This window comes from Rhinopithecus roxellana, chromosome 3, assembly GCF_007565055.1.
Source record: "Rhinopithecus roxellana isolate Shanxi Qingling chromosome 3, ASM756505v1, whole genome shotgun sequence".
NCBI lineage: Eukaryota > Metazoa > Chordata > Mammalia > Primates > Cercopithecidae > Rhinopithecus > Rhinopithecus roxellana.
Genome location: NC_044551.1, coordinates 137,603,672 through 137,747,850, shown reverse-complemented (window position 1 = coordinate 137,747,850; position 144,179 = coordinate 137,603,672). Strand labels below are relative to the sequence as shown.

Sequence of the window (144,179 nt, the reverse complement as noted above, 5' to 3'; positions counted from 1 at the left end):
TTGTTCTTTTTTACAGCTGTATAGTATTCCATGGTGTATATGTACCACATTTTCTTTACTCTACCATTAATGGGTTGATTCTATGCCTTTGTCATTGTAAATAGTGCTGTGATAAACATATACATGAATGTGTCCTTATGGGAGAACAATTTATATTCCTTTGGGTATATACCCAATAATGGGATTGCTGGATTAAATGGTAGTTCTGTTTTAAGGTCTTTGAGAAATCACCAAACTGCTTCCCACATAGCTGAACTAATTTACATTCCCACCAGCAGTGTATAAGCATTCTCTTTTCTTTGCAACCTCACCAACATCTGTTATTTTTTGACATTTCAATAATATCGATTCTAACTGGTGTGAGATGAAATCTCATTGTGGTTTTTATTTGCATTTCGCTAATGATTAGTTAACATGTTGATATTAAATAGCTACTTCACTCAAATAAATTCAGTATATTTTTATTTATTAGTCCATTTTTTAAGCATTATTCTTAAGAAGAAGAAATGGTTCATCACTACAACTTCACACTTGGGAAAACTGAAGCAAATTACTTGCACAAGTCCACATAATTATTTAGATGTAGATTCAGGACCACATCCTTAACTTTTAAACTATTATCAATTTTTTTTAAATTACTTGCATTGAAAATATGTCAGCCATGTTCATAGGCTCATAGCATGAAAAAGCAGAAAATATTTTCTACTTCTTTAGGCATAGAAAAAAAGGCTTAGAAAGCAAGAATAGCACTGAACGATCAGTACAAATAGAGTTACTTTATCTGATCAACATCAACTTGAATACTTTTCCCACTATAACCTCACTCAATTTCTCTTCTGTCTCGGACGTTTTACTTTTTGATGACTATTATCCTTCTAGAAAATTTCAGACCCTTTTTATTTGCAATTCATTCACAAACATAAATGAGCTCCTACTTCCATTCTTCTTAGCCTATTTTGTCACAGATCTCTTCAAGAAATTAATAAAAGTGGTGAACCTCTTACTCCTCAAAATGTTCACACATAGAAATATTTGCATAAAATTTCAGGAGTTTGGTAAGCACCCTCCCTTCTCAATAGTGTTCTTAGAATGAACCCTTGTAATTCGGTGTGCCAGCCACTGATTATCTCAATTTCATTTTCTGACAACCCTGTATGGAAAATAGTGTATGGAAAGTCCTCATAGTACATTAGAGGTAACTGGGCCATATCGAGTAGCATACATAGGATTTGAATCAATGTATCTTGCCTCTTGTAGTATTTTTAACATATAAAATAGCCTTCAAAACTCATCTACCTAAACTCGGAGGCTTCCCTTCAGCTTCATCCTTCCAATTAGCTTCCTCTATGTATCAAATGTTTTAATCATATTTCCACCCATCTGATAAAAATCAAGTCCAAGAAAGCTACAAGTTCCTCAGGATGCTCATAGAGTTATTATTTTATTCATTATTCTCTTGATATGTAGTCTCTGGAAAGGTAACTTTTGAAAAACCAGTGTAGCTTCTAGAGTCACTGGAAGCTGCTTTTTAAAGTTTCCCAGTGAGGAATGGTCCCTTTGTCCATCTTCTATTTATAACGATCAGGCTGATTATTAATAGAGTTGTCACTGGACTTGGCTTTCCAAGTTCTCAATCTTCTCCTTCTGGCTTGTGTACCTCCTTGGTGACAATGTATCCTCATCTCTAGACCATTCCTGTGCCTTTCATCCTCTCTCAATATTAAATAAAGGAAAAACTATATGGCAGTCACACGGAGTTTTGGAATAACTAGTTAACTGAAAAATCAGGCAGGTGAAAACAGTACCTCAGTCAAGAATTTACCTTTTGTAATATTTAGATCTCTAAATATAAAATAAAAATTTCACTCTCTTGTACTTCTATGCATCAACAGGCAGATGGACAAGATTATTGTTGTTGTTGGTTTGACTGATTGATCATTATAATGAGCAAGAGGGAGAGTGAGTTGAATTTATCTAATTCCCATTAGATGAATTAAGCATGGACATATTCATGTTTTGCAGAGCCTGAAGCATAAACAATTTTGGGGATCCTCTTAAAGAAAAATAGGCCAGGCGTGTTGGCTCACGCCTGTAATCCCAGCACTTTTGGAGGCCGAGGCGGGTGGATCACGAGGTCAGAAGATCGAGACCATGCTGGCCAATATGGTGAAATTTCATCTCTACTAAAAATACAAAAATTATCCAGGCTTGGCAGCACGCACCTGTAGTCCCAGGTACTCAGGAGGCTGAGGCAGGACAATTGCTTGAACTCTGAAGGCGGAGCTTGCAGTGAGCCGAGATCACACCACTGCACTCCAGCCTGGGCGACTGAGTGACTCTGTGCCCCTCCAGAAAAAATAAAAATAAAAGAAAAATATATAATTATGTAAACATGATTAGGTTAAAAAGTGGATATTTACTTAGAATAAAATATCACATCAAATCTCAATTATTATAACACTGAAAGTAACACAAATGTCAAAATATTCAGAAAAATAACATTTTTATTAGGTGACCCACCTCTGACTCAGCATCGAATGACATGATGCTGGATGAATCAGCACACTGGGAGTTAGGAATATCCTAGAAGTCTGTCCTATACTTAGATGGTGGGCAAAACTTAACTGTACATGAGAGTGGCAAAACACCACACAAATATACTTCACCAAGCCCAAATGACATACATCAACAATTCAACTTCCCTTGGCCAAATGCCCAGCCATTCCAACCAACATCACCCAACCTCAGGGGCTTTGCAAGTTGGGGAGATGTCTGAGTGGAATCACCACCCATCTTAACTACAATTTTTTCAGGTAATGTTAACATTGTAGGACTCCCAGGAAAACAGCTGGTGCAACTTTTATAATTTTGCCTAGTAGCAAATGATTGTCTTCTTTTGAGATTGACACATGATCTTAGCCTTAGCACTGAATGTGGAAAGACACCCCACTGTAAGGCTGCCTCTCTTCTCTCTGCAAGAGAGAACTCATACCTTCATCCATTTTCTCTAATATGACCCCACCTCTAAGCTTCTCTAGCTTTGTCTCTGGATAAGTATATCCTCTGTACACTTAGTGATTTCTGCTACATGTGTTTTATTAGCGGCTACAAAGATAAAGTTTTAGGAAAGAGACTCAGACTATTTTCTTTTCCTTCATCTTATGGATAAAGAATCCCTCTCACAGCAGGAGTATAAATTATAAAAGAGTTATAATTCAGATTCCCAGGTGTCTAAAATAGCATTTTAAATAATGTTTTATACTGCTCCCCTGTATCTGTGATACAGAATATCTCTTTTCTTTTCAGTATTATTCCAACTGAAGTTTGAAGTTTTCACCTTGAATAATCTGTATTTTCTTAACATTGAGCCAACTTTCAAGACAGCTTTTGTCCTCCATAAAGTTTTCTCTAAATATCAAATTTGTATTAGTCTTTAATGAAGCACTTACCATACTGTGTGGCAACTATGTTTCTGAACTAGATTATGAACCATTTAGGGGCAAAGAATGTCTTGTTCACATTTACATGTACAGCACATACATTACAGTGGCAAATAGCAACCACTAAATGTTTGCTGGACAAACTAATGCACGTTTGAATAAAGAATACACATCACTAAAACATCCACACACTTACTTTATAGAGGTATGACAATCAATGAAAACATTTGAAACTTTTCCTGGCTTTTTTCATTTAACTGTTATGCAAGGCAAGAGCAGTTGTGGAAGTTAATGGAGGTTTTAATTATTTTCAGATAACCTCAAAAGGTTAGGCAGTGGAACTTTTAACTCTTGCAATCTCAGAAGAAAAATGCCTAGCTCACTGCACCCTTAAACACAAAAGCCCACAATCAACCTTTTTGGGTTCTGTTAAAAACAGATTTACATCAATTACTTACTTTCTGAATCTATTGCCCTGAGGTGCCATCTTCTCTAGTCTTCATTTTCTTCTTTATTGAAAAGAATTGATAAAGGAGTCTTTTTCAAGGATTCTGAAATTTGGAGAAGGCGGCATTTCCTCCTACCAGTGTGGGAAATCTTTGCTTTGATTTTACTTGGTTCTTCTGCTTTTATTTCCTTTGCCTGAGGGTGCCAGAGGTATAGGATACCCATCTAGACTCTTAAATACAGGTAGAGAAAGGTATAAGAAAACGCCATGGAACAGTAATATTTTGGCTCTGCTTAGGAAGAGGAGCAAATCCCTGAATTGTCAGGAATTGATTTTCTAAAGGATATGGATCTCAGACTTTTTGTTTCAGGGACCAATATCAACTTTTTATACTAGTAGACCAGACCTAGTATTAGCATCATCTCAAAGCAAAAGATATTTTAACAGCACAAACTCTACAAACAATCTCAGAATAAGGAATAATTATTTATATTGTATCAATTTAGCTTCATGAAAAATATATTACATCGCCCTATTCTTATTTTGCTACAGAACAGTAAAAAACACCATTACATTTAGAAACCTGACTGGGAGCTCAAGTCTTACTCTTTACATTCCTGAAATCCAATATTTATATAATTTTCATAAACATTTGGATAAACTTTATAAATTTTTAAAATAAACTTTTGATTTTATTATTCTAAATAATTTTTTGTTTTAATTTTTCTATTAATTTAGAATAATAAAATAAAAACTTTATTTTAAAATAATTTTGTATTTATAGTTTTTCCCCCTTATCCATAGGGAATATATTCTCCTTTTTTCTGAGTTGAAAAAGTTCTTTTTCTTTCTTTCTTCTTTTTTTTTTTTTTTAATTTTACTTTAAGTTCTGGGATACATGTGCAGAATGTGCAGGTTTGTTACATAGGTATACACGTACAATGATGGTTTGCTGCATCCATCAACCCATCATCTACATTAGATATTTCTTCTAATGTTATTCCTCCTCTAGCTCCCCACCCTCCGACAGGCCCTGTGATGTAAAAGTGTTCCTATTTCTCCACATCGCCTCCGGTATCTGTGGCTTCCTGACTTTTTAATGATCGCCATTCTAACTGGCTTGAGATAGTATCTCATTATGGTTTTGATTTGCATTTTTCTAGTAACCAGTGATGATGAGCTTTTTTTCATGCTTGTTGGCTGCATAAATGTCTTCTTTTGAGAAGTGTCTGTTCATATCCTTTGCCCATTTTTTGATGAGGTTTTTTTTTTCTTGTAAATCTATTTAAGTTCTTTGTAGATTCTGGATATTAGCCCTTTGTCAAATGGATAGACTGCAAAAATTTTCTCCTATTCTGTAGGTTGCCTGTTCACTCTGATGATGGTTTCTTTTGCTGTGCAGAAGCTCTTTATCAGATCCCATTTGTCAGTTTTGGCTTTTGTTGCTATTGTTTTTGGTGTTTTAGTCATGAAGTCTTTGCCCATGCCTATGTCTTGAATGGTATTGCCTAGGTTTTCTTCTAAGGTTTTTATGGTTTTAGGTCTTATGTTTAAGTCCTTAATCCATCATGAGTTAATTTTTGTATAAAGTTTAAGGACAGGATCCAGTTTCAATTTTCTGCATATGGCTAGCGTTTTCCAAACACCATTTATTAAATAGGGAATCCTTTCCCCATTCCTTGTTTTTGTCAGGTTTGTCAAAGATCAGATGGTTTTAGATGTGTGGCATTATTTCTGAGGCCTCTGTTCTGTTCCATTGTTCTGTATATCTGTTTTGGTACCAGCACCATGCTGCTTTGGTTACTGTAGCCTTGAAGTATAGTTTGAAGTCAGGTAGCATGATGCCTCCAGCTTTGTTCTTTCTGCTTAGGATTATCTTGGCTATGTGGGCTCTTTTTTTGTTCCATATGAAATCTAAAGTAGTTTTTTCCAGTTTTGTGAAGAAAGTCAGTGGTAGCTTGATGGGGACAGCATCAAATCTATAAATTACTTTGGGCAATATGGCCATTTTCACAATATTAATTCTTCCTATCTGTGAGCATGGAATGTTTTTCCATTTGTTTGTCTCATATCTTATTTCCTTGAGCATGGTTTGTAGTTCTCCTTGAAGAGGTCCTTCACATCCCTTGTAAGTTGTATTCCTAGGTATTTTATTCTCTTTGTAGCAATTGTGAATGGGAGTTCAGTCATTTATCTATTTTTGGTGTATTATTGGTGTATTATTGGTGTATAGGACTCCGTTTGTCTATTATTCGTGTATAGGACGGCTTATGATTTTTGCACATTGATCTTGTATCCTGAGACTTTGCTGAAGTTGCTTATCAGCTTAAGGAGATTTGGGGCTGAGACGATGGGGTTTTCTAAATATACAATCATGTCATCTGCAAACAGAGACAATTTGACTTCCTCTTTTCCTAATGAATACACTTTATTTCTTTATCTTGCCTTTTGCCCTAGCCAGAACTTCCAACACCATGTTGAATAGGAGTGGTGAGAGAGGGCATCCTTGTCTTGTGCTGGTTTTCAAAGGGAATGCTTCCAGCTTTTGCCCATTCAATATGATGTTGACTGTGGGTTTGTCATAAATAGCTCTTATTATTTTGAGATATGTTCCATCAATGCCTTGTTTATTCTGAGTTTTTAGCATGAAGGACTGTTGAATTTTGTCAAAGGCCTTTTCTACCTCTATTGAGATAATCAAGTGGTTTTTGTCATTGGTTCTGTTTATGTGATGGATTATGTTTATTGATTTGCATATGTTGACCAGCCTTGCCTCCCAGGGAAGAAGCCAGCTTGATCATGGTGGATAAGCTTTTTGATGTGCTGCTGGATTCAGTTTGCCAGTATTTTATTGAGGGTTTTCACATCAATGTTCATCAGGGATATTGGCTTGAAATTTTCTTTTTCTGTTATATCTCTGCCAGGTTTTGGTATCAGGATGATGCTGCCTTCATAAAATGAGTTAGGAAGGAGTCCCTCTTTTTCTATTGTTTGGAATAGTTTCAGAAGGAATAGTACCAGCTCCTCTTTATACCTCTGGTATTATTCGGCTCCGAATCTATCTGGTCCTAGACTTTTGTTTCAATTAGTAGGCTATTAATTGCTGCCTCAATTTCAAAACTTGATGTTGGTCCATTCAGGGATTCAACTTCTGCCTGGTTTAGTCTTGGGAGGGTGTCTGTGTCCAGGAATTTATCTATTCTTCTAGATTTTCTAGTTTATTTGCATAGAGGTGTTTATAGTATCTCTGGTTGTAGTTTGTATTTCTGTGGGATCTGTGGTGATATCCCTTTTATCATTTTTTATTGCATTTATTTTATTCTTCTCTTGTTTCTTCTTTGTTAGTCTTGTTAGTGGTCTATTTTGTTGATCTTTTCAAAAAACCAGCTCCTGGATTCATTTTTTTTTTTTTTTGAAGGGTTTTTCCTTTCTCTATGTCCTTCTGTTCTGCTCTCATCTTAGTTATTTCTTCTCTTTTGCTAGCTTTTGATTTTTTTGCTCTTATTTCTCTAGTTCTTTTAATTGTGATGTTAGAGTGTCAATTTTAGATCTTTCCTGCTTCCTCTTGTGGGCATTTAGTGGTACAAATTTCCCTCTACACACTACTTTAGCTGTGTCCCAGAGATTCTGGTACGCTGTGTCTTTGTTCTCATTGGTTTCAAAGAACATCTTTATTTCTACCTTCATTTCTTTATTTACCCGGTGGTCATTCAGGAGCAGGTTATTCAGTTTCCATGTAGTTGTGTGGTTTTGAGTGAGTTTCTTAATCCTGAGTTCTAATTTGATTGCACTGTGGTCTGAGAGACTGTTTAATTTCCATTCTTTTGCATTTGCTGAGGAGTGTTTTACTTCCAATTATGTGGTCAATTTTAGAATAACTGCTATGTGGTGCTGAGAAGAATGTATATTCTGTTGATTTAGGGTGGAGAGTTCTGTATTCTGTAGATGTCTATTATGTCCACTTGGTCCAGATCTGAGTTCATGTCTGGATATCCTTGTTAATTTTCTGTCTCATTGATCTATCTAATAATAACAATTGTGTGTCTTGGGGTTGTTCTTCTCTGGGAGTATTTTTGTGGTGTTCTCTGTATTTCCTGAATTTGAATGTTGGCCTGCCTTGCTAGATTGGGGTAGTTCTCCTGGATAATATCCTGAAGAATGTTTTCCAACTTGGTTCCATTTTCTCCATCACTTTCAGGTACACCAATCAAACAGATTTGGTCTTTTCACACAATCCCATACTTCTTGGAGGCTTTGTTCATTTCTTTTCACTCTTATTTTCTCTAATCTTGTTTTCTCACTTTATTTCATTTAGTTGATCTTCAATCTTTGATATCCTTTCTTCCAGTTGATCGATTTGGCTATTGATACTTGTAATGCTTCACGAAGTTGTCGTGCTGTTTTTCAGCTCCTTCAGGTCACTTATGTTCTTCTCTAAACTGGTTATTCTAGTTAGCAATTTGTCCGACCGTTTTTCAAGGTTCTTAGCTTCCTTGCATTGTTAGAACATGCTCCTTTAGCTTGGAGGAGTTTATTATCTCCCACTTTCTGAAGCCTACTTCTGTCAATTCGTCAAACTCATTCTCCATCCAGTTTTGTTCCCTTGCTGGCGAGGTATTGTGGTCCTTTGGAGGAGAAGAGGCATTCTGGTTTTCGGAATTTTCAGTATTTTTGCGCTGATTTCTCCCCATCTTCGTGGATTTATCTATCTTTTGTCTTTGAAGTCGGTGACCTTCAGTGGGGTCTCTGAGTGGAGATCTCTTTTGTTGATGTTGATACTATTCCTTTCTGCTAGTTTTCCTTCTAGCAGGCCCGTGTGCTGCAGGTCTGCTGGAGTTTGCTGGAGGTCCACTCCAGACCTTGTTTGCCTGGGTGTCACTGGTGGAGGCTGCAGACCAGCAAAGACTGCTGCCTCTTCCTTCCTCTGGAAGCTTTGTCCCAGAAGGTCACCTGCCAGATGCCAGCCAGAGCTCTCCTGTGTGAGGTGTCTGTCAACCCCTGCTGGGAGGTGTCTCTCAGTCAGGAGGCACGGGGGTCAGGGACCCACCTAAGGAGTCAGTCTGTCCCTTATTAGAGCTCGAATGCTGTGCTGGTAGATCCGCTGCTAGTAGGGACGTTTAAGTCTGCTGAAGCTGCTCCTACAACCACCACTTCCCCATGGTGCTCTGTTCCAGGGAGGTGGGGGTTATATCTATAAGGTGGAGCTGCTGCCTTTTTTTCAGAGATGCCCTGCCCAGAGAGGAGACAGTCTGGCCGCAGTGGCCTTGCTGAGCTGGGGAGGGCTCCGCCCAGTTCTAACTTCCTGGAGGCTTTGTTTACATTGTGAGGGTGAAACCGCCTACTTAAGCCTCAGCAATGGCAGATGCCCCTCCCCCCACCAAGCTCCAGTGTCCCAGATCGAGCTCAGACTGCTGCTGTGCTGGCAGAAAGAACTTCAAGCCAAGGGATCTTAGCTTGCTGGGCTCCCTGGGGATGGGACCTGCCGAGCCAGACTACTTGGCTCCCTGGCTTCAGCACCCTTTGCAGGGGAGTGAATGGTTCTGTCTCGCTGACGTTCCAGGCACCACTGCAGTATGAAAAAAAAAAAAACTCCTGCGGCTAATTTGGTGTCTGCCCAAAAGACCGCCCAGGCCACCCAGGGTCCTGGTGGTGTAGACACTGGAAAGAATCTCCTGGTCTAGGGGTTGCAGAGACCCGTGGGGTAAGCGCAGTATCTGGGCTGGAGTGCACGGTGCAGTCCGTAATGGTTTCCCTTGGCTGGGAGAGGGAGTTCCCTGACCCCTTGTGCTTCCCAGCCCTGGTTTGGCTCACCCTCCTTGGGTTGCACCCACTGTTAAACCAGTCCCAGTGAGATGAACTGGGTACCTCAGTTGGAAATGCAGAAATCACCCGCCTTCTTTGTTGATCTCTCTGGGAGCTGCGACCAGAGCTGTTCTTATTCAACCATCTTGCCAGCAACCCTCTGGGAGTATGTTCTAAAACCCCAGTGGATGCCTGAAACCACAGCTAGTACCAAACCCTGTACAAACCCTATACATACTGTTTTTTCCTATATATATAATAAGGTTTAATTTATAAATTAATTTATAAGTTTGGCACAGTAAGAGATTAACAATACAATGAAATCATTATAACACCATACTAATAAAAGTTACGTGAATGTGATCTCTCTCTCTCTCTCACAATAGCTTATTGTACTATACTCACCCTTCTTGTGATCTGTCAATCTGATTACCAAGGCGACTACTAAGTGACCATTGAGTGGGTAGCATATACAACATGGGTACACTGGACAAAGGGATGATTCATGTCTTGGAGTGGGACAGCAAGAGATTTCATCCTGCTGCTCAGAATAGTGTGCAATTTAAAACTTGTAAATTGTGTATTTCTGGAATTTTTCATTTAGTATTTTCAATGGTTGATCATAGGTTGATCATTGAAATCACAGAAAGCAAAACTGCAGATAGGGAGAACTATCATACAGAAAAACAGCAAAGATAGTACAGAGAGCTCCACATCCCCTAAACCCAGGTACCCATATTAGCAACATCTTACATTAGTATGGTACATTTATTATAACTAATAAACCACTTTTGATACATTACCTCGTGTCCATACCTCATTCACATTTCCTTAGTTTTTATCTAATGTCCCTTTTCTTTTCCAGGACCATGTATAGTACACCACATTACATTTAGTTGTCATGTCTCCTTAGTCACTTCTTGGCTTTAAGTTTCTCTGAATTTCCTCGTTTTGGGTATTCTTGAAATTTCTGAGTAGTACTGGTCAGGTATTTTGTAAAACGTTCCTCTTTTGGGATTTTTCTGGTATTTCTTTCATGATTCGACTGGTATTATGGGTTTGTGGGAGAAACACCACAGAGGCAAAATGCCATTCTCATCCCATCATATCTAGGGTACAAACTATTAACATAACTTATCATTGTTGATGTTAACCTTGATCACTTGGCTAAGATGATGTTTTTCAGGTTTCTTCATTATAAGGTTATTCTTTTTCTCCTTTTCGTACCGTACTTTTCCTAGGAAAGTCGCTTTGCATGTCCCACATTTCTGCATGAGGAGTTCAGCCGGGCGCGGTGGCTCATGTCTGTAATCCCAGCACTTTGGGAGGCCGAGGTTGGTGGATCACGAGGTCAGCAGTTCAAGACCAGCCTGACCAACATGGCGAAACTTCATCTCTACTAAAAATACAAAAAAATTAGCTGGGCGTGGTGGCAGGTGCCTGTAATCCCAGTGACTTAGGAGGCTGAGGCAGGAGAATTGCTTGAAACCGGAAGGCGGAGGTTACAGTGAGCTGAGATTGAACCACTGCACTCTAGCCTGGGCAATAAGAGCAAAACTCTGTCTCAAAAATAAATAAATAAGGAGTTATGCTCGCCCTCCTTGAGGGTGGAATATATATGCAAATTATTTGGAACTGATCTGCGTTGGAGATTTATCTATTCTGCCCCACTTATTGACTTATTCAACCATTCATTTCCATCAGTATGGACTCATGGATGTTCACGTTATGCTTTGGGTTATAATTTAATACTTTACTGTGCTGCTCAAATTGTTCCAGTTTGAACATTGGGAGCACTTTTAAGTTGGCTCCTGTGTCCCTTTGACATGGTCTTAATATTTTTTTTTTGCCCTATGTTTTTGTTGGGTTTGACTTTGGTTCTGGCTTTTCTGTTGGTGGTAGTGTTGGTGGTTTTGTTTTGAGTACTTCTTGTACATTCTGGCACAAGATGCTCCATGCTCATCTTGTATATTTACTGCCCCAATTCTAGAATTGACCATTTCTTCAAAGAGCCCTGATTCATTTGCTGACTAATGGTATTAGAAACCAAGATATGGTGGAGGTTACAGTGAGCCGAGATCGCACAACTGCACTCTAGCCAGGCAGAGCCAGACCCCATGCCCCCACCCCCACAAAAATGAAAGAAACCAAGATATGTGTGCACTGTGTAGACTTTTCAGTTTGGCTTCTTTCACTTAGCCATATGCAATTAAGATTCATCTAAGTCTTTGCATGACTTCATAATTTACTCTTTTTCATTGCTGAGTAGAACTCCATTACATAGTTTATTTATTCATTCACCTATTGAAGAACATCTTGGTTACTCCTAGTTTTTGGTGATTATGAATAAAACTGATATAAACACTTGTATGCAGGGATTTGTATTGACCTAAGTTTTCAAAGCAGTTGAACAAATACCTTAGGAGTGTGGTTCCTGAATGGTATGGAAAAACTGTTTTATTTCCAACTTTTAAGTTCAGGTGTACATGTGCAGGATGTGCAGGCTTGTTACATAGGTAAACATGTGCCACGGTAGTTTGCTACATAGATTATCCCATCACCCAGGTACTAAGCCCAGCGTCCATTAGCTATTCTTCCTAATGCTCTCCCTCCTCCCATGTCCCACCCTCTAACAGGCCCCTGTGTGTGTTGTTTCCCCCAATGTGTCCATGTGTTCTCATCATTTAGCTCCTACTTGTAAGTGAGAATATGTGGTATTTGGTTTTGGTCTTCTGTTCCTGCATTAGTTTGCTAAGGATAATGGCCACCAGCCTCATACATGTCCCTGCAAAGGATATGATCTCATTCCTTTTTATGGCTTTCATAATATTCCATGGTGTATATGTACCACATTTTCTTTATCTAGCCTACCATTGATAGGTATTGAGGTTGATACCACGTCTTTGCTATTGTGGATAGTGCTGCAATGAATATATGCATGCATGTATCTTTATAATATTAATAGAATGATTTAGGCCCGGCATGGTGGCTCATGCTTGCAATCTCAGCACTTTGGGAGGCCAACACGGGTGTATTGATTGAGCTCAGGAGTTCAAGACCAGCCTGTGCAACATGACAAAATCCCATCTTTACAAAAATACAAAAATTAGCCAGATGTGGAGACACATGCCTATAGTCTCAGCTACTTGGGAGACTGAGGTGGGAGGATTGCTTCAGCCTGGGAGACCGAGGTTGCAGCAAGCCGAGATCATGCCACTGCACTCAAGCCTCGGTGACAGAGCCAGACCCTGTCTCATAATAATAATAATAATAATAATAATAATAAGAAGAAGAAGAAGAAGAAGAAGAAGAATTTCTATTCCTTTGGGTATATACCCAGTAATGGGATTGCTGAGTTGAATGGTATTTTTGCCTCTAGGTCTTTGAGGAGTCACCACATTGTCTTCCACAACGGTTGAACTAATGTACACTGCCATCAACTGTGTAAAAGCCTTCCTTTTTCTCCACAACCTCACCAGCATCTGTTGTTTCTTGAGTTTTTAATAATAGCCATTCTGACTGGTTTGAGATGGTATCTCATTGTGGTTTTGATTTGCATTTCCTAACAATCAGTGATGTTGAGCTTTTTTTCATATGTGAAAAACTTTTCTATATAAGACACTGCTAAGTTGTCTTCCAAAGTGATTGTACCATTTTACATTTCCACCGGGAACACACGAGAGTTCTTGTTTCACATCCTTGCCAGCAATTGGTATTGCTGGGTTTTTGGATGTTAGCCATTCCAAATGGTAATGTAGTGATGGTTCCTTGCTATATTATATATACACATGTATGTATTTTATTTATAAATATATGATTCAGTGAATAAATGAATCATTACATGTAATAACATCATAGTAAATTAGCAGAAGCAGCCTTAGACTACTACTCTTTCCCGACTCCTGACTCCTCTCGAAAAGCTTATATGTTAAGGCAGTAGGAATATGACCCAGAGTAAAAGACAGTTTTTACACTGTCTAGATACACATAAGAACTGAAAATTCTTAATTTGTCCAAGAGCAACATAATAAGTCTGAATATTTAACATTTATACATATATTATTTATATTCACATACTATTTAAAACTATTAAAAGCCTGATCCAAAAAATGAATGCCAAATGCCAAATGCCAAATAATAACAAATCCATCCTATAATTAGACATTGGTATAAATAGGAACCTAATAATAGTTTCTTAGAATCTATTTGTCTTCTTTATTATTAAAAATATCATACACATTCCCCAGTTGCCAAGTAATCAATCAAGGATTAGGTGCTATGCTTTGAAGGATTACATGATGTTCCTTTTGGTTCATGACATGCAGGAGCTAAGAAGAACCAGGTTGTGTGGTATTCAGAGAAATAATGTGATCAACCACCCAAATGAAAGTTAAAATAATTATTGACCTTTGATCTTACAGTTGCTGTATTATTTAGTTGGCATGACTTAAAGTCAAAGTTATCAAATATGTAAGAGTCATCACCACATTCAAGAGCAAGCAAGATAATTTTCAAAGTTTAAAATGATTGATTTAACAATGTTGAAAACAATTCTTAAAAATGGTGATTGAAACAAGTTTGTACATTTACAAGTCCATTCTTCAATATCTATTTAGTAATCCCAATCAGTATGATTAAGATTTTAAATACTAAAATACTAATACTAAAATACTATTACTAAAATTATAAAAACCTTTATTGTAGCCATTTTAGACTTTCATATTCAGCAAATAGATATCAGATTAGCTTTGTTTTTTCTTTCAGGAGTGGGCAGGAGTAAAATTAAGATTTAAAAAAATATATTTTTATGTATGATTTCATAATGTTTGCTGGGTGGGGGGAGCCACACTATTTTAACAGCCTATCATATACTTATCAGTAGCATCACTAATTTTAGCTTTTTCTCAGAAGTATGATAGTCATATAGGAAACTGCACATATTATAACTCCATAGCCTGAATTTTCACAAATAGAACACAACTCTGTAACTAGCACCTAGATTAAGATGCAAAGTAGTTCTAGCACCTCAGAAGCCCCCTTCGAGCTACTTTGAAATAATTACAACATCCAGATTTCCAACAGCATGTTTGTTTTGTCTATTTCAGTACTTTGCATAAATGGAATTGCAAAGTATCTTTTGTTGCATGTTTTCTTAGTATCAATGTTTGTGAGATTCATCTACATTGTTGTGCTCTGTTATAGACTATTTCTTCCCATTGCTATACACTACATCTACTATTTCATTGTGACTCTATCATAACTTATCCATTTTGATGGATACTGTGTATTTCATTGTGACTCTACCACAATTTATCCATTTTGATGTCACTCATTGTGAATGTACCACAATTTATCTGTTCATTTTAATGTTGAAGGACATTTGAATATTTCTCCATTTGGGACTACACTGCTATTATCTATGGTATAGTACATGTCATTTAATAACATGTATGGAATTTGGGGGGTAAATACTTACTAGTGAAATTGTCACAAGGGAACATGCTAAGCCTTAGAAGAAAATGACTACGTTTTTGCAATTTAACATGTATAGCAATTAGGATACATAGCAATACATAGGAATTGCTTAAATGTATAGCAGTTTAAATCCTCATTTACATTGTGAAAGTTCTTCACATTCTTGCCAATGCTTGATACTTTCCATCTTTTGTTTATTTTACCAATAAGAAAGAGGTTGAAGATATTTTCCACCTTTTCAAACTTAGCCCTTTTGTTAGATGTATAGTAGTAACACATTGTACTTTAATTTTCCTGATGATTAATGAAGTCACGCATGTTTTCATGTTATTGACCACTCGGATATCCTCATGTGTGACATGCCATTTTCTCTTTTTTGGTGTCTTTTAAAAATATATAATTATAATTGATTGTAAGTATACTTTGTAGATTCTGGGTATGAGGTTTTTTGGAATGTATTTTTTAAATCTCATTATAAGGCCTTGTTTTACCCTCTTGATGGTATTTTTCTCTTGTGAACAGGGGTTTTTAATTTTAATATAGTCCATTTAACCAATTTTCTTTATTAGCAGGTTTTTTTTTGGTCCAGTTTCCCCAATTTTGCCTAATTAAAATCACGTGTAGGTTAAACCTGCAATCTGTCTGTAATTTTTTGTATGGTCTGCGAAAAGGGTCAACATACACTTTTATTCGATATAGATATGCAACTGATTCATCATCATTAAATGAAAAGATCACTTCTTGTACTTACTTGCAGTATGACTTGTAACAAAGGATAAATGCTTGAGGTGATGGGTACTCCATTTACTCTGATGTGATTATGCATTGCATGCCTGTATCAAAATATCTCATGTATGCACCCACTACGTAGCCATGAAAAATAAAAGTTTAGAAACAATTAAAGTAGGTGTTTGTGTATGTATGGGTCAGTTCCTGGAATTTCTTGTCTGTTTTATTGGTCACATTTTTCTAAAACCACTTAGCAATAGCACTTCGACTTTATCAGAAGAACTTTAGAATGTATCATTTTCTCTGGGTTCTTCTTTTTCAAAATTGCATCAACGAATCTTGGCTTTTTGTATTCCATATGAATTTTTAAATCAACTTATCAGTTTCCACAAAAATACCTGCTGAGCTTTTTACTGAGACTGTACTGAAACTGTAGATTTGAGGGATTGACATCTGTGCAATAATACTTTATATATCTCTCCATTTATTTAGAAATTCTTCACTTACAAAAATGTTTTGAAATTTTTTAGTGAGGAGGTCTTGGCATATCTTTTATTAGATTTAGTCTTATACGTTTGGGGGTTTTCGATGTTACGGTCAATGGCAACATTTTAAAATACTGTTTTCAGTCAGTTGCTGGCATGTGAAAATACAACTAACTTTTTAATACCGACCTGTGTACAGCAACGTTGCCAAATACAGTTTAGTTTTTATATTTTGATGAGGAATTTTAAATACATATTTTAGGTACACATACACAATCATATTGAATAGTGAATAATGACAGTTTTGACCCTTCTAATCTTAATGTTTGTTTGTTTTGATCTTGCATTACTTTATTGCCTAGGACCTCCAGTACAAGATTAAATGGAAATGGTCATAGTAGGAATCCTCGTCTCTTTTCTGAGTACAGGAGAATAGTCTTCAATAACATGCTTCATGATTAATGTTTGCCATTGGTTTTTAGTAGATAATCTTCCTCCAATTAAGGATGCTTCTCTCTCATCCTAATTTTCTGAAAGGCTTTATTGTGAATGGCTATTACATTTTGTCAAATGCTTTTCCTGAATCATAATATTTAGTTTAGCTCTGTGCATTTTTTCCTCTCAATCTGATAAATTATGTTAACTGGCTTTTAGATGTAAAGTGAACCTGGATTAAATCTCACTTGCTTTGATGCATACAGCACTAAATTGGATTAGCTAATGTTTTTACTAAGGGTATTTACATCTATAATTATGAGAGAGATTCATTTTTAATTTGTTCCTTTCTTGTAATATCTCTTATCAGGTTCTGGAGTCAATATTACCTTGGCTTATAAAAAGAGGAAGGAACCATTCACTCTGGAAGACTTTGTGCAAAATTGGTATTATATCTTCCTCAACTATTGGGCAAAATTCGCAGATAAAGCCATCTGGGTTATGAATTTCCTTTGTACAGAAATTTTTAAATAACGGATTTCCTTTATTTAATAGCTAGTAAACTATTAAGATTTTTCTATTTCTTCTTTTGCTGCTTTGGTAATTGACTTTTTCAATAAACGTTTCACTTCATTTGTCAAATTTATTGATGTAAGGCTGTTCATAATAGAGATTATCTCTTATCCAAAATGCTTGCAATCAGAAGTCTTTCAGATTTTGGGCGTTTTCTGGTTTTGGAATATTTTTGCATTATACTTACCAGTTGAGCATTCCAAATCCAAAAGTCTGAAACCCAAAATGTTCCAATTAGTATTTCCTTTGAGCATTATGTGGGCACTCAAAAGTTTTGGATTCTAGAGCATTTCAGATCTCAGATTATCAAACTTAGGATGCTCAACCTATATATTCTTCATTTTTCAAAAATTTATTATAAATATTTCAAGTAATAAATATTCTTGGAAGGTTGAATTTTACAATGAACACACATGTATGCTTCGCTTGGATGCTATTTTGAATATTGAATATTTTGTTTTAAAATGTATATATCTATCAACTCATCACTCATAGTTCTGGCAATTTATCTTATTTCGGTGGGAATTTTTAAGTAAATTACAGATACACTTCCCCCTAAATATTCTTTGCATATTATTAGAGTTCAATATGTTTAGTTTTTTTCCTCATAGCTTTTTCCTTTTTGGGTAAAATTCACATTAGATGAAATGTACAAATTTTAAGTGGACATCCACTGAATTTTGAAAGAGGCATATACCCATTTAACCCAAATCCTCCCAAGATACAAAACATTCTCATTTCAGAAATTTTTCTTATACCTCTTCCCAGTCAATCCCCACCTCCACTATTCCCAAAAGTCAACCATTCTTCTGCTATTTTCCACGTACATTAGTTTATTCTAGAAACTTACATAAATGGAATTTACAGTATGTACTCTGTTGTATAAGACTTATTTCGGCATATTAAAGATTCATCCAGGTTTTGCATAAATCATCAGTTTGTACTTTTTCACTGTTATTATTCCATTGTTTATTTATACCAGTGTGTGTATATATTCTACCACTGATGGACACCTGGGCTTTTTTTTAGTCTGAGACTACTTTGAATAAAGCTGCTATGAACATTCTTGACCTTTTTGTAGATGTGTTTTTCTCCTGAGTAACCACATAAACGTAAAATTGCTGGGTCACAGGACAGGTGTAAATTAGTTTTATAAGAAACTATTACAACTTTTTTTGTAAAGTAGCCGTGTCATTTTCATAGTAGTTGTACCACAAAGTATCAGATTTCCAGTTGCATCATATTCTTATCTACATTTGGTAGAGTGGTATTTCATTTTGATTTTAATTAGAATATCTCTGATGACTAATAACGTTGAGTTACACATCTTTTAAAATTGTATGTGAATGGAAGCCTGTCTCTGAAAGGAATATTACTGGGGGAATAAAAATTCTCTAGTAAGATATTAAAATCAGAAGCTGGGGAATTCCTCTTCCAATTAAGGTGAAATTAATAGGGACCAGATCCACTCCCCTATTTTACAAAACTAAATAACTAAAGAAATTCTACATGAAACCTTGATTGTTCCAGCTTACTGATTTGATTGTCCAGTCACAGCACAGGGGAAAAACTAAACAGAGCCCAATGGTCTTCCTGAGTTGAGAATCTGGTAAGGCTAAGGGAACTACCACAATTGACAGAAAAGAGTACCAGAAAGGAAAGCTGCGGGGTGAGAAAGCTCTACAGAGGTTGAGAGTTCCCTCACATCTTCAGCCAAGTTCTGCCCAATGCATGCATTGGAGGAAATTTCTAAGTGTTGGGGAAAGAATCACCAAAAAGGACAGGTAGAACAATCCTCTGAATTCATACAAGGATAGGAATAGTGTAATTCCTGTCCCCATTAGCCAAAGTAGGAAAACCTTTTAATACATGGGGCATTGGTAGAGTACTCAAAAGGGTATTAACTCAGTATGGGTAAAAATTAGCATGAAATTAAAGTCTGATCTCACCTTATATACAAGCCTCAAACGAATCAAAACTGCCTCCTTGGTTTCCTATTGACTTAGTTGGATCCCAGAACAAAGCTCAAGAACACAATTATGTACTAGTTAATGATGGAGAGAGGTTTTGAGAAATGTGTCCTTAGGCAATTTAATCATTGTGCAAACATCACAGGGTGGACTTACACAAACCAAGATAGTGCAGCCTACTACACATCTATGTTCCTATTGTTCCTGTGCTACAAACCTGTGCAGTTTGTTACTGTCCTGAATACTGCAGGCAATTGTAACACAATTTTAAATATTTGTGTATCTCACCATAGCTAAACAGAAGAGGTATAATAAAAATACAGTATAAAAGATTAAAAATAGTATAACTGTCTAGGGTACTTACCATGAATGGAACTTGTAGTACTGGAAGTTTCTTTGGATGAATCAGTGAGTGGTGAGGCAAAGTGAAGGCCTAGGACATTACTGTACACTACTGTGGACTTACAAACACGGTATACATAGGCCACACTAAATTTACAAAGATACTGTCTTTCTTCAATAATTAAAGTTAGCTTACTGTAACTTTTTACTTTATAAAGTTTTTATTTTTTAATTTTGGGTTCTTGTAATAGCTTAGCCTAAAACACAAATACACAGAGCTGTACAAAAATATTTACTTTCTTTATATGCATATTCTATATGCTTTTTACTATTTTCAAAGCTTTTTATTTTTATTTTTTATTTTTTAAACTTTTTGTTAAAAAGCAAGACACACCTGCATTAGCCTAGGCCTGCACAGTGTCAGAATCCTCAATATCCCTGTCTTACCCTCTACATCTTATACCACTGGAAGGTCTTCAGGGGCAGTAACAAGCATGGCACTGTCATCTCCCAAGATAACAATGCCTTCTTCTGGAATACCTTCTGAAGGACCTGCTTTTTTCTTCTAATAAGTAGGACTATACTCTAAAATAATAATAAAAAGTATAACAAATATATGAACCAGTAACATAGTAGCTTATTATTGTTATTAAGTACAATGTACTGTGCATAATTGTGTGCTAAGCTTTTATATGACTGCCAGGGCAGCAGGTTTACACCAGCATCACCACAAACATGAGCAATGCAATGCACTACGATGTTATTATGGCTACGACATCACTAGGTGACAGAAATTTTTCAACTCCATTATAATCTTATGGGACCACCGCTACGTACCCAGTTCATTGTTGACCAAAAAGTCATTATGTAGTACATGCCTCTATTTAAGGAAAAAAATATCCCGTACTCAACAAGCAAAATTCATAAGGTCTGGAATCCAGTCAATGATTTTCAGGGATGCAAACAAGCAGGAAAACATGACCCACAATGAAAAGAAAAATCAGTCAACAGACACAAGATAAAATTAGTAGACAAGAACATTGAATTTGCTATCATAACGATATTTTATATGTTCAAGAAAGTAGAGGAAAGCATAAACACACCTTTAAAGACTCAATTTGAACTTAGTTCTAAATTTTTTTTTTTTTTTTTTTTTTTGGAGACGGAGTCTCGCTCTGTCACCCAGGCTGGAGCGCAGTGGCTGGATCTCCGGTCACTGCAAGCTCCACTTCCCGGGTTTACGCCATTCTCCTGCCTCAGCCTCCCGAGTAGCTGGGATTACAGGTGCCCGCCACCTCGCCCGACTAGGTTTTTTTTTTTGTATTTTTTAGTAGAGACGGGGTTTCACCGTGTTAGCCAGGATGGTCTTGATCTCCTGACCTCGTGATCCGCCCGTCTCGGCCTCCCTAAGTGCTGGGATTACAGGCTTGAGCCAACGCGCCCGGCCAGTTCTAAACGTTTTTAAAAATGTCTGAGATTGAAAAATTCACTGAATTAAATATCAGACAGGATGCTGCCAAAAATAAAAAGACAAATTGAAAACATAGCATAGCAATAAAAACTATCCAAAATGAAACACAGAAAGAAAAAAGAAACCTGGAAAAAATGAACAGAGCAACAATGAGTTGTGGGACAAATTCAGTCAAACAGACCAAAAAATGTTTGTATTGCTTTACAAGTTAGCAACAAATACAGCTGAATAATCATAAACATGGCACTTCTAATTCTCACATTGGAGGGACAAGACCAGGAAAATGCTCTTCCACTTAAAACGCATTTATTAAAACTGAAATCCACAACTTCTGTCAAGACCTTCAATATTCTCAAGCAAAATCGACACCTATAGAGTCAAAGAAAACTATTAATAGTATCAAGTTTACTCCGTACGTCTGAGTATGTAACTGAAAGGTCTTACATGTTTTTATACAGGTAGTGCTTTTACTAAACATTTTATGTAGCCATCCTGACACTTTTAAGAATATAACACCCTTTAAGCACATTCTTTTGAAGAAAGAGATGTCAAGAAAATTGTAAAATCCAACAAAGCACTGCAGTCAAATTTCTCCTCTTTTCTCAGGAGGAAAAACTAGTCAGCCTTTAACATGGCCTGAAATAAAATGCCAATGATCAAAGAACCTGAATGAACCCAAGTAATAAGAAACATAAAACGATACCAAGGATCATCGTAATCGAATTGCTAGAGGTTGAACACTTTTTCATGTGCTTAACTGTCAACTGTGAAGTGCCTATTCACATTTCTCATCCATCTCCTATTTTTAAAAATTCTTTATATATCCTGATTCCAGTCCTTTGTCTCGTTTTGCAAGTATTTTATTTCAAGTTGTAGCATGTCTATTTCCTTAAGTTTTTTGATGAGCCTAAGTTTTTAATTTCTATGAAATCTTTCATTATTAAAAACAATTTTATGGGGGCCGAGCACGGTGGCCCACATCTGTAACCCCAGCAATTTGGGAGGCCGAGGCAGGTGGATTAGCTGAGATCAGGAATTCGAGACCAGCCTGGCCAAAATGGCAAAATGTGTCTACTAAAAAAAAAAATTAGCCACACGCCTGTACTCAGGAGGCTAAGGCAGGAGAATTGCTTGAACCCGGGAGGCAGAGGTTGCAGTGAGCTGAGATCGTGCCACTGCACTCCAGCCTGGGCAACAAAGTGAGAATCCATCTCAAAAAAACAACCACAAAAAAACCAATTTTATGGTTAATACTTTGTGTCCTAAGAAATCTATACCCACCACTAATTGCCAAACTATGTTGTAGCTTTTACATTTGGCTCTTGAATTGATTCTTGAGTATAGTATGAGGTAGGGATTGATGTTCATTTATTTTTAAATGTGGACATCCAATTAATCTAGCACCAATTGCTGCAATGACTCTCCTTTCCCCATTGTATTGCTTCGACACCTTTGTCAAAAATTAAATGAGTGTGTGAGTCTATTTCTGAGCTCTCTCTTTCATTGATCCATTTGTTTGTCTTTATGGCAGAATCACAATGTCACTTTACAGTAAATTTCAAATTCTCTAAATTTTTCCATTGCAAAATACTTTGGACAATCTAGGTACTTTACATTTCCATAGAAATTTACGATCAGATAGAACATTTTTATTTAAAAGAGTTTGGTGCAACTATTATTTGGATTGTGTTGAATTTATATAACATTTGTGTTAATTTATATAACATTTATGTAACATTTTGAGTCTTCCAATACATTCATGTGAAACATATCATTTACTTATGTCTATTTTAATTTCTTTTACTGTTTTGTAGATTTCAGTGTACAGGTCTTATATATGCTGGTAAAAAGCTACTTCTAACTTGCTTTTTGACACTATTGTAACAAGAATTACTAATTTTTCAAGTATTCATTGCTTGTATTCTTACTGTCTTTTTAAATGTCTGTAGTCATCTCATATTTTGATTACCGTTTTTTAATTAGCATTGATATGGGTTACTGTTTTTAACTATTTCTCCTTGAGCCAATTTTGGTAAAAATATAATCAACTTCATTAACCTTTTGGAACAATCATTTTTAGCTTTATTAATTTTCTCTATTATACATTTGTGTAGTATTTCATTGGTTTTTGCTGAATTATTCCTTTAATTCTACTTTCCTTAGGTTTGATGACCTCTTATAGCTTCTTGAATGGGAAACTTAATTTTGTTCTACAATGGGTTAAATTGCATTAAAATTTGATGTCACGTTCTTTACCTTTCCGTTCAAAATACTTCAGTTTCTTTTTATTTGCTCTTTAACCAATGACTTATATAGAAATAGAATGCTTAAAGTTAAGACAGTTGAAATTTTGTTGTCTTTTTGATCATTTCTAGCTGAATTCCATGGTGGTCAGAAAACATTACAAATGATGTCATTATTTTTGCTTTTTTTTTTTTTTGGAGACACAGTTTCACTCTTGTTGCCCAGGCTAGAGTAGAGTGGCATGATCTCAGCTCACTGCAACCTCTGCCTCCCGGGTTCAAGCGATTCTGCTGTCTCAGCCTCCTGAGTATCTGGGATTCCAGGTGTGCACCACCATGTCCAGCTAATTTTTGTGTATGTGTGTGTATATAATATACATATATATTTTAGTAAGGACAGGGTTTCACCATGTTGGCCAGGTTGGTTTCAAACTCCTGACCTCAGATGATCCACCCGTCTCCCAAAGTGCTGGGATTACAAGAATGAGCCACTGTGCCTGGCCATCTTTTAGATCATTTCTAGCTTAATTCCACGGTGGTCAGAAAAACATTACAAATAATTTCAGTATTTTTATATTTCTTAATCTATTTTTTATTTGAATGGCCCAGACTATGTTTGTGATGATTAATATTGAGTGTCAACTTGATTGGACTGAAGGATACAAAAAGTATAAAGGATAAAATAAAGCAGGCAGAAGAAAGTGGAGACTTGCTGAGTCTGCTGGTAGTCATCTTTCTCCCGTGTTGGATGTTTCCTGCCCTCCCTTGAACATCAGACTCCAAGTTCTTCAGTTTTTGGACTCTTGGACTTACACCAGTTGATTTACCAGGGGCTCTTGGGCATTCAGCCACAGACTGCAGGCTGGGCTTCCCAACTTTTGAGGTTTTGGGACTCAGACTGGCTTCCTTGCTCCTCAGTTTGCAGAGAGCCTATTGTGATATTTCACCTTGTGATTGTGTGAGTCAATTCTCCTTAGTAAATTCCCCTACATATATACATACATCCTATTAGTTGTATCCCTCTAGAAAATCCTAATACAGTGGTCATATTGATAAAGTTCCATGTAATCTTTTTTTTTTTTTTTTGAGACTGAGTCTGGCTCTGTCTCCCAGGCTGGAGTGCAGTGGCCGGATCTCAACTCACTGCAAGCTCCGCCTCCCGGGTTCACGCCATTCTCCTGCCTCAGCCTCCGGAGTAGCTGGGACTACAGGCGCCCGCCACCTCGCCCGGCTAGTTTTTTGTATCTTTTAGTAGAGACGGGGTTTCACCGTATTAGCCAGGATGGTCTCGATCTCCTGAACTTGTGATCCGCCCGTCTCGGCCTCCCAAAGTGCTGGGATTACAGGCTTGAGCCACCGTGCCCGGCCAGTTCCATGTAATCTTGAATGTGATTGTTACTGTTTCGTGATTATAGGTCCAACATTGTTCAGAATTTCTATGGTCTTGTGTGTGCATGTGAGTTTTCAGCCACTGAAATGTATTAAAGGTGAATGACCTCCGTTATGATGAAATGTATCTCTTTAGTAACGCTTCTTGTCTTAATGCATACTTTGTTCTAATAGAGTAAATTAAATTAGGTTTCCTTTAGTATTTCACTTTATTGCTTTCAATTTTGTGTCTTTTTAACTTTACATTTGACTCTTAAAAGTGCCATATAGTCATACAGTTTTGTTTTTAAGTAATCTGAAAATACTTTTATTTGGGGTATTTAGTCCATTTACATTTAATCTAATTTCTGATATAGTTGTGTTCATTTCCACTACTTTTGATTTCAGTCCTATCTGGTTTGTTTTCATCTTTTAAATATTATTCCATTTCCTTCTTCTATTTACTTGTTATGGATTCTTTTATGGATTATCTTAGAGATTACAATGTACATTAATCTTTTATCACAATACAAATTACATTCACACTTTCATGATACTGCTAAAAACATATTATTTTAACTTCATTTATCCTTTCCTTTTCCATTGTTATTGTGAACTTTAGATATGCTGAATTTTAAAATAACACGAGGCATTCAATAAATGTTTTTTGTCCATTTGCAAATATTTATAATGCCTTCCTTGTCCATTTCCATGTCTTCATCTATGATTACTGCCCTTCATCCTGACCACAAATCTCCTTAGTTTTTCTTTTTAAAGTCTTTCTATTAAAAGCCATGGAATCTTACATTAGTAGCTATTTTCTTTTAATGTATTAAAGATGTAATTCCAAACGGAGAATGACATCAGCAAGATGGCAGAAGAGAAAGTCCTAGACCCTCCTACCCCTAACAGGGACATCAGCTCAACAATACACATACAGATATCCCATATTAGACTCTTCATCTTAATTTATTGTCTGCATTCTCCCCACTAGATGCTATGCTCTTGGAGGAAAGAGATTTTGCTGTTTTGTTCACTGCTGTAGCTAGGGTACGTGGAACAGCCTATGGCACATTACAGGCACTCAACAGATATTTATTGAAAAATAATTAAATGGGTATAAACCAAATTATTCCAGAGAAAACACTCTTTGTGAAATCATTTTCAAATAACAATAAATGAATGCCCTCCAACATGATCTGTAACCATTCCTAAAATCAAACATAGCTGTTATGTTTTTCTCATAACACAGATAAATCAGTTATCACATTTAGAAATATATAGCTGGCCGGGCACGGTGGCTCATGCCTGTAATCCCAGCATTTTGGGAGGCTGAGGCGGGCAGATCATGAGGTCGGGAGATTGAGACCATCCTGGCTAACACTGTGAAACCCCATCTCTACTAACAACAACAAAAAAAAAATACAAGAAAATTAGTTGGGCCGGTGCGGTGGCTCACGCTTGTAATCCCAGCACTTTGGGAGGCTAAGGCGGGTGGACCACGAGGTCAGGAGATCGAGACCATGCTGGCTAACATGGTGAAACCCCGTCTCTACTAAAAATACAAAAAAAAAAAAAAAAAAAAAAAAAAAAAAAAAGCAGGGCGTGGTGAGTAGTCCCAGCTACTCGGGAGGCTGAGGCAGGAGAATGGCCTGAACCTGGGAGGCAGAGCTAGCAATGACCAGGGATCGCGCCACTGCACTCCAGCCTGGGTGAGTGCTCCAGTCTGGGTGACAGAGAGAGACTCCATCACACACACACACACACACACACACACACACACACACACACACACACACACACAAATATATAGCCACACATTTAATGTAAATTCTTCATTTTAAAGATGAAAAAAAAAAAAAAACTATAGACAGAAATGGGATGTTTTCTGATTCTTAGATTAGCATTCTATCTGCAAAATTATGCTACTACTTTATTTAAGAAAATAAATTGTCTTTTCCTAAACGGGAGAAAGAACAGTACCCGCATGCAGGGAGTGATGGGAGGAAAACAAAAGAAAACAAAACAAAAAACAATAGGATGGAAAAATACACACTCTGATCCATTAAAAATAGGCCTGTCCAACATGAAGAGTTCATAGCTAAAAAAGGATTCCAGTGGAAACAGAAGACAAACATAAAAAGGCTCGAACTGTTTTTGTTCCCCAACTTAAGAAGAAAACAAAAATATGTGAAAATGTTTACCACTTTAAAAAAGAAAAGTTTGACATTAGCTTTTTGACCATCCTTGGTGTCCATGTCAGAGTCTTCACAGCACATAACGAGCCAGTTCTAAAGCCGAGGTGCGAACATAAGATGGATAGGAGTTAAAAGATGAGATGGTACAACTATTCGAGACACTGGGTTCAAGCTCTAGTATCACTAGTGTGTTTAAATCTGATTCCTTAAGCCACCTAAATCTTTGCAAAGACACAGGATGATCTGCATTTAAAAATCACTTAGTTTTATTTTGCTGAATAATGCCATACACCTTGATAGACCATTTTCGATTATGTGATGGTTCAGAAACTATGTATGAATTCAGAGAATGTTGAGACTTTAGGTTTCATAATACTGAGAATTTAATCTTTCATTTGAAAGAATAAAATCTATCCAGTGAAGTTCCAATTATATATTTCATAATGAATTCTATTTATTGCTTCCTGGACCTGTCAATTCCATTAATGGATGAGTATCTCTTCTGAATCACAACTGAGGAAGAAATGCCACTATTTTACCAATGATATTTATATCAGAAACAATAAGACAATGAGCCCATTCTGCTTGCATGCATTGGTCATTTTATCCACATCAATTGGGATTCTGGGAGAAATACCAATACAATAAAAATGCACATGGATATTAAGATAAAATTATATGCTTTTCATTACAGACAAATCAATGGGGGTAGCAGGAAGAATACAGCTCTGATTTTATAGTGCAATTGCTAGCAAGTGAGGGAGTAGGAAAGACAGGAATCAATAAATTGTCACAATCCTACTAATCATACAAAAGCAAGATTATAAGGGCAAACACATATAATAAAAATAACTATATAAGCTTTGAAGCATATTATACTGACTAAAGTATAAAATACAAAATAAAAGAACTATATTGGTCTAATTTGGGGATATTAAAATATTATTGGGTTTACATAAAGTACAAACCCTTTTGCATTTAGAGAACATAACTCTTGGTTCAAAGACAAAATGCATAAATAAACCAGTTATTTCAAATTTGCTTTGAAAGGCTAAAAACACTAAACCAAACTTGTTAAAATAATACTTGGTTTGCTCAAGCCAGAGTATACTTAGAGTTTAAGTTTAAAAAGAATGAATTAACAGAACTTTAGGAATACACATTATTCCATCCAATAATGAATTCTATGTCTTTTACCCCGTATTACTCCACTGTATAATCTTTGAAACTCAAAAGGATAACTTCAATTTTACTTTTTAAAATGCAGCTCTTTGGTAAGAATGATTATAAATACCAGGTGAGATTCTTTTCTAAACCAACATGTGAGAACTTTCAGAAACAAATGTTAAATTTTGGTGTCATCTTACTACAAAACAAACACATTTTGATGATGCTGATATATCTCAAAATACATTTGAAATGCTTTCTTTGAAAATACACATGAAACGTCATTAGGATATCTTCACAATTCATTTCAAAGAGTTTTATCCAGTTTAAGTACTTATTACTCAATTTTTTAAATGTTTTATTTTAGTTTCAGGGCGTACATGTGCAGGTTTGCTATATGGGTGTATTGCACAATGCTGAGGTTTGGACTTCTAGTGAACCCATAATCAAATAGTGAACATAGTATCCAACAGGTAGTGTTTCAACCCTTGTCTCCTTCCCACTTCCCCTCTTTTGGAATCCCTAGTGTCTATTATTTCCATTTTTATGTCCATGAGTACTCATTGTTCAGCTCCCGCTTATAAAAGAACATCTGCTATTTCATTTTCTGTTTCTGAGTTAGTTCACTTAGGACAATGGCCTCCAGCTTCATTCATGTTGCTGCAAAGAACATGGTTTCATTCTTTTTTTACGGCTGCATGGTATTCTATGGTGCATACATACCACATATTCTTTATCCAATCAACCATTGATGGCCACTTAGGTTGACCCCATGACTTTGCTACTGTGAATACTGCTTCAATAACAGACAAGTGCAGGTCTCTTTTTGATAAAATGATTCCCTGTCATTTGGATTGATATTTAATACTGAAACTGCTCAGTCAAGTGGTAGTTCTATTTTTAGTTCTTTGAGAAATCTCCATACTGTTTTCCATAGAAGTGGAAGTAATTTACATCCCCAGCAGTGTATAAGCATTCCTTTTCTTTTAAAACATGGCTATTTCCAAAATATTTAAATCTACACCCAAAGACAGGAATTTGCTATATTAAAATTTTCAAATGAATGTGAACTTTAAGCCCTGAAAGTTATTCCAAAAGAAGGGTTTTGAACTTGCTTTCAACCGTGGTAACAGCACTGAAACATAAAGACAGCCTCCTAAGAGTTATATGGAAAAGTATTTATTCATTTATTTAAAAAGAGAAAAAAACTACCTTTGTTTATCTCTTATACATTTTACAATCTTGACCCATCATTTTAAACTTTAGATGTAAAAAGAATCAAAAATAGTTTTTTTTTTTTTTTTTTCATTTCCCTTGAATGTTTCATTCAAATTATCTCAACTTTGGCCAGTAAAACAAAAATATTTCTTATTCTAGAAACTACAAATTTAAAATGAGTCCTATTTAACCAAGGCATACATGATACCTGTAGACCTGATTTGGGAGGGAAAGATTCTGATTTTCAGAAATGACAGAAAAAGAATTTTAATTTGGGAGAAATTATTAAGCATCCATAAAACTTTAAATACACTCACATATAGGCAATACAAATAAATTGCTTACTCTGCTGAACTTTCAAAATGTATTTTAATCTCATTCCAAGAAGAAATAAAATTTCTAGATACAAATACATCTCATTCAAGTCACTTTTTAACATACATTCTGCAACTTAAATTATAAGGATTCAATATTTTCATCTTTTATAATCTCAATATATTATATATTTAATATATAATATATATACAATACATACAGGTAGTCAGCAGGTTTACAAAGTAATTTCTTTAAAGTCTGATCAGTATTGATAAATATTTTTAGCCTATTAAAAGGAACTATTTAGGATCATAGAATAAAATAAAATATGGCAGGTCCAAACCTAATGGCAAGATTACAAATGTTCATATGGCCAGTCATTTTAAAAGAACTCTCAAGTTGGGTAGAATATGTTTTAAAACAATACCCTTGCTATTCTCAAGCAGCAGTAGTTATATATTTTAACCATATTCATCTCCAATAAATTTAAAATAACTGCAGCTTTCTTTACTGTAATATACAGTAGCTATCTCTTCCTTTCTGTTGGATTTTATTGTTTCAACAGTAACTAATATATTACCAACAGAAGAGACTTTAGCCCCTTTCCCTCCCCTAAAGCATGGCTCAGTTTGAAGATTGTTCTATAGGCAGCCACTATGACTATCAATAGTACCATAATAGCATTAAAAGCAATCAGTAACTAGAGTCATGTGAGATGTTTCAAAGACTGCTGGAGGTTTGTGTAAACCAGGGTAATCAGAAATATTACCCTTGTAGATAGCCCTCTCCTACCAGTAAATACAAAGAGTTAAAATTCCAATGCCACAGTGTAACAGTTAACAATCTATTTTGTAATTTTAAATATTACAACATTAATTCACCCTGAGAATACAGAGGAAACATTTAATACAAGACATTCTGATATGTTTCTTTTTTTTTTTTTCCCATTGTATTTGCTTTCTTCTGGTTTTCATCAGCCCTTTAAGGGCACAAATATTTGAATTTAAAGTGTGATTTGGATATGCTTTTTTGTTAACTGAGATTCATGCCACAGTCAGATACTGGTGATAGATAAGCCCAAAAAGGCTTGTAGAAAAGAGGCAAGCAGCAATCCACCAGGTCAGAAAAGACAGAAGTCCTCGAAAAAGAAGAGGAGTAAAAATATTTTTTAAGCTGCTCAGTGCTACTGTTATTTGCGTAACAGTTACCTTCATCTTCCCTTCAGCTGATGGTAATTCAGAGTAAACAGAATTGGAGAGTAGACTATTATCCACTGGTAAGGTAGAGATAGATTCTGGATAAATACCCCAGGAATGATTACCTAGAAAATCGAAGACACAAATACAATTTGAAGAGTAACTAATTACAAAGCTTTTTACTAAAAAAAAATCTTTACTATATTTGAAATTAACAGTAAGTTTAGAGGCATAGTATGTCATTTTATGTTGAAAACAAAGTAAAATAATAATCCTTCTAGATCCCTAAAAAATTAACATGACTAGAGACTATCTGGCCTCATCAGTAAAGGTACACATAAAAGCAAAAAGTCTGATATACTTTTAATTAATTGCACTAAAAATGGGTAAAATAACAAAAATAATTTCCTCATTGTATAAGAAATGAATCAGCTAACTCTACTGGAGTAACAAAGACAGATTCAATAACTTCTGAGAAATATTTTCTACTAGAATATCAAAATAAGTTCCTTTCTCAGAAATTATCTATGATTTCAATGTGAAAACCTATTAATAGCTTCCAGAAATTTTTTTCATCATATACTTTCCTATAGTGGACAGGATATGGGTCACTTAATTTACAACTGAACTACTTATCCCTTTCCATTCCATAGATTCTTACAGGGCAACTACACCTATCATCAGGTCTATGACACCCACTAAGTCCATGAAGCCAAATAATACTTTTAGTTCCTTTGGGTTTCTTAAACCCTAACAGTGGCTGATTGCCTGATCCAAAAAAGGGGAAATGATTAATGCAGTAATAGATACTTCTTGAATAACACCACATGGGGACTTGATAGCTTAGTGAAGAGACTTGTAGAATTTTGTACTGAGAAATCTTCACCCTTTCAATGTAAGTTATCTAAACTAGAACTTACCATAGCATTCTGTAATTTATGTAAATTTATAATTGCCTTGTAATAATATAAACGTTAGGCAATAACAAAACCTTAAATCATCTTCTTATAACACAAAAGTAACTAAGATCAACAGTGCTTACTAAAGTTACTGGGTAAATCTGAGACTTAACCTTTAGTAAACAATTCTTGAAGACAAAGCATAAAGTTATAAAACCATGGGTCTGAGTTTTCAAAATGAAAATGATAAATCACCTTCCACAGCTAAAACTTTCCCATGGTTCTTTCTACAGCTTTTAAAAAGAGAAACAAATTTAAGAGTTGCATTTCTTTGTTGGTGACAAAAAGCCTTATTAATTATAGGTAGAAAGTAAAAGATGCTTCCTAGTTGCCAGGGCATGCCTACCTAGTGTTTTCAAAAGCAGAGTTGTGTGAAGCAGCATTACCAGAGGCGCCACATACTGCAGTGCAATGACACAAAGATAATAAAAGACTCGAGCCACCTGCAACCAACAACATTCTTAAGTGTCTAATACAACTGACATGTTAGGAGTGAATTAAACTTTCAGATAATTGTCATACCAAAATGTTTAAGAGATAATCCTTTCACAAGAAGGAAGCTAAATGTCAATGCTAAATGTCCCCAAAATGACTCTAGAAAGGCTCAACTTGAAGACAAGTTTTTAGAATGTGAGAGCATTAAAATAGATTCCTTAAAAATAATTCTTAAATGATGTATATATATTGGAGAAAATAACGACTAAGATTCAAATGGTATACATTTACTCATATTTCAAAGATAAAACAAAATGTAAGGGATACCTAAAATATCCAACTAAATAACAATAGTAGGCAGAGTCACGTATGAGCATAAATCCCTCATAAATAAAAAATTAAGTCCTCATTCTACATGAACATATTTGAAGTCAAACTATGGAAAATATAAAAACATAAAAATATATAAAAGGTAAAACAGAAAAAAGTTGTCTAAATCTTAATAAATGCCTCTAACTATGGAGGTGAATAAAAAACTGGAGCTGGTTGGGCGTGGTGGCTCAGCCTGTAATCCCAATACTTTGGGAGGTGATGCAGGAGGATTGCTTGAGCTCAGGAGTTCAAGACAAGCCTGGGCTATAAAGAGAGATGCTGTCTCTACAAAAAAATAAAATAACAATCATCATAATAAAAGGAGGTAGCTAAAACCACCTCTCTTAAAAAAGATACAATCAAGTTATTGGTCCATTATAGTGGCAGATGGATTCCTTGTCCTTTTCTTCTGTGGAAGCCTCAAATAAATTAAACACTTACATTTCATGTTCAAGTACATTTAAAATGAATAAGTTTAGCCACTGAAAGTAGTATTTCCTCCTCTTTAAGTCTTAAAGTCTGGACAATATGTTATAACGTCTTTCAAATCTATTAGAAGGGTCCCATTTAGCAATATTAGGCATAAAACAGCTTTGTACCACCCACTGTATGACACCAAGCACTTAAGGCAGGAAGAAGAATTAAGACCCCTTCCTTCACGTGGCACCAAAATCAGATAAAGGTCTCTTTGATATCTGTTAGCTTAAGATTGTTTTGTTTATTTACAATAAGAATAAGACGGGTTGAAATACTATCTACTAAAGGAAACCAGTATTTTTCTTTTTTCTTAAAGAGCGGTTTTTGCTATTTTTCATTTTGACTAGGGTATAAAACTTACCATTTTCTGTAGCTCAACCGTACTTATTCGCCCTGCTTCTTTCTTCATCTGATCCACACATTTTTGGGCTAAATTTAAATAAGCTTGCAGGTGACTACGCATCATGGCCAACCGCAAAGCACACAGCAGGATTATTAACCAGAGTCGCAGAGTATCAAATGTGGCTTCTGTCATTCTACAGATCAAAAAGTTGATATGGTGCTCTCAAAGGCAACAATATGCTAGCATGCTCGTTGTATGTTAATGCTCACCATATAAAATATAAGAAGTCTATACTTAGCAACAGTTAGACATACAAAAGAATCTGACTCTGCCATAGACTTATCTGTATAATACTTTCACTTGAATAACAGAACTAGATAAACGCATTATGAAAGTATAAGAAGTTAACAGGTATCTAGAAGAAAAAAGTAGAGGAATACATGAGATCTTTTTCTCTATATACCCTCCTCCATGGATAAAAACTGGCTGTAACATGAAAAGAGAAGTTGGAGAAAGCAAGAAAACTGCAGGGATTGCCTGTGGGACTAATCAAGTCAATCACCCAACATCACTGGGTACAGCTTTGCCTGATCATATACCTATTTGGATGGGATCTTTCACTCTGCTGAGCCTTCACTTGGGACCACTGGAAAATCAAAACTTCTGATATATTATGAAGATATCAGATGCCTGAAATTCCTCTACAACAATTCATTTAACTAGCTATGCATTGAAGCTGGCTCGGTTCTGAGCAATTCCTCAAACTTAAGGTTAGGATTCTAGGTGAAAATATATAACGTAAAGACATCGTTTCAGAAACCAGATCACTGATGAGGGCTGCTTAAAGAATTTTAGAAAGAAGAGATAACTTCTGATGTCCTTTTGGTGTTTAATGTTTTTAAAAGACCATGGGTTTCTGCTCTGATGAAGAACTACATTGCAAGTAATTTGAATGTAGTGACTAGACCACCCTTGGCATCTAGTCTTATATCTAGTACCTATCAGGCACTTAATATGACGGTTGTAATGCATAGACTGATTTGCCAGGTAAAACCTGGAACTGAGAAGGGTCTCCCTGAAATTCGTAAGAACATGAGGGTAGAATGGATGCATATAAAGAAGAACAAATGAGAAAAGATTAAAAAAAAAAAAAAAACCTCATAACTAAAACCACAATATAGGAAAATTTGAAGTGTAATATTTTGCTCGAACTGTTTAAGAAATGGAGTTAAGAAATGGGGATGGGACAAAGGCTTTACTTTATATACTCTCTCTTTTTATTAAGTCATGAGGGGACATGGACATAAAATTCCAATGGAAATGCACTGTTGGCTAAGAAAGATAAAGGCATAACATTTTATCAACATGTTTCCACTACAATGAACAATGAGATTAGGGAGCCATCATGTGAGGGTAACAGTACATAAGACACAAGCCTACTCACAGCCTTGACCCTTTCCTGGGGACTTATAAACAATACTGTGCTCCCTCCAGTTGTGCAACAAGGACAACTAACTGGGAGCAGCCTGAAGACAGCTATTTCACAGCCTTTGAGGATAACAGGTAATGTGAATGAAAGGAATAGAAGAAGGTAGTGAATTAGAATATTATTTGCTTAGTTTATGGGTTCAGGATTTAGGATAATAGTCATTAAATAGTACTTTCTAATTAGATTATTCAGTATCATCATAAATATCTGAAAAGTTGATCTAACAGAGTATCTCAAGAAGGAGCATGAGGAGGGGCTTAAAGTACACAGGTAAAGCACAGGCAGAAGAAATCACCCTAAATTCCTGATGCCATTCTGAACTTTCCTGCATATGTTGTGTTCTTTTTATGAGGTTATAAGCACACATGGACTCTGTTTACCAATATTTTATTTTTTTCAATGCTTTATCAGAACACATGATGGACTCAAATACATTTCTGGGTTGAAACCACATTATACCATAGTTTTTGCTTCTGATTACAAAGACCTTTCCACAAATCAATTTGTCTGTGACAGAAGAAGAACCTGTCACTTCATTTTTCCTTCATCCTACCCTCTTTGATGGGAAGCCATTTTTTCACAATCTACCATATGCACTTTAGATTTTTAACAAAAATTAAAAACTGCCTCTAATAACCATGAATTTAAATTAAAGAATAATAAAAGAGAGCAGAGGTAAAACCATAGAAAGAGAACCTCAGGTCTTTATGTACAAACCACATTTTTCCTATAATTTAATATACACACAAGGGAAACGTTCCTTATTCCCATTTCCATTAAATAAAGTATTCACTACTAATGAATCCACATGTAATTTAATCAGACTGGAAGTGGGAAGTGAATGTTGGTATAACTACCAAGTGTTTTATGTACACGCGATTTGGCTGAATAACCTTAGTCCAATTATTTAACCTCTGAGCCTGTTATTTCATTTATAAAATAGGATGAGAACAACAACATATACACAATTACCATAAAAAGATACAATATGTAAAGTATCAATATCTCACATAATAACTGGTATAAGTGTATCATAAATGCTAGTTTCTTTATTTTCTCAATTTAACTAAGGCAAATATAAAATCAGAGAACATAATTACAGGAGTATGAAATCCAGTTTCCATGACCAAATTTCAAGGAAGGATTGGGAATGCTTTCAGTATCAAATATATGAATTAGCAGTTTCTCTGAGATTTTTCTAGAACCCTAGGATCCTTACAATTACCCTTCAATACTTAAGGAATCTGTCAAGTTAAAATTACCATTAAGGTAATTAGTGTGTATCGGCATGGGGGAAGCATTACTGTTTCAGTGGCTATTTCCCGGGTTCAATAGGATTAAATCTAAAAAGAAAAATTATCATGGTCATCACTGATTTTATACATACTCCAAGAAAAACTGGTACCAGGATCTAAAAGAAGTACACAATATAAAAGGTACACTACAGAGTCAATGACTAGTCAAGTATTTCTATTTTAATTCTGATGAGGCAAAGCAGTGAAAAGAACATTTATTAAGCACTTAATTCCAGCTGGTTGCGTTACATGTGTTCTTTCACTTATTTCAATGATAACCTTGTGAGGTAGATACTATTATCTTCATCTTCCAGATGGGGAAACAGGCTCAGTGAAGTTAAGTAATCTGCCTCAAGCAAAGATTTTAGTGAGGAGGAGAGCTGGAGTTTGAAGAAGTTCTGTCTGAAACTTTCTATTACTCTAACAGTTCTACAAGGCTAACATATCAAGTCTAGTTATTAACGCCTATTAATAAACTGTTTGTTTCCTCACCATCTTCTGCTAAAATACAGTTGCCTAACTATAGAACTATAAACTAGTATTAGATAATAATGTTAAGGTATTAGTATTAGATAATTTTGTTAGGTACGATGATATTATTGTTATATAGGAAAATATCCTTATTTTTTTTAGAGGTGCAAGCTAAAGAAAGTATGAAGGGATAAAACTGGTACGTCTCTAATTTAATTCAAAAATGCTTCATCAAAAAACAAAATAAAAAATGGATGAAGCAAATATGGAAAATGTTAACAACTGTCAAATATAGGGGTTGAGTATATGAGTTTCCATTTATACTACTTTTTTTCTCCATAATTTTCACAATTAAAACAAAAGAACTCCAGAAGGTATCTAAACAATAGGCACAATGACAACAGAAAAATGATGATGACTGGACGTAAAGAAGAGAAAAAAACAGTGTATAAGATAATATTAGTGCAAAGTAATAATCATTAACATTAATAAAGATCACAAAAATGTTAAATGATGCTCTGTAGCTTCAATTTTCTAACACATCTTTTAGTATTCCTATTAATGTCTGAAAAATACAGTGTCCTGATTTTATCACTGAAAAACAAATACAGTAAATAACATTTAGTAAAGCAGTTTTGGTGATAAAAATCAGCCTTCAAATGCCCATACTTACAAAGGGATACTTTCTTTACCCAGTGGTGGGTTCATAATGTAGTCTTTGGTGATTGGTTTTACCCAGAGCAGAACCATAAATAAAGGTGCCAGGAAGTTGATATGAAGTAATGTTCTGAAAATATGTAAGAAATAAATATAAAAATTCAGAAACAACATGTGCTAATAAACTACAGAAGCTTGGGTCTTACTAAAATGGAGGTAGGAACTTATTTGCAATATTCTACTACTTACGGTACTACTATCACCATCATTTTATATTTATCATTATGATTTAACACTGATTTGAGCCTGTGAGAAAGTATGTCATTATCTTAATTTTTCAAATGAGAACATTTAGATGCAGAAAAGTTCAATGACTTGCTCTTGGCAATAACAGGCCAGAGGTAAATATAGGACTAAAATTCAGATTTGCTCACTTCTATTCTAGTATTCTTTAGTAATCCCATACTTTATTCCTGATTTAATAAGCAGGTATTTAATGATTCTAACTTTAGATAGTCAATGAATCTAATGGATTTTCAGTACAGAAGAGTTGTCTGATACTTTCTAGTGCAACTGAAACAAAGTGTCTCCTCATTATCTACAAGTAAATGATAGTGATTAGCCAGGTCCATATGACTAGAAGGCATATGGCAGATGGAACCTACTCCAACAACCTGAAACTGAGGAACTTTTCAATGTGTAATGATCATGTATAATTTTTAATTTCCATTGTTAAAATCATAAGTGATTCCACATTTTAATTTCTTTTTGAATGAATATGAACACACTTGAAATAATTTCCCTATCCTATATATATATACACACACACACACACACATATATATCAAAAAAATTTGCATTACTCCTGACAAGGCAATATACCTAATACAGCAAAGGTTTCAGGTCTGCACTATAACTTCATTGTTAATTGTCCAAGTTTGTACCCTACAGAGACAGATGGCTGATGAACATTTTTCTTATTTTAGAAAAAAGGCAAATTCTTCACGCATTTTATTACCATAAACTGCTTTCATTATCAACCACACTTAAGAGCTAAACTGGAGGATTCAAAATACACACAAACACCACATTTTAAAGTATTACTACACAGGCAAATGACAGGGATCTGTGTGAGTGAACAGGGCTGGGTCAGGAAGCCATGAACACCTGACAGGGAAAGGCAGAACTCTCGCTCTAACCTGATATAAAAACAGGTCGTAGTGCCTGGCCATGGGGGTGAAGAGAATGCTGCTCTTTGTGCCAGTCATGTTATTCTCACAACAGAACTAGCTTGCCCACACCCTTATATCAAGGCAGAGTGCTACAACACAATGAGGGGCTGCAATAACTGAAAATAAAACCCCAAATCCCCAAAGGGAAAAAAATCTTAAAACGAAGCCACGTTTTACTAAAAATGGCACTAAAATGTGCGCTCCACCCCCAACCACCACTAAACGCTTTAAATGTTTTTATAAAGTGATTCTTTCATCCCACAGCCTGGGTAAACCATCGGATGTGGGGAAGAAAGAAGCAGTATTAGGTATGCAGTGTTGCTAGGGAACACTCTAGTATCAAGGAGCAGCCCACAGCGGTTTCAGTAGCTTGTGAAGGGCTCCCCTCCACCCACCCTTTTCAGCTTATTTAAATCATAACACTGGGGTTAGTGGACTGAAGTGTGTGTGTAGGGAGGAGGGGGAGAACCAGGTTTTGTCTTAAAGGAAGCCATTAGGGAGACGGGTGGTGGGAGAAAGGCAGGATGTAGCCAAAAGCACGCTGAGTAAAATAAGGAAAAAAAAAAAAAAAGGAAGGATGAAGGAGTGTGTAGTGGAAGGTGACAATAGGTAAACACACGTATAAAGCATATGTAGAAAAATGGAAGTGAGGTTAAAAAAAAAGACAGTCAAAATTAAATTAAAGGGAAATGACATAGGTAACAGAGACAAGAATGTGCAAAGACTAAAGACTCAGCCTCATTAAAAATAGGTTTTAAAGAATAGAAATGTTAGGAAATAAGATCACTCAGAGAAACTTAATGATTATAAATACACATATCAAAATGAAATATTCTCAAGTTGGGCTTCTACTGCAAAACAAAACGATGAGACAGGAACTTTGATCTGAATATGAGTTGAAGTAGATATAAGCCTATCTTTCTGCCAAGATGTCTACATCAACAACAACAAAAAAAATCTGTGACAACCACAAAGAATATAGTAAATGGGCTTTGAACTACATATAAAGATGAAATATGACTTGTCCAAACTAACGTAGAATTTCAGAACTAAAATAGAATTTGGTAGTTAGAAGTAATGTACAACATATAACATTGTAGAGTATTAACAATCCCAAAATAATGTATTATTTTAATAAGAGTCTAATAAGCAGGTCAATAACTTAAGGAAAACAAACATCTCTTACATACAACTTTAAGTTTTAAAATGTTTTTAAATAAAATTTTACATTAAAAAGTTAATTTAAATAGATTCATATAAAAATTTAAAACAATATTTTAAAGTAAAATGATCTTATTTTTTAAGGGAAATTTCTATGGAGCCTCAGTTTAGTTGTAGAGATTGCAATATAAGCCCTTGAATTAGAAAGAACATAAATTTTGAGATTTTCATTTTAACAGGTAAGACAAATTTAGTAATTGATGCTGTATCTTTTTAAATACAAGACTTAAAATTTAGAAGTAAATAAAAGAAACTTGCTTATAGTTGAAAGAGGAAGTAATGTGACATCAAAGTTATTTATTAATTTTCAATACAATAATTATGATTACATTACAATATTATACCTTCATTAAGATGGAAAACATATATTTATCTGCATGTGCTTATGTACATTTTCCGCTTACTGTGTAATTTTTTCTGTTGCCAAATTCAGGGCATCCAGATGCATTTGAGCCAGCCGTAATCCAGGAAATGTCAAAAAAGCCCCAATGAGTGAACAGAAAATAGCCAGGAAAAATTTGAAAGTAAGTTTTGAAACAGGACTCCTAAAAATAAAATTTTTAAAGAAGCTGATAAATTTTTATAATTAGCTTTCGAAGAATTTCCTTTCTTCTAATCAATTATGTTACAAACAACAATAACAGTAAAACAAAGCAAATTTCTACAAAAAGACTGCCATTATTCAAGTACCTATAATGGATTCTGGTGAACTGTAAACTAAATGAGGCATCTCTTTAGTCACAGTCACAACAACCTAACTTACACATTCAACAAGGAACTGACATATAACTTGGATAGAAATTTAATCTTTTGAGGGAGATGAATTTAAGAAATGCAAATTTATATAAGAATTCTATGAAAGATACTAACTTTATATAGTCATAAAAATTATAAGTAAGGATGTTTCTAGAAGTGACAGTCCAACTTAAAACTCTTTACTAATTTAAAACAGCTATAGTAAATACTGCTTTATTAAAAATATAAAATGTTAAATTTAAATAATGCTTAATTTTTCAAAGACTTACTGAGATTCTAAACCTTGCTTTTCAAGAAACTGCATCGCACTGTCTGAAAAATTTGTAAACCCTGTAGGAAAAAAAAAAAAAAAAACCAGATTACTCTTATCACAGATGTGAAATATAGACTCTTTCTGTGGAAATAAAATGCTAGAAAACAGAGCATCTTAAATGTTCAAGTGACTAGCTCAGCTCTTTCATGTGTTAATTAGTATGCCATAACGCAATAAAATTTGGTTATTAGCAGGAACAGGCTTTGAAAACATCCCTTTGATATTTGTACATTCCATGAGTGTGCATAAAATTTGCATTAATTTTTTAACTGTGTGAGTAAACTTTAGCATTACAGAAACTTATTTAACTGTAAGGAAAAAAATGAGACAGTATTTTTGGAAAACACATTAATTAAAAACTTAGCTAAAACAAAAGCAAAAAGAAGATCTTAATTAAGAATAATAAAGGTTAATTATTTAGAACATTACAGAGTATACACTTTAAATTTAATTTTAAATATTTATCAGATATAAAACTTAAATACTGAGGTCAAAAATATTAGCATTAGATAAAGCAAAATTAATTTTTAAAGTTGTATGAAACTATTACCTGTTTCAAGTCCAAATTCCAGATAATTTTCTGTTACAATCAATACTGCCATTGCTTTGACAAAGAAAAAAAATCCAAAGGTGACACAAACAGATCTTTCACCACCATCTTCTACTTTAAAATAGTGTGTAGTTAATGAAAATAGAACTTTGCTGCAGAAGGAAAAGTTCAGGAAAAACCACAATAACTTTATGGGAACTATACACAATGATCTTTATAGGACTTGATTCCAATAAAATCTGGCTACAACATTTATTTCTAAGTGGAGTTTATAACATTTTTAAATTAAGGAAAAGAGCACCCACATACTAAGTTATAGCTAGGGAATGTACTTCTAGTTTATCTCACTCCAATTTTACTAGAAGATTATTTCAAGATTTTTATGCAATATGTTCTCAGTGACATGAAAAGCCAGAGTAGAGGTTATTCTAGAGAACTGTCTTTATTAGGCATGTCTGTTAAACCAGTTTACATTTATAATTAAACACATAACACAGGAATCATCCATAATAATTCAACAAGTTAAAACTTGAGAATTTTACTAGTAGCTATTGTTGATCTGTAGTATGAAAACTAAATATCTGGGATCACCACTTCACATTAGTATTAAGCGAAAATCTTTAGAGAAAACAAGTTCCAACTGAGTATTCAAACACAGCCAAAGTTTCAACATGCTCATCTATTAAAATAGGCTGAAGAGATTATCTTATCTGAACCACCCCGACACACACAAACATTGATTTAATCAAGGTTAAATCAGTGCATGGCCGAAAGCTAGAACTCAGATCTCCATCATACACCAAATTGTTCTCCTTGAAAGCGCAAAACAAACAAAATAAGGTGCTTGGCAAACAAACCTAGAAAAGCAACCTTTACGTAAACTTTATGTCAAGCATGGAAAATAACAGCTATCATTTAGTACTTGCCATGTGCCTGGCAATACCAATTAACTTTTAATTCTCACATTAACCACATTATTATTGCTACTTTACAGACATTTTAAAAAACTTAAACAAAACAAAACAAACTGTGGGCCGGGCGCAGTGGCTCATGCCTGTAATCCCAACATTTTGGGAGGTCTAGGTGAGCAGATCGCCTGAAGTCAGGAGTTTGAGACCAGCCTGGCAAACATGGCGAAACCCCGTCTCTACCTAAAATGCAAAAATTAGCCAGACATGGTGGCACATGCCTGCAGTCCCAGCTACTCGGGAGGCTGAGGCAGGAGAATTGCTTGAATCCAGGAGATGGAGGTTGCAGTGAGTCGAGATAGCACCACTGCACTCCAGCCTGGGCAACAAGAGTAAAACTCTGTCCCAGAAAACAAACAAACAAACAACAACAACAACAAAACAACTGTGGCAGAGAGGTAAAAGTAAAAACCTCAAAATCACAGCTAGATTAGAGAAAGTTGAGATTTAAAACTAGACAGTCTGGATCTAGAATCTGGGCACTTAACAATTGATTATATTACCTCTAAAAAACTGTACATAGCACCTAAGTCAATGTGGTACTTTTAGCAGTAACACATAAAATCTTTTCAAAATAGAACGCCCTGACAGAAGTAAAGAATTAAAACATTCTCATAATCCGAAGAATCCTTTCATATATATATATATATACAGTCTGAAGGTAATTTTATACAATATATTTAATAATTTTGTGCATGAAGAAAATTTTGACTGCATTTTAACTGCAGTCTCTCACTTGAGGCCAGGTGTAAAGTTTTCTACTTCTGGTATCATGCCAGTACTGGAAAAGTTTCAGATTTTGGAGCATTTTGGATTTTGGACTGTAATGTTCAACCTGTATCAAACAATACAGGTCCATCCATCTCTTTCTTGGCATTATAAGGAAGAGCTTACATATTAGAAGAGGACAAAGAAAGATGAATATAGTCAAGCTGCAAAACCACAACTGAACTGCTTTTAAGATACAGCGATGATCTCTAATAGCCTAAATGCCTTAAACCCAGGTTTGAAAAACACTGTTTTATTTTTACTGAAAATGTTTACTAGAATCTATAAGGAGACAATTTCCAACTTCTTTTCTTAGACTGAAAAACAAAATAGTATCTTTGGCCAAAAGTGGTACCAAATCATCAGAATAAAATTTCCCAAAAATTACACCTACCACTGCACTTTGTTATCCTAGAATACTGAAATTACAAAATATGTCAACACTAAAGGAAAACAAAATTATATGCAGTCTGATCCAGACATGAAGCATGGTCTTGCACTTATCACTAATGCTTTACAGTCCCAACCACAAATGCCTAAAATGGTATAATCACTGCATCCTCACTTCATATTGCATACTGGATAAATCTTAAAAACCAAATTATTTATTGAGTTCCATATTAGAACACCATCTCCCAATAACCCTTATGTAATACTATGATCTAGCCACACCCACAAGTTCAAGTTTTCATTCCATAGTCCCCAAATCTTCACCTTAATCAGAAGAGTGTACTTACCATCTCCTGAGTGTCATCACTACACTGTCTTCGATCATAATCTATCATCTGAACTGCCCGCTTCCCTCCTCCTACCTAATCCAAGACTCAACAAAAGCTCCACATCTTTCATGATACTTACCATTACCTTCTCAGCTGAGGCCATTCTTTTCCTCTTTTGAACTTATTGTATCACTTATTAATGTAATTCACTTGCCATGTAATCAATATACTATTTTAAACTATAGTGTGACCAAGTTGTAAAGAAAGCATTCTCTAGACCTAGAGTGTTTGGCTTAATCCTCGTTCTACTCTTACTAAACTACGTGATCTTCCACATGAAAATTAATTTCTCCGTGTCTCAGTTTCTTAATTTGTAAAATGTCGCCACCATAATCCACAACCTCACAGGGTTATTTTGAAAATCAAAGATTAAGTCTTCCTAGTTCTCAGCAACAAAATGTTTTCTAGATAACTGAATTAAATATTTAACATGTAATACCAAAACTATGGGAATGTATACAAAAACATATGGATCAATACAATACAAACAGATAATGATACCATTCCTGATTATGTTTAAATCTTTAAAATTTGATAATTTAATTTAAGAGGTACAAGATTAAGACGTATACAGGCAGTGATGTGGTGTGCACTGACTTCTATGTAAGTGGCAACTGGGCTCACAACTCTCCACTGATTGCCTTTCTATGCAGCCAGACCACTCTGACTCCAGCAGAAGACGAAGATTTTTGCCTCTGAAGAAACTGAACCTGAGGCATAGGAGAGTACAGATTTAGTCAACTGCATCAAAAACAGGATGATCAGGTGAAAGTCTACACTCAAAGGTAGTACTCATCTTGGAAACATGTGTAGCAAGTTTGTACACTCCAGGCAGGAGATTAAGAGATTCTCCTCTAGAGAAACTGAAAGGCCTCAAGGAAAAGACCAATAAACAGTGACACTTTGGGCTACCTAAAATAAAGCTGGCTTTAGTATTACCAAGTTATTCTTTAGTGAAACTAACCAAGCCCTAATTATATACAGAGCTTCCAATCAGCTTTTAGCGGCCATCTCTTAAAAATGAAAGGAATCCTCAGACATTAAAAAAGGAATTGGAAAACATTTTCTATAAAAGACCAGATAGTAAATACTTTAGGCTTTGTGGTCCATATGTAGTCTCTGTAGCATATTCTTCTGCCTACTTTGTTCCCCTAATACTTTAACAAGGTTAAAAAGCCATTCTTAGCTCAAGAGCTGTACAAAAACAGGCTGCAACCCAGATACTGCAAGTCATAGTTAGGCAATATCTGTATTAGAGCATCACATCTTATTTAAAAAAAGAAAGAACTAAAATCGGCAACAGAAAAAAAGTAACTTCAAGAAAAAAAGAGATGATAAAGGCAGCAGAATGAAGTTTAGATATATAACTATATATACAGAAACAGATACACACATTTTTATTTAGAGATATTTATAAACATAGGATATGTATATTTCATAAAGCTAGACAAAGATAAATGCATCTTTGAAATAAGAGCAGGATGCTATGAAAAAGGAATGGTTAGGCATCAACAAGAAACAGGACAGGAAAAATAAGAAAAAAAAAATCAAAAGTTCCATCAAGCAGAACAAAAAGACAAAATGAAAAGTAAGACAAGGCCAGGCATGGTGGCTCACACCTGTAATCCCAGCACTTTGGGAGGCTGAGGTGTGCGGATCACCTGGGGTTAGGAGTTCAAGACCAGCCTGGCCAACAGGGCAAAATCCCGTCTCTACTGAACATACAAAAATCAGCCGGGCAAGGTTGTGGGCGCCTGTAATCCCAGCTAACTCAGGAGGCTGAGGAAGGAGAATTGCTTGAATCCAGGACGTGGACGTTGCAGTGAGCCGAGATCGCACCACTGCATGCCAGCCTGGTAACAGAGCAAGATTCTGTCAAAAAAAAAAAAAAAAAAAAAAGAAAAGAAAAAAAAGAAAAAAGTTGATGAGAGGTTAATCCAGAATATACAACATCTGACTAACAAAAGTGAGACAGAGAAAGAAAATGGGAGTGGAGGGAGAGAAGAAATTCTCAAAGACATAATCAAAGAAATTTTCTAAACTTGATGTTTCCAAATTAAAGAGCCTACCAAAAGCCCACCACAAAGAAGTAAAAAAGATCCTCATGAGGTACATCATCATGAACCTTCAGAAACAAGACCAACCAAGAGACAACTGTAAAAGTTTCCTCAGAAGAACAATAAAGCAAAATTAGGTATATGCAAAAGATTAAATATCACCATAAATAACTCTTTTCTTTTTTTTTTTTTTTTTTGAGACAGAGTCTCGCTCTGTCACCCAGGCTGGAGTGCAGTGGCCGGATCTCAGCTCACTGCAAGCTCCGCCTCCCGGGTTTACACCATTCTCCTGCCTCAGCCTCCCGAGTAGCTGGGACTACAGGCGCCCGCCACCTCGCCCGGCTAGTTTTTCGTATTTTTTAAATAGAGACGGGGTTTCACCATGTTAGCCAGGATGGTCTTGATCTCCTGACCTCGTGATCCGCCCGTCTCGGCCTCCCTAAGTGCTGGGATTACAGGCTTGAGCCACCGCGCCCGGCCCACCATAAGTAATTCTTAATAGCATTTTGCAAGGTTGAGGACAATGGAGCAATGCCTTCAAAATTATGAAGAAAAATACGGATAATCTAGAATTCTATAACCAACCAAATGCCAACAACAGCATGAGTATAAAATTAACTTTCAAAACTGCAAAGTCTAAAAATAGCTACCTACCCCACACGCATGCTTTAACAGAAAGCGCCACCAAAACATTTCAACAAATCAAGAAATAAAGACACTAAATTGTAATAGGAAAGAAAAGTCAAGGACAGGTAGTACAATTTCCTCAGGAGGTTTACCTTCAAGCTGAAGATAAGCTTCCAAATGATAAACAGTTTCAATTTTTAGGTCTAAAATGGCAAATTTCTCTCAGATTTAGAATAACAACTTACATAACATATACTTATAAAAGTACTATTATGGGCTGGGTCCGGTGGCTCACACCTGTAATCCTAGCACCTTGGGAGGTCGAGGTGAGCAAATTGCCTGAGCTCAGAAATTCATGACCAGCCTGGGCAATGTGGTGAAACACCGTCTCTACCAAAAATACAAAAAATTAGCCAGGTGTGGTGGCCTATAGTCCCAGCTATTCAGGAGGCTGAGACACGAGACTCACTCGAACCCAGGAGGCTGAGGCTGCAATATGCCAAGATCAGGACTTCAGGCCGGGCGCGGTGGCTCAAACCTGTAATCCCAGCACTTTGGGAGGCCGAGACGGGCAGATCACGAGGTCAGGAGATCGAGACCATCCTGGCTAACACGGTGAAACCCCGTCTCTACTAAAAAATCCAAAAAAAAAAAAACCCAGCCAGGCGAGGTGGCGGGTGCCTGTAGTCCCAGCTACTCCGGAGGCTGAGGCAAGAGAATGGCGTATTAAAAAATACAAAAAAAAAAAAAAACTAGCCGGGCGAGGTGGCGGGCGCCTGTAGTCCCAGCTACTCTGGAGGCTGAGGCAGGAGAATGGCGTAAACCCGAGAGGAGGAGCTTGCAGTGAGCTGACATCCGGCCACTGCACTCACTCTAGCCTGGGTGACAGAGCCAGACTCCGTCTCAAAAAAAAAAAAAAAAAAAAAAAAAAGTACCATTATGTTTCAACTTAGTTTATAAACTGCTTTAAAGGCCCAATTCTCAAATTAAGAAAACACTGTCTATACGCTAACATCCCGAGATTGTTCAAAGATATTTTATCAATGCTCTTTTGAGAAGAAAAGAAATAGACCCATATTCCAAGAAGAAATATTTTGTTGCTACTACACAAATATGATAAATAGTATCCCAAAGAATAAATAGAGATTTCTCAAAAAACTTTCACAAATTTATAATTACCTCTTTAAAACGGAACATATTTCCATTCAACCAAGTGATTTTTATGCAAACTGAGTTCTTCTGTTCTGTGAAAAAAGATTCTATTGTTTTTCTGACCGTTGCTACTAAATAAAATCCCTAATTTTTTTCTATTCAAATAATTAAATCTTCCACCTTTGTTTTTCCATAAGAAAAGGCAACTAAAATACTCAAAATACATTATACTTCACATTCTACATTGCAAAGAAACCTACAAACTATACCAAGAACTTATTACACATATACACTGAAAACTAAGTACATTAATCCTAATGACCTATTAAGTAAAAAAGTCTTAAAAATAATATGATCGTATCTTCCAATGTTAAAAAAATTTTTTTAACAAAAATAATTTTAAACTAAAATATTTTTCATCCTTTCTTAGATATGCAGGTTCCATTACTTTAATTATAGAGAAAAAGAACCTAAAATTCTCTTAGATATATGCAAAAAAGCATTGTGCATGTTTAAAATGCCATTCCACAAAAAAAGCTTAGAGCCAGCCTCAACCTAACCAGACTGTGAAGAGAAATAATAGCCAAAAATTTCTGAAAGCATAATATACAACCTTTATTTAAAATACAAAAGAAAACTATCTTTTAGTTTCAGAAAAAAAAAAAAAATCACTTTGCAGCTAAAAGAGCAAAGTCAGACTCAATTATAAATTAATAAATAGAAATAATGTCCTATTACCCCAAACTCCTATTTAATTCTAGGTTTTTGTCTTGAAATCTGAGTAATATGACAGCATTAATGTCACAAAAAAATCTCCAAGTTCATACAACAAACAGGCTTTGATATAACATGCCATATACAAGTTTTCAACATAATACAAGTACCTTGGCTCAGATTCAATAACTCTTGAGTTTCATTCTTTTTCTCACTAGAACTGAAATCTTATACAGTTTACTTCAGGATTAAATGTTTTGTTTTTCCTTATTAATCTAAAGCAGAACACTTTTGTAAATAAAAGAATACAGTAACTTAGAGCCTTTGAAGGAATTTAGAAATGGTGACTAAGTTGTACTAGTTTGTTGTAGTTGTCTATTTCCCACAGCAAATAAATGCAACATTTGCAGACCTTTAATATACAAATCTACATACAGAACTGAATATTAAACCAGAAAACTTTAGAATTTATTTTAACTTAAACTAGTCACAGTTTTTAGCTTTGCATAAAATTTGTATGCCTGGCAACGAAAGAAAATTAAAATTTTAACATAGCCATGAAAACATACATAATAGGGTTTTGTACCTTAAACCTCCACATTGTAAAATACAAGCACTGTGGAAATGTGACTAATGATCCAGGCCTTTAACCAAATATAATAGGACTACTGAGAAGCTTTATCACTCTTTGTAGAATAGCTTTCTTCTCACTCAAATTCACATAATTGACTCAGTATTACTCTCTGTGCTACAGCTTATTTCTAAGAAAAGTTCTTGGGGAAAAAAAATCTATACATTGTAGAATATTTTCATTCTTTAAAGTTTTACTTCCCCGAAGGACCTCTAGCTTTGCAAGCCATATTTTTACCTTTTTACTTTTCATTTTTTCATAAGTGAAAATGATATGCTTCATATCCATAAAATCAGTACACATTTCTACAGTGACTCTAAGACTTCATGGGCCATCATACAGGAAAGACATTTACTAGAAATACTCCATCCTCATTGCAAGGGTTTCTTTACCTTTTTCCTTCCCCGTAACATATAACTTGGCATAAATGGAAGGGGAACACACAGACTTGGTCAGAGAAAATGGTTAGAATTACAAATGAGAAAGAAAGTAGAGTAGAGCTGAGAATTAGTTTGGCTTTAGGAGTGAGATTCAAAGCAGCTCTGATGGCTGAGATGCCTGAACACCTCAGGTGAAGCAGAAAGCAGAGCTGATGACAAGAGAAGACTCAGTTCTAGGTTTCAGGGTTCAAGGTTTTAGTGTCAAATTTTAAAAAGTCATTCCTGTGCTTTTAGAACTTTTAAGATTCTGTAGAAAGCATAATTTGCTGTCCTATTTATGTCACATGTAAGTGATGGGGGAAAGAAAAAAAATAATCATGGAAATTAAATAATTTTCTTCCTTAAAGTGAACTGATTTTTAAAGTTGTATGTGTCTAATTTGGGGACCATTTTAATTCTGGGGACCATTTAATTTGGGGACCATTTTAACAAAGAACATTTCATCAGTAACAACTGCAGAGAATTTCTGAATTAACTGAGGTATGTATGACTATGGAATTAAGCAAAGCTATTGTCCTATGTAATCAATGGAGACATGTGTTTGACTAATAAGTAGGCACATACAATAAGAAAACAAAGAGAAGCCAGACAGGGGTTACTTCAGCTATATTCCAGCCTATCTAAAGATAAAAAGATAGGCTGTAAACTTATTTCTCTCTGGCGTTAATCTGGATATCTGGAATTTAATTCTGGTCTCCTATATGCCTTTAAAGGTGGTAGATAACTTCATCACATGCTACAGGTTTGAACAACAACAAAAAAATCACATACCCAAGCATACACACAATTTTACTGCCTTCTTCCCCACCCTCTTTGTGGAGTATCAAAGCTGGCAGAAAGTAGCCTGGCCTGTAAGCTCTTCAGCACTTTCTGTCCTCTCTGGGATAGGGAGACAGCCAGCTACAGGATTCCTGCAGAGATGTTACTGTTTCATGCCTTTCACAAATGCATTACTTAAAACGAACCAAAGTCAGTTCAGTGCTAAAGGCTGTGTGGGACCTTTGCTCCCGCATTATTAGGCGTTAGAGAGTAAAATGAAACATAAAATTTACTCACATAAACAATATGAATAGCTATTAAAAAGCATATTTTTCTAATTTATCTGGTAGGTATATATCAAGGGCTCAATCACATTAAAATAAAACTGCAAATCAAGTATATGCGTTCCCACATATGTGTTAGCCATGAAGAAAGTGAAGAAAAGAATATTCAATAATAAGCAATACTGGCAGGGAACAGAGACTCATACCTGTAATCCCAGTGTTTTGGAAGGCCGAGGCAGGAGGATGGCTTGAGGCCAGGAGTTTAAGACTAGCCTGGATAACATAGTGAGATCCCATCTCTATAAAAATCAAAAATTAGCTGGGTGCAACTGTAGTCCTAGCTACTTTGGAGGCTGAGGCAGGAGGATTACTTGAGTCCAGGAGCTCAAGGATACGGTGAGTTAGGACTTTGCAACTGCACCACAGCTTGAGCGATAGAGTGAGACCTTGTCTCTGGGGAAAAAAACAACAAAGGGCAGTATTTTGGAAAACATGAGAACTCACTGAAGTACAAAAAAAGTAACATGACATATAATCAGCTCGTGCTAATTATCATGGGAAAATATTTTTGATGTGTTTTATATGACTTGATGTCTAGGGATAGGTCTTTATTCTGATTGTTATTTTCACGTATTTAATTAAACAGGAATATTTTATGAGCTTGAATTCAAAAACTGCTCTTAGAGTTACTGCAACACTGGATATCTAAGGATGTTTCTCAACTGACACACGATTAGTATTTCTACCCAGTATATTACATACTTTGTGGATATTGACTCTTAAGACTTTTTTCTGGCTCTTCTAGTCTAAATTATACCTAAATCAATCCAAAAGAGGCAACAGAAGGGTAGTACACTGGTGATGAACTGTCAAATTATGTCACATATTTTAAATGGTATCCACTTAACAAGTTTAAAAGATAGTGCTACAGTCTCCGGTTAAATATTAAGACATAAGACATGCATTTCCTCTGCTCATTATCACAATCTAACTCAGCAAGGCACATAAAAAAGTCAAAAACCTCAAGAATAGAGAATAGAAAAAGAGACAAAAATTAGTAAGTAAGTAAATAAATAAGAAATCAACAAAATTTTGGAAGATGTTAAGTGGAGAGAGAAAAGCAATTAGGTTTCAGCTTTCTCTGCTATACTTGATCTGCAAGGGGAGGAACTCAGTAAGAAGAAAGCCAATTCGTTCATCAGAAACCTGGGAAAAGTACTGGAGACACGAGGTACCTTCAAACACAGGGTTGATGAATGGTTAAAACAGGAAGATTAAAAGTCTGTACTGCAGTTATTAAGACTTCCCAGACCTAGCCAATTGTGATGGCACGTGCCTGTACTCTCAGTTACTCGGAGGGCTGGGATGGGAGAAACATTTGAGCTCAGGAGTTAGAGGCTGCAGTGAACTATGATCACACCACTGCACTACAGCCTGGGCAACAGAGCAAGACCATGTCTCTAAAAAAAAAAAAAAAAAAAACAGTCTTTAAGACAGATTAAGCAAATCAGTTACTTTTTATCTCTTCCTAAATCCCACCAAAATGATGGTAAAGGAATCTGGTTTTAAGGAACATGAATAAAGTAAGAGAAAAAGCAAAAAAATTGTGGAAGCTAGAAAGCAGGCTCAACAGAAAGAAGCTCAATCGGACAGCCAAGAAGAAATTTGCCTTTTTACTGCCAAACTCCCCAAAAGGATAAGGAAATTGGTTAGATGACAAATACTTCTCTACACTAGGGTGAAAGTGCTGGTTACTGAATGTGTGTGTGGTGGTGGCGGCAGCGGCAGGGGGAGGGGGGGCAGTAATAATAGGAGGTATTAAAAATAAGTACTAATGAAATCAGTACTTTTTAAAAGTAACCAGTTCAATCTGCCCACATCTGAAGCAAGTATGGAGATTTATGCTTCTGAGAGGGTAAAAAGATAATCTCTGGCCTATCCAGATGATTCAGCAACTTACCTCACCATGTGCTCAGAGCTTCCATTCAGTTTTTTAGTGTCTCACACTTAATTACGGACAGGCAAACATCAGTCACTAGAGCTCTCTAAGAGCCTTCAATGTGAAAGACAGTAACCAAACAAAAGCAACTCAGAGTAAAAAGATACTAGGCAGACAAAAGAAAAAACCTTAACAAAATCTATCATTAATATCTTAAACAGACACGGGAAGATAATGTAACCATAAAACGAGCAGAATTCCATCAAAGGGGTAGTGGAACAGAAGAAAAAGAGGTTGTGAAAATTAAAAATTATAGCAGAAATTCAAAATACTAAACTCAATAAAAAGTTAAGAAAGTTAAGAACAAGAGGTTGTGAAAATTAAAAATTATAGCAGAAATTCAAAATAATAAACTCAATAAAAAGTTAAGAAAGTTAAGAACATGTCCCAGAAAAACAAATAATATAAAAATATAAACATAAACATATACATGCAAGAAAGAGGATGACATTCTTGGAAAACCAGTCTAGGAGATTAAATATCTGAATAATAAGCATTCCAGAAAGAGAGAAAATAGAGAAGAGAAAAACCACCAATAAAATAATTCAGATGAGAGTGGGTGTGTCCAGGGTGGTATGGCTGTAGACACGAATAAAATAATTCAAAACAATTTTCTAGAACTCAAGAACATGAGTTCACAGACTGGTAAAGTCCCAACATGGGATGAAAACAGACCCTAAATATGGCATATCATCATAAAATTTTAGCACACCAGGTGGCTAGCTAAAAAAAGATGGTAATGATAACACAGAGAAAAAAATAGAACTTATAAAAAAATCAGATTCCTGGGCGCAATAGATCACACCTGTAATCTCAGCACTCTGGAAGGCCAAGGCAGGAGAAGCCTTGAGGCCAGGAGTCGACACCAGCTTGGGCAAGCTGGGGAGACCCTGTCTCTACAAAAAATAAAGAGAGATGTGATTGCACCACTGTACTCCAGCCTAGGTAACACAGTGAGACCCTGTCTCAAAAGAAAAAGAAAATAAATCAGAAATTGGATTGGCAGCTCAGTTCTTAAGAGTAAGAATGGAACTTTAAAGACAAAAACATAATGCCTTCAAAATTATCAAGGGAATAATTTTCAGCATGGAATTACATTATCAGCCAAAGGAAAAATTAATTTTTAGGGAAAATTTAAAATATTTTCAAAAGAGCAAGGTCACAAAAAATGTAGTACCCATGCAACCTTTTTGAAGATGACACTGAAGAATATGCTCCACCAAAATCAGAAAGTAAATCAAGTAGGAGGTAGACATAGAATATCTTTAAAAAGAGCTCCAATTTGAGGGAGATGCAAAGAGAATCTCCAAGAAGATGATAATGAGTGATACCAGGGGAATAGGTGCACATCAGGTGGGAAGGTCAACCAATCTAGACTGGGGCTTATCTGAGGGCTCCAGGAGGAACTCTACTCAAGATGAAATTGACATATTACTTGATATTTCTGAATACATTAAGGCAACTAACTATTCATCTGTGAGTGGTGTTTACATGATCATGGCATAAACATGACATTACTATATGTGGAAGATGAATAGAAAATGATCAGTGGTTAACTGGCAGCCCAAAGATATATGCTTAATCCTTATTTCCAAAGTGAAATGGCAATAGTTAAGCTTAAAACTAAAATCAAGGAATAGCCTTGGAAGTACATGCAAATATAAAAGTAAGCATCAAACAGAGAAGAGCTAGAAGAAGTTGCCGCTGGAGAGATGGAAATAAAAAAAAGAGCAGGGAACATATTTAATTTTAATAAGAATAAGAAAACAAAAATAGTAGTAAAAGACATGAGTTTTCAGATTTAAAGGGTAAATCTAGAACTTAACACTATCAATGATAAAACATCAGAAACCAGAAGAATAAAAAGAAAAAGCTTCCAAAGGGTGTATGTACTAGGGGAAGGATAGGTATATATGAAAAACAAAAGGACATCCAATTTCTCAAGAGACTTCAAGATTCTCCAGGCAAACCTATTTCTTTCTTAAAATTTTCTACTGAGCCAATCTATCTATCAAGTATGAGGGAAAAAATAAAGATAATTCCAGGCAAGCAAGATTTAAAAATAAAAATTTAGCACCCTTTCTAAGGACACCACAGGAGAATGTGCTCTGCAAAAAAAAAAAAAAAAAAAAAAAAAGAATAAACCAAGGAAGAGGAAATCATGAGATCCAGAAACGGGTAGAGGGAATTTTTGGAAGACAGTGAAGAAAGTCACAGGATATTAGTTATACTGAAGTTTAGAAAACTGAGGGCTCCAGGAGGATATTTCTATGGGGAAAAAAACAGAAATGAAGTATCTGAACTACTGAGGTTCTACCAATTCTGTGGAAGAGTTTATAGTTTCCACAATTACAAAAATAAAAAATTATTTACAGAAGGTAATAATACACTATAATGCCTGGCTGTAAATAATATTTTCATAGGCATAACACGGTAAAACTGAGTATAAATTTAATAAAATGTTATCTCTAACTATTTTGGGAGAATGAAGGAAGGGAAGAAAAGGGAAGAGGGAGAAAGGTGCAGTAATATATAAATAGTACCATTATCACATAATATTTAAACACAAGGAAGGAATTCCCAAAATAAATGCCTAAAAGGGGTGAACGTGGTTGTCTCTGTGACATTAGACTTGGATAAAAAGGAAAAGCAGGGCAGTGGCATTTTTCTTACATTTAGCTTTTTAAATTATTTAACTCTATTACTTTGAAAATATTTTCAATTACATAAAAAAGATTTCAATAAAGAAAAGTTATCTAATGACATAAAATCTTTCTCAAATCAGAGATGAGGTCTAATGGTGTTATCTGCAAAATAAATTAATATTAATGATGTTTTGAAGGATACATTGCAAAAGACAAAACAAGCAGGCACCAGACTAAGCTGATATTCATTTCCTGTGTAGGCTTCATAAAATTGTAGTAGACTTCAGTTACTAGATATACAACTGTAGCAGCCACTGTGAAATCCACCAGCCACTGGTATTCTGGAAAGTAATGCAATGCTGGAAAAAAAAAAAAAGTTTCACTTAAATTTTCATAAATAACTTATGAGGACCTATTTATAATTAAAATATGCTAGACTTTATTTGTTCATTTGCAATGTAAGATTTACAAATATATGAATCTAAAAATGCAGGAAATAGACTGAGGATGTTAGCATCCCAAACTAAATTTTAATACCTCACAAATTAAAATAAACCTTAAAAGATTACCAAAGTTAAATTTAAGTTGTTGGTAAAGTATGATTGCAAATTTATTGGTATTAACTGATTAGCTATTTTTTACAGAAATTATAAGTGTTTTCTTTTAAATATCTAGCTATGATACCTTCACTTCAGAAAACAACTTAGTCTGGAACACAACAATTTAGTTATACTGTTCACTTCTGTGAAGTAAGAGTTAAACTTTATGTTACAATTATTGGCTGTACTAATTGTAAACTAGTAATTCTATGAAATACTACAGATTAAAATAATAAACAAGGCTGGACCCCAGCACTTTGGGAGGCCAAGGCAGGCGGATCACCTGAGGTCAGGAGTTCGAGACTAGGCTGGCCAACACGGCAAAACCCCGTTTTTACTAAAAATATAAAAATTAGCTGGGCGTTGTGGCAGGCGCCTGTAGTCCCAGCTACTTGGGAGGCCGAGGTAGAAGAGCTTGAACCTGGGAGGCGGAGGTTGCAGTGAGCTGAGTTCACGCCACGGCACTCCAACCTGAGTGACAGAACAAGACTTTGTCTCAAGAAAAATAATGAACTAAATATACCTCTTATACCCTATTTTGTTATGCAAGAAAAGTTTATAAAATGTCTGTTGATTTTCCATAAAACCATACCCCTTCAACAAACTATTCCATTCTTAAGAGTTTACATTGAAATTAACATTCTTTGAAAGTAAATATAATTCCATCACCCTTTGCATCTCAGTTGGCATAGGTATTCTGGTTTACTTCTACCAGAGTGTAGTCCAAAACATCAACATCATTTTTTAGAAGGCCTCCTAAAAATGTGGAAGTAAATCACGTACATAACCATCAATTCAGATGTTCTTATGGCACATAATAAAATGATCTGCATTGCTTTGGACGGTTTTTAGTGATAAAATATAATACAATTACACTTGAAGATACAACATTCTTATAGAAAAAGTATTTTGAAAATATCACATACAGTAAGAGCTATTAAAAGTAGCATCAAAACTAACCAAATTTTATACCATTTCTGTAAGATGATCATAACATTTTAATAATCCAAAATCCTTTTATGATTTTTAAATTTGCATCAAGTTATTGTAACACTCTTTATCTGCTTCAATGTACTTTAACTTTTAGGTTAACTGCTTTAGGTTTTCTGAGAGTGCAGCGGTGTGATCATAGCTCACTGCAGCCTCAGTTTCTGGGGCTCAAACAATCTTCCCACCTCAACTTTCCTAGTAGCTGAGATTACAGATGCACACCATCAAACTTGGCTAATTTTTTAATTTTTTGTACAGACATGATTTCACTATATTGCCCAGGCTGTTCTCAAACTCCTGGGCTCAAGCCATCCTCCCACCTCGGCCTCCAAAAGAGGTGGGATTATAGGCATGAGCCACTGCCCCCAACCCTGCTTTAGGTCTTCTATTGTGATTGACCTACAGTTTCTGAACATAAGCCTGAAACATACTGATGTGGTTACAGAATGCTTACCCTCAATTACTTCCTCCCACTAAGAAAAAAAAAAAATCACCCATACTGAGCTTTCTATCTGGAAGGTCAGGGAAGTGGATGGAAAGGACAGACCAAAATCCATTTAAGGTTTTCAGTTTTATTATCAATAATTTAAATAAGCATTCTAATTCTCCAAACCTACCCATACTCATAGGGACTTCATGGAACTCACTCATAGCAAACAGTGAAGTGACATTCAAAAGTTCTAATGTTCTTTAAGAGGTTCTTATAATACATAGTTAATACAAATTAAGATAGACTTTTATGATAATTATTGGGACATCAATAATATATACATTCCATGAAAGTACAAATTATATATATTCTTGGCTATTTAACTCAAGTGTTACATTCTTTGTGTAATCAATAATACAATTATATATATGCCTTTTAATAAAATATTGAAGTCAAAAGAAGACAGAAAACTCTGTACTTTCACCTAAACACACATATACAACATGCATTCACAAATGACTACGAAAACTTACAAACATATATGAACATCTCCCTGTTATGTTGGTTAACTGGAAATGCTCTTGATATTACATGACCAGTTGATAAATGAGTATCATTTGTGACTAGTTATCAAAATCCTAAAAGTGAAACCAAATACTCCATAAACTACATGCTAAAGCTACAATACCCTAAATTCAGTATTTTTTTTTTTTTTTAAGTTCATTAAAATAGCCTAGTTCTCATTGAGTGGCTGTACCACATTCAGTGTGTAACCCTGTCCAAGTTATTTAACTCTTCTTCCTAATGAGTTAAAAAAACAAAAACAAAAACTGGTAACAGTTACCTACTTCAGAATTGTGAGGATGGGGTAATACAAGTAAAATATTATAACAATGTCTGATACTCAACAATTTTAAGATCTTATTAAAGCTAGCTGACAAATTATTCAATAAACATTCTTTGTAAAAATGTCAAAACTACTAAAAATCAGGAAGAACGTTTATATATTATTGTATTTATACGTGTCTATGAACATTTTATACAAGTAAGCACATATAGGAGTAGTGAAACATATGTGACAACTACTAATCAAAAAGTCAAAGTGCCTTTAAATGTTTTAAATGTTGAATGTAAAATAGTTAAAAAGAAAAAAGAGGAAGACATAACCAGTCTTAAAAGTCTAAATGGGTCAGGCGTGGTGGCTCACGCCTGTAATCCTAGCACTTTGGGAGGCTAAGGTGGGCAGATCACAAGGTCAGGGGATCGAGACCATCCTGGCTAACATGGTGAAACCCCATCTCCACTAAAAAATACAAAAAAATTAACTGGGTGTGGTGGCGGGCACCTGTAATCCCAGCTACTCGGGAGGCTGAGGCAGGACAATGGCATAAACCTGGGAGGTGGAGCTTGCAGTGAGCCGAGATCGCGCCACTGCACTACAGCCATCCGTCTCAAAAAAAAAAAAAAAAAAGTCTAAATGATATTAGACAAGTGATTTATATTGCTCTTCACTGATATTTTTTAGTTCTAGGGCATGCTTTACATATACATACAACCTTTACAGATGTAATAATAAACTTTCACGTATTTCGAAGCCACCTTGTATCATAAAATAATCCTATTTGAGATGTTAGACCTCTTAAAATTTTTTGATGGTGGTATGATTTAACCCAAGAAGAGTCAAATTACATAATGACACCTTATTTGACATTATCAAAATTATTTTTAAAAAACACGCATTTCATTTATCACATAAACCAGTGGTTCTCAAACCTAGTCAAAAATCAAAATCACTTGGAGCACTTTTAAAAATGCAAATTCCCAAAACCTACTCTACATTTACTGAATCTTCAAGGATGGGAGTAGAGAATCCATTTCAAAGAACTCATCAAGTGATTTTGATATATCCCAAAGTTTAAAAACCAGTGTTTTAAATTATATCACCTTAGATGCCTTTTCCTTCTAGGATTCAAATAATTTCATATTAATATCATTTTAAACTAGAATCATTGTAGTCATTATATAATTACAATAATTGAGACACCACAGTTCTATAATTTATAGGAGGAAAACTAAATGACCTATTTGGAAATAACAAATGGATGAAAGTAAATCCTGAATAAGTAAATTTTTCTGATTTCTAATCCAGTTCATTATTCTAAAACCATTTTCCTTTCTAATATATGTGAGAATAAAATTGAATTACTCTAAATATGGGTAAATCAATAGAAATATAGTTGACCCTTGAACAATACAGTTTGAACTGCGCACATCTACTTATATGCAGATTCTCTTCCACCTCTGCCACCTCTGACCAGCAAGACCAATCCCTCCTCTTCCTTCTCCTCCTCAGCCTACTGAAAGTGAATATCATAGTGATGAAGACTTTTATGATGATCCACTTCCATTTAATAGGAAATATATTTTTTCTCCCTTATGATTTTCTTAATAACATTTTCTTTTCTCTAACTTACTTTATTGTTATGATACAGTGTATAATACATATAACACAAAAAATATGTGTTGATTTTTTATGTTATTGGTAAGTCTTCTGGTCAGGAGTAGGCTGTTAGTAATTAGGTTCATGAGTAGTAAAAAGTTGTACTCGATTTTTCAACTGCATAAAAGTAGGCACCCCAACCCCTGGGCTGCTCATGGCCAGACATTTCAAATGCAGTTTTGCAAGCCACATTAGAAAAGGGCAGGCTGAAACAAAGAGTAAAAGGAAGTCTAGAATTCTAGATAATAAAAATTGACTGTGATCTCAATCTAATAAACAAACTGCATAATAAACTTGTGTAAGTTAGCCTCTTCCGAAAATTGGAAAAATAATACAACTTAGGTGAACAAAAAAAGAAATTCAATTCAAATGAAGTCATTTGAGCATCTAAGTTCTTAGAAAGATTCCTTATTCTGTATAATGGACTTAATGATTAAAATGAAAGTACTTTCACTACCATAATATAAAACTGAGATTTATAGAACATTTTACCAAGATTTCCCTTACCTAAAGTATCCACTTCTGTAACTGATTTTGTTTCTAGATGAAGGTCAATATCCTTTGGAATGGTTAATGGCTTACTTTCAATGTGACCATTATATTTCCTATAAAAATCAGACAAGTGACACAAAAAACAAGTTACCTACACTGTTATCCAAGTGTTTGTTTCAAACTAATTACAAATGAAGTTTTAAATTTCACAGTGTAAAGGCAGAATTCTTAATATTTCATCAATAACGAGGTAAAGTACTCAAAGGTAGTTTTAAAAAGGGTACTGTAAAATTTGAATGTAAATTATCATGTGAATATACAGATTACCAGGGAAATAATTACCTAAATTAGTTACTGCAATAAAACTTTTTTTTCTAGCTTAGCATTTCACACCCATTTTTCCTACTCTCTTTTTTCTTTAGGCACAAGAGTAAATGCAAATGAAGACAAAGTGCACTTCTCCTTGAAGTGACATGTATAAACACACACATACATACATATAAACAGACCCGGAACCATATGCAAATCAGAGTTGAAGAATTATTTTAAGATTTATGTGTATGAGAAATTCAGAAACAAGACAGACTAATTTGCAATAGTTTTTACTAAAAATCACAGATGAAGGAAAACAAATTCTTCCGGTGTATCTGTATGATTTCTAAATTTAATTTTTAAAGACAAACATATAGAAAGTAATAAACTAAGGTTTCAATTTATTATTTTATGTATTTCTTTAGACACACAGATGCCCAGGCTGGACTCAAAATTCCTGGGCTCAAACAATTTTCCTGCTTCAGCCTCTGGGTAGCTGGGACTACAGGTACACACCCCCATGGCCAGCTTCAACTAAGTTTTAATACTATTAATCTCAATACTGAAAAACAACTTTGCATTTATCCTTGAATAAAAAACTGGGAAGCCTCAGGAAAAAATAATTTCATGTCAATAAACCAAAAAATAATTCTTGTTACTAGGAACAAGACAGCAACGTTAATGTATCTTTTTGTAACTATAAGGCATGTTCAACCTATTAAAAATTACTTAGAACATAATTATTCATTACAAGGCACTATAATAAGGATTCAGGCCAGGTGCAGTGGCTCACACCTGTAATTCCAACACTTTGAGAGAGGCCAGGAAGATTGAGGCGGGAGGACTGCTTAATCTCAGGGAGACCAGCCTGGGTAACACTGGGAGACCTTGTGTCTACAAATTTTGTTTTTAAAAAAACTAGCTGGGTATGGTGTTGCATGCATCTGGTCCCAGCTACTTGGGAGGCTGAGGTGGGAAGATCATTTGAGCCTAGGAGGTTGAAGCCACAATGAGCCAGAATTGTGCCACTGCACTTTGGCCTGAGTGACAGAGTGAGACTCTTTCTACATAATTAAATTTTACAAATGCTGAACATGGTAGCTATAAATAGGTGGAAGTGGAATAGTTAAAAAGAAACAGAAACTAAAAACTAACCTGGATTCAAATCCTGGTTGTCAGTACGTAACCTTACTAGTTATGTGAACTTGGGCAACTCATTTAACATCTCTGATCAATAGCTTCTCATTAATAAAGAGTAAATTAAATTATTAGCTAACACTCTTGGTTGTTTTGTGGATTAAGTAGAACTGTGTATAAAAGTGCTCTGGAAACTATAATGTTAGGCAGGACTATTTTATTAAAGAACTTAACTACTGGACTAAAAAGAAGGAAGGTTTACTATTAATATTCCAATGAGCTTCCAGGTATATTTGTAATGATAAGTGAAAAAGGATGGTAGTAAGATTAAAAAAGACAGTCTTTTCAAATTTCCAATTTCATGCCAAATAATCATTAATGTTTAATTATTTTTTAGCTTCTATAAATGTATTAGGCTAGGTTAGCATTTTTATGATATACATGAGAAACATGGTTATAATTTGTTGTCAATCAATCACGGTTTCAGAGTCACAGGGGACCTAAGATGTCCTCTTGGATCCCCAGTTGAGAAAACTACGGTCCATTCAGAGAGGTAATTAATATGAACTTTCCCTAAGAATTCTATTTAAATAGAGATATAGAATTTTAAAGCTGGAAGGATTATTCAAAACATTGTTTTGTTTACTCTTTCCATCTCACAGATGAGGCTACTATGGTCTGTTCTGTGAGGTTTATTAGTAGGCAGTTCTCTTCATAAACTTTAAACATGAAAAGAACATTCCAGAGCTGATGGCACCTACACAGTTATATTGTCCATCCCTTTTAATTTTAAAATGAGGAAACTGAGGCCAAGAGCAGGTTAATTTCCCCAATGTCATAATACACAGTAGCAGCAAAAACTGGAAAATAACCCAAACCAACTGACATCTTTAATGAGTTGTAGGATACAGATACGGGTTATAAGTCTCTCCCCAATCAACCCCAACTACATTTTCTTTAGTATGATGGCTATATTGTTTTCATGATTTAAACAAAGAATAAACTTAACCATTCTTGAGTAAAATAATCACTATTTTGTGTGTATATATTACTACAGATTAGATTTTCATCAGTTTTGATCTCAAATTTATCAACTACTTACAATAATTGGTACGTTTCTTTACTCAAAGCATAAAATATATTTATATAAATTGCGTTAAATATTTAACACTTTACAAGCTCAATATAACTTACCTATCTTTTTTGCTTTTCCCTTTTTGGTGTTTCCCCACAAGAATTCTTAATTCTTCTTCTGTAGGATGTTGATACCACCTCAAACTAAGCAAAAAAAGAATCCTTTTAAATAAAGCACTTAAAATCACCAGAATTATTCTTTATCCTATAAATATTTATTAAGTTTCGTATTTGTGAAGACACTGTCGAGAAATATCAGGTGCAAACTGTAATCTGAAACAAATACTACCTCTTAAACTTTAAAAGGGTTTAGATAAACATCCAGCAGACACTTACCAACCACTTACTAGATGCCAGGTCCAGCAATGCCATTTGTATTTATATTTCTTACAAATGACAATGTATTAATACATATTAAGATTATACAAGCTTATTATTAAAAGTAAATGAAGTCTGTAGCCAAGTGGGCAGGAGCACACTAATTCTCTACTAATCCCTCATTTGAAGGAACTGAGAATTATCTTAAAAAGAGAGTTGTTTGAATGAACTCTCATGTTTACAGGTAGTCTTTCCTTTCTTTCGCTTTTTTAATTTAGTTCGAGAATTTTCAAACTTTACGTGTAGAATAATTAGAGAAAATCATTGTATTACAAAACACTTTACTTTTAGCTATATCTAACCTTCCTCAGGTAAGGATTCAACAACTGGTTGTATTCCTCTCTACCACAGTCAAAATACTTTAATCTGAAGTGAATACTCAAGATCCAAACTAAACAGTTATTCCCTCGCAAGCACCAAGTGGCTCATCCTGAATTTCATGGCTTGCCTAGTCGTCCTAACTATCTACCAATCACTTAAATTTGATATTTATATCTTATTTTCAATGTGCCCTCTCCACATGTTATTATTAATTCTGTTCCTTATCTCTTAAAATTCTAAACTCTGCCCTACTGCAGAGACCTTACTTCAGTGTATCTTCCTCTGAATATCTGACTACTGCAAAATTCTCTCACTGGTATCCTCCTTGCCTTCCTGTGGACATATTACTCATCAAATCCATCTGAGCTTACCTCTAGTTATTGTTTTCTTGTTTTTTCACCTTATAGAAAGGTGGACCACCTTTACTTATTTTTTCATAATACAAATCTTATCAAGATCCATGTCTGTTTAAATCACTTCCAAGGCTCCTCACAGAGAAAAGCAATGAATAAGGCAGCTAGGCAAAAACTTTGACAAAGGCCCTATTATTATAGAGGAAGAAATGCATCTAGTATGCTAGAACCCCCAATTCTTCAATTACAAAAATCTAGAATTTTTAAATTTGAAATTTCCCAATTGCTGTTACCCCCCCACCCCCCAAATAGAGATAGGGGCTCACTTGGTTGCCCAGAACAGTCGCAAACTCCCTGCTTCAAAGGATCCTCCCTCCTCAGTTGTCCAAAATGCTGGGATTACAAACATTAGTTATGGCACATGGTCTCTTTGATTTGCTGTTTTAAGAACACTGCAGGCTAGGCGTAGTGGCTCATACTGGTAATTCCAGAACTTTAGAAGGCTGCAGGATTGTCTGAAGCCAGGAGTTTGAGACCAACCTGGGCAACACAGTGAGACCCTACCTCTATAAAACATTAAAAAATGAGCCTGGCCTGGTGGCATGCACCTGTGGTCGGGGGAGAGGATGAGGTAGGAGGACTGCTTGAGCCTGAGAGGTCAAGGCTGCAATGAGCCATCATTGTGCCCCCGCACTCCACTCTGGGCAACAAAGTAAGACCCTATCTCAAACAAAAACAAAAACAAAAACACACAAAAAAACCCAGCAACTGTAGAATTGGCAATCTGAGTACTGACTGAATATTTGATGATATTAAAAAATTATTATTAAAAAAGTTTAGGTACGATAATGAGATTGTGGTAATTTTTTAAAACTCATTATTTTCGATACATACACTGAAATGTAAGGTGGGGTAAGTACAGATGAAACAAGTTTGGCCATAAGCTATTAATTGTGATGAGTACACAGGAATTCATCATTCTATCTACTCCTTGTATACTTGAAAATTTCCATTAAAACATATATTACAAGGCCCACATCTGTATGGGAGTCATGCATCATCTCTTGCTTCTACAGCCTTTCATGATCTGACCGATGTCTACTTTTCCAGGTTCACCTTCAACCATTTTCTTTTTCTTTTTCTTTTTTGAGACGGAGTCTCGCTCTGTCGCCCAGGCTGGAGTGTGGTGGCGCGATCTCGGCTCACTGCAAGCTCCGCCTCCCGGGTTTACGCCATTCTCCTGCCTCAGCCTCCCGGGTAGCTGGGACTACAGGCGCCTGCCACCTCGCCCGGCTAGTATTTTGTATTTTTTTTTTTTTTTTAGTAGAGACGGGGTTTCACGGTGTTAGCCAGGATGGTCTCGATCTTCTGACCTCGTGATCCGCCCGTCTCGGCCTCCCAAAGTGCTGGGATTACAGGCTTGAGCCACCGCGACCGGCCTACACCTTCAACCATTTTCATTTGAAGGTGACACTTTCTGGCTTGACGAAGTGACATTTTCTTCCTCACAAATTTTTTCATCCCTTGGTGCTTTTTGCATATATTCTTCTCTCCTTGTAAACACCTATTTCCCTACTTGGCAAACTCTTAATTTATCTCTTAGTGTTTACAAGCAGTCTTCTTGTGGTATAATAAAAAAAATACATCTGCTCTTTGTCCCCAGTTCTTGACACAGAGTTTTAAAAGTCCTTATAAACACAAGAGTGGTAGAAGTATCTCTGTTACGCTAATGAGGTAGGTCAAGGCGGGCCCCAGATAGCTGCAGGATGGAGCTGATTATCAGAAACACCAAGCACAAGATTAGAGGGTCAGGATTTTCAGGAACTTGACCTCCAGGGATGGGAGGGTCCTGGAAATTGAGTTGGATCACTAAAATCAATTCTGTATCAATGACTTAAAATTGTACCTATATAACGAAACTCAAAAAAACTCTGGACATCAAAGCTCAGAGGAACTTCCTGTTGGTTAACACATTGATATGCCCAGAGGGTGACATCCTCAGACTCCAGAGGGAAAGAAAGGGCATGGAAACTCTGCTCTTTCCCAGACCTTACCCTATGTGCTTCCTTTAAATAAAACTGTAATAATAGATAAGGCAGTTTCCTAAGTTCTATGAATCATTCTAGCAGATTACTGGACCTGAGGGGATCATGGGAATCCTCAGATTTGTAACTTAATAAGTCAGAAGTGCAGGTGGCCTAGGTACCCTGAAAACTTGAAACTGGTATCTGAAGTAGGGGCAGTCTTATGGAGAACTTGGCCTTTAACCTGTGGGATTTGTACTAATTCCAGGTAATTACTGTCAGAATACAAGTGTAGCATACCCAATTGGTTTCAGATAAGTTGGATTAAAATTAAAATGGAATGTTACCCTAACTGAAAGATGCTTGGAGAAAAGATTTTATGGCTTTCTTGCTTTTTGTATACTTCAAAGCTAGTAGTTATTGGCATATAGTAAGTGCTCAAAAAGGATAACTGAACCAAAATGAATTCAGTTTTTTGCTTAATGAATTTAAGATAAATATATATATATATATATATATATATATATCCCAACCTAAAAGTCCCTAAATTACAATAAACAGGTAAGGAGGCACTTCCTGAATTTATAGTGAAGTCCAGAATTTTAACTTACAGAATTGATTCTCATTATTCGCGGTAGTTATGTTTTATAAAGTCGCCGCGAACACTGAACCATTGTTCCTAGGGCAAATACAGCGTTAGGTTCCTGTGAGCTTCCGGTCATAACATTTTCATAAACTGATCAATACCCAAGCTTGTTTTATGTGTGTTTCTGTTTAAATATATCTTATTTAATATATATCACTGATTCGCTAACATTGAATTCACAGCCAAAAGCATAATTCATCCCTGAGCAAAGCTTATCTAATACCAGTAATCATTAAGTATAGCATTTTTTTGAGTTCTGTGCGTCATTCCAGCAATTTTTTTCCGTAAGGCAGCCTTCTTGTGTTTAGGAATACTAGACACTACCACCAGCACTATGCTTGGGGGTCATTTTAAACAGCAAGATCACCAATGAAAAGCAAAATTGTAAAAAAAATGTGGCCCTAAACAGATCATAAAAAAGAGATTTGTTTACAGTATGACAGCCAAAACAATAAGGCAGACTGTTGCCTTGTTAGACCTCAACCAGGAGCATGCACGTACAGACCACTCAAATTTTTCATCACCGTCTATGTCCATCAATGACCACAAAAAGCACTGATTTGGGAATTACAAATACATTTTAGCAAGTAGGCAAACCCCAAAACAAAATCCACAAATAATGAGGATGAGTGCATAACATTTAGAAGAACACTTATAAGAAATAACTCATATAAAAGAACATGATCCAGAATAACTCATGTATAAAGATTAAAATCAGTTCTTCAGCTTTGAGAAATAGTAATTTGTGAAAGAACTCTCAGTATAGGAAAAATTAGGTTTTATTTAGAGCCCTATAGTAATGAAATATTTTAAGACACATTCTCTACTTTTTTTTTTTTTTGAGACAGAGTCTCGCTCTGTTGCCCATGCTGGAGTATAGTGGCGCGATCTCGGCTCACTGCAAGCTCCGCCTTCTAGGTTCATGCCATTCTCCTGCCTCAGCCTCCTGAGTGGCTGGGACTGCAGGCACCCGCCACCACGCCCGGCTAATTTTTTTGTATTTTTAGTAGAGATGGGGTTTCACCATATTAGCCAGGATGGTCTCAATCTCCTGACCTCATGATCTACCCGCCTTGGCCTCCCAAAGTGCTGGGATTACAGGTGTTAGCCACCTCGCCGGCCTTAAGACACATTTTCTTTTTAAATATACTCATGTTTGTTAAATCTTATTTTGTAAACTCATTTCTCTAAAATGGCTTAGATTTATTACATTTCCTATGGGATAACTCAGGGTTATCGTTATTAGTGAGAATTATTGTTCAAAGTTGGAATCTAAGGATGTGTGATACTTTTAGGGTTACTTCTAGTCTGTAACTCACCTACCCATTCATTCATTTATCTGTCACTTAGGGAGAACCTTCTGTATTCAGATACTCTGCTAGGCAGAGGAGATATAATCACAACCAATTAAAGCCAAAGCCCTTGCCTTTTTGATGGTTATATTCCAGTTGGGGGGTAAAATCTAATCAATTAAATAGTGAAAAATAAATTTTAATACCACATGAAAGAATGAAACAAGTGGTGAAAATGTGAGAGACAGCCTTAGATATTAGGTGAGGAAAAACTTCTCTAAGACATTTAACCAGCAACCTTAAGAATGAGAAAACAGAGGAAGAGCATTCCAGGCAGAGAACACCAAGTCCAAAAGCACAGAGACATGAAAGAACATAAGACGTTGCAGTAACTAAAAGCCAGTGAGGCAAGAGCTCCAAGGAGAAACATAAGAGGGGGCTGAAAAGGTAATAAGACGGGAACAGATCATGCAAAGGCTAATAGGTCATAGTATGGAATTTAGATTTTATGCTGAATAATGGTCTCAAAGCAATGTAGATAAATAATTTGATTCACATTTTAAGATCCCTTTCACTGTTCTGTGAATTACAGGGAGACAAGGGCAGTGAATCAACAGGTCTTGCTGATGGACTAAAGGTAGAGAGTGAACAAAAGTAATAAAGGATAATATCTACATTTCTGATTTGAAGATGATGGTACATTTTCTGATATGGAGGAGATCAGGAAGAAATCACGAACTTAAAAATACTGAGTTTTAAGTACCCATGAGACATCAAGTAAAAATGACAAGAGGGCAACTGCATATTAGAATCTGCAGTTCAGAGATAATTTGAAGTGATTATATAATTGTGGTATCTAAATCCATAGGGATTAATAAAACCAACTAAAAAGGAACTAAAAGATAGTGTAACACTAGTTACTGAGAAAGTGAAAAAGTAAAGTTTATGTAGACAACATATGAACAAATTTGGCTACAAAGGGAAATAAAGGAATGGCCAAAAATTAAGAAATGGATATGGAGGGGCTTTGTTTTTTAAGGAGGAGAGAGGTAGGGCTGTGACTTATTTGTTGTTGTTACTTTAAATGGGAGAACTTTTTTAAAAAAAAAAAGTGTGTGTGGTAACAGGAATAATCCAACTGAAATGGAGCAGGTGATAAAATATATTTTACAAATTTAAAGATAAAGAAGAGGGGCTGCACATTTAACCAGAGTTGTGGTTTGGTAGTATACAGATGAGAGTGATGGGCTCTGGTTTCAAGAGCTTAGGGTGAGGCTGAGGTAGCGATGCTTAAGTTTTGGAGAGAAAGGATTTAGGTTGAAAAAGCTGTCTGAGAAGTACAGCATACAAACTCTTTCAGGCAGTATAAAGCAGCATCTAAGGTCTGTGATCATAGATTCCAAGTAAAATCCAGAAGTACAGTTTCACAATTTTCTTTAGCAGTCAGTGCTGCATATACAGTTTGATTCCATATGCTATGGTTCCCAGCTACTACACTTTGTATTCTGGTCTCAATTTCCAGTCTTTTCCTTTGCTATTAGGTGGTATGTCTATCTCAGTAAAATGACTGCCTGCTTGCAACTGCTGCACTATGCGTGCCTTTCTAATATGGGCTTGGAAGACAGATACAGATATAAAAGTCATTAGAATGCAGCAAGTCAGTGGTCACAAAAATACAATTAGAGAAAAATGCTTTATGATAATATGTTAAGCAAAGAACATGATATAAAATTAAACATAAAATATATCACAAGCATGAGGGGAAAATATGAACAGAAACAATTAGAAATACAAAAAAATTTACAAAGCGACTGTCTTTGAATGATGGGAATATAGTTCATTGCCTTTTAATTTTACTTATCAGTTTACTATATTTTTCCACTTTATAGATATGTACTGTTTTTTAAACGGGAAAAATATATATTTCTTAGAAAATAGAGAGTAAGTATTAACAGAATCTCACTTAAAAACTCAGTTGGGTGTGGTGGCTCACACCTGTAATCCCAGCACTTTGGGAGGCTAAGGCAGGAGGATTGCTTGAGCCTAGGAGTCTGAAACCAGCCTGGGCAACACAGCAAGATCCTGTCTCTAAAATAAATAAGCCTCTCATATTTAAGTTAAATATACAACTTTTCAGTACATAGCTTTTACCTTGGCTACTTGGTGGCTTTTTTCACTTATGCTCAGATTATCTGCAGTGACTCTGATAATAAAGCCAATCTGATATTATACTCTACTAAATAATTAAAATAATTTTTCAATGATCATTCTTACATAAACCTCTAATATAAAATATTATCAGACAACTACAACTCATACTACAACAGTTCAATACCACTGAAAAAATGTGTAGCAGAAAATAATGTCCTGACCTAGACTTTATTTTTAAAATTTAAGTAGCATTTATAGTGTTCTAGAAATTTGAAGAAATAAAACTTTTAGAAATTTAAAATAGAAACCTAAATGTGAGCAAACACAGAAAAGCACAGTTTTGATAACGCAAGCTAAATAAGCTTTAATACATAATCATATAAAACTCTATTTCATGATATACAACATAGGTCACTGCTGAATGTTTATGGTCCCCAACCCCCCAAATTCTTGTGTTGAAATCTAACCCCCAATTTGATGATATTTGGAGGTGGGAACTTTCAGGAGTTACTAGTTCGTGAGAGAGGAGCCCTCATTAATAGGATTACTGCCCTTTTAAAAGGAGGTCAGAGAACTAGCTTGTTCTCTTTCCACGATACAAGAAGTAAGCAGTCTGCAACCTGAGACAGGGTCCTTACCAGAACCTGACCATACTAGCATGCTGACCTCAGACTTCCAGCCTCCAGAACTGAGAAATACATTTCTGCTGTTGATAAGCCACCCAGTCTATGGTACTTTGTAATCGCAGCCCTAACCTACTAAAACAGTCACTAATGACAGTTTTAGTCTCCATTCTAAATCTCTATAATCTTGACCAGTGGCGGGGAGGCTTAAGCGAAAACAAATACCACTTAAAACCTAGACAATCTTTCAGCATAAGTAGCTAAAATACTATTTGTTATACACATTATATACACTTGTTGGAAATTTTGATAGAATATCATGAACATTCTGGAACTGGAAGTTAGAAAAGCTAAGGCAAGGAGAGCAAGGACTCAGGCATTCCATAAGGGTGCTAGCTGAAGGTTTAAACCTTTCCCTTAGGTCATAGGTCCCACCTACTGTGCATTTGAATAGTAGGTTTCTCTCACCAAAGGGAACTTGCGGATTACTGGATCAGGCAACATGCAATAAAGAACAGGCACAAAGAATTAGAGCAATTGAGCAATTGAATATGAAGGTGATATAACACCCTCTTTAATCGATATGGGATGAGACAAAAATCAGAATAAATCTGACCATAATATATTTTCAGTGAGGGACATATGAAGGGAAACAGCAGACAAAAGTAGACTTAGGAAGATAAAAGGGTAGAGAAAAATGCATGAGGTTTGAACTAAGCAATTAGAAAAAACAGAAAGCAGGTTCAGCAAGGAAGCTATCACAGAGAAAAAGCAGTATCCTACTCCTCATGCAAAATCCACTATTCAAATGTACAAAGAATATAACCTAACACTTACCTCTCCAAGAAAAGAGGGGCCAAGCAAACTTCAAAACAAAAAGGAACTTTTATTACAATACAAAGTTGAGAATACTCTGGCTACAAATCAGTGGTATGTGGGACATGATAAGAACGTCTTTAACTGATATGACCAACTGTTAGAACAAGTGTTCCTTAAATGAGGGAAAGCAGTTCACAACAGAGAAGCAACTTCTTAGGATTTTTATTCCCTTTTAGGAAGGAAAGAGAAAGAGATAGTGTGAGGGCATTAGGTTATTAAACTCTACTTAATACTTAGCATGCTTTTGGTAATCAAATGCTGATGTGCCTTTTAATTTGCTTTAAATAAAAGCTGATTATGTTATCATGAAGAATCCATAAGAACATAGCAAGTGAACTGCATACTACTTATAACCTGAAGGATATATGCTAAAAGACAAAGTATGGCTCAAAAAACAAAATAGAAAAGGAAAATAATTTAAGTAAATTACTCTGTAAACTGCCAACAAAAGTCACAGTGATTGTAAAAAAGTTGTATTTGTCTCCCTGACCAAATTTAAAACTCTGTTCAATTATGACAGTTCCAGGACAAGATGTGGAACATCTTGCTGTGAATCAGACTTTCAGTTTCATTTATCAGTGTGTGAAACTGAGTAAATCATTTAAAACTTGTTCTGTCATTTGTAAAAATGGAGATAATATCACCTATGGCAGAAAGCAACTAGGTACTCACCAATCTTGTTTTTTATATCATAAGTATTATTTCCCAGCCTCCCCAGCACTTTGGCCAGAACTAGTCACAGGGCCCCAGCCTATGTAATGTGGCCAAAAATGATGTATCTACTTCTAAGTTTGACACTTTAGAATATCCTGAAAGATCCACAGCTTACTCTCTCTTCACTCACCAACTGGCACAGCAATCTAGCAGGGCACTCCAAGGTAACAGGGGGAACAGAGGAGCCATAAGGGAAGAAGGATAGCTCAGAGGATAGCTGAGCCCTTGAGTCATCATTTTGTGAAGGACCTACCTGGAGAGCTGCCCAATCCCTTTCTGATTCCCCATTTGACCCTGCTTCCTGTCTGAAGAAACTGAGAAACTTTCATTAATTTTATAACACTGAGATTTTGGAAGTTGCAACATATCACCATATCTCCCTAGCTCAATGAACAGATCTAAATGAAACAAAACATTAAAAAAATTGTATCAGTATAAAGTTTTAAACAATTATAAGGGTAATATTAATGGAGTTAAACCAGACTAAAGACTATACACAGTTTCTTTAAAAAAAAAAAAAAGTTTAAAAGAACAGTCTAAAAAAATACTAATAGCAATATGTGTTATTTAACAAGAGCTAGAAAATAAGTCAATTTTTTTAATATTAAAAATCAACAAACTGCTAATTTGTAAGTAAAAGCTGCTTATTCCATCAAGTATAATTGCTTATTTCATCAAGGAAAATGGCTTACTCATTAAGTCAACATACAACTGTCCCCAGGTATCTGAGGGAAATTGAGGGTAGGTGGGGGACCATCCAATACCCACAACACTCCTTCCAGGATACCAAAATCCAAAGATGTTAAAACTCCTTATATAATGAAAGTTTTTATTTGCATACGAACTACATATTCTCCTTTATACATTAAATAATATCTAGGTTTCTTATAATACCTAATACAATGTAGATGCTATATAAATAGTTTTTATAGTGTTTTTTTAAACTTAAATTTGTATTTTTTTTCTGAATATTTTTGATCCACGATTGGCTGGTCAATGAGAGACAGGGACAGATTATTTGACACCAAAAGAGAAGCCATAACTAAAAAAAAAGAACATTTATTTACAATTTAGGATACCAATGGAATACATGAATATTAACATGATATATACAGAAACAAATTTCTTCCGTCATACTCATGATTAATCTCTGTTATCTACACATCTATTTACTTGAATAGTTCTTTTAAATAGTTCTATTCAATATAATCACTCCCAAGCCAGCCTATTCAATATAGTCACTCCCAAGCCATCCTACACTATTCATCATTGTAAAAAAAAATTCATGATCCTCTCCTTAAATTCCTTTAATTCCTTTAAGCATTTATGGACCCTAAAGAATGCCCTCAGATTTCTCAACCCAACTGCATCATATGATTTAAAATGCAAACTGTCATTTCTGATCAGTAATATTTTTACATAGGCAATTTATAATTTTAGGTTTTTTTCTATTAAAACAGGATCATTATATATTACAAAAGGCTCATAAAACAATAATTATGCCAAAAGGATAAAATCAATAATTTTATTCAATTGAGATAAATGACAACATGACCTCAAAATTTCAGGATTTAACATTAAAAAAGGTAAATAATCTTAAAAACAAAACAAAACAAAATTGAGAGGAAATGAAACTGCCTGTAGCAGAAAAGTAACCATTACTAGACTTTCTCGATATCCTTAGACCCTGATATGGCATTAAAGGCAGCATTAATTAACACAAAAGTTAATCTATTTACAAAAGCAAGTCAAGATCACAAAGAAAACCAATTTCGTGTTGCTTTTTAAAGGCTGAGCTTACCCTCAAATTATCTACGTATACTTATGAAACATTCTTATCAGAAAAAGATTTTAAATATAAATCTTCCAATATTAATAAAGATAATCAGGTTTTTGATCTCTCAGGCTTTAGTTTTCACTAGTGAGCACAAATTTTATAGAAATAGATGGAAAGCAGAATATGTAACAAGATGAAAATGTACGTACACTAAAATGGGACAAAATTGTCAAGGTCTTTACAGACAAAGGAGATATGGAAGTGACATTACATCATAAACATAGTTTAGAAACACACAATTCTCAGGAGAAAATAAGCTACCTTAATGTATGTCATGTAGTTTCCTGAGACCCTTTTTACTTCAAATTAATGATAATTTGCCCAGCTGATGTTTATCTTTTCCTGGTCTTCGAAAATGGTTTAGATAAGTGAAATCAGTAAACAAGATAGCACAGGCATATTAAGCCTACACAGTAACAAGAAATAGTTAAAGATTATTGATTTTCACTTATTTTACACTTCACCAAAACTTTAGTCATTATTTATTTTGCTCCTAAAAATGTGCATTTGTGAACAGCTCTCACACATTCATTATACATACACACACCTGTGCATCACATTGTCCCAAACAAATTTTAAACCAGTCTGAATAATATTTTTCAATATTAAACATCAATATGGAAAACGTAGAAAGCATAGAGAAGAATATAAATAATTTAAAACAGAAAATAAATTCTGTGAAGGAAATTTAAGCTTTGTAAATGGGAAGACCCTGAATGAAAAGTGTATTTGTCACGTAGAACATAAAATCATTACTAGGACAGGTATCCATTGTTTCTCTAACTTCAATAGGCCTAACCAAAAGAAAATGGACATATAAAGCAGTAACAAAATTTGGTTATTTAACTGAAATGAATAATTGAAGTAAATAGTCATGGTACCAAATTTATCACTTACCTTTCACAATTACACAGGATTTTAGCACGTTTTTCTGTGTGCAGACTTTCCTTGATTTTGCCCCACTGTATTTATACCTACACTTTTTAAATCTAATATTTTGGGGGGTGGGAGGTACATGTTTCAGCAAGTCGACTTAGCTCCTTTGTGGAAGGAGTAGGGATTGTGAGTTTATAGTGTAGTAGACAAAATTAAAATCCCACAACATAACTTCATCCCCTCCTTGCTAAATTAAACAGTTTAAAATTCTTTGCAGTAAAACTGAGACCTCCTAACATCTGTATTATAATAAATTCTGGACTGGGTCACCAACAGAATATATACGATTTAAGTATTTTCTTCGAACAATGGTAAAAATATTTAAGCACTTGGATTTACAATTTCTTACCCCCTTTTTGACCAAAATTTTTTTAAGGTAATTAGAAAAATATGTGGTGTTTTCAGTGCCCACAGACAGAAAAAAAAAAGGCAGGGGTGAGAGGACTGAATTCTTGTCCACGACCCTATTACCTTTGTGCTAAACAGATAAACTACTAATATCTCAAACTAAGAGTAATAAGGAAGCTATAGCGAGACAATCCCAGAACTCTGGGAAGCTGAGGTGGGAGGACTGCTTGAGGCCAGGAGTTGAAGAATAGCCTGGGCAACATAGCAAGGTCTTGTCTCCACAGAAAAAAAAAAACAACAAAAAAACAATTAATTTTTTAAGAGAAATAAGAAAGCTAGATTTTTCTTATGACTTCCCTTTGTTATACTCTTAGAAACCGTAATTAGGAAGTTAATCAGTTTGGTAAACTAGAGATTGAAAGTGCCAGGTGAAATCAGCCTATCCTTGCCTTACCTGCCATTACAGAGTAGCCATCGAGCAAGAGAATAGTGAGGTATAATCTTCTGCATGACACTGGCCATCACCATGGTAACAACCAGCTGTATACCTATCACACCCTGTGTAAAAAAAACAAACAAGTTTAATAATGAGTGAATTTGGATTTGGGGACATTGCTGGAAAACTTTCTGTACATTTTGAAAATTACATTTTAAAAAAATGAGTTTACTATTAAAATACATTACTCTCAGCCCTCCATATCTGCAGGCTCCACAACTGCAGATCAGAAATACGCAGGAAAAAAATACAGTAAAAAATAATACCATTTAAAATATATTACAAATTTTAAAATTAAAGTATAACTATCAACATAGCATTTACATTGTATTAGGTATTATAAGTAATCTAGAGATGATTTCAAGTATACAGGGGGAAGTGCATAGGTTATATGCAAATACTATGTCATTTTATATAAGGGACTTAAGCATCCTCAGATTTTGGTATGGGGTGGTCCTGGGATAAATTCCCTGTGGACACTGAGGGACAACTGTTAAATTCTGGCAATTAGGTATTCAAGATCACATAGTTTAATATAAACTTAAAATGAATTGGCATACACATCTATAATCTATTCTCAAGAAATGTTCTGCATAAATTAAGGATATCAAAATGAAGTGCAAAGTGGTATCTTCATCCTTCTCCAATTTACTCAACACACTAAAAACATTAGCTTGACAAGCTTTAAAAGTAATATGCCTGTTTTTAATCCTAGGTGGTAGTGATCATAAACCATTAACTGCACTAAATGTGATGGCAGAACTGGCCTGAAAGTCACTAATAAAGAAAACTGAACTCATGCTGTTACCACCCACTTCCAGTGAATGAGTCATAATGTCCAACAATCCTCTTAGTTTACTCTCATCAGTCCCTCCCATATTCTCCATGATGGCTAATTTGAACCTTCTTTCCTCTCCTCACCCCTCCAACTCCCTTCAAACGTCTAACTCTCCACTCGGTAGAGGACATCTATCTACTTTACAGGAAAAACAGATACAATCAAATGGGAACCCTCTCACTTCCCACCAATAAGCTCACAAAGTCACTTGTATCTACATCTGTCTTTTCTTATACCCCAGAAATAATAGAGCATCTTCTATAGAAAGCAAATCTCTGTATCTATGCTTTAGAGCCCACCCTCTTTGATTTTCAGGAACTTCTGCCATTGAATAGTCTTCCTCTATCTTCTTTAATCTCTTCTCTATTTTGAATCCTTCCTATCAGCATTGTGTAATATCTGTAAGTCTCTTTCATTTTTTTCTAAAGAATAACAGTAATTTCCCCATTTGACAGCATTCTCTCAACCTCATATTCACAGCCACTTTTCAAGACTTGTTCTTACTGTTTCCATTTTCTCCTATCTCCCACACAGTATCCATCTGACTTTTACTTCAGCATATTCCACTGAAACATATACCATAAAGGAAGATCACTCTATCTTGACAAATTATTTTTCCTCAACTTAAATCTCAGTAGTATACTTCACGGTACACCACGTTCCTTGCTTTATTACTACATTGAGGATCAATCCTTTACCCTACCCTTTGCTGGCTCCTCCTCTAGCCAAGCACTCCAAAAACAAAGTTGAATTCCTACCTCAAACCTAATATACCAAAAAAGCACTTAAAAATGTTAAAAAAAATCTAAGAAGAAAAAACAGTATGGCCTATTGGTTTAAGAAAATGGATTCTGAACCCAAACTGCCTCAGTTATAAGCTGATCTCCATCACCTACTAGCTATATGACTTTGGACATGTTATTTAATTAAACATTCTGCAAGTCTAGTTCCCCTTCTATAAAATGGAGTTAGAAATTCCATCTACTTCATCAAGCGGTGGTTAGAAACTGTGCCTGGTACAAAGTTATGTTAGTACTATTTGTTTTTATTGTCATTGTTATTATCACTACTAGAAGACAAAATTTTTCTTACGATGTCAAGAATAAAGACTTTCAAAAAGAGATAGCAGTCTCCTAAATGATAAAGAAGACCAAAACAAATTGAAAAAATAACATAAAATTTCTGCATGAAGAAACTATAATATAAACAAAGTAAAAACATTAACTGGGGAAAAGTATAACTCATCACAAAGAGATAAATTTACTTATTGGATATTATAGAGATTATAAATTAATTAGTAAAAGATCAATTGCCTAATTTAAGAAAGAAAAAAATATATCCGGACAATTCTCAAAAAAGAAATTAAAAATGGTTCTTAAACAGGACTATTTTATTTATTTATTTAACTTTTATTTTAGGTTCAGGGGTACATGTGCAGGTTTGTTATATGGTAAATTGCATGTCACAGTGGTTTGGGGTACAAATTATTTCATCACCTAGGTAATGAGCATAGTACCTGATAGGTAGTTTTTCAATCATCACCCTCCTCCTACCCTCCATCCTCAAGTAGGCCCTAGTGTATGTTGTTCCCTTCTTTGTGTTAATGTAAAGTCAGTGTTTAGCTCTCACTTATAAATGAGAATATGTAGTATTTGGTTTTCTGTTTTTTTGCATAATTTTGCTCAGGATAAAGGCCTCAAACTCCATCCATGTTGCTTCAATGGACATGATCCCATTCTTTTAAAGGCTGTATAGTATTCCATGGTATATACGTATTTAACACCACATTTTCTTTATCTAGTCTACCATTGATGGGCATTAGGTTGATTCCATGTCTTCGCTATTGTGAACAGTGCTGCAATGAACACATGCATGCATGCGTGTTTACAGTAGAATGATTTGATTTATAGTCCCTTGAATGTAAATCCAATAATGGGATTGCTGGGTCAAATGGTAATCTGTTTTAAGTTATTTGAGAAGTCGCCAAACTGCTTTGCACAATGGCTGAACTAAATTACATTCCCACCAGCAGTGCATAAGTGATTCCTTATCTCCATAACCTCACCAGCATCTGTGATATTTTGACTTTTTATTAACAGCCATTCTGACTGGTGTGAGAGACACTGTCTCACTGTGGTTTTGATTTACATTTCTCTAATGATTAGTGATGTTGAGCATTTTTTTCATATGCTTGTTGGCCACATAAATGTCTTCGTTTGAAAAGTGTCCCTTGCCCACTTTTTCTGAAAAGTGTCATGTCCTTTGCCCACTTTTTGAATGGGTTGTCTGGTTTTTGCTTGCAAATTTGTTTAAGTGCCTTATACATTCGGAATATTATACCTTTGCCAGATCCACAGTTTGCAAATATTTTCTCCCATTCTGCAGGTTGTCTGTTTACTCTGTTGATAGTTTCTTTTACTGTGCAGAAGCTCTTTAAAAGAGTATAATTAGGTCCCATCTGCCAATTTTTGTTATTGTTGTAATTGTTTTTGGCATATTTGTCAGGAAGTCTTTCCCAGGTCCTGTGTCCAGGATAGTATTTCTTAGGTTATCTTCCAGGGTTTTTATTGTTTTTTTATTTTAGGTTTAAGTTTTTAATCCATTTTAAGTTGATTTTTGTACATGGTATAAGGAAAGGGTCCAGCTTTAATCTTCTGTATGTGGCTTGCAGTTATCCCAGCACAATTTACTGAACAGGAAATCTTTCCCCATTGCTTGTTTCTATTGATTTTGTCAAAGATCACATGGTTGTAGGTGTGGGGCATTATTTCTGAGTTCCTATGCTGCTCCATTGGTCTACGTGTCTTTTTTTGTACCACTACCATGACGTTTTGGTTACTATAGTCTTGTGGTATAATGTGAAGTCGAAGCTTTGTTTTTTTGTTTTGCTTAGGACTGCCTCGGCTATTATTTGAGCTTTTTTGGTTCCATACGAGCTTTTCTGGTTTCATATGAATTAAAATAGTTTTTTCTAATTCTGTGAAGAATGTCACTGGTAGTTTTGATAGGAATAGCATTGAATCTGTACACTGCTTTGGGTAGTATGGCCATTTGGACAATATTAATTCTTTCTATCCATGAGCATGGAATGCTTTTCCAGTTTGTTGACGTTATCTCTGATTTCTTTGAGCAGTATTTTGTAATTCCGGTTATACAGGTCTTTCACTTCCTTAGTTAGTTGTAATCCTAGGTATTTTACTCTTTTTGTGTCTATTGTGAGTCAGATTGCATTCTTGACCTGGCTGTCAACTTGGTGTTGATGTATACGAATGCTACTGATTTTTATACATTGATTTTGTGTCCTAAAGCTTTGCTCAAGTTGTGTGTCAGATTAAGGAGCTTTTGGGCACAGACTATGGGGTTTTCTAGATATAGAATCATGTCATCTGCAAACAGGGATAAAAAGAACAAAACTAGAGGTATCATGTTACCCAACTGTTTTTAAAATGTCTACCAAACCTGACTCAATTATGGTTTTATTTGTGGATATTTTAATGTCTTAAACTCTATCAACTAGGTTAAAGTTCAGTTCATTTTTCTACTGACCTAACATCAAAGGTTGCATTTTTCACCCTTTTCTTTCACATTTCCTATCATTTGAATTTACTATCCTATTTTCTGTGTAGTTTGTGATAGAAGTTCTACAATCTCCATACAATGAATGCCATTACAAAGAACTCTTTTGGGCAGAACAAGACCAAGATATACATTAGTAAGTATGCCAGAAGGTTGGTCTATTTGAGATTATAGACTTAAAAGCAAGAGACCATTTTATAGTCATGGAAAGTTTTGTGGACAAAGTGAACATCAGCCTAGCTTTGAAAGAAGTGACAGCATTACACAGAATCTTCAAGGTAATAATTCAGTAAAATCTCTCACAAACATATATAATAATTTATTGAGTATGTGATTTCTGCTCCTTAACAGCAAAAATTATGTGTCAGTCACAACTACTAGTCACAGCTGTTAAATGGTATTTCAGAAAGACTGACCTAGAAGATACATACGAGACAGTGTATAAACTGGGGAAGAGGGCATCTTGCCCAACTCTCCCCTTCCTCCAAATCACCAAACATGATGAGATACTGCTGATAGATCTATCTTTAAAGATGTAAATTATATTAAGGCAAAAACAAACAAGCAAAAATCAGTGAGCTGGATTGACTAGAATTAGGAAATACCAACTAGCTTTCTGTAATAATCCAGACAAGAAATGATGAAACTTTAAATTACAGTGGTATCTTCGGTACCCAGAAGAGAAATACACTTTAGAGACATTGTTGGAGAATTCAGAGACTGATCAAACATAAAAGCAAAGAAGAAATTAAAGAGACTGACCCTAAGAAAGGCAAACATCATACTATAGTTGGTACATTCTCATTGTTAATGTTTGACTAAAATAATGTTCAATACAAAAATGTAACCTCACTCTCTTTACTATGCCACTTCTGTCTTCTTATATGAGGCTGAAAATAATTTCCCAAAACATCACCTGAATACTGTGCTAAAAAAAATATATTATTATATTCTTCTGTATAAGTCAACAGATCTATCCTACAATGTATCTGCTCTTAGGTGACTAAATATGTGCTACTGGAAAAAAAAAAAAAAAAAGTAACTTTTATTCCAATACAGGAATCTACACAAGCTTTTGGAGAGAGAATTTTTAAATTATGTGGAAAACAGTTCACCACAGTTGCTCCTTTTCATATACATTTAAAAACGAATCCTCAGAATATACTTTCAAAATAGCAATCATTTTAGAGAATTATATGTATTATAAATTTAATATATTATTAATGTTGAACTTAAAATCAACTTTTAAGATATTACTATGCAATTGACAATTACAGTGTACATGCCAGGGATTAATGTATTAATGTATAAAGTACTCAGCTCATTAACTAAGAAATACAATCATTTAAAATTCAAAAACAAACCATTCCAATAACCTGTCTCACCAACCAATTTAGTGTCACTGTGTAAGTTTATACAAAAGCAGAACTTTGAAATTTTCAAAAATCAAATATCCTGAATATTCTTCATAATTTTTAATTAAAGGAGAATGCTTAAATAAATTTATCCATAATCTTAAACATAAATTTCACAATAGAAAACTGGTCAAATGAGCAGAGATGCAATGAAAATACCAAGTCTACCATGGCTGAGGTCTCAAACACACAACCATATGGGTCATTGATTCAAGTAGCCTTAATGGTTTCATTAACACTTCAAAACAATAACTGACCAAAGAGATGGTTTCTGTCTGGATTCAATGCCTCTAGGCACTGATTTTCTTGATAACTGGAACTGAGGAAAGCCATTTAAAAAATAGCTCATAAGCCCCAAGAAGGGTGAAACATTGGGGTAACTTAGGTTCCAACCTTTCCACATCTATTGTTAATAAGGCCATGAAGAGCAAGAAAAACTTATCTGCCTTTAGTCTCTAAAAGAATTATCCTTACAATTTTTGTAATAGTTTCTTGGAAGGTTACAAAAATTCTTACCAAGAAAAATTAAACAATTCTCCAAGAAATAAAATGTACCAAATAACAGTATTTTGTCTTGCTTTATTAATACTGAAAATAAAACTCTAAAAATTTAAATACAAACATGCTGCAATTTATAAATTCAAACTTTGAGTATTGTGTCAACCTCAGGAGTTGACATTTATGTTTCATTAAACTAGCTTTCCTGCTGACAGACTGAAACAAAGCATACATTGTTTACTACTGAAAGGCATATTTGCATATATACTTGAGACTCAGACCACCCCGAATGGTTTCAGTTATCTCCCTAAATAAGTTAGAAAAGAGAAAATAAAAAAGAGGATATTATATCCCAATGACCTTCCTATTCATTTGTTTCTTGACTGTTTACGTGTTTTAGTGACAGCATGATATGTTGAGACAGGCTTCTTAGGGATGCTCATATAATTTATACTATAAAAGAATATGTAAACTGTCATTTCAACCCAGGTTCACATAAAATTTAGAATTCACACTAGACGTATTTAAACAAGCCATCTTTGAACAATTTATGTATAAGGAAAACAGGGTCCAAACAACAAACATGACTCAACTACCCGGTTACTGATGTATCTGGCACCCAGACAATTTCCAACTCAATGCTTTTTTTCACCAGTCTATTTGGTGTATTCAGTGAACATTTATTGAACAACAAACTACATGTGTGGGGCACTGGATCACTAACAATGGGGGAAAAGCACACAGTCCCTGCCATCAATAAGCAGCCAGTTCACTAGGAGAGTAAATGGAGCATTACAATACAATTGTAATGGTACTGCAATTGTAATTGCTTACAATACAATGTAATAAGAAGACAGGAAGAGGATTCTATGAGAACACAGCAAAAGAAGAGAGAAACTATTGACAGCAAAAAGGTGTAAAAGGGCATTTGGAAGGTAATGTATGAGTCAAGACCCAGTGGACTGAAGTTTTGTGAATCATCAGTGATGTCTGCCTCACATGGAAAGATCTAGATAAAAATCAAGGATTCCATTCTTACATCATATCCTGGGTCCCCAAAAGACAGAAACACTACAGGACAAAATAGTGAATTTCACTGTAAGGACATTTTTCCAAGGCTGGTGGACAACCCAAAGTAAATAAGCCCATTCTTCCCACAGGAGTCTCACTTCTCAGTGGGAGGTAGGATGTTTCCATACCTTCCAGGTGGTCAAAAGCATGCTTTTCTTATCTAAATATGCAAAAACCTGAATATCCCCTCCATAACTGCCATTAGCCAACCCTAAAAGTATATCTCCTATTACACACCAAGGCTAAAATTTCTCTCATAATGCCAAATAATTTCTGATGTCTCCAAAAGTAAAAAAAAAGTCAGGTAACACTACACAAAACAGAGCATCAACTTCGATTCTGAGAGGGATTGCTCTGCTTACAATTCTTGCGGTTCCATGAGGAAAACAGAGGTTTCTCCCAAAATCGCGGTACCTCTGTTTTTCCCAAGGAGACCCAGGCTGCCAGAAACTGCCTTAGGTCATCTCATGTGGGCATCAAGGGTAGTAAGAGGACAGACAGAAGCAAATGGAGAAACAATTCAGTTGACTGAGAAAAAAAAAAAACAAAAAACTTCCTCAAAAAAACAAGATCCAAGAAGACAAAAAAAGCTTATAAAGGCCTTTTAAATATATGTATAGCTTACCTACCAGCTTTTAATTCACCTTTTAACCACAGAACTCTTTTAAATCTCTTATTACCAGACTCCAGCCAGGACAAACAGATGACACCTCTGGCTTTTAAGTCTTCTGTCCCCCCGCTCCCCAATAAGCATTAATTAAGATCATGACTTAACCACAGACACACTAGGTATTTCCAAAGAAACGAAAAGTGGTTTTATAAATGGCAAAGTGGCACAAAGAAAGGAAAGTTTGGCGATGCAAACTGGATACAACTCACATTTCTGTCTGGCCACATTCTCTAGAGTCTCAGTTTCCCAGCTAATCATCTACATACAAAGGCCTCAAAGCCCTGTATGCCCTCTACAGAAAGAAAGCAGGAAATGGAAAGCTGTCCATGGAAGGGAAAAGGGTCAATAAGAGGCAAAATGTCTCACAACCGTCAAACCAGAAAGGTTTCGATCCCTAAACCAGGTATTCAATCCAGGCCATCACCATGAAAGGCAAAATCCTTAGCTACTGAGCTACAGTGCTGGGCAGTCACCATTACTCTTCCCAGAAGGAGCCTAGCACAGTCATTTTTGAGCTTGCAAAAGCATTTCTAACTGCACAAGGGGATTCTCAAGGCTAGTCATGACACTATTATTTAACCTCTTTTCAATTGTTTAGAATACAAAATTTCTAAAATCTTTTTTTCTTTCAATCGTGTACTTAGTTCCAATGGCAACTCAACCCAAAAACTTTTTTTAAAACTCAGATGGTAATTTTCCAGGGTTTTACCACATAAGCAAGAGGTATTTCCAGAGAAGGAGTAGAGGAAGCATCCTTACTCACCAGAATTATCCTTGATAATTCTTTCTCAGAAAGAATGGGCTTAAGATAGCAAAAAAACAATAAAAGGCCCATAGGGATGGGACCTCTTAAGACAAAACTCACTGAAGGACTGGATACACTGGGGCCAAAAAGTATGCTGGCCTTTCTCAGACTTTCAGTCCTTTCAGATCAGCTGCCTCACATGAACCCCAAAACTCCTAACTCCAGATGGCAGAGACCAAGAGAGAGTATCCCCACGTGGTCACAAAGTCAAGCTCCATGGACACAAAAGAAGACAAGAGGGAAACCTCATCCCATTTTTGCCTCAGAAACCCACAACAAAGTTTTAACTAACCAATCTGCAGGGCCAGCTGGACCAGAAGGCTTGCAGGGGTCCTATACCTATGTTCTATCCTATGGTATCCTTCACCATGATAAAACAACACAGAAAGACACCAGATTCATTACAGCCTAAGACTAGACTCATAAATCTTTTTTCCCATTAATCAAAATCTTGCAAAGGAGACAAACAGTGATTTTTACCATCCACTCTGCCAGTTTGCGCGCGCGCGCACACACACACACAGAGAGAGAGAGAGAGAGAGAGAGAGAGAGAGAGAGAGAGAGAGAGAGAGAGAGGGAGAGAGAAAGAAAGAGAGACCGAGAGACCGAGACCAGAAGCCTGGCTGGTAAGAAATTCTTACCCTTTTGTTAGCTTGCTGGGTTTCTAGGTTCCCTCTTTCTGAGTGGCTTTGGTGACGGGGCCAAGACATGTTACAAAAGAAAAATCATCCTTTTCCATTTCATAGAACTATAGGCAAAAGTCTCCCATTAACATTTCCCATTCCAGCCAGAGTGATATACATGTAAGAAAACACAGACAAAGACAGACAAGAAGCCTCTCAGAACCAGAATACAGACCAGAAGAGTGTTTTTCCAAAAAAGCCCTTGCTCTCCATCCAACTGGAGAGAAATCTCGCTAAACCAAGACTCTGTACAATCTAGGGAGAGCTAGGTTGGCCCAAAAGGGGCCAACCAGAACAGGAGAAGGAAGAGGACGTTAGTAGTGCTTTGTACGCTTACCAGCCCAATTTAAAGACATCTTCCAGGAACTGTTTCTTCACTGCAATCAGGCCCAAGCACAAAGGGTTGACCACATCTCATTGGCAGAGACCGTATCAGAGACGGCCCTCAGTTCGAGACAAATAAGCAACTGTCTGAGCTCACCCCCAGTTCCACTGTACCAGTGGAAAGCTGACAAATAGCAGACAGGCACCCAGAAGCGCAGACCCCAGACAAGCCCCTAAATTTATAATTGCCTGATGGGCTCTTCCTGACTGCTGCATAGACAATATCAATTTACAGAGATCACGGCACTGCAATAAAAAGTTTACTTAATGCAAGGCCAGTCACATGGAAGAAATGGCTCAACTGACTGAGTGAGACCGATTTGAGTGAGAAGTGACTGATTTGAGACTGATCACGCCCGAAGTCTCAGAGGCTAAAAGCTTTTGTGGACAATTTGGTGGACAGTGGGGCTAGGGAATGGGGACTGCTGCTTGGTTGGGGATGAAATCATAGGGGTTTAGAAAACAGAAGTCGGCTCCATACACTCAACTGGGACACAGGACCAGATGAGTCATGAGTCACAGTCTGCATGTGGTCAGTCTGAAAAACATCTCAAAAAAAACCATCTTAGGTATTAAAATAGTGATGTTATCTACAGGAGTAATTGGGGAAGTCATAAATCTTATGACTTCTGGCCACATGACTCCTGAGCAATGAAGGATTATAAAAACTACATCTACATCTTAATAGAACTCAGGCTCCTCCCATAATTCTAATCTTGTGGTCTTTCACTAGTCTTAAATGGCAGTTTCAGGTGGTTTTAACAGGAAGGGATTAGTTTTAGGAAGGAACTATTATCATCCTAGCTTCAAAGTTAAACTATAAAGTAAATGCCTCCCAAGGCTAGCCTGGCCTATGCCCAAAAATGGCCTAGGACAGCTTGGAGGTTAGAAGCAAGATGGAGTCACCTATGTCAGATTTCTCTTACTGTCATAATTTCACAAAGGTGGTTTCAAAAAGAACTACATATCAATATAAATTACATAACAAATGATTTATGATCTTATTAATGTTAAAAATCACTGTAAATTCAAATTATGTCACCACAAAAATTATATCTATAAATAGAAAAAGCATATGAAAATTCAATGAATGAACGCAGCTACTATAAAAGAATTTGTCTTAACAGAGCTTAAAACCCAAGATTAACATATTACGTAACAATAAATATACATATTAAAATAATATTTGAGCACAAAATTGCACAGTACTATGAATATGGGTTGTAGAAATTTTTTAAATTGGATAAAGTTTCATATGGTAGATGAAACCTAAAGATAGAAACTAAAATCACATAGAAAAGTAAAGAGAAGGGAACTTCAGGCTAAATGACAAGCATGAACACAGAAGGTACATGCAACAGCAAAACACCTAGCTCAACCAAAGCAAACTTAGTAAATAAAAAGGAACTGTGGAAAATAGGATGAAGACTGAATTTTAGCTCCTTGAGTCTTTAAAACCAAGAGAAGGTATTTTAGCTGAAATGTTTAATAGAAAGATCACCTAGGACTTCTAAACAGGCAGGAGTAGGGAGCTGAAATAATTCAAGTAACACATGATGAAAATTAGACATAGCGATATATTCATCAATTAAAGATAAAAACTAAGATAAACGTAGTTGAAACAAAAAGAAAGAACAAAAATAAAAGCTACTTCAGAAGAAAACCAAACTCTGAATGTGACTGAACATAAAGCATAAAACAACTGTAGAATAAAACTGAGGAATGCTTCAAAGGTTATTTCAAGATGGTTTAGTTTGGATGATTGGTAGAATACTAGAACCACTGACAGGAAAAGTTGTTGACTGAAAGAAACTCACGAAGAAGGCTGACAAGCTTCAGACAGGCCTCCCAACAGGCCTCCCAAGGAAAGCACCTGGGTGCATCCTCAGCTTTTCCGAACACGCAGCAAATAGGCTTTTGCTAATATATAAAGGATGATCAATCTTTATGCATTGACAGACTGGTTGTAATAAGATTTGTGAGAGTTTTGTCACTTAATATACAGTGAAACAAACTATGAAGTGGATCAGATATTTAGGTTTTCTAAGTGTTCCATTCGATTACTGTCTTAATGTATACTGGAAGCTAAATTAGAAACAGGATGCTTGGTGAGTAGTGATTTAGGGCAGAAAGGAGCAAATATCATTAAAGGATATTTCATTCAAGGAGTGATGAAAGTCTGATGAAATATACAAAATACCACTCTGGAGTGTAGAATACTCTCAACCCCCAAATGATTTTGGGTAAATTACATTCATTTCTAGCTATTTTTATTGATATATTCTTTCTTTAGATAAAGCCTATCGAAAAATTACTCTCTTTGGATATGTAAATACCATTAATTTGGCTACAATCTAGTCTACCATGGGTCCTGGAAGGAATACTTAACTCATTTCTTTCATCATATGTGGATTTTATCAAACACTGTTTAAGTGTTAATCACTCCTCACTGCCACCTACAAATAAAATATAAGTGGTATGGTAGAGATCAATCTCTAATGTTATGGGAACACTCCAAAAGAGTGATTAAATATACAAAGGAGGTCTGGGAAATACTGGTTCACAGAGGTGACATCTGAACCAGTTTGATAAGGTTTAAAAGAGTATTCCACTATCAGAACAGGAAAAGAAGAGAAGGTCAGGCAGTTATACCTACCTGTACAAAGACAAAGAGAACAAACGGCACAATCCAGAAATAATGTGAAGTTCCACATGACTAGACTTTGGTATGGATTGCACATAATGGATTCTTCTGCAAGTACTTGGAAATAATCCCAGGATATAAAGCCTGGAAGTAACCAAATCAAACATGTTTTGGAGAAATGACTCTGCAACTATAATGGGAAAAAATAAATTGAAGTGGTAAAAGTAATTGGAAGCAAGGAACTATATTAGAAATCCACTGAAATAGTCCAAGCAATACCATAAAAGCTTGAACCAAAACAGTTTCTAAATCAAAAGCAAAATTTTTAAAATTAAAACTTTTAGAGAAAAAATAAATTAGGTATGTGATTAGTAATTACCTCTGCAAGTTTCAGTAAGATAAGACTTAGGTGATTATGTAAATATATTTATTATATATGAGAAATGTACATGCTTAAAGCAAAAGGGAAGGAACCAATGTTAGGGAGGTGCTGAAGAGTTACATGTGGGAATTTAATTGCTTAAGGGTCAGAAATAGATGAGATAAAAAACATAAAGAAGTTTATCTATTACAAGATCTCATACATCCTACTGAATTGAAAGCACAAATAGGTATGGAGATGTATTAATTCTGAACACAGAGGTCTCACAGTTTATATGAATTTGATCAGGGTAGTGGAAAAACCAGGTCAAGGTTCTAGATCTCCTACCTTCCAGCAGATAGGAAGTTATCTTAAGAACTTATTATAGATTATTTCAAAATTCAAAATTCTCAGATCATCTCCTAAGAACCACAATGGGGTAAGGAGTTGAGCTGTAAAAGAAAGGAGGGGAAGAAGGGACAGCTAAAATTTGTGAAAATTTTGACAAAAGAGGAATATAGAATTGATTGAATGATCGTCAAGCACCTGCAAATCTGCATGATTCAGCATATTAGGTAAAAGCATCAGAAAAATGATTGATTTAGCAGGATGTGGTGGCTCATGTCCATAATCTCAACACTTTGGGAGGCCAAGGCAGGAGGATTACTTGAGGCAAGAAGTTCAAGACCAGCCTGGGCAACATAGCAAGACACCCCTCTACCAGAAATAAAAACAAAAAAACTAGCTTGGTATGGTGGCATGTGCTTGTAATCCCTGCTATTCAGAAGGCTGAGGTGAATCACTTGAGCCCAGTAGGTTGAGACTGCAGTGAGCCATGAGCGCACCACTGTACTCCAGCCTGACAAAGTGAGACCCTCTGTATCCATAAAAAAAAATTTGAGGGGGGAAAAAAAAAGATTGATTATTATGAGACCTTATACAGGTTACAAGAATAGGAAAATCCAGGATGATTAAGTGGGCAATCAAAAGAACCAAAGAAAGCACCAAAATAGACAAAGTTTGAAAGAAAAACCTGAAGAACAACTACACCAAGATCAGGGTCTTCAAAGGAGGAAAAAAATGTCATGTCATAAGATAAAAACCAGGATTACCACTCTGGTAATATGACTAAGAGGTCTAGAAACTTGAGAAGAAAAGTGTGATGAAACTACGTATGTGGAACTGATGGACCCAAAATGGGTTTTTGAAGATGGTTATTTCCAATAGGTTCTTTAGTACGTCTGAAGATTGTCTATATTTAATCCAAAAGAGAAATTCTCCCATATAATGCCAAAGCTGATAAAAGCAGCATAAAACAATCATGATGAGACCAGCAGACTTCCTTCCCATAAAGCTTCTCTAGTATCCCACTACCGTGGCCTTTACTGGTTTTCTAACATACCTGCAGCCCTTACAGACCGTAAACTGGACTGGAAGTAAAAACTGGGGGTGGGGAGCTATACTAAATATGAAATGAAAGAACAGAAAGATTTGGTAGAAAAGCAGCTAAAGAATAAGATCACCTATTGATATCTAGTATACATTTATTGGTTGAATCCTATGAAATTGCTAATGCTTAATTGTCTTGACCTACAAAATGGCAATTTCATATAGTTCACCTTAATATTACAACTAGAATTACATATAAAACGTAATTGTCAACAACTATAATTTGAACTCAGATAAATTTCCAAATGTAATTGTTTACAGAATTAATTGGGTTTGTCAGCACCAATGTTTTATAGCATAAAATACATTTTTAATTTCCGTAAGAAGTGAAAGCATATTTTTTTTTGCCATTTTCTAAATCAGAAAAACAAGAAATTTAATGTCCTTTCAAAGGTCAAAAAGCATAAATCCTCAATACCTCAAAATAGCTTTTTGACCCTTTCAAAGGTCAAAAAGCATAAATCCTCAATACCTCAAAATAGCTTTTTGACCCTTTCAAAGGTCAAAAAGCATAAATCCTCGATGCCTAGATACGTTCTAAATTTTTTAAAGATTAGAACTATAACAGTAGAATGTGTGAAGTTGACGTAACTATCTTAAAAAATACTAGCTCTAGACTTTCGGATAAAGATGACGATACAAAATCATTTATCAGATTTTGATTAAATTTAGAAATAAAAAGACATTTTCCGTAGTACAAATGATAAGGCAAATGGAAGACCAACAACAAAGAAGGCAAGGAAAAAGATATTTTTTCATAAGAATAGAAGACATTCTAATTAAACATAAGACATAAACCATTTTAACATATTGGTGTTCAAATTAAATTGTTTATTTTAAAATTTAACTTTCCACAGTTAAAAGAGGTTGAATAAATAATGTAATACCTCATATCAAGCAATGCCATAGTCATTAAAATGTTGACAAGGAAGAAAATATTCTTAAACATATTAACAACCCACTTCATCTCTAGCCAAGACATGCATAAATGTTTCACTATAGTACTAAAAAGTAACAAATAAAAGGTTCAATGGAAGAAAGCTTCCTAAATTCTGCCACTCTTCTTTAAGAGCATTTTCTAACATTATAGAAAACATCTCTACAGGTATATATTCAAAGAAGTCATTAGCCAAAATCAATTAATGAAAAGACATATTTGACATGTACAAATCAGCTTGTTTAGACCAACTGCTACTCAGTCTTCAACATTTATGTGCACTATGAAACGTTCGTTGATTTTCCAACTTCTACTAAAGAACATATGCATAACTCCAAAATAACCTGTATCATGCTCAATTGTGACCACTAATTTAAGGGTCTCTCCCCCTCTAAAATGGCATTCATCTCATTTCTTCAGCCTCCACTCCCAGGATGGTGGGAGATGACAGATATTCAACACAAGTTGAATAAATCTTTACCTTTTGATAAAATAAATGGATAAAACATAAATTTTTCCCACTGTTCTTCACTGCATTCAGGTTCCTATTGTGTGTCACACACTAAGCTTTAGCATAAGGAAAATTATTTACTTTAAAAGATAAGAAATTGTGCTTTCTACATACAACATATTGTGCTTTCTCCTTTCTCAAAGGAAGGAGTATATCTGTTTTTACAAGACAATCTTCTCAGTTTAATGCGATAGCTTTGTGTTACAAATACTTACCTTTTAAGGCCAGGTGCGGTGGCTAAGGCCTGTAATCTCAGGGCTTTGGAAGCCTGAGTCAGGCAGATCACTCGAGGTCAGTAATTCCAGACCAGACTGGCCAACATGGTGAAACCTCCTCACTAGTAAAAATACGAAAATTAGCCAGGAGTAGCAGCGACAGCCTGTAATCCCAGCTACGTGGGAGACTGAGGCACGAGAATCACAAGAATCACTTGAACCCAGGAGGCACAGGTTGCAGTGAGCCGAGATCACACCACTGCACTCCAGCCTGGGCAACAGAGCGAGAATTTGTCTCAAAAAACAAACAAACAAACAAAATATTTCCTTTAAACAAACTAAAAATCAAAACTTTGCTCAAAGTGCACTGATAAAGCTTCATTAAACAAATTTAATATAAAAATTTCAGCTTAACTAAATTTTAAGCCATACACAAAAGCCAAGAAAATTTAATGTGTACCCCTAATGTTAACTGTTAGGTAAATGCATTCATTGTAAATATTTTTAAAGCATTAAATAATTAAACACGCTAGGCTCGAAATAGTTCTGTCAATAACTAGCTACACAGCAATTAGAAAAGCTCTCCCTGGGATTCATTCCTTATCTACAAAATGACAAGGCTGGCAAATGATCTCCAAAATACCAAACAGATCATATTGTCTATGATTGCAATATTTTAGCTAAATACACAATTAATCACTGGCATTCACAGATTTAACATTTCTAAACCACCAAAAAAGCCTGTGTAATTATTGCTAATGGCAAGGAATAATTCTTCCTCATAAAGATTAAATGAGCTAATATTTATAAGACCTGAAAGGAAATCAGAGTTCCAAATTAAAGGAGTACACCTAGCCCACCACCCATTATATTCATCTCAATTAGTAGTTTGTGGGTATTTCTCTCAGGAAAGACTTGTGAATGCCAACAGTTCCATAGTTTAAAAAAAAATCTCTCTCTCAGATACGTGGCCAATCCTCTCTTTTTAAATGATTCATTTTCTTTATAATCCAAACGTTTTCTTTTTAGTGGCTATCAAGAGAAAGAACTATGATGACATTAAACACTTCTGATAAGAATGATTAAGTGGGAAGCTCTCTATTAAAATCAAGAATAAGCATTCAGTAAATGTTAGTTGAAATCAAATTAGAAAATAGTTTGAATCATCAAGAACTAAATGCCTCAATTAAAGTTATGACCTGCAGTACAATGAATGTTTTTAAAGCTTGCTTATCTGTCCCTACTAACTAGAAAACATATTTTGTTGGTAATTATTTTTAATTCCCGTTATCCAGGCTCTTTTCTACTTTTTCTTAAAAACTGTGATAAGAAAAGACCTCTACATTCGACATGCAATATCCTACCCAAACAACTAAACTGTCTAGTAATAACTGATACAATGAAGCTTCGTTGTCCTGATGTTAATTAATCTTCTCAGAAGAAGGAAGGAGGAAGTAAGCATTAATTTAAACATAAGTAAAATTCTAGTAATAAATTTAACCATCAATAAAAACAAATCTTTCAAGGAAAAAATGTCATGCTTTCTCTTGACCAAGGGCGAATGCAGAAACAAATGGTTCTAGTTATGGAACATGAATACTTAAATACATATCCCCATAAACCATAAGAATTTGATCATTTATGTTCATTGTAAAAAGGCCTCAAATCTCCAGAAATAATAAAATTACTCCATAATAGTAAAGGTAATGAAGTCTTGGCTTCAGTAAAATAACCTTGCTGTATGACTTTTTCTTCTAGAAAAAGAAAGCAGGAAACTATGGCATTGCTTTTTCTAAGTAGTTCAGTACATTGGGGCAAGTGGTGGCAATCACCAGGTAAAAGATAACAAAAATCAGCTAAGCGCTGTGTAAAGGGCAGACATAAGATAGCTATATAAACAAATAATTTAGATTAGTATTTCAAAGGGCTTCTAACTACTTATCACAAAGATAAAAGTATTAATCTTACTTTAAAAACAGCCATAGCCTTATGGTATCAAATACTCATGGCATTAACTGTTGGCAGTCTATAATCATATATTTATAAAATGGAGCAGAACAGCTTGTTAAAGTTCCTTCTTCATAAGCCACTTCTACCAGTAGAGAAAAATCTCCCTTCCTCTGCAGTGCCACTTACTATTTATCTCATCTCCTCTTCACAATCCGAACCTCTCTACTTCCAAAAATTTACTAGAACATCCCATCATTATTGTCTCTTTTTCCTCTAAAGGATTTCTGTGATAAGTAAGTAAATTATTAAACACCTGTGAAGCAGTAACATGGGAATATGACCTATGAAATTCTCCTAGCAGTAAAATCCCTTAAAGGAACTATGTCTGCTGAATGTATGGAAGGAAAGGCAAGGTACTCTACAAGACTACATTCTTCTTTGCAACCTGAAGAAGAAACAAAGTTCTAGTTGCAAATAGCCCAAGTGGAAAGAAGAGTCCTCAGGAAAAGAACTGGGATAACTGTGAGATAGGCTTGGAACAAGTGCAACTCACTAAATGCTTACACTTATAAGAAATTCAGGTTCAGCAGAACTCCTCATCCCCAATTTCTCAAATTGCTCTTCAACTCATCAGTGTTACTAGAAGTGCATCTTCAGGCCTAAGAGAAATTAAAGCTTTGGTGTAAAGCAGTGCCTTAAGTGGATGCAGTTAAGGTAGAAGAAATATGAAAGAATCTTTTGACTTACTGCAGCAGTGGCACATATGTCTGACACCTAGTTAGAAATGTCAATCAGTACTGCTATGCCGGATAGTAATGATTAATTGCTTGAATAATATAGAGATATATTAGGTATTAACTAGGTTTGGGAAACATTTTCTAAAAATACCATTACTAACTATGATTTCTATAGGAAAATGTTTTTGCATTTCAAACACGAGATTGAACTTGTGAAATTCAATCTTTTCATAAGTTGAATCTTACTCAAGATAAACAAGTCAGACTGGCACAACAACACAATGGACAAGAAGCCTGTGTTAAAAGCCAAACTCTGTCATCACTAGCTGTGTGATTTTGGACAAGGTAATCTAATCTTGCTGTGGCTGTGCCTCCATTTCTATATCTGTAAGATAAGAAGTTTAAAAAAACAGAATTTAACTACTTCATAAAGATGTAAATGAGTCAATATAAGTGGAATGTAGAATAATACCTGGTAAATATTAAATGCAAAATAAATGCAGCTGTTATCGTTATTGAGGAAAAGTAAAATTTAATTTCTTACCCACCAGACATACTGTTACTCACCCTTAAAAATCTAATCTAAACCTTTCTTTACGAAACCCTTCTCGAATTCCATAGAAACTGAATATTCTTCTCTTTGTATCCTATACTGTACATTCAGCTAAATGTTCATCAACAGTATTTCCAAATTTACACAATCAGAATCACAGAAACTTGAATCAAACTATAAAAATCATAGAATTCTAGTTCAAGCACACTTTTAATGCCATGTATTTATTTTTACTTTTCAAATAGTCATTTTTAGTTTTTGTTCTGTGTTTTATAACAGTCAGGGTCTCACTCTGTTTCTCTGGCTGGAGCACAGCAGCATGATTACAGCTCACTGCAATCTCAAACTCCTGGGCTCAAGTGATCTACCTACCTCAGCCTCCCAAGTAGCTGGAACTACAAGTGCTTGCCAGCACGCCTCACGCACATCGATTTTCATAATGATTAAGAATGTTTTTAATTTAAAGTAAGATACTAAGATCCCAAGTCTCAGTATCAAAGTAGCAAAAGTTTAAACTGTTTTAGGTTTTCTAAATCTTATAGTTTATAGCCAAAACGCAAAAGATATTTAACCTACTTTAACAACAGAGCTACTATGTCTGTTTTATATAATTAAAATATAATTAAAAGATGTGAACATAAAAATAATTGGGTAAGTGAGTTGTAATTGTATTCTCTAAGAACTGCAATAACTTAAAAGACTAAAAATAGGTGGCATATCCTGGAACTAATAAGCAATTATAGCAAGGTTGCAGGATACAAAGTTAATATACAAGTCAATCACTTTCTACATACTAGCAATGAACAAGTGGAATTTGAAATTAAAAATACTACTTACATTAGCACCCAGAAAAAAAATGAATACTAACGGATAAATCTAATAAAATACGCCAAGATCTGTATGAAGAAAACTACAAAACTCTGATGACTGAAACCAAAGAACTAAATAAATGGAGAGATATTCCACGTTCATGAAAAGGATATTACCAAGGAGGCAGTCCTTCTCAACTTAATTTACAGATTCAATGCAATTACAATCAAAATCCAAGCAAGTTACTTTAGGGATATCAAAAAAAAAAAAAAAAAAAAAAAAAAAAAAAAAAAAAAAAAAAGAAAGAAGAAGAAGAAAAAAGAAAAAGAAAAAGAAATGTTCTAAAGTTTATTTGAAGAGGCAAAAGACCCAGAAGAGCCAACACAATACTAAGAACAAAGTTGGAGGACTGACATGAACCAACTTCAAGATTCACTAGAAAGCTAGAATAATAAAGACTCTGTTATGGATAAAGAAGGAAGAAACAGATCAACAGAATAGAATAGAGGGGTCAGAAATAGACCCACATATAGTCAAATGATCTTTGACAAAAGGACACAGGCAATACAATGGAGGAAAAAAAAATTTCAACAAATCGTACTGAAACAACTAGACATTCATGTGCAAAAAAAAAAAAAAAAATGACTCTAGACACACACCTTACACTCTTCACAAAAGTTAACACAAATAGAACATAGACCTAAACGTAAAACACAAAGTTATAAAAGTTCTGTTAGATAACACAGATGGCTGTGGACAAGGCAACAACTTTTTAGACACAAAACCAAAGGCATGATCCATGAAAGAAAGAGCTGATAAGCTGGATTCATTACAATTAAAATATGCTCTGTAAAAGACAATGTCAAGGAAATGAGAAAGCAAACCAGACCAGGGGAAAATATTTGCAAAAGACATATCTGACAAGGACTGTTATACAAAATATAACCAACTCTTAATTAAACTCAACAAGAAAACAACCTCATTTAAAAAATGCATCAAAGACCTTAAAAGACACCTCTCCAAAGACATACAGACAGAAAGTAAGAAAATGAAAAGATGTTCCACATCACGTCAATTAAAATAAGAAAATACCATTACACACCTATTAGAATGGCCAAAATCCAGAACACTGACAACACTGAATGCTGGCAAGAATGTAGAGCAATGGGAACTCTGATTCATTGCTGCTAGTAATGCAAAATGATATAACCTCTATAGAAGACAGTTTGTCCTCTATAGAGTCCTACCATATGATCTAGTAATTGCACTTGCTGGTTTTTACCCAAAGGAGCTGAAAACTTCTGTCCACACAAAAAACTGTACATAGATGTTTATATCAACTTTATTCATAATTGCCAAAATCTGGAAGCAACCAAGATATCCCTCAGTAGGTGAATAAACTGTGGTACATCAGACAATGGAATATTATTAAACCCTGTAAAGAAATGGACTATTAAGCCATGAAAAGACAGAGAGGAACCTTAAATGCATATTCCTAAGTGAAAGAAGTCAATCTGAAAAGTCTACATACTGTAAGATTCCAACTATATCCAAACCCACAGAATGTACAACACCAAGAATGAACCCCAAAGTACACTATGAACTTTGGGCAATTATGGTGTGTCAATGTAGATTCATCAGTTGTAAGAAATTTACCAGTCTGGTGAAGGATGTTCATAATAGTAGAGGACATGCATATGTGGGAGCAGGGAATATCTAGGAAATCTTCTGTATCTTCCTCTTAAAATCGCTGTGAACCTAAAACTACTCTTTAAAAAGTCTGTAAAAAAATTTTAATGTGACACAAAAATAAAATATATTACATGAAATTTCACATAATCGATTACTATCTTTAAAAACACACACTTCTATTATTTTTCTATTTGCTGTTTGGAAAGCTGACAGTAAATAAATTTATGGAAAGATTTATACAATTGAAAACAGTATGAGCTTTGTGCTTGCTTTTTAGATACACTGCACTACAGTAATTTTTCAGGAGCAGTTAATAAATATGTACGCATAGGTACCAGGCACATGGGCTGAATATCTATGCATCCAAATTTGCTACAATGTCACCTCCTCATTGAAGCTTTCCCTACATGCCCTATCTAAAACAGGTATTTTCTATCCCCTTACTCTATCTTTGTTAAATGTATCACGACTGACATATTACATGCCCATTTCATCATGAGATTATCATCAGCCTCTCCCAATAAATGAGGGCCGAGATTGTCTCTGCTTTTAAGCAGTTATATCCCTGTTGCCAAGAACAGTGCGTGGCATACAGATGGTGAATACATAACAAATGAATGATTTAAGAACTTTTTTTAAAGTTTGGTGAAATAAAAGGTACAGTCATTTCAAAGCCAACAGAATATTCATTTCACCATGACTGTAAGGATTTCTTTATTTCTATAACTCAAAGGTAAGTGGTATACAAAGAGTAGAAAGGCAGTTTACACTTGTTTATTTCTAAAAAGTTCCTTTGAGACAAGCTGTATTCATTCTTATTAACATGGGCAAAACCATGTTAATGACAGTAAGAAAATAACAACTTCTCTCTTAGAAATGAACACTTTGGAATATCTTCTGATTTTCTGAAATCAACTTAATGTACTTTAGGCTTTTATCCCAGAGAAAACAAAAGAAACAATTTTTTTTTTTAAGTGGATCAAAGCCCAAGGTATCAACTAATCTTAAAAACCAACCTTGAACCGACTAAATACTAACCAAGAGAAAAGTCAGTCTATAACATTATTTCAACTAGGCCTCTGTAGTAAGAAAGTAGTGAAGGAAAGCAGTCAGAAGAAAATAAAGTCAGAGAACTGAGAAGAAACCTGAATGTTTTAAACCTAAAAGTTAACGTTAGTAGTTAACTGCTAATACCTGACCAAATCCATCCTTCAAACTGTACATGTGAAATTACCACTCAGCTAGCAAAAGGACCTCCAGTATCTCCATCAAAGTCTCTTATACTTGCATTTCTCTCTAGTAGGGGTTTAAGGTCCACCAATGTAACTCTGAACTGCATCCAGTACTAGAGTAAGGATTTAAAAAAAAAACTTAATTGCAGAACTTACTAAAAATGCAATTCTAATATCCAGAATCTATGAGAAACAAACAAATTTACAAGAAAAAAACAACCCCCCGTCAAAAAGTGGGCAAAGCATATAAACAGACACTTCTCAAAAGAAGACATTTATGTGGCCAAGAAATACGAAAGAAAAGGTCATCATCATTGGTCATTAGAGAAATACAAATCAAAACCACAATGAGATACCATCTCGTGCCAGTGAGAATGACAATTATTTAAAAAGTCAGCAAACAACAGATGCTGGTAAGGCTGTGGAGAAATAGGAACACTTTTACACTGCTGGTGGGAGGGTAAATTAGTTCAACCATTGTGGAAGACAGTGTGGTGATTCCTCAAGGATCTAGAACCAGAAATAACATTTGACTCAACAATCCCATTACTGGGTATATATCCGAAGGACTATAAATCATTCTACTCTAAAGATATATGCACACATATGTTTACTGCAGCACTATTTACAATAGCAAAGACTTGGAACCAACCGAAATGCCCATCAATGGTAGACTGGATCACAAAAATGTGGCACATATACTCCATGGAATACTATGCAGCTATAAAAAAAGAATGAGTTTAAGCCCTTTGCAGGGACATGGATGAAGCTTAAAGCCATCATTCTCAGCAAACTAACACAGGAACAGAAAACCAAACCATGTTTCACTCATAAATGGGAGTTAAACAATGAGAACACATGGACACAGAGTGGGGAACATCACACACTGGGGCCTGTCAGGGGGTTGGGGGCAAGGGGAGGGAGAGCATTAGGGCAAACACCTAATGCATCCAGAGTTTAAAACATAGATGATGGGTTGATAAATGCAGCAAACCACCATGGCACATGTATACCTATGTAACAAACCTGCATGTTCTGCTCATATATCCCAGAACTTCAAGTAAAATTTTTTTTAAAATTTAAAAATACAATTCTAAAACTTCATGCTACCCCAAATTATGAGCCCAGAGAAGTGTTTTTATAAAGTAGCACAGGTGATTCCTACACAAACTCAAGCTTGAAAACTAGTATATTAACCCACTTTAAAAACTCAGTTGAAGTCACCTACTACAGCAGTCCCCACCCTTTTTGGCGTCAGGAATCAGTTTCATGGAAGACAAATTTTTTCACACATGGTGGGGGCAGTGTGGAGGAAGAATGGTTTCGGGATGAAATTGTTCCACCTCAGATCATCACGCATTAGATTCTCATAAGGGTCATCCAACCCATATCCCTCGCATGCACAGTTCACAATAGGGTTTGCGCTCCTATGAGAATATAATGCTACCACTGATCTGACAGGAGGTGGACCTCAGGCATTAATACTCACTTGCCCACCACTCACCTCCTGCTGTGCAGCCCAGTTCCTAACAGGCCATGGACCAGTAGGAGTCCACAGTCCCAGGGGTTGGGAACCTGCGACCTACTACATGACCCAACCTGCTCTCAGTTAGAATTAATTTCTTTCCACTGTACTCTTTGAGACTATTATATGTGTTTCTCTTATAGCATTTACTAGACTCTTCCCAACACTCCCCTCCACTACCCTCAAAAAGAAAACTTCTCATTAAATCCACTTCATTATGGCAAAGGTTTACAACGTCCCCACGGCCCACTCTCCCACACCTGCCCACAAACCATTGTTCAATTCCAGCAGTAAGTTACTACAGGATGATACACAAATGCAAGCCATGATATCTGCAATTCCAGGAGCTAGCTCTAATCTACCTATCTCCCACAAATTAGCTTGAATGGTAGAAAGATTTCTATTTGATCAAAGTTGATCTGTAATTTTCAAAAAGGAAAGTGCAATAGAGCAAATGGCTTTATTCCATTAGTAAATTTCTCATAGACTTGTCTTCACAACAACTTGAAAGCATAAAAATTAAGCATGAGTTCAGTATTTTCAGTCTGTATCATAATCCTATTCTCCTGTATTCATAATACAAAAACCTTATTATAGACACAGGTATCTATTGAGTTTTGGTTTACATAATGTACCAGAGAATGACAACACAGAATTAGTTTATCATTAATTAAAACAAGAATTAAATCAAAACATTCCAAGAGTTGCATTCCATTCTAGAGCAGTATTTAAGACAGTAGTGAAAGACTTGGCCAAACACACAAAGATTCCAAGTATTATCTATGTGACTTACGAAAAAAATGAAAAAGAGAATGATATAAGAAATCAAACTTAAACCAAAATGGCATGGAAACAAAACAGTGGAAATCAGACTAACTTTTATTTAATCTGAAACACATAACTATCCTGAAAAATGTTCTGAGCAGTCATGGAATCACAAATGTAAGAAGGTGCTTTAGTACCCATCAGGTCTCACTTCTCTCATCTAGGAGGAATTTGGAACTCTTATCAAAATTGAGTGACTTTTCCAAATCTATATAACTAACAATGAGCAGAATCTGGGTCCTCTGGGTTCAATACTAATGTTCTTTCTGTAATATCATTAGGCCCCAGCAATGCAAAACAAGTTCTGATTCCAACAAGCTGAATCCTCAATAAATTCAGCCCATGTTCACTCCATTTAACGGTTAAACTCTTTCTTTTGAAAACTTCCAAGCATTAACCACACTTGCATATACAGACATTATCAATTTCATAGCTGGGAAAGATAAAACTCAGCCAAGATAATTAACTCAGAAATATAAGCAATTCCAGAAGGAAGACAGCCAACTAGTTAGCTCTAAAATGGCATTCAGAAAAACAGCGTAAGATTACATTAGTTCCAAACATTAACCACCTCTTTTGAACTGATAGGATAAGAAGGGTTCTACTTCTAGTATTCCAAAACACTGAGAACAAGCTCACATTCAGCTTTTCTGTGACTACGATGAGTTTAAGTATTTTAATTATGCTTTATCTTCAACTGTTCAGACCAAAAAGTCAAAAGTTAATCTTAAATTTTAAAAATGAAAATATGAGTTTTAGTCCAGACTGCCAAACTACTGTTGCTTTAGATAAATCACTGTCAATTTCTAGACTCCAGATTCTTTCTTCTGTAAAAATGGGGATGGAAGAGTGATTACTAGGCTTTAGTTCCTCCCAGTTCTGTTTTCCCTATCCTTGCCTAATATCACTGATACAAAAGAAAAACAACTCAATACAAACCATATTATCCACTGAGGTTAAAAAAAAAAAAAAAAAAAAAAAAAAAAAAAAAAAAAAAAAAAAACACTTTAAAGAGATAGGTTATCTGTTAAAGCGGACCAGGAACTACATTATTTTGAAGGTTTTCGTTCTACATTCACTTAAGTTTCTAAGTCATTCAAAAGCCAATCACCACACACATTAACGTTCGTTGGCAGTATTTGGCCCTGAAAATACATGGCAAACTGAAGTTAAATTCCAGGACAGACGCCTCTGCAGGCGAGGGTTTGAAATCTTGTATACAGTGAAGAAAATGATAATAATGAACTTCACCAGAGCCCTGTGATCTTGGAAAAACAGCAAAGGGTAAGAAACCCGTTGCCCCCGTTTGTGTTCTGAGAAACTGGCTTGCTGCAAAGAATCACCTTTCCTGTAGAACTCAGATAAGCCTAAGGATCGATCCATACCCACCCCCCTCCCTTGTTTACCTAAAACAAGGCCATAACCAGACCCTTCTAATTCCCATCCTTTGCTCCGTAAATGACTTGCTGAAGTACCTGTCCCACAGATCAATCGGAACAAAATACTTCTTAGCCAAACTTCAAGATTCTCTTCCGTGGGATACCTGAATTTTGTCCTTTTCTCAGTCTGAAACAACATATACAAACCTCTCTTAACAGCTCCTCCTCAGAATACATGGGCTCAGGGTAAAACATAATCTGGTTACTGTCGGATCATACCCACCTTTTCATCCCAATTCCTGACGTCTTATTTACCCCTCCCTATAAAAGACAAACCCTTTCTGCCTAATCTTTAAGGGGCATGGAAATCTTATGGTCATTCTTCCTACTGCAACAGTTCCTTCAACCTCCTCCATACCCTTGCAATATTCCTTTCAAATAAAGTCTGTCCTTACTAATTCGGGTTTTTTATTTGACACCCCTTTCAATTATGAAATGGTTAAGTGTAAAGAATAAGGGGACTGCCGTTTCTTTAAAAGACAGGTGTTGATCCTGTACAAGAAGGAGACCTGTTGTGTCCACCTGGAGAGGCTAAACGCATTTCTAAGATCCGAAGTTCTTGGCCACTGTTCTGCGGCTGGGGAAGGGGGCGCAGAAGAGGTGATTGACCCGGCAAGGTCAACTCTGGGATCACCTGGCGCCACAGGCCATACACAGTAAATGGGCCATTAACAGGCAGGCTACCCAGTCCATACTCCCTGACAGATACGCCCCTACCTCCCGCCCGCTAGTTTCCCAGCCAGGCAGGCGTAACGCTGCTTCCTCAGGGGCTCAGACACCCTGGGACAGGTGGTGGGTCCTGCCCAGCAGCTCATCCCAACGTCTCAACTCACTCCCTTCTGAGCAGAGCACCTGATGGCTCTTTTCACAGGACTGACCTCCCCACCCTTTTCGCCCCACTGTTGTCACTCCTGCCCTCACAGAAGAACTCACCATGGCGCCTAGGATAAGTCGTGGACCAGACACCCCGGAGTCGCCGGGACAGTCCCAAACCTCTCACCTCCCGGTCCTTGAGTCGGGAGCCTCTCAAACAGCGAAAGAGAGGGTCTTCCGGCTCTGCCGGAAGTTGTGCGCGCGCGGGACAGGAAGTTCCTCCCTTCTCCAGAGCGCCGTCGACCCCACGCCACGCAGAGGTGAAGATATGCAGGACGTCCTCTAAAGCAACTTCCGTGGGTGCCAGGTTATGGGCTGGGGGCGGTGCTGACCTTGAGAGCGCGGAGGAGGCGCAGGCGCAGCACAGGTACGTGGGCGGGCGGAGCGCAGTGGCTGCGCTTGCGAGGACCCCGAGGTAGGTTGGGTGGTTTCAGCAGGAACGCATCCACTGTCTGAGAGGTGACGGAGGCACACGTTGATGTGGGGAGCGGGAGGGGGCCGGAATTGGGAGTGAGGGTGCGCGAAGGGAGTCGACTCCAGACCCAGGTGATTTAGAGAGTAAAGACCGCATTTGGCCGTCGTTTTTTCTCAGCTTAACTGACGCCCTCTTTTTACTCTAGCTTTCCCGACTCGGTCCTTTATTAGCATATCCTCATTTCCACAGACCTGCCCCTCAGTTGCTTCTGTTCCCTGCTTTAGTGGGTACCGTAGCTCTCCCTCCCTCATGGCAATGGAATCTCATAGTGAGAAGTTTCTTCACTATTCACAGGTGGCAATTGAAGTCGGAAGAACATCTACCAAGAGCAGAGAAACCAGGAAGAAAATTCTGCCTGTTTAATACGTTCCAATATGGACGTTTTCCATATAGATATCTGTCTATATCTGTGATCTATATCTATGATATAGACAGATATGTATCGATATATCGGGGTTCTCAGCCATCCAAAAGAAGCATGCACAGGGCCAGTTGCTTTATGTCAGGAAAGGGGACACAGATTGAATGTATGAGGGTTTTTTTTTCTATAGATGTATCGATAGATACCTAGATATCTATCGATATATAGATATGTATCTGTACAGATGCAAATAAGTGAAACTCTCATACACCTTTTAATTTTGTGTTTTTCCCAAACTCTATTCCGGTCAACTTTTTCTGCCTTTTTATTTGATGATAATGAGACGTCGTACTGGAGGCAGGCTTGAAGTGGATATACAGAGCGCTTTCAACCCAGAAATTTGTCTCACGACTTGGGGATCCTTACTTAAGTTGTAGCTGTTAGTAATTTCATCCATGAATTCACTTTGTGCCATAGTGTGACGTTTTTTATAAAGTTGGAATTGGGAAGGGAAACTAGGAAGTTTTGAGAGAAGTTAAGAAGGTTGAGTAGGCAGGTGTATAGATACTAAATTTCACCCTCCTTATCAAAGTACCTGGAGGGTATGGTATCCAAGCTGTAAATGACCCAAAGGAATCGGAGTTCTCAGCCATCCAAAAGAAGCATGCACAGAGTCAATTGCTTTATGTCAGGAAAGGGACACAGACTGAGTGTGTGAGGGTTTTGTTGTTATTTAAATTTGGTTTTGTGGGGGGAAGAACAGCGTGACAAATAAAGAAGATCTAGGAATCGTAAGTACTGACAGAATAGCTGGAGGGGAGGTGAGACTGGAGAATAGTTTGTGAAACAGATCCTGCTGAGGATGAATCCAGAACTTCCTGAAGGGTTCCGCTTCTGCTGTGTAGGGACAGGGTTGTAAATAGACAAGCCACAGGGCACTTGCAACTGGTAAGTGTGGTAGAGAGGGGCTGGAATTGTCTGTTGGTGTATCTGTGGGAAGTAGCTGCTATCCATGAGGAAGAAAAGATGGAAAAGGTAAGTGGCTATCAACCTGTCAGAAACAACACATTCTGTGAAGTTGTACTCTTTCATTTCTGATACTGTGGTTCTTAATATCTATCCTAAACCTGGCAGTCATTGAAGTTCACAAAGTATCTTCTATGTGACAGTAAAACTGGGATTACTATCAGAATGGAATCCATCCCTGCCAGAGTAAAACCATAAAAAGAAATCGTAGTTTTGATTATCTGCTTATCATTTTTAATAGATCACGGAGTTCAATGTTCCTTATTTAATCAAGTTGATAAATAACTTGATTAATATCCTTTAATGTTCTATTTCATACAGTTCTCTCAATTACATGTGAAAAATCTGTAATATAAGTAATGCTATTTAATGATTAAAATGGATATATGTTTTAAGGAAGTGCCACCCAGTCTGTTTTATTTTGTAGAATAATATTATTATCTGTTGGTTGCCTGCCTTGAAGTACAGTAATTTCCCTGTTTCCATTATTTAAAATAGGTGGGTGTCTTTGACGAAGATACAAAGAAAGGGCACAGTTATGAAAGGGAAGAAAAGATAGATGATAGAGATGAAAAGAAATTCAGTAGTTTCAGCAAGGGAATTAGGAGGATAATCTTTGAGAAAAGTCTTGGTTGCTTACCATTCGGGCTTTGTGATGAGTTGAAATATCCTGAGTGAGAACTGTTCTCAAATGCTTTCAAGACCAAAAAAAGTTACGATACCCACACTGACCTGGAACTCTTTCAACCATTAAGATATATCACTTTTTCATAGTTCAGTCCATATTTTTTGCAACATGTTCTGATGAGTTTTTCCGCTAAGAAATTTCTGCTGTTTCTGAAGAAGTATAAGTGTCGTATGCTTTCATTGTAATTTTTTTTTCCTAATATATACTGTTCTCCTAATTAGACTATAAATTCCTCCAAGGTTGGGACCTTGTTTTGTTTTCCCGCCTTCCCCTTAAGAAATATCGTTTAAGTGAATGTTGTAAAAGTTACTTCATTTAAATTGCCCTTAAAATGCTTTATGACAAATACTTATTTGTAGTAATACCTATAATGGTAAAAAGTTTATTGCAGTCTTACATACAATAAGATTGATCAATTGTTATATATGCTTAGTGGAATTTTATCTAGCTCTTCTAAAGAGTCATTAGACTAGTCTTTCTAATGGAAATGTTTATTGTCTAAGTTAAAACAGCATTTTAGGCCGGGCACAGTGGCTCACTCCTGTTATTTTAGCACTTTGGGAGGCTGAGGTGGGAGGATCACTAGAGCACAAGAGTTAGATACTAGCCTAGGCAATATAGAGAGACCTCTTCTCTAAAAAAATTTAAGAATTACCTGAGTGTGATGGTGTGTGCCTACAGTTCCAGCTACTCAGGAGGCTGAGGTGGGAGGATCACTTGGACCCAAGAAGTAGACATTGCCGTAAACCAAGATCATGCCACTGCACTCCAGCCTGGGCCACAGAGCAAGATCCTGTCTCAAAAAATCAAAAAGCATTTTATAGACTGCATGTTTGTGTCCCCTCTCCCTCCACACCAAAATTCATATATTGAAACCCTAATCTCCAATGACATGATAGTAGATGGAGCCTTTGTGGGATGATTAAATAATGCGGACGAAGCCCTCCATGGGATTAGTGCCTTTACAACAAGAGACACTAGACAGCTTGCTTCCCCTCTTTCTTTGCTCTTCACCATGTGAGGACACCGCAAGAAAACAGACAACTACAAATCAGGAAGAGGGCCTGATTTGTGCCAACCATGCTGGCACTCTTCTCTAACTTCCCAGCCTCCAGAACTGTGAGAAATAAATTTCTGTTGTTTAAGTCACCCAGTTTATGGTAGTTTGGTTATAGCTGCCCATATTAAGATAGTAGGATACAAAATTGTGCCCAGTATGATTGCTTTGACATGAAAAAAAATGTAAGCACAAAGAGTAAAAACCAAAATATATCAATCCTCACTGCTGGCATTAGCACTGTAAAACAACTTATCTATGTTAGAGGATTTTTTTCTTTAAATTTATTTTATTTTATTTTATGCTGACCATAGTGACTCATGCCTGTAATCCCAGCACTTTGGGAGGCCAAGTCAGGCAGATCACTTGAGGCCAGGAATTCAAGACCAGCCTGGCGAACATGGCAAAACCCCCTCTTTACAAAAATATAAAAATTAACCAGGCATGGTGGCACACCCCTGTAGCCCCAGGTACTTGGGAGGCTGAGGTGGGAGGATCGCTTGGGCCTGGGAAGCGGAGGTTGCAGAGAGCTATGATGTCACCAGTGCACTCCAGCCTGTGTGACAGAGCAAGACTATCTCAAGAAAAAAAAAAAAAAAGGATGAGGATTTTTTTTGTTTTCAACATACTTTTTAACATCCACTATATTACTCTCATCTTTCTAGGTTCGAAAAAAAATGTTTTAAATGTTATTCTGAAGTATATTGCAACCTTTAACAATTCAATAGACTTCTGAATTTTTATTTTTATGTAGCTTACCACAGTTGTATCTAGGAATATACCATATAGCTGATTTATTGGTGAAATAACCCTTACAATTTTACAAAGGTTGTACAATGCACATTTTCAAGGACCACTCACATGCATAATGGGAACTTGGCTCCATTTGATATTTTTTGGTATCAACAAAGTTTAAACAACCAGCACCACCAAGAGCAATAAAAAGACAAAACCGTCTGAAAGTACCTATGTGTTTAAAACTTTAATTAGCTTTATCCATCCATTAAATATTTATTGAATGTCAAACTGTATCAGTCACTCTTCTACACTCTGAGGAAATAGTGGTAAATAAAGCAGATATTGTCCCTACTATGAGGAAATTTACATTTTAGTAGTAATAAGCCATAAATTAACAAAAATAGAAGATAGTGGTAAGTACTAGGCATGAAATTAAAACATGACTATTTTAGGTTAGGTGATTAAAGAAACTAAAATACCATTTAAACTGCTATGTAAATGACAAGAGAATCCAGCTTTGTAAAAATTGGGGAAAGCTTTGCTTGCAGAAGGGACAACTGCAAAATCTAAGGCATAATCTAGCCTGGAATATTTCAGGAGCCAAAAGAAGGCCTGCATGGTTAGAGAATAGTGACTTAAGAGGCGAATACTGTAACTTTGGAGGGATAGGAAAGGGCTAGATCATGTTACCTTTGAAAGACGGGAAAGAGTGTAGATTTTATTCTATGTGCAATGGGGAAAAATTAGAGCATTTTAATGCAAAGAGTGATAGATAATATATTTTTAAAATCTACTTTGGTAATTTGTTAATTGGAGTAAAGAGTCTGCTTATATGTTACATAAATACTAACATGTTTGGATTTAAGTTTGTTATTATTCTTATTTTATCTGTCCCACCTCTCCTATTTTCGTTTTCTCTCTTTTGCTTTTTTGATTTTTTTTTTCTTTCTTAGGCCATAGCACCTGATATTCCCAGGCAGACTCTCTTCCAAGTGCCAATCAGCCCCAACCTTACTTACCTTCCCAGATCAGATGAGAACAGGCATATTCAGGGTGGTATGGATATAGACCTTTTAGATTATTTTTAATTATTCCATTTTTTTCTACCTCATAAGCTTGACAGATATCTTTTAGTATCTTTTTACTGTTTACCTCAGGTATTAAAACATGGAACCTTGGTTTATCATCTTTAAGATAATGTGGTATTATACTTCTTCCGGGACAATGAAAGGACCTGAGAACACATCAACTTCATTTACTGCCCCACCTCATGTTATATACATTATATATTCTTAATATGTATTTCCTAAATTCTCAAGACATTTTTTTATACAATATGAATTTACATTTCCCAAACATTAACTTCTTCTCTTGTGTTTTGTGGTTCCTGGATTCTGAGCTTCCATCTAAGATCTTATTTCTTCCTGAAGGACGTACTTTCATATTTCTTTGAATATCTACTGGTAGCAATTCCATTCAGATTTTCTGTCCTGAAACTGTCTTATTTTACTTTCATTTTCTAAGAACCTTTTTGCTGAATTAGCAGCTATTTTATCATTTTGGAGATATATTTTATTCCTTCTGGTTTCCATTATGTCCTCTGAGACATGATGTCCATTTTGTTTTTTTCTCTTCAAAGTATATTCCACAGTATAATCTCTTTTTTTGAATGGCTAATTTTAAGAGATTTGTCTTAAGTTTGATGTGCCCACGTGTTTTGTGTTTGTTTTTTTGTGTTTTTTTTTTTTTTTTTTTTTTTCCTCTTTGAGATTTGTAATGTTTCTTGAATCTGGATGTGATGTCCTTAGGCTGTTTGAGAAAATTCTTAGGTATGTTTCATTAGACATTGCTTCTGCCTTCACTCTCCTTTCTCCTCTTCTTTTGATATTCCCTTTACATGTGTATTTGAGAGTTCACTTTGTTCCTTATATCCATTTATTTTCCTCTCTGTTTCATCCTGGATATTTCTTCTTAACTTTCAGTTCACTATTTTCTTTTAGTAGTCTCTAATCTGTTAAAAAAAAAAAAAAAAAAAAAAAACTCTTGAAGCATTTATTTTAGTTATATTTTTGGTTATCAGTTCAAACATTTCTACTTGATTCTGTTTTATTGTTTCCAGTTGTTTACCCAATATCTGGATCTTTTATTTCCTCAAACATACTAATCATAATTACTTTAAAACCTGTATCTAATAACTATGGTGTCTGCTATTATTTGACACTTTTCTTGTTTCTTGCTGTTACCACATTTTCTTGTTTTTATGTCCCTTGTTTTTATGTTATATTATTTTATAAACATTATAAATATATAAAACCTGGTTTAGGCTATGTTTTAATTGAATGTCAGAATTGTTTTGATTGAATTGTTTATGGGAAAACTATACTTTGAAGTCCAATATGATGGTGTTTTCTAAAGAAAGAATTTATGTCTCCTGGCAAGACCTTTGGACACTAGTAATCCAAGATCATCTTAATCCAGTTAGTGATAGAGACAATTAGAATATAGGCAGGTCTACTTACTGTTCATACTTTCTCTCAGAGTGTAGACCTCTGAAGTTCTAACTCAAGCATGCAGAGTTTACCAGACCAGGCCCTAAATTTCAATTTTTGTCTTTTTAATTCTATGGGTTAGAAGCTCTGTTCAACTTTTCAGCCATCATCTCAGGAATCAGAAGATACTCCAGAGGAAAAGCTAATATAAATGCTGGATTCAACAACTCTGTTTTTTCCTTCTGAATATTTCATTGTCTCTAACGCTCTCAGATGTTCGTTTTATATTTTGTCCAAGCTGAGTGTGGTGGCTTACGTCTGTAATTTCAACACGTTGGGAGGCCAAGGCAGGAGCATCCCTTGAGGCCAGGAATTTGAGACTAGCCTAGGCAACATAATGAGACCTTTGTTTCTTGGAAAAAATAAATAAATAAATAAATATTAGAAGTGAAAATGGGGACATTGTTACAAATGCTGTAGAGATTGGTGAAAAATTATGAACAACTTTATAATGGGAAAATATCAATGAAGTAGGCAGTTCCAGAAAAATGTAACTTTTCAAAAGCCAACAAGTAATGGAAAATATAAATGGTGGGATGTTGATGTAAGAAATCATGATGCCCAGAGACTTTTGTTGAACCTTCAAAGGACAGATCATTTCAATTTTACACAAACCATTCCACAGTATATTCTACTTACATACATAATATATTCCACTTATATACTGTGGAATTAGCCCTTACTGCCCTTATCAAATTTAACATCAAGGTTACAGAAACCTAATAAAATGATTTTATTAGGGCAGTAATGATTTGATAAGGGCAGTAAGAATTAGAACCCTGTCATATTCACAAAGACAAAAATCCTGAATAAAACAGACCTCAGAAAATGTGTTTTTAAGAAAAGACAATAAAACATGATCAGGTTGAATTTAACCCAGGAATGTATTTTATTAAAAGATTAGAAAAACTATCTGGCTATCTAAACAGATGCAGGAAAAGAAAACTATTTGCAAAAATTAACAGACATGGAGAAACCTTTGGGCAAATTAGAATTGTGTAGAACTTCCTTAAGCCAATAAAACCTACAGCAACAATATTTTAAGATGAAGTATTTGAAGCAGTCCATTAGAATCAGGAACAGGTGCTATGTTGGAGATCCTAGCCAGCATTATAAGGCAAGAAAAACAAAAGATTAAAAATTGGAAATAAGGCCGGGCGCGGTGGCTCAAGCCTGTAATCCCAGCACTTTGGGAGGCCGAGACGGGCGGATCACGAGGTCAGGAGATTGAGACCATCCTGGCTAACACGGTGAAACCCCGTCTCTACTAAAAAATACAAAAAACTAGCTGGGCGAGGTGGCGGGCGCCTGTAGTCCCAGCTACTCAGAGGCTGAGGCAGGAGAATGGCATAACCCGGGAGGCGGAGCTTGCAGTGAGCTGAGAACCGGCCACTGCACTCCAGCCCGGGCGACAGAGCGAAGAGCTTTGCAAGGATTCTGAATATACTATTGATATGGTGTGGATCTGTGTCCCTACCCAAATCTCATGTTAAATTGTAATCCCCAGTGTTGGAGGTGAGGCCTGGTGGGAGATTGGATCATGGGAATGTGTTTCTCATTAGTGGTTTAGTACCATGCTCTTGGTACTAAATAGTTCTGAGAACTGAAATAGTTCTCAGGAGATCTGGTAATTTAGAATTGTGTGGTATCTCTCCCTGTCTCTTGCTCTTGCTCCCCCTTTGCCTTCCACCATGATTGGAAGCTTCCTGAAGCTGCCTCAGAAGCAGAAGCCACTGCGCTTCCTGTACAGCTTGCAGAACCATGAGCCAATTAAACCCCTTTTCTTTATAAATTAGTCTTCAGTATTTATAGCAGTGTGAAAACAGACTGATATGACTATCAATATACAAAAGTGAATTGCATTTCTCTCCAGCAGAAATGAACTGTTAGAAAATGATTTTTGTAACATACCATTTACTATATTGCTTTGAAAATATAAATTATCTATAGGTAATTAACAAAAGGTATAGACTACCTCTGTAGAAAATTACAAAACTATTGGCAGACATTTAAAAATGTCTAATTTTAAAATTACTATGTTCAATTATTAAAAGACTCGAGTTAAGATGGCAATGCTTCCCTACACAATGAAGGTAATTGCAATAGAAATCCCAAATGAGCTTGTCAAGGAGCTTGACAAACTGATTCTAAAGTCCCTATGAGAAAGAGCAGAATTCAGGATACTCCAGAAGCAAATTTAAGATAGAATTGACTTGTAGATATTCATAACAGCAAAAAAAAAAAAAAAAAAAAAAAAAAAAAAAAAACAACTCAAATATCCATCAAAAGATAAAATGTTTATCCATGAAAAGATACTCAAAAAGTGATGCATTTATATAATGGGATATATTTGGCTGCAAAAAGGAATAAAGTACTAATACCTGCTGTAATGTGGATAAACCTTGAAAGCATGCTGAAATAAAGAAGCCAGTCACAAAAGACCACGTATGATTCCATTTAAATAAAATGTATAAAGTAGGAAATGTATTGAGACAATAGATTGTGGTTGTTTAGGGCTTGCAAAGTTTGGGGTGATGGGGGCCCAAGGTAGTGATAGCTAAAGGGTGCGGTTTCTTTTTGAGGCAATAAAGTTCTAAAATGTATAGTTGCACGTTTCTGTAGATATACTAAAATGAATTCAGTTGTGCACTTTAAATGAGTAAATTGGTATGTGAATTGTACCTCAGTAAATCTGTTAAAACCATAGTAATTAGAATATTGTAATACTGGCTTAGAGATGGAAAAATTGATTTATAAGGAATCCTGATTGTAAGGAATCTTGACTTATGGCAGAGATGGCATTGCGTACCAGCAGGAAAAGCTGGAGCATTTCAGTAAATGATGCTGGATATTCATAGGGGGAAAATGAAATTGGTCCTCCCTACATAACACCATACAGAAAAAGTAGTTTCAGATGACTTTAAGATGTAAGTGTGAAAGGAAAACATACTAAACCTTCAAAAGAAAGATTGCAAAATATTTTTATGATCTTATGGTAGGGAAATGTAATATGTGTAAAGGGAAATGTATATGTCCAAAACGTTAAAGTTAAAAACCCCTGTTCGAAAGACTCCATAATCCCTTGGAATAGCGGTTAATTTCAGTCATGCACAGGAAACGTACAAGGTGAGCCTGGTGTTGTGCTAGATAGCAAGGAAGCTATTATAGACTACGAGGGTGTCATATCAAATGGACTCAGGAGACAACTGAAAAAATCCTTCTGGCCATAGATGAGACCATTTGAGTGTCAATAAGGACAGTAAATGCCAATTGATTGGAACATATCAAGCGTCTTTAAATCTATGAGTACATAATGATTGTAAAACAGCGTTTAGTTGGTCAACAGTAGAAGATGCTGTTTCATCAATTCATTATTTTGAAAACCAGTTTGTTTTTTTTTTAGTAGGCATTTGTCCTGCCTTTTCTATGTGAACTGTAGGTAACCACATAGTAGATGAGGGGAGGGTTCTCTTTATACACGTATTCCAGCTAATAAATAGAGGAGTGATAGAAAATTGCCATTTTGAAATTGCTAATGAACACATGGATTTATTTATTGCATTTCAACAGCTGCTAACATGACAGACAAGAAAGCGTTATATGCTTCTTAATGGAAAAACACCACCACTGATTTTAAAATCTTATCAAAAATTTGACCCTGTTACTAATCAGGTATTTAGATCCATCCAGTTTGCAGGAAGTATAAACACCAATAAAACCTTAAGCCAATGAAACCTACCACAACGTAATATTTTGGAATGGAAAATATAAATGAAAAATCCAATTTTGGAGAATATTGGGACAAATTAATTTCAGCAAATATGTTGCAGGAGAAAGGGAGAGGGAGAAGGACAAGTGGAGAAAACCGTAGATTACAAGAGACTTAGTTCAATATGAAGCAGCCTGTGAACTTGCATTAGTTATCTTGCTGTATAACAAATCACCCTAGCTTAAATCTAAAAATATTTATACACTTTCTTAGGATTTGGGATCCATGGGTGTCTTAGCCATATATTCTGGCACAAGGTCTCATGAATTTGCAGTCAAGATGTTGGCTGGGCTGTAGTCTGAAAGTTTGACTGGTGTTAGAGGATCCACTTCCTAGAGGGCTCATTCCTAGAGCTGTCTTGTTTTCTCGCAACGTGGCAGCTGGCTTTCTCCAGAACAGGTGATCCAAGAGAGAAACCATGATCACTCAAAGTGATAAACCATTACTTCTACTTTATACTGTTAGTCACACAGACATTTTCCTGACAATATATGGGAGGAGATTACACAAGAGCATGAATACTGGGAAGCTGGCTGTCACAATTTGGCCCCAGTGATTGATAGTTCTTGATTTGCAAAATATATTCATCCCCTCCAAAAGCTCTCCAAAGCTCTCATCTTATTACACCATTAGTTCAAAGTCTAGAAATCTAAATCAGTTCCAATTGTGGATGCCACTCATAGGTGCACTTAAGTACAGCTCCTCAAGAAGAGTTCTTTTTTATGTGAAGACCCATACACTAAAGACGTAGTTTCTACTTCCACATGTAATAGAAAATGAATCGGATAATAAATGTGGACATGTATATTTAAAAAGACGGAACATTGGAGGTACATAGGTTCACGGAAATTCTGAAACCCACCTGGGCACAGATTGGTAGTTCCTTGGTCAAGTTTCAAGGCTAGAATTCTCTTAGTTCTGCTTTCTGGGATCTTGGATCTACTCACTGAGTCACCCTTTCTTTTTCTTGTTTACAGTTTTGCCTGCTTTCTACCTATAGAAGCTTGAATGTCCCACAAGCTTCTTTCCATTTGGTCCTCTGTGCCTTTCAGTCCAGGCTGGCTGTTTCTGCTAAAAGACTTCTCTTAAAAACTTTGTGGCTCACTTGTGAATTTTGAGTTCACTCCATTAGACAAAAGCAACAACCACACATCTCTTCCACATAAACTCCTGTACCTCGGGCTTTTGCTGATGAAAACACCCTTAAACTTTTTTAAAACCTGTGATGTTATTCAGAGATTTTTCTGAGACACATCGTTTGATGAAAATACTCTGAGGCACAACTTAAGATCTTTGTGAGCTATTAAAGGACTTTATAACTACACCCTCAACTTTATGTTTGGCAGTGTCCTGGATTTGCTTTTTGCTCGGAGACATTCCCCAATTTTAGCATCATTTGTCATCTGCACAGGCTGGGAATCTTCAAATCCAGCAAGTTTTGACTTGTTTGTTTGTTTGTAATAGAGTCTGGTTTTTGCTGTGTTGGCCAGGTGATCTTGGACTCCTGGCTTCAAGCATTCCTCCCACCTCAGCCTCCCAAAGTTCTGGGATTTTAGGCATAAGCCACCATGCCTAGCCATGGCTCCTTTTTGTTTAACAGTCCTTCCTTTGCCTGTCTTTCTCCTCACACATTTTACTATAAGCAACAAGAAAAAATACACATGACATATTTAACATTTGGCTGGCAATCTCCTTTGCTAGATCAATCAGTTAATTAGGCATATTTTCTACTTTGTACATATCTGTGGATAACAAATTTGCTAAACTTTCTGCCATTATGTAACAAGGATCTCCTTCCCTGTAGTTTCCAACAAGAGATTTCAAATCTGTTAAGATGTCACCTGCAGCCGCCTCAAAGGTTATCTATTATGCTTCTATAAAAAAATTTCTTCAAAGGTCTTCAAACTTTCATTAACTCCTCCAAGTTCTACCTTCTGCTCACTGCCAGTTCCAAAACCACACTTACATTTTAGGTTTTTGATAACATCCCACTTCCGAGTACCAGAATGTATACTAATTTTCTATTGCTACATAACAAACTGCCCCAAAATACATCATGTAAAGCAATAAACATTCATTATCTCATGTAGTGTTTGAAGGTCAAAAATCCAGAAGCAGCATAACTGAGGGGCTCTGGTTCATTGTCTCGTGAAGTTATCAGTCAAACCATCAGCTGAGACTGTAATCATCTGATGTTTTAACTAGTACTAGAGGATTCACTTTCACATGCTATTGACAGGACACTTTAGTTCTTCACTAGCTATTTAGCTGAATACCGCACTTCCTTCCCACATGTACCTCTTCATAGAGCTTCCTGGCTTCCCCTAAAACAAGTAATCTGAGAGAGAAAGAAGCAGAAGCCACCATGGGTTTTTAATGCCTTTTTTGACCTAGCCCCCAAAGTGACATATTATTACACAGACGTGGCCAAACTGTGGGTCACTGATACGGTTTGGATGTGGGTACCCTCCAAATCTCGTGTTGAAATGTGATTCTCAATGTTGGAAGTGGGGCTGGTTTGGTTCATGAGGGTAGATCCCTTATGAATGGCTTGGTGCTGTCCTTGCGCAATGAGTGAGTTCTCGCTATGTGAGTTCACGCAAGAGCTGGTTGTTTAAAAGAGCCTGTCATCTCTTTTGCTCTCTTTCTCACCATATGAAATGCTGCTCTCCTCCCCTTCTGCCATGACAAAAAGCTTCCTGAGGCCCTCACCAGAAGCAGATGCTGGTGCTATGCTTCTACAGCCTGCAGAACTGTGAGCCAAGTAAAGTTCTTTTCTTTATAAATTACCCAGCCTCAGGTATTGTTTTATAGCAATGCAGAGCAGACTAACACAGACACACACACCAACCAAGTACAGTATGAGAAGGGATTATTGGGTGCCATTTTGGAGGTTGTCTACCACAGGATTTTATCTGTATCATTATTCACATTGCTTTTTTGAAAAATTTTGTAAGGGCACATTTATGATAGAAATTTGAATGCTTGTTTAATATTTGATGATATTAGGGAATTAACCACTTCTGTGTGATCATAGTAATTTTTAAAGATTCCTTTTAGAAATACATATTGAAATATTTAGAGGTGTAGTGATACAATGTCTGGGATATGCTTCAAGATAAGAGGTGTGGAAAGTGGTAGTATAAATCAAGATTGGTTATGAGTTGAGAATTGTTGAATAATAAGTATATGGGGACTTAGTATTCTGTTCTGCATACTTTTACATGCAGTAGTACCCACTTATCTTCAGCGAATATGTTCCAAGACCCTCAGGGGAGGCCTGAAACTGAGGATAGTCCTGGACCCTATATATCCTGTGTTTTTTCTTTCCTTATTGAGAACTTTTATGTTTTCACTTAAAGGAAGCACTTTACAGCTTCTCTTTGGCATATCCAAAATTGCCAGCATCACCACTCTTGCACTCTGAGCCATTAAGTAAAATAAAGAACACAAACACTGTGATACTGCTACACTTGATCTGATAACCAAGAAGTCTACTAAGTGACTAACAGGTGGGTAGCATATACAGCACTGATACACTGGACAAAGGGAGGACTCGCATACTAGGCAAGATGGAGCAGAATGGCAGATTTCATCATGCTGCTCAAAATGATGTGTAATTTAAAACGAATGAGTTATTTCTGGAATATTTCAGTATTTTTGGACAGGAGGTGACTGCAGGTAACTAAAACCGTGGAAAGCAAAACCATAGATAAAAGGAGACTATGGTATGTTTTCATTTTCCATAATAAATAGTTAAAAAGGAAAAAGACACCATAGGAAAATAAAAGACAAGTCACAAACTGAGAAAAGATCTTTGCAACACATATGACTGTCGAAAGGATCAGTATTCACACTGTGTAAAGAACCACTACAATTCAATAAAAATGAGGATAATGCTCTCCACCCCTAACAGGCAATTCATACAGGAGAAAACCTGAAAAGATACCCAACCACAAGGAAATACCATTTCACACCCACCAGATGAACAAAAATGTAGAAGTCTGGCAATATCATTGCAATTCTTATAATTGCTGGTTGGAGTATGAATTGATATAATCAATTTGGGAAACAATATGGTGTTATCTAGTACTGAAGATGCACATCTTCTGTGACCCAGGAAAAATGTATAGCAGGAGACATGAGCAAGAAAATTCATAACTGCATTTATAACAGTAAAACATGGAAAAAAAAATCCACTGTCCATCAACAGTAGAGTGATTAAATACATTGTATATGCTCATACAGTAGAATATAGTGGTGGAAAAAATGAATTACAAGTTCGTGGACATAGATAAATCTCTAACAAAATGTTGAGCAAAAAAACAATTCACAAAAGAATTTTACAGTAGGATTCCATTTATATAAAGAACCAATGAAAGTAAATAGCGTAAGAGTACAAACATAGGAAGTAAATCTATAAATTAAAGCAAAAGAATGACAAGCACAAATTCAACTCAGTGATTTCCTCTAGCTACAGAGGGAAGGGAATGAAGTAAGGAATAGGTGAACAAAGAGCTTAAGAGTATGATAATTATACGTGTTGGTTTGGCCAAACAGTCCTGGTTTACCTAGCACAGTTCTGGTTTGCTGATTTTCTGGTGTTATGATTAGTAGCATTGTCACTCCCCAAATTGTCACTGTTTGGATAATAAATTATATGCATCCTTTTTAGAGTAAAAGTAACTTTTTTTTCCTTAAACTGGATGGAGGGCATGGGGGACTTTATCATTCTTCCTTATACATGTATTTTTAAAATATAATTTAAAACTAGTCAGTATTTTAAAATATAATTAAAAACTTTAGTGAGTGTTAGTAACTGTGTTAGTGACAACACAGTAAAAAAAAAAATAGTATATAAGATAAATAAATGTAAATAGGATCCAAATGAAACTCTTCATCTGGGTGGATACAGGGATAAATAACATACTATATGCTGGCATTGTATTAAGCTTGTTACTGATATTACTTCATATTCATAGCAAGACTTTTAAGTAGGCATTATTATCTCCATTTTACACATGAAGAATCTAAGACACAAAGATTATACATAATATAACCAAAGTCATATGTGACAGGGCAGAATTTGAACCCAAGCAGTGTGACATCAGACTACATGCTCTTAACTACCATGCCAGAGTCTGTAACAGATTTTCTTAACCTTTTTTTATGCCACAGATCCCTTTGACAGTCTGGTGAAGCCTAGAGAGTCCTTTTTAGAGTAATGTTTTTTGTACGTCAAATATAATGCACAGGATTATAAATAAAATCAATTATACTAAAATATGTTAATCAAAATATTTAATGTATACTATGCATGTACTTTTTATTATTGCATTAAATAAAATCTAGCAGGTCTAATATATAATTTTGAAATAATAATACTAACTATCTTGAGATATCTACAAATATAGTAATGTAATAGGAAAATGTTTGTGATTTTTGTAAGTGAAAAAGTCACCAAAATAGTTGTAATAACACTGTGGTTTTTTGCATATGTTCACAATGGAGAGAAATCCTAAATCTTACTTAGAAGTTAGCAAGAATTATAATATTTTTCCCACCTCAATTCATGGCCCTCTACTTTATGATCTTATTCATAGACTTTCTGACATGTTTTGCTTCAAAGAGGTCATATTCCCCATCCCATTTACTATTTTCTGGTTTGAGATTACACTCAAGATGTGATATACAAATAGATCAGTTTATTAGAAAATATTTTTCCACATGGCGAACTTGAGTGGAGGCTAACAAATGGGAATGTGCTAAAATAGCCATGTGTACATATAGACAATGGGAAGCTTGGAACTGCTTTAGTGTTTTATACAAAAGACTTAAAACTAATTTCAGCTGGGCACTGTGGCTCGGGCCTGTAATCCCAGCACTTTGGGAGGCCAAAGTGAGAGGATTGCTTGAGGCCAGGAGTTCAAGACCAGCCTGGGCAACATAGTGAGACTCCCACCAGTACAAAAAAATTACAAAATTAACTAGGCATAGTGGCTCACACCTGTGGTACCAGCTACTTGGAAGGCTGAGACAGGAAGATGGCTTGAGCCTGGGAAGTTGAGGCTGTAATGAGCCATGATCGTGCCACTGCACTCCAGCTTGGGCAACAAAGTGAGACCGTTTCCAAAAACAACAAAAACTGGTTTCAAATATATATTGCTACATTGCAATTCTCCAAAAAGGAATTGTTGATAACACAATGCCCTCAGTATACTATTTGTCAATACCTATAGCAATGCAACAAACAAAAAAGAAAATTTAAATAGTTGGACCACGTTAAAAGTTTTATTGGGCTAAAATCAAAAACATCTGACAAGTTTTTGACTTGCCTTTCTCATGATTTAACGTCCCAGCAGAGCAACTGGGAACCTAATTCTGACCAACAAGGAGGAATTGCTTGGCTAATTGGAAGTGACAGAAACCTTGGGAGAAAGCAACCACATACCAAGGATAATTATAAGAAGGTAACATGGGCCCTAAAGGATAGTGTCAAGAAACCTGAAACCCCCAAATGAGGTGAGACTTGCAAAAAAGGCTAAGGAAGGACAAAGAACAGGCCTTTTAAAATTCTGTTCAGAACCAGAAGATCAAGAAATGGAAACGCCCAGTAGCAGCTTCTACTGTAAGGTTACAGCTGACAGAGAAAGAACTCCTTAACTACTATTTGCTTCATTCTCTACAAAGGAAACTGGAAAAGTGGGTTGACATCATAGAAAGAACATGTGTTTGTGGGGCCAGGCAAACCTAGGTTTAATTCTGTTTCAACACTGTTTAACAAAATGTATGGGAGGCCATTGTTTTGGATTGGGCTCCTGCGCTAGGCCCCTCCAGACCAAACCAAAATGGAGTCACTCATACTAAAACTCCGGGTCACCAAACCAAAACTAAGTTGTTTATCTGACCTTCCAAGAAATCAGGAAAAAACAACCAAATCTCCAAACAGGCCAATTTTAATCAGTGTGATAAGAAGTCCCCTCTTTTTTAACCCTATAAGGAAAGTAACATTTTGAAATGATCAATACACTTTTTATTCCTTAGTTCTGCTTTCTTTAGCCCCTTCTCCCTATAAAGTCCACTTCCTCTGCTCAACTTACTGAAGCACTATTCTATTTTATAGAATGAGATGCTGCCCAATTCTAGAATCACTAATAAAAACCAATTAGATCTTTACATTTGTTGAAATTTTGTCTTTGACAACATTACTAGTTACATTATTCTGGGTATCCTTTTCCCCATCTGTAAAATGGACATAGCGATGCCTTTCCCATAGGACTGTTCTCATTAATAGAAGTAATACATTCAAAACACTGAGCCAGGCTCACAACAAATAGCAACTTGTTAATGTTACTCAAAAGCATATTACAGATATTGACAGAAAGCAATACTGTTCCTAATTAGGGGAAAAAATTTTCTAAGACAGTACTTAACAGTTTGAATTTAGATTATAATATTTGCTCTGAGTGTTTTACATTACAGGATTTGGGGTAAAAAGTACAAATGATCAGGAGATCGAGACCATCCTGGCTAACATGGTGAAACCCTGTCTCTACTAAAAAAATACAAAAAACTAGCCGGGCGTGGTGGCGGGCACCTGTAGTCCCAGCTATTCGGGAGACTGAGGCAGGAGAATGGCCTAAACCCAGGAGGCGGAGCTTGCAGTGAGCTGAGATCTGGCCACTGCACTCCAGCCTGGGCGACAGAGCGAGACTCGTCTCAGAAAAAAAAAAAGAAAGAAAGTACAAATGAGATCTGAGAACAGTGGTACTCATCTTTGAGGAATTATGGAAAATGTAATAGAACACTAAACATGGGAAAACATCTGCCTTCAGGTTGAAAAGTGGAAACCTCAATCCCTGAATTTTTTTATTTTATTTTATTTTACTAAGTAACTTTTTTGCCCATTGGTGTCATTTAACCAAAAGAAGAAGAAATTAAAAAAAAAAAAAATCAGCTGAAACAAAAGAATAGACTGAATTTGCCAAAGGGATGCTTAAAACGGAGACATGTCTTCAAAGCTAAGGTGATGAGAAAAGAACAAGTCTTAAATTTCTTCAGAGCTTCAAGAGGCAAAGCTTGAAAGAAGAAAAACCTGTATTCTTAGGTAAGATGTAGGGGTAGAATGGTGGCCCCTGCAAAAGGTAAGCCTTCCTCCTAATCCTGGAATCTGTGAATGGTACCTTATTTGGATAAAAAGGTCTTTGCGGATCTAATTAAGAACCTTGAGATGAGGAGATCATCCTGGATCATCTGGTGGACTGTAAAGCCAATGACATGTATTCATATATGACAGAAGAGAAGACGTGGAGAAGAGGAGGGGGTAGTTGTGACCGTGGAGGCAGAGAATGGAGTAATGTGATCATAAATCAAGGAACGCTGACAGCCACTAAAGCTGGAGAAGGCCAAGAACAGATTTTTGATCCTCCCGCAGAAGTACAGCCCTGCTAATGCATTGATTTTGGACTTCTGGCCTCAGAACTAAGAGAGTAAATTTCTATTGTTTTAAGCCATCAGTTTGTGGTAATTTGTTACAGAAGCCCTATAAAGTTAATACACAGAGTTCAAAGAGAATACAGCAATATCTCTAAGAGACTTGTGTATTAGGCTTCTCCAGAGAAGCAAAGCTAGTAGAATGATACATGTTGTTAAAGCAAATTAAAAATGGAGACCAAGCCCGAAGAATCTCTGTGCAGACAAACCCAGTTAGGCCTCATAAGTTAACCTTGCTTGATTTGCAAACATAATCTAAAACTTAACTTGAGCTATTTATGGTAAATGAATATAACACAGAACTTAAGCTCCATCAGTCAGAAGCAGCTTTATAATTATGTAGCTAGGGACTTTCCAAGAGGATGACCAAAGATGGAAATGATGTAACTGTAACCAATCAAATATTGTCTTTGCTTTCTTGTTCCTCCTATAAAATCCTCCCCACTGCATTCCTTCAGCAGAGCTCCGAAACCACTTCTGGTTTAGAGTTGCCCAATTAGTGAATCACTGTTTGCTCAAATAAACTATTTAAAATTTTATTGTACCTCAGCTTATCTTTTTCAGATAGATAGATAGATAGATAGATAGATAGATAGATAGATAGATAGATAGATAGATAGATAGATAATTTATTATGGGAATTGTCTCAATCACAGAAACCTAAGATCTGCCATCTGCAAGCTGGAGAACCAGGAAAGCCAGTGGTGTAATTAAGTTCAAGTTCAAAGGGCTGAGAACCAGGAGAACCAATAACTTAACACCCAATGTAAGGCCTGAGAATGTGGGGTAGGGATGCTAGTATAAGTCCTAGAGTCTGACGACTGCAGAACCAGGAGCTCTGATGTCCAAGGGTAGGAGAAGATGGAGGTCCCAACTCAAGAAGAAAGCAAATTCACCTTTTCTCTGCCCTTTTTGTTCTATTTGGGCAGGCCTCCAGTGAATTGGATGATGCCCACCAACATTGGTAGAGCAGATTTTTAGTCAGTCTTGATTCAAATGCTAATTTCTTCACAGAGGCACACAGAAGTATTGTTTTATCATCTATCTGGATATCCCTTAACACAGTCAAGTTGACACGTAAAACTAACCATCACAATTAGGTTTTCCTGGCTTGGAGGGAATGGGAGATAATGAAATGGGTGCTGGAGGGTAGAGGAAGTCTGAGGGAGTTCTTGGTTGGACTATGTGAACCAGAATGGAATGAGCAAATGACAGACCCCACAGTCTCTGCTCTGACAGAGATTGCCAGAGTTTGAAATAGACCTGATAGGGTTACTAGAGGTTACCAGAACCGGGAAGTCATGTGGCAGCCAAGCTAATATCCAAAGATCCCCCAAAGATTATTTCATGTGATCAGAGAGAGTCTTTGTTTAATTGACAACTGCTTCCCACTTCCCATCCCCTTCATGTGTAGCAGGAGTCACAGGTGTCTGTATGCAGATACTTTACTCGACCCTATCCAAACTACTAATAGGAAAAAGTATTTTTTCAGTAATCTAAGTAGTCACAAGCTCTCAGAAATACAGAAAAGATTATGGACATCTACAGGAGTGCCAGTGATGTAAAATGATAACCCATATCACATGGAAACCCTCCCAAATAAATAATCCATCTTTATTTGACTAAGACTTTATTCATTCAACTGAGATTCTCTAACACCCCTGATAACCAGCCAGGACCATGCTGATCCTAGACAACAATCTAAAAGGAATAATTAAAGGATGCTTTGGGAGCATCTGTAAGAGAAAGCAGTAATCAATCAAATACAGCACGGGTTTATCTATAACATTTTATTTTAGTCTAATTTCATTTTCTTCCTGATTCCTGATAGAGTTACTAGACTAGTCAGCCAATAAAATTCAGTAAGTAATATTTATGTGGGCCAATGAGGTATTAGTTACTTTTTTTTTTTTTTTTTTTTTTTTTTATCATAGTAAGTTGGAGGGGCTGGGGAGGCTAGATGTAGAACTGTCAGAGAAGGACTTAGCATCCAAAGGGTACTGACTCCTAGATGACAGTCAGCCTCTCCAGAGGTTTTTAGTATAGCATTACAGTCCTGGGTCATCTGTGTTTCATTGACTTAAATGAAAACATAGAATCCATATTTATCAAATTTTTACCTGATTCACAAAATCAGGAAGGATAGTATTTTTCCCAAACTGTGGAACAGCTTGATGTTGATTCTGGGCTAAATTCTATATAGGCATAATTAGAAACAATAAAATTTTGAGAGTCTATAACAATATAAGCAGAGTCCAACAAACTAGTAGGATTTTTAAGTTTATTCACTCATTTAGATGTCAAAAATTTATGGAATATCTACCTGGGTAGATGTCTATGTTAGGCTTTAGAATATGAATAAGGTATGTTGGACTGCAGGAGTTTAAAATCTGGTGAATAAAACAAACGTAAACAGATAAAATATAACAAATATTAATTGTAAGGCATTATATTTGGTAAAAAAATAAAAACCACATTTAATTGTATGATATCGACAGGCACCGGCATGTGTGAAACACCTTTAGACATTTAATAAGCTGGAAAAAATAATATTTACCATAAACATATACTACTGTTGCAAACATAAAATAGTAATTTTGTGGAAAGTTACTATGCACTAAGCCATACTATTTAAATGCAGCAATTTTCTTCTAAGAATCTCCTTTAAAAAAATAATCTAAAATACATTCATAATGTTATATATATAAGGAAGTTTATTAAAAAAATGGCAAAAAAGTTTAACATGAATGATTAAAAAGACAGTATAGCCATATGATAGTGTCATAATCATAAAGACATGTCTCTAAAAAACGGGTGTCTGAAATACTATGTCACATTATAGAGTAGCATGTTATAGTCAACTAGAAGTCTGGGAAAAATGATTTTTTACTGTAAAACCTCTTGAATGTTTTGAATTTTGTGCCATGTGCATGTAACACATTCAAAAAATAAACACAATTTTAAAATAAAGGATTCAACTTAAAATTTTAAAAATACATTTACAGATAGTTTTTAATGATATAAAGAAATACTCATGATGTACTAAGCGAAAGGCAAGGACATTACATTATTTCTTGCAGTAGATATGAATAATTGGAAAATGTATATACTCTGGCTATATTACTAGGAATATTTTCTTCAGTATTTTGCACCATAAGATATCTAGGACTGGTTTACATAAAAGCAAGCAGAATGATGAAGAAGCTCACCTTAAGAACGGTTGAATGAAAATGGAAATGCTCAGCCTGGAATATATATATATATGAGATCATGATGACTGTCTTCAGGCATCTGATGTCCTGCCATGTTAAAAAGTGATCATGCTTCCACTGGAAGGTCTCGGAGGATGGAACTAGACCCATTGGCAGGAGCTATAGCAAGTCATTTCAACTCGATGTCAAAATACTTGCAGACAGTCACTTGCTTATATGTCATTTCAGTTCAATATCAGGAAACACATCCAAAAAGAATAGAGCAAAAGAATGAGTGGCTTCCCAGTCACTTGAAAGATTCAAGCATAAATTATCAATTCCTTGATAGGACATTATGGAAGAAATTCAAGCATCGGAAGTGTGGTTTTTGAGTGTGATTCCAGCTGTGCGAGAAACCATTTAATCCCTCTGGAAGTTAGTTCTCTGTAAAATGGGGAATTTTGACTAAAGTGCTTCATTTCTTTTTGAGTTTTTTTTTTATTATTATTATTATTATTTTTTTTTTTTTTGAGACGGAGTCTCGCTCTGTCACCCGGACTGGAGTGCAGTGGCCAGATCTCAGCTCACTGCAAGCTCCGCCTCCCGGGTTCACGCCATTCTCCTGCCTCAGCCTCCCGAGTAGCTGGGACTACAGGCGCCAGCCACCTCGCCCGGCTAGCTTTTTGTGTTTTTTAGTAGAGACGGGGTTTCACCGTGTTAGCCAGGATGGTCTCGAACTCCTGACCTCGTGATCCGCCCGTCTCGGCCTCCCAAAGTGCTGGGATTACAGGCTTGAGCCACCGTGCCCGGCCTCTTTTTGAGTTTTAAACTCTTTTGATTCTGCTTTGGAGTAACAACATTTTGCTGTCTTCCAGATTTATATATCAGCTTTTTATCCATTGAAATAAACCACCCTGGGCCGGGTGCAGTGGCTCACACCTGTAATCCCAGCACTTTGGGAGGCCGAGGCAGGTAGATCACTTGAGATCAGGAGTTCAAGGCCAGCCTGACCAACATGGTGAAACCCCATCTCTACTAAAAACACAAAAATTTGCCCGGCATTGTGGCAGGCACCTGCAATCCCAGCTACTCAGGAGGCTGAGGCACAAGAATTGCTTGAACCTGGGAGGTGGAGGTTGCAGTGAGTCGAAACCGAGCCACTGCACTCCAGTCTGGGTGACAGAGTGAGACTCTGTCTCAAAATGAAACGAAATAAAATAAAATAGCCACACTGTACCTGTGAAGATTAATTGAGATGTTTAAAACATTATTTGCAAAAATGCAAAACATGATGTAAGTGTAAAGCATTATTATATATCAACATAATTGACCATTAGAAAAATGCAAATTAACACCTCAATGAGCTATCACCACACACCTGTTAGAATGGTTAAAATAAAAAGTACTGATGATATCAAGTGCTGACAAAATGCAGAGTAACTAGATCTCTCATACATTGCTGATGCTAATGTAAAATGATACCATCACACTAGAAAACAGTTTGGCAGTTTCTTATAAAGTTAAACATACACTTAATGTACAACCCAGTAATACAACTACTGGATATTAATTCTAGAGAGATCAAAACTTACACACAAAGCCATGTACATAAATGTTCATATCAGCTTTATTTGCAATAGCCCAAAATGAAATAATCAGATGTCCTCCAATTGATGAATGAACAAACTGGCATAAACCTATCATGAAATCTTACTGAGCAATAAAAAGGAAAACACTATTGATACATACAACAACTTGAGTGCATCTCAAGGCTGTTATGCTGACTGAAATAAAAGCTAATCTCAAAAGGTTATCTATTATGTGATTCTGTTTATATAACATTCTCAAAATGATAAAATCACAGCAATGAAGAACTGATCAGCAGTGCCAGGGGTTAGGGTTGTGGGGAGGGTGTGACCATGAATGAGCAGCATAAGATAATTTCTTTGGAGTGATGGAATAGTTTTATATCTTGATTGTGGTGATCATTATATTAAACAAATGTGATAAACTTATATAAGACTGTAAGCCAAAAATAAATTAGTATGTTTATTTTTAAGGTCTGGAAAGCATGGACATTTGTATCTTCATTCACTTTTGTTTTCATGGACTATTTTTATGTTTGAACCTTTTTCATGGTATGCAGTGTCTTATAATCTATAATATGGAATGTTTCTCATATGAATGTTTTTCTTATTGAAGAATGCCATAGAAATAAGGGTGTGAGGTATACTTACTTGACAGGGGAATTTTACTCCTTTTTATTTTATGTAGTTATTTATTTTTGAGATGGAGTCCTGCTGTGTTGTCCAGGCTGGTCTTGAACCCCTGGACTCAATCCTTCTGCTTGACCTCCCAAAGTTCTGGGATTACAGGTATGAGCTACAGTGCCCTGAGAGTCCTTTTTAAAGAAGTGAATGCTTAAATGTGGAATTAAATTTAGGCAAAGCTCATTTTTATTTATACATACAACAACTTCAGCCATGTACCTCATAACAATATTTTGGTCAATGTCTGACCTTATATACAATGGTTATCCTGTACGATTATAATGAAGCTGAAAAATTTCTATTACCTAGTGACATTGTAGTAATTGTAATGTAGCACAACACATTGCACATGTTTGTAGTCATGCTGGTGTAAACAAACCTACTGCATTGACAATCTAGTATAAAAGTCTAGCACACACAATTATCCACAGTATATATAATACTTGATAATAAACAGCTGTCACTGGCTTATGTATTTGCTATACTATACATTTATCATTATTTTAGAGTATATTTCCTATACTTATATTATAAAAAAGTTAACTGTTAAGCAGCCTTGGGCAGGTCTTTCAGGAGGCATTCCAGAAGAAGGCATTGTTATTATAGGAGGTGACAGCTCCCTGTGTGTTGTTGCCCCTGAAAACTTCCAGTGGGACCAGATATGGTGGTGAAAGATGATGATATTGATGATCTTGAACCTGTGTAGGCTTAGGCTGATGTGTTTGTATGTGTCTTCATTCTTTTTTTTTTTTTTTTTTTTTTTTTTGAGACAGAGTCTTGCACCGTTGCCCAGGCTGGAGTGCAGTAGTCTGATCTTGGCTCACTGCAAGCTCCACCTCCTGGGTTCATGCCATTCTCCTGCCTCAGCCTCCCAAGTAGCTGGGACTACGGGCGCCCGCCACCACGCCTGGCTAATTTTTTGTACTTTTAATAGGGATGGGGTTTCATCGTGTTAGCCAGGATGCTCTCGATCTCCTGACCTCGTGGTCCACCTACCTCGGCCTCCCAAACTGCTGGAATTACAGTATTTAAAACATTTTTTTAAATTAAAAACGTTTTAAATGGAAAAAAAACATATAGCATAAGGATATAAAGAAACCAAATATTTTTATACAACTGTACACTGTATTTGTGTTTTAAACTGTGTTATTACAAAAGAGTTACAAAGTTTTTAAAAATAAAAAGTTTATAAAGTAAAAAAGTTACAACACATCAAAAGATAATACACCATGATGAAGTGGGCTTTACCCAGGGATGCAAGCATAGTTCAACATATGCAAATTAATAAGTGTGATATCAACAGAATGAAGGACAAAAACTTTATGATCATCTCAACAGATACAGAAAAGTATTTATTAAAATTTAACTTCCTTCATGATAAAAACTCTCAACAAGTTAAGTGTAGAAGGAACTTACCTCAACATATTAAGGGTCATATATGGTTAGCCCGGAGCTAAAATCATACTGAACAGGCAAAAGCTGAAAGCCTTTCTGCAAAGAACTGGAACAAGACAAGGATGACCACTTTCACCACTCTTATTCAACGTGGTACTGGAAGTCTTCGCCAGAGCAATCAGGCAAGAGAAAGAATTAAAAGACATCCAATTGGAAAAAAGGAGGTCATATATTTTCTCTTTGCAGACAACATAATCTGATATCTAGAAAAACCTAAAGACTCCACCAAAAAGGCTGAGCATGGTGACTCATGCCTGTAATCTCAGCACTTTGAGAGGCTGAGGCAGGAGGATCACTTGAGCCCAGGGGTTCAAGACCAGCCTGGGCAACATAGTGAGACCCCAATCTCTAAAAAAATTTAAAAACTTTAGCCAGATGCGGTGGCACATGCCTGTTGTCCTAGCTACTTGTGAACCTGGGGTGGGAGGATCACTTGAGTCCTGGAGTTCAAGGCGGCAATGAGCAATGATCATGCCACTGCACTCTAGCCTGGGTTGTGACAGAACAAGACACTGTTAATAAGCAAAACGACAAAATAGACTCCACCAAAAAGCTCTAAAAACTGATAAACAAATTCAGTAAAGTTTCAGGATACAAAACCAACATACAAAAATCAGTAGTGTTTCTATACACCAATAACAAACAAGCTGAAAAATACATTAAGAAAGCAATCCCATTTACAATAGCTACCAAAAAAAAAAAAAACTTAGAAATAAATGTAACCAAGGCAGTAAAATACCTCTATGCCAAAAACAACATAACATTGATGAAAGAAATTGAAAAGGACACAAACAAATAGAAAGATATCTCATGTTCATGAATAGAAATAATTAATATTGTTAAAATGACCATACTATTCAAAGTAATCTATAGATTCAATGCAATCCCTATAAAAACACCCAAAAATTTTTCACAGAAATAGAAAAAACAACCCTAAAATTTGTATGGAACCACAAAAGGACCTGAGTAGCCAAAGCATTCCTGAGCAAAAATTATAAAGTGAGAGGCATTGCCCAACCAGACTTCAAAATATACTACTAAGCTATAGTAACCCAAATAACACATTCCTGGTATAAAAACGACACATATGCCAGTGGAACAGAATAGAGAACCTAAGAATAATCCATCTATTTACAGCCAACTGATTTTTGATGAACATGCCAAGAATATAAATTGGAGAAAGGATATTCTTTTTAATAAATCATGTTGGGAAAATTGGATATCCATATACAGAAGAATGACACTAAACTCCTATCTCTCAGTGTATACAAGTGTCAATTCAAAATGAATTTAAAACTTGAATATGAGACACCAAACTGTAAAACTACTAAAAGAAAACACAGAAGAAACACTTCAGGACATTGGTCTACATTGGTCTAGCAAAAGATTTTATGACTAAGACTTCAAAAGCACAGGCAACAGAAACAAAAATAAATAAATAAATGAGATTATATTAAACTAAAAAACTTCTGCACAGCAAAGGAAATGATCAACAGAGTGAAGAGACGACTTGTAGAGTGACAGAAAGTATTTGCAAACTATTAATCTGATACGGAACGAATATACATAAGAAACTTAACATGAAAAAAAAAATCCCATTAAAAAGTGGGTGAAGGATCTGAAGAGACATGTCTCAAAAGAAAACGAGCAAATGGCCAACAAATAAGTGAAAAAATGCCCAACATCACTAATCATCAGGGAAATGCAAATCAAAACCACAGTGAGATATCATCTCACCCCAGTTAGAATGGCTATTATCAAAAAGGCAAAAAATAGTCAGGTGTGGCATATGTCTGTGATCCCAGCTACTCGGAAGATTGGGGCCAGGAATCTGAGCTGCAATGTGCTATGATCACACCTGTGATCACTGCACTCTAGCCTGGGCAACATAATGAGACCCCATCGCTAAAAAAAATACTACTAATTAAACATTTTTAAGAAGACAAGAAATAAATACTGGTCAGGATGCAGAGCAAAGGAAACACACGCTGTTGGTGAGAATGTAAATTAGTACAGCTATTGGCCAGGTGCAGTGGCTCATGCCTGTAATCCCACGACTTTGGGAGGCCAAGGCGGGCAGATCACTTGAGGCCAGGAGTTCAAGATCTGCCTGGCCATCTCTACTAAAAATACAAAAATTAGCCAGGCATGGTGGGACCCACCTCTAATCCCAGCTACTTGGGAGGCTGAGGTGGGAGAATCATCTGAGCTTGGGAGGTGGAGATTGCAGTGAGCTGAGATCATGCCTCTGCACTCCAGCCTGGGTGACAGAGTGAGACTCCATCTCTCTCTCTCTCTCTCACACACACACACACACACACACAATACAGCCATTGTGGAAAACAGTTTGGAGGTTTCTCAAAAAACTGAAAGTACAACTTCCATATGATCCAGCAATCCCACTACTGGGTATTTATCTTCCCAGAAGGGAAATCAGTATATCAAAAGACATCTTCGCTCCCTTGTTTGTTGCAGCACTATTCACAATAGTCAAGGTATGAAATCAAACTAAGCATCCCTCAACAGGTGGATAAAGAAAATGTGCTATATATACACAATGGCATACTATTCTGCAACAAAAAGGGAACAAAATCCTATCATTTGTAGCAATATGGACAGAACTGGAGGTCGTTATGTTAAGTGCAATTAGCCAGGTACAGAAAGACAAATATTGCATGATCTCATTCGTGTGGGAGCTAAGAAAGTTGATCTCATGGAGGTAGAGAGTAGAAAAAAAGTTACTGGAGATTAGGAAGGGTGTGGTGGAGTGAGTAAAGTAAGGTTGGTTAAAGGGTAGAAACACACAGAAAGAAGGGATAAGTTCTAATGTTCCATAGCATGTAGGATGGCTATAGTTAACGATAATTTATTATATATTTAAAAATAGCTGCAAGAGAATATTTGAAATGTTCACAACACAAAGAAATAATAAATGTTTGAGGTGATGGATATCCTAAATACATTGATTTGATCCTTATACATTGTATGCATGTACCCTAGAAATATGTATATTTATTAGATATCAATAATTTTTTAAAAGTTAAAAAGGAACAAAACCATGAAAAATTAATTTATAGTAAGCTAAGATTAATTAATTATTTGAGAAATATTTAAAAAAATAAATTTGGGGTAGCCTAAGTGTACAGTGTATATAAAGTCTACAGTACTGGACAGTAATGTCCTCAGCCTTCACATTCACTCACCACTCACTCAGTGACTTACCCAAAACAACTTCTAGTACTGCAAGCTCTGTTTATGATAAGTGCCCTGGACAGGTGTTCTATTTTTAATCTTTTATACTGTATTTTTACTGAATCTTTTCTATATTTAGATACAAAAGTACTTCCCATTGTGTTACAATTGCTTACAGCACTCAGTACAGTAACATGCTATGTCTATAATCTAAGAGTAATGAGCTATATTGTACAGTCTAGGTGTGTAGTAGGCAATACCATCTAGGCGTGTGTAAGTATATTCTAAGATTTTCATACAACAAAATCACCTAATGATGCATTTCTCAGAACATATTCCTGTCTGTTAAGCAACATGTGACTGTATTTTATTCTTATTTTTAAATTTTACAATTATCTTTTCAAGGAAACCTCTGGAAAAAAAAATTATACCAAAATTTTCACACCCCACTCAAAGTGGTCTATTTTTACTGTTTATCTTACAACTGAAGAGACTATCCATGCCTTGCTAAATTCTACTTTAGCTGCTGAGTCTGTCTATATACTTAATACATTTGCTTTCATCCAAATTACATAATAAACATAGGAGCTTACAATTACTTTTCTAGGATAAAATCTATGCAGAAAGTTTGTCTCAAGAGAGGAATTTTTGCTGGGGGGGTGGCACATGCCTGTAATCCCAGCACTTTGGGAGGCTGAGGTGGGAGGATCACTTGAGCCCAGGAGTTCAAGATCAGACTAGGCAACATTGTGAGACTCCATATCTACAAAAAATTTTTAAAAAATAACTAGGTGTGCTGGCATGCACCTGTAGTCCCAGCTACAAGGGAGGCTGAGGTGGGAAGATTGCTTGAACCCAGGAGGTCGAGGCTGTAGTGATCTCTGATCACACTGCTGCACTCCAGTTTGGGTGACAGAGTAAGACCCTATCTCAAAAACAACATAAAAAGCGGATTTTTTGGCCGGGCGTGGTGGCTCAAGCCTGTAATCCCAGCACTTTGGGAGGCCGAGGCGGGCGGATCACGAGGTCAGGAGATCGAGACCATCCTGGCTAACACGGTGAAACCCCGTCTCTACTAAAAAAATACAAAAAACTAGCCGGGCGAGGTGGCGGGCGCCTGTAGTCCCAGCTACTCGGGAGGCTGAGGCAGGAGAATGGCGTAAAACCCGGGAGGCGGAGTTTGCAGTGAGCTGAGATCTGGCCACTGCACTCCAGCCTGGGTGACAGAGCGACACTCCTTCTCAAAAAAAAAAAAAAAAAAAAAAAAAAAAAAAAGTGGATTTTTAATAAGACAATCCTTATGGGTACTAAAATACTAGCTTTCCTTGGACAGTATAATTTCCCCTGTCAATGATATTACCAATATTTGCCAATATTTTCAGTCTTTCTCTCTTTTCTGGATACACAAAATTCTACATTTCTTAGTTCCGCAAGCTGAGCAGGGCCATGTGACTAGTTCTACCAATGGACAGTGACCAAAGGTGATATGTATCACTTCCATACCAAAGCATATAAGAGTCAGTGTATGATTTGCCCATCCATACTGTCTTTTCTGGAACAAAGAGCCCTGAGACATCACATTGAAATGGAGACACCAGAAAAAGGGAGCAATCTGGAATGTTGAGTCACTATATGAAGGGCTGACATGGAGAAACTCCTGCACTCTTGGCAGATTTGCCTGAATAAGAAACTGTCATGTGATAGGCCTCTCAGATTTTTGTATAGTTTATAACTATAAGCATTATTCCCTAGCCTATCCTGATAAACAGAATCTATATGCTAACTTTGTTTGTTGTGTTAAAAGTTTTCATGGCCTTTTGTGCTCCCATACATTAGATGGACACTTGTATGTACATTTTCAAATTTTCCAGTAAGAAAGTATTTAATGTGATAAACATTTCAATTAATAACTTTTTCTGTTAGTCTCTAGTACCAACTTAAGATCTCAAATTTCTAATCTAAGTGAACAATAATATTTTAAATTACATGTATAACTTTATCTCAAACTTATACCTTGTGTTAATCAGTACCAAACAATAGAAAGGGTACATTTTTGTTGTTGTGTTATTGTTGTTTTGTTGTTGTTGTTTTGAGATTGAGTTTCACTCTTGTCACCCAGGCTGGAGCTCCATGCCATGATCTCAGCTCACTGCAACCTCCACCTCCTGTGTTCAAGCGATTCTCCTGTCTCAGCCTCCCAAGTAGCTGGGATTACAGGCACGCACCACCACGCCTGACTAATTTTTGTATTTTTAGTAGAGATGGAGTTTCACCATGTTGGCCAGGCTGGTCTCGAACTCCTGATCTCAGGTGATTCACCCACCTTGGCCTCCCAAAATGCTGGGATTACAGGTGTGAGCCACTGCACTCAGCCAGGTACGTTTGTGTATGCAGTCTTCTTTTTAAATTTAAAAAGTATATTATTTAAAAAAAGTTTTGTAGAGACAAGGTTTCGCTATGTTTCCCAGGCCGGTCTCAAACTTCTGGCCTCAAGCGATTCTTCTGCCTCAGCCTCCAAAAGTACTGGGATTACAGCATGAGCCATCGCACCCAGCTATACAGCCTTCTAATTTACTAAATAAAGTTGATGTGCTTGATCATGTTCCCTGGAAAACAGACCCTGAGATGGAGATTTGCATGCAGGAATATTTATTTGAGAATACTCTTAGAATCAACACTGGGGAAATGCAGGATTGAGTAGAGGGAGAAGTTGGCTGTGATGTACTTACAATAAAGCCTAAGCTGACCCTAGGGTGGCTCTGAAGCTAGAGTGGCACTTTAGAGGCATCCCAAATGAAGGCAGGGGGTTGAACCTCTGTATATACAGCAGTGCCCACTCATTTATCTAATGGCTGACTCCTGGAAATGATTGTGACCTTGAATAAGGCTGAGAGCAGTTCCTGTATGGAGCTGATATTTTGAGAGCTGTCAGCCAATGTCATTCCCAGAAGCTGAGCAAAGAACTCTTTCAGCCCTGAAAAGGAATCTGGGTAGTATAGCTGTGTTCAGTAAAACTGATAATCATAAAGGGACATGTATCTATCTGAAGTTGTTAGATGATCACCACCACACCACCGCCATCATCATCATCATCATCATCACATTTACTGACAACTTTAGGATGTGCCAGGCACTTGTCCTAAGTGCTTTGAAATAATATATTAACTTGTGTAATTCTCATGTTAACCCTATAATATAATCTTAAATGCTTTGTCCTCAAAAATAAAAATCAATATAAGTGCTTTTTCTGTAACACATTCCAATCCAGAATGCTTTACAATGACCATTCAGTAATTTCCATTGTAAGTTATTTTATCTAGCACGAACAGCCCCATTTGGTGATAGTCATTGGCTAAGATAGTTATTTTAGCTCATGGATTGCATCTTCTAAATAATGGATGGTATTATGATGTCTTTAATTTACTTTCAACTAACTGATGATAGGTAATATGATATTGTGTGGATATATATGTATGTGATATTATATGTGTTAATTTAGGCTATAAGTGCACTTGCTTGCCATAATTAAGAAGTCACATTCCCATGTGTGGTCAGAAAATATTTAATCAAAAGGCCACACTCCAGAGGAAGCTATGTCAAGGGCTCAAGTCATACTGATCTTGAACAATACTATAATTTTTCTAATTAGCATAATTAATATAAGCAATGTGGCAATGTGTTTTCACTGGTGAAATTAGTGTTGTTCAAAGTATGTGCATTGGCTAATATATTTTAGACATTCTGCCTTTGCAAAATGGGGTGTAAAAATCTAGTAAGCATCATAATCTTTATCCTTAGGAATGGCATCCAAGGTTTGATTCTAAAATGTCCTGTATCTAGCTATTGATTCCATGGATTCTGGTTGCCTAAATCCTGCCTCAATATTGCTGTGTTTGTCTTAAATGAACTATCATACATGTGGTAGTCATATATGATAGCCAGCCTCCTTGGCCCTCAATGACCTAACACCAGTGATCCTTAGTGTTCATCTCTTTTTATAGTCTCTTCCCATATCAAATAGAGCTGGTCTGGGTAACCAATAAGATATTTTGGAAACATGAAGATTAATTCGTCAGTCATGTGAGTGAGCCATCTTGGAAGCAGATCATCCAGTCCCAGTTAAGCCTTAGGTAACAACAGCTCTGGCCTACATCTTGATTCATGAGAGACCCTGAACCAAAACTACTCAGCCAACCTACTCTCAAATCCCTGACCTACAGAAACTCTGATATAATAAATATTTATTGTTGTTTCAAGTCACTAAATTTTGGGGTAATTTGTTGTGCATCAATGGATAACTAATACATGAAAGAGAGAGTTCGATGTTAATTGAGTTTATTGAAGAGATTATATGAATTGTTGTGTGTATGACTCCCTGTCAATAACTGTTTATTTTTTATTTTCAGACAAGGAGTCTCATTCTGTCTTCCAGACTGGAGTGCAGTGGCACGATCTCGGCTCACTGCAGCCTCCGCCTCGCAGGTTCGAGCAATTATCTGCCTCAGTCTCCTGAGTAGCTGGAATTACAGGCGTGGGCCAGGACATGCAGTTAATTTTTGTGTTTTTTTCAGAGACGGGGTTTCGTCGTGTTGATCGGGCTGGTCTTGAACTCCTGGCCTCAAGTCATCTGCCCACCTCAGCCTCCCAAAGTGCTGGGATTATAGGCATGAGCCACCACACTTAGCCATAGTTTTTAAATATTTGTGTGTACAACAGAATTTGGCCCAAGACTTGTTTTATCGTAACTTAGTAGCCAACCCTTCCACTCAACAGTTGGTGACTACCTTTACCTGTCAAAAAGGAACAAAATAGTCGTGTGTGGCCAAACTTGCTTAGATCGTTTTGCAAGAGAGCCCTATTGATTTTTCTATGATAAAAAAGTCAAGCCTATGATAGCTCGATTCAGTCTACTTCTCTTTATCACCCTCTTCACTCCAGTCCAGTCATCTGTCACTTGGTCTATTACAATAACCTTTAACTCATTTATGCATATTCATTGGTCTTTTTCCATCCCATTGTCAGCATTAAAGTTAGAGGAGTCTTTTAAAAATACGAACCTGTTTATGTAATTTCCCCCATTTAAACTCTTTCAGTGCTCGGGCTGAGCATGGTGGCTCACACCTGTAATCCCAGCATTTTGGGAGGCCGAGGCGGGTGGATCACGAGGTCAGGAGATTGAAACCATTCTGGCTAACATAGCGAAACCCCATCTATACTAAATATACAAAAAAAAAAAAAAAAAAAAAAAAAATTAGCCAGGCATGGTGGTGGGTGCCTGTAATCCCAGCTACTCAGAAGAGTGAGGCAGGAGAATGATGTGAACCTGGGAGGTGGAGCCTGCGGTGAGCCGAGATCATGCCACTGCACTCCAGCCTGGGTAACAGAGCAAGACTCCATCTCAAAAAAATAAATAAATAAATAAATAAAAATAAATAAATAAAATATTTAGCTGGGAGTGGTGGCACAGCCCTGTAGTCCTAGCTACTAGGGAGGTTGAGGTGGAAGGATTGCTTGAGCCCAGTAGTTCGAAGCTGCAGTGAGCCATGATCATGCCACTACACTCCAGCCCGGGTGACAGAGTGAGATTCTATCTCTAAAAAATTAAGAATAAAAATAATAAATAATATAAAATCTTTCAGTGCTTGAAAAATAAGGCAAAGATGTAAGTTACCATGACCCATAAAACCTTTCCAGCCTTGTCTTGTACTCTTCTTTCTCTCACTCTCTGTGATCCCACCTCACACTGGCCTTTTTTCAATTACTAGTACTCTTTCTGTTCCCACTTACCACAGAGAATTTGTACACAGTGTTTCCTCTGCCTTGAAATCTCTTCTTCCTCTTTGTCTAGTTTAAGTCTGCCTATCTTTCATATCTAGTGCGTATGTGAGTTCCTCAGCAAGACTTTCCCTAATCTCCCTGATTGATTCTCATAGCATCATACATCCCTCCTTTGTGTACCAGTAACATTGCGATTTTACATTTGTTTGTGTAACAATTTGATTAATGTTCATGGTGACTGCTAGGCCTTACATTCTATAAAAGTAGGTACCATATCTCATATCACTTACTCATATATGCCTTGGAGTCTACCACCGTGCTGAAAATGTAGTGCATATTTGATAAATATTTGATGAAAATATGAATAACTGATTGAGTAATTTAAATAGTTCAGGTGGCTATTAATGTCGCTTCAGAGTGAGAGTGCCTAGTTTCACATTCTGGCAGTTCCTAACTGCAATGATAGGAACAATTTTATCTCATTTTTCCTTCTATTTGTTCTCTGTAAATTGGGAATAATAATTAGTTTATAGAGTTTTGAAAGGATTAAATGAGCTAGTATACATTAAGGGCTTAAAACAGTCCTTAACACAGCAAGTACTTTATGCATATATGATAGCTACAAGTATGATTATTAACATCCTTAGTCAATTTGTCATACTAGTTCCTTAGGCCATGGCCACCTGTTTTGGGTAAATTCATTCTTTACTTGTAGATGCCAAATTTCAAGTGTCTGTGTAAGAAACAAGAAGATATGTCAAAGACACAAACTGAGGGTGGGAGCATGTAATTATTTTTAGGTGGTGCAATATTGACTTAGGTATAAGGATGCTAATGTTAACCCCCACATCACTGATGTTTATTTGGTATTTACTATTTATACAAAGAGACCAAAGGAGCAGGTTTTATATTTAAAGAGAGAGAGCCTCAAAGAGTTCTATACCTACCTTTTAGTAATGCATCACAAAGAGTTGAGTCCACCATCTCTCTATAAATTTTTGCTTTGGCTATTAATTTTTGGGATTCCCTTACTAATCTTTATTTGAACCTCAAATAATGGTAACATATTAACATCATACAAAATGCTATTGATTTCTTTGGGCTATAGACCTTCGACACTAAGGCCCTGACTTTAAAATACTAAAGCAATAGGTTTATAAATTTGAACATTATATATTAGAAGCTATTGAGATGATGTTCTTTCTTATTAAACAGTAGAAATGTTCTTCATGCTCAGTGCAAAGGCAGCAATAGTTGGATTTATTTAGTTGCTAATGCTTTTTACAGAAGTCGTGAATGTTAGCATTTTATTATATTCAGGGTCTCCACTTACAGACATGTCCATTGTAAGCTGCCATTGATTTAGGCAATAGGTCATAAACTGAAGAGTTGTTTTTGGTTAAGTGTTACCAGTGATGCATTCTGTTCTTTGTTTACTACCAACCACGAAAAACAACACTTTGTGCTTTGCAAAGAAACGGAGATCACCCAGTCCTTGCAACTTAGGTCATTTCAGTCTGGGTGAAAAAAAAAGAACTCTTTTCAACTCTTTGCCATTTCCTCCTGGCTTTTTGAGAAGGAGATACCTCTGAAAGAAAATAGATCAAAGTTACATGGGACTAAGGGCAGATCAGATAGCTATACTTTGTAGTCTGTTGAAAACAGAACTAGCTTTACTGGAAAAAAAGATTGTGTGTTATAGCTATAAGGGGCAGAGGGAAGGTTAGAGGGAAGGTTACTAACCTAAAAATCCAACCACCATCCCTCTACTAGTTTGTCAGACTTTAAAATTCCACCATCAGAAATTCATTTTAAAACATAATTTAAAAGATTTTAAAAGATAATTCCTTAAAGCAGTCACCTGTGGAAAAAAAGTGAATTCTCTATCAAATCCTTTTCCTGAAAGTGAATTTCCTGAAAGGACCAAGACTAAGAGGTAACACTGGCTCCTGAAGTTCGGATTTGACTGTAGGGGTGCTGTGGAGAGAAAAGGTTGGAAGAGCACAGACTACTTTTGAAGAGAGGCTAGCAGGAAATCTCTGGCCATGGAAAACAGTGATTTCAATGTGTAAAGACTATGAGGAAAAAGAGAAAAAGAAGTGGATTTTTTAAAAAAATTTGCTGTTCTGAACATCTATAGTAGAAGAAAGGAAACATGTTACCTATGATGAGGTAAAATGAAGGGACACTCAGACAAAATTGGAGGGTCATTATCTTTTCATACCAAGAATGTGAGAGCAACTTTGCTTCCCTAAATATTCTGGTCTTTAGTTTTTGTCTGATTACTATTATGCCAAATTCATTCCCTGTTTATAAAGTGATTAGTATATACAAAGTGCCTTGAAGGTAATAAAAAAAATTTAAGTTTTCAGTTTTGGGGGAGCTCTCCATGTGTACTCTCTACTAGTAATTATTTCATCAATATACCCAGATCATGTACCTGTTAAACTAGACATACTAGATTAAGGGTATCTCCATGATAAGTGAGGAAACACAGACCACTTTGTCTTGTAGTAAGGAACCAAGGAAAGTAAAGATAGGATGAATAGATAAGGAAGGAGGCTGGTACAGATTTATAAGTTTAGTTTTTATTATATCCTTGGTATTTGCCAGTTGAACTAGAAAGGAAAAGCTATGTACAGAAAAAAAAAAAAAAAAAAGCTATCATCTTGTGCTAGGCAAAGGAATTTTGTCGCAGAATGAAAATTTGCTAATGGGTATAGGGGATATAGAAATGGGAGGAACAGAGTGGTTGTACCCATTTAAACCCCACCAACAATGTATAGAAGTAGTAGTGCTGATTTTGAAAGTATGTAATGGAATCTGAGTATGACTATTAGTTTTAATTTTCAGTTCCCTGATAAACAATGATATTGAATTCTTTTTAATTTGCTTGTTGGCTGCTTAAATATCTACATTTATGAAAGGCCTACTTGCATCTTTTGTTCATTTCTTAAAACATTGAGTTTTCTTTCTCTTACTGATTTGTAGTCAAGTTTTATGTATTTTGGGTACAAGTCATATGTGAATAGTTGTTTTATATTTTTCTTCTCCTAATCTGTAGATTATTGCTCACTCTCTTAATGATGTGTTTCAGTGAACAGAAGTTTTTAATTTTAATGAAATCTATTTGATCAAACTGTTCTTTTATGGTTAGTGCTTTTCGTATTTAAGAAAACATTGCTGGGGTATTCCAAGATGGCCAAATAGGAGCAGCTCAGGTCTGCAGCTCCCAGCATGATAGACACAGAAGATGGGTGATTTCTGCATTTCCAACTGAGGTACCTGGTTCATCTCATTGGGAGTGGTTGGACAGTGGGAGCATCCCAGGGAGGGCGAGCTGAAGAAGGGCGGGGCGTCACCTCACCCGGGAAGTGCAAGAGGTCTGGGGATTTCCCTTTCCTAGCCAAGGGAAGCCATGACAGACTACCTGGAAAAATGGGACACTCCCTGCCCAAATACTGCACTTTTCCCAAGGTCTTAGCAACTGACAGACAAGGTGATTCTCTCCTGTGCGTGGCTCACTGGGTCCCATGTCCCTGGAGCCTTGCTCACTGCTAGTACAGCAGTCTGAGATCGATCTATGAGGCAGCAGCCTGGCTGGGGGTGGGGTGTCCACCATTACTGAGGCTTGAATAGGTAAACAAAGCGGCTGGGAAGCTCGAAATGGGTGGAGCCCACCACAGCTCAACAAGGCCTACTGCCTCTAGACTCCACCTCTGTGGGCAAGGCATAGCTGAACAAAAGGCAGCAGACAACTTCTGCAGACTTAAATGTCCTTGTCTGACAGCTCTGAAGAAAGCAGTGGTTCTCCCAGCACGGCATTTGAGCTCTGAGAACGGACAGACTGCCTCCTCAAGTGGATCCCTGACCCTCATGTAGCCTAACTGGGAGACACCTCCCAGTAGGGGCTGACAGACACCTCATATAGGCGGCTGCCCTTCTGGGGTGAAGCTTCCAGAAGATCAGTCAGCAATATTTGCTGTTCTTCAGTATTTGCTATTCTGCAGCCTCTGCTGGTGATACCCAGGGAAACAGGGTCTGGAGTGAAACTCCAACAAACTCCAACAGACGTGCAGCTGAGGGACCTGACTGTTAGAAGAAAAACTAACAAACAGAAACGAATAGCATCAACATCAACAAAAAGGTAATCTACACCAAAACTTCATCTGTAGGTCACCAACATCAAAGACCAAAGGTAGATAAAACCACAAAGATGGGGAGAAACCAGAGCAGAAGCTGAAAATTCTAAAAATCAGAGCACCTCTTCTCCTCCGAAGGATCGCAGCTCCTCGCCACCAGCAGAACAAAGCTGGACAAAGAATGACTTTGACAAGTTGACAGAAGTAGGCTTCAGAAGGTTGGTAATAACAGACTTCTCTGAGCTAAAGGAGGATGTTCAAAATCATTGCAAGGAAGCTAACAACCTTGAAAAAAGATTAGACGAATGGTTAACTAGAATAAACAATGTAGAGAAGACCTTAAATGACCTGATGGAGTTGAAAACCATGGCATGAGAACTTCGTGATGCATGCATAAGCTTCAATAGCTGATTTGATCAAGTGGAAGAAAGGGTTCAGTGATTGAAGACCAAACTCATGAAAAAAGTGACACAACAAGATTAGAGAAAAAACAGTAAAAAGAAATAAACAAAGCCTCCAAGAAATATGGGACTATGTGAAAAGACCAAACCTACATTTGATTGGTGTACCTGAAAGTGATGGGAGAATGGAACCAAGTTGGAAAGCACTCTTCAGGATATTATCCAGGAGAACTTCCCTAAGCTAGTAAGGCAGGCCAACATTCAAATTCAGGAAATACGGAGAACACCACAAAGATACTCCTCAAGAAGAGCAACTCCAAGACACATAATTGTCAGATTCACCAAGGTTGAAATGAAGGAAAAAGTGTTAAGGGCAGCCAGAGATAAAGGTCGAGTTACCCACAAAGGGCAGCCCATCAGACTAACAGCAGATCTCTTGGCAGAAACTCTACAAGGCAGAAGAGAGTGGGGGCCAATCACAACATTCTTAAAGAAAACAATTTTCAACCCAGATTTCGTATCCAGCCAAACTAAGCTTCATAAGTGAAGGAGAAATAAAATCCTTTACAGACAAACAAATGCTGGGAGATTTTGTCACCACCAGGCCTGCCTTACAAGAGGCCCTGAAGGAAGCACTAAATATGGAAAGAAACAACCAGTACCAGTCACTTCAAAAACATGCCAAATAGTAAAGACCATCGATGCTATGAAGAAACTACATCAATTAATGGGCAAAATAACCCGTGAACACATTAATGACAGAATCAAATTCACACATAACAATATTAACCTTAAATGTAAATGGGATAAATGCCTCAATTAAAAGACACAGACTGGCAATTGGATAAAGAGTCAAGACCCATCAGTGTTCTGCATTCAGGAGACCCATCTCATGTGCAAAGACAGGCATAGGCTCAAAATAAAGGGATGGAGGAAGATCTACCAAGCAAATGGAAAGATAAAAAAGCAGAGGTTGCAACCCTAGTCTCTGATAAAACAGACTTTAAACCAGCAAAGATCAAAAGAGACAAAGAAGGCCAG

General features: G+C 36.1%; 1 protein-coding gene across 6 annotated transcripts; it reads right to left on the bottom strand.

Annotated features, from left to right (window-relative positions):
- Positions 1–29,714: 29,714 nt before the first annotated feature.
- On the bottom strand, positions 29,715–103,772 carry TMEM161B (transmembrane protein 161B). 6 transcript variants are annotated; one of them, XM_010357618.2, is made up of 12 exons: positions 103,614–103,772; positions 75,819–75,922; positions 62,923–63,006; positions 60,295–60,392; positions 55,471–55,627; positions 41,446–41,597; positions 40,852–40,912; positions 40,231–40,371; positions 37,390–37,503; positions 33,480–33,654; positions 32,181–32,277; positions 29,715–31,000 (listed from the first exon to the last, which is right to left on the bottom strand). In XM_010357618.2, the coding sequence occupies exons 1-12, from the start codon at positions 103,614–103,616 to the stop codon at positions 30,723–30,725; spliced, it is 1,464 nt and encodes a 487-aa protein (XP_010355920.1). In that variant the 5' UTR covers positions 103,617–103,772; the 3' UTR covers positions 29,715–30,722. The 6 variants fall into 6 exon arrangements, with proteins under 6 accessions (XP_010355920.1, XP_030783445.1, XP_030783447.1 ...); XM_030927585.1 differs by having other exon boundaries at positions 41,446–41,559; XM_030927587.1 differs by lacking the exon at positions 60,295–60,392 and having other exon boundaries at positions 41,446–41,559.
- Between the last annotated feature and the right edge of the window lie 40,407 nt (positions 103,773–144,179).

What these genes read in the sequence shown, in the direction of transcription:
- TMEM161B (XM_010357618.2), bottom strand. An exon ending in TGGCTACTCTGTAATGGCAG is followed by an intron (nt 63,007 to 75,818) that starts GTAAGGCAAGGA and finishes TTTTTTGCTTAG; the next exon opens with TTTGAGGTGGTATCAACATC. An exon ending in CGGTTGAGCTACAGAAAATG is followed by an intron (nt 32,278 to 33,479) that starts GTAAGTTTTATA and finishes TGTTGGTTGCAG; the next exon opens with GTGGCTCGAGTCTTTTATTA.